At 41.1% G+C, this 134196-nt stretch overlaps 2 protein-coding genes and 1 long non-coding RNA gene across 3 annotated transcripts; 1 reads left to right on the forward strand and 2 right to left on the reverse strand.

The window, feature by feature from the left end:
* Positions 1-76977: 76977 nt before the first annotated feature.
* Positions 76978-98006, reverse strand: SNX18 (sorting nexin 18). Its single transcript, XM_082302017.1, has 2 exons — positions 96314-98006; positions 76978-79380 (listed from the first exon to the last, which is right to left on the reverse strand). Exons 1-2 carry the CDS (start codon positions 97857-97859, stop codon positions 79127-79129), a joined length of 1800 nt encoding a protein of 599 aa, XP_082158143.1. The 5' UTR covers positions 97860-98006; the 3' UTR covers positions 76978-79126.
* A 169-nt stretch (positions 98007-98175) lies between these two features.
* On the forward strand, positions 98176-117962 carry LOC309585401. The gene is made up of 5 exons (XR_014227293.1): positions 98176-98444; positions 98529-98644; positions 104583-104686; positions 112866-113052; positions 114674-117962. It is a non-coding gene; the product is annotated as an uncharacterized lncRNA (long non-coding RNA).
* On the reverse strand, positions 111548-112144 carry HSPB3 (heat shock protein family B (small) member 3; the record flags this gene model as incomplete). The annotated part of the gene is made up of 1 exon (XM_082302100.1): positions 111548-112144. One exon carries the CDS (start codon positions 112142-112144, stop codon positions 111548-111550), a length of 597 nt encoding a protein of 198 aa, XP_082158226.1.
* Positions 117963-134196: the final 16234 nt, after the last annotated feature.

Below are 134196 nucleotides of genomic sequence, written 5' to 3' on the forward strand. Positions count from 1 at the left end.
GTGCCCTGCAGTGGCATCCACCCCCTCCTTTCTCACCACCATGGGAATAACCCACCTGTAATACTACAAGGGCTTGAGGTCCCACACCTGCTCATGTCTTTTTCCATGCCCCTACTTGCCTTGGTCATCCACTTGTGCTCCAATCACACAACTAACTCTGCCTTTCTCCTCCTTGCTTTATGCCACAGTGCCCTTGCCTACAGTATTAACTCCCTTAAGCTGATTTTAACTGGCTCAGTCTTCTGTACATCCAGCTGCTGCTACTTCCATTAGTGACTTCTTCAAAGTGTGGTGGAGTATTGGTGTAGTCTCATAGGCAGCTCATTGTCCAGAATTTTTGATACTGAGAGAATTCTTGAATACAGGACTCATGTCTCCTCAAGGGCATTAAAAGTGCAATAATGATAGCAACTGGAGATGGAAAGACCCACATGTCTGAATCTATTGTACTAGTTCTCTGTAGTTCCCCTTCCTTGCAATGAATCTGTTCACAGGATACAGTCATGCTACAGGCTCAACACATTCTTTTTCACGTGCTTGTGGAAAACACTATTTCATGTGCTGACAAAACAAAAGCATTTTGCCTGATTATAATAAGCCCTTTCAAGGCAAAACAAAAAAAGTGGTGGTACTAATATGCATAAAACTTGTGTGACTTTGCTTGCAATGTGTCTAAGATGGAGAATGACTAAGATTCAGGTTTTCTTCAGTAACTCCATTATGTCAACATTTCCTGGTTGCAATAGTCTTGGGTTTCTCTTTCATTGAAACATGACAAGTTGTGCAACTGGCCTCTCTGCTGGGCAGTCTGGAAAGATGATGCTACAAACTACACTAAGTCCAATATTGCAGATTCCCTCTGTTCTCCACTCCCATAGTGGGTTTTTTTCCCTTTGTTTCATGGGCACCTGTGCTTTCCAATTTTATTTTTCACTGGTCTGATGAAGAAACAAAAAACGAAAGAGAAACACAGGGGGGAAAAAATGATAGTGGGAAAAGTAATTGTCCCAGTGCTTAGATAACAAGGCAGCCTCAAAATGCACAAAAAATAAGGTAGTCCTTATCTATTATTATTTCTAAGTTATTTATTTCTATAGGACTCTTGCTGTTTTAGGTGGATGATGCACTGACTAAAGATGATTGCATGATACTCACTTTTTCTGAAACTTGCACTCTTTTGCTTTATTCTGACATAGCAAGTTGATAACAGGACAGTGGCAGAGTTTTTGCTGCAATTATAAGTGAAGAGCAAAACTGAGAAAAAAGCAGCCAATTTTTACAAGTGGTTATTTTCGTATATGTGGTCTGTTCATAAAAATACCAACAATAAAACGTCTATTGGCTTCTTTGGACTGAGTTGCTATTGCCAGTGTTTGTTCTCTCTTCTCATCCAGGAAAAATTACTTTTAAATTTCATTCCAAAAGCCCAAGAACTTGCCAGTGCTTCTTTTTCTTTTTTCCAAAGACAAGTTCCATTTTCCTGTGTTAGCTATCCAGAAAGATGTGTACTGGGTCTACCAGCTCCCACCTGTGCAGTTATCAATTCCATTGGAAGCTGGTCATGGAGAGACAAGGTCTCACATCATTTGTGTCAGCTCAGAAGGAAGATGGAAAAGTTTTATTTAACCCAAGGTTAAGTTGGGAGACTTGCAAACAACGAGGCATTACTGTTACAGGTTCTACCCTGCTGTGCTGTGCATGCTCTGGGGCAGATTTAGGGGCCATAGTATGATTTTTATATAACAGCTACTGTAATAATAAAATACAAAGATCACAATTAGTGAATCATTGAAGTAAGAGTTCCATTTGTTGATTAATCTATGCTTGTAAATCAAGCATAATGGATTTTTAATGGCACAGAGGCCAACCCTCTTAGAATTCTGAGCTTACAGCTTCTTAACCCCACTTACATTTCCAAACATGATGGCCACAAATGGAAATTACCATGTCTAGGAAGTTTTGGGAGTCTATTTGTCTTGTTGGACCAAAACTTTACTGAAGGTGATCCTAATGATCTAACACCATCGGGTGTGACTGCCTAGGCACATCCCACAGCACTGTTCAATTCCTCAGCACTGCCTTACCTAGCACGACTATATTCCCTGTGCTTCAGTGCAGTGCTAACCCTCACAGTGGTGCTCTTGTGGAAACACTACGTTACATCCCTTTTTTGGGCAATGTTTCAGTTCCTGGACTTTATGTTGAAAGAAGTACATAAGCTCCAAAATCTTAAGCCTCTTTGAAAGAGGGGTTTTTCCTCTGAGCGCTGGAAGACTCCAATGGAGAAGATGACAGCACAGGTACAGCAGTGGCTTGCAGCTCACACTGTCATATGAAAAATAGCCCCACCTTCTGTGGGACTGCAAAGTCCCCAGGGAGATTTCCACATATAAAATCAATCTGGGACACAATTCATTGTCAAAAAAGAGTAAAGACTCTTTACACCAGCAGAATACAGTGACAAAATACTTAAACTGATAGTGGATAATAAGAGAACACAGAATCCAGAATCCAGAATATGGCTGCACAACTCATTTCATCAATGAGGTGTGTTAGCCAATCTTTCAAAAATACATGCGTTCACATGTATTGCTTGGCTTCATGATTCATGTTGCACTGAATTATTCTGCAGGACATGAAGGGAATGGCTTTTGTACTTGTTATGTTTATGAAACAAGCCATTAATAGGCAGGTATGCTCTAGAGGACGTTGAGTGTGAAGGAAACAGGAGAGAAACAAGTAATCGGAGTGATTTTCATAACCTCAGCATTGAGGAAGACAAGAAGTGGCTTACACCCTGTTTGTGAAAAGTATGATGTCTGAGGAAACTGAGTGCTGTGAAACTAATTGTTTTTTTTGGAAAAAAGAAAAAACAGTTGACTGAAAACAAACAGGAATTTAAGATTATGACCGCAGACATTCAGCATCTGACACAAAGTGCTGAGTAAGTTTGAAAAGACTTCTTTGCCAGCAGACAGGAACTGTCAACTAATTTACTGGCTTAGCTCTATTTTTAAAAGAAGTGTCAAAATTCTTGGGGTTTGTCTCCTGAAAGAAAGGTCTGATCCTACAATCACCACACATCCCAAGTGTTGCTGAGGCTGCCTACCCTAAATTCAGTTTCTCAGCAAGGTGCACTTTAACCTGCCAAACAGAGTATTAAAACTAGGTTTTCTAGAGTAATTTTGCTCAGGTAGAAGAGAAGACAAACGGTGACTCCTGGAAGAAACAAGGAAAGGTTGATCTTTTAGTTGCACGTAACTGAACTGAATGACTGAGTATGTATGTACTATGATCTAGCAGCCCTGGTCATACAAATGAGGACCCACATTTAAAAATGAAGAACCTAAGACAGCCTTCACTTCCCGGGGAATTCAGATTATTTCACCTCAGTGGAAGGAACCTGATTTACATATATTCATATCCTGATTCCATACTAGCTAATCTGTCCTCAAATGGGGGCAGAATTTTAAAAGTATATTTTAAATATTCAGAACTAGTATTGCAGATGATCATATCCTTTTAGTGTGATTGGGATCCTAGGGGAGGTATCTGGACAGCCTGGTGTAGAGGGTTCAGTGATTTAAAGTTATTTAATGGAGCAGGACCAATTACTAGTTATGAGTAACTAATCCGACCAATATGGAAATTTCTCTGCATATAAATAATAAATAATTTTTTAAAATTATTATTATTATTATTCATCCTGCCTTCACTTTTAAAAAGGCTTAGAATTTGGCCCTACATATATTAAGCATTTCAAAGGGTGTGAAAAAAAGATCTTTTATATCAGATTGACTGCCTAAATTGATTTTTTCTTCCTTCTTCTTTTTATTAGATACTTTAAGGTAGCATGAACAAAAAAACCTCCGTGAGTTCCAAGTGAAAGAAAGAAGTGAGAGAACACTAAAGTTCCTCGTGCAGACGTTAGGTCATGAGAGTTTGTGCTGGTTTATGCATTAACAGTTAAAACATAGGGAAGGCATCAATTTCCGTGTGCAGTTGCCTATATTGAGCAATGTTTAACAAAAGCACTGTGCACCCTTTTCTGCTTCGCTGCAGAGAAGTATGGTAGTATTGAATTAACTGATAAATCAGTTCCTTGGTTCCTTTTATAAAACTGGGGCTGCTTTCGGTGAAAATTAGGTGTTTAAAAAGTTCCATCTAAAATGGCACAAATTGATTCTATTTTATTTTTTCGTCTGCAGATGTCACCAGTCTTTTCCACTGCATGGAAAAATACAGTTCATTTAGAGGGAATTTAAGCCTGCTGACTATTGGCATGCCTTTCTCTTGCTAAACTTCATAGTAACAGTCCACAGATCATAAATTAAAAATGGTAAACCAGGAGAGAGCATTGTAAAATGCTTTTAAATTACTTCTGTCATTTCATCAGTAGGATATAATGTCTGAGTTACTTAAAATGAGGAAAAGAGTGCTTACTGTATCATACTTGTCACCAGTAAAGCTACGGTGCTAATCTAATCCAGGAAGACTGAAATATTCATACGCTGCCTGGTACTGGGAGAGTTATGTATCTTCCTTGACATTCCAGAAAATAACTAATTAATAGTGGTGATTATTCCTCCAAGACCCCACTGTAAACCGTATGCTGGATCACTACACTTAAAACTCAGGTCATAATCTGCATGTCTGAAATGAAAGTATTTGTAGCTGTTGCTGGTAGTCCACAATCTTGCTTGTGTCTCTTTACATCTGTGCTCTTCTGGGACTATTTTCATTACACCCAATAATCCAATTAATCCATTACCTGCACTTAACCTTTATCAAGACAAAGTGGCATATCGATTTACAGCCATTACACAAATTGACAAAGCAGAAGGTACCATTTGAACATTAGTATTCCCCTGATGTCAGGTTATTTCTAAGATTCACAAGGCCTTTCTTGGTGTTTCCTTTTGAGTAAACAGATTAGTTTCTAGAAAAAATGTTGTATGTGACAGAGCCATAGCATGTTTTAAATATTTCTCACTTGGGTAGGAGTTTTAAGACATTTGGAGGTGTAGCTCCCACAGATAGTTTAAAAAAAATAGTGCCATTTCTTCCATGTTATCACCAGTTTATCAAGATGTCCTGTGCACACTGAATCCACGTGTGACTTGCAAACCTGTGAGACTGGGACAATATCAGTGGCAAATAATATATGGATAATATCTTACCTTTAAGAAGATAGATATGTAACAAGTGCCATACTGGTGCAAAAGTCCATCTACCCCATTATGCCGTGTCTACTAGTGGCCAATATCGGATACCTACCCAAAATGTAAATCAAGAGAGGATGCGTTCATAATATTTGCTCATGTTCTCCTAGTATCTATAGTGGCTTTCTCTGCTGCAATTTTGCTTAATTGCTTCTTAAACATATGTGAGGTTTTTTTGCATACGTAAGTTCCTATGGTGCATGACTGAATAACTAGTACCTTTTTTAGATATATTAAAAAAGAGTGTAATCCCAAATCTCTTCATAGTATTCATGAGCTTATCAATGTCTTTAATATCTCTTCTGATTTGCCACTTTCCAGTCCCAGTCTATATGGTTCTTTTGTATTTTCAGCCATCTGAGTCTAGTCAGGATCTTATTTATAGGATAGCACTGTTTGTCTAAATGTATGTTGAATGTATTTAGAGGGTGTGCCACCCTCAAAGCAGGCAATCCTGGTCATGGCTAGACAATGAAGACAAATCACAAACACATAAAATCAAGTGGTTTATCCCTTGGGGAGTCCCTGTAAATGAAAATATGTTTGCTGATAGACATGCCTTACTGGCTAATCTCAATTATCTGACTTGCTCTGCTGAACAACCCCTCTGCTTCCCAAACACAGTATCTGTAAAGAAGGCTTTGCTCAATTGCTGAGCTCATATTAAAATTGGCAGAAAACATGCATTGCTGTCATTTTTCAGCTGAGCTTGAATACTAAGCTGAATTCCAGTGACACCACTGTTCAGCAGTAGGCCACTGTCAGCAATAAACTCATGTTAAGAACAATAGCTGAAATATTTATTCACAAACACAATTGCAGGCTACACATGATTGCTCTCTGCACATACATTTCCAGTGCCATGGAAATTACCTGTTTCCTGCTTGGTGTTATTTCTCCTTCTGCTGCTTAGCGCTCGCTCACACTCCTGGAGCCAGGCTGCCAGGGGAGCAAAGACCAACTCCAGACCTCGGAGGCAGATGTGCTCTTGTCAGTCTGATCGATGAGCAGGGTGGAAGGCAGAGCCACTGTCTTGTCCTGTGGCTCACAGGGCTGTCATTTGTTGTGCTACCTCCATAAGACAAATGAGGTCTTGAGTGGAAGTGAATCTTCTAATTGAATTATCCAGTGTCACATATGGAAAAGACCTTAAAAGCCCAGACTATGCAAAGAAGATATAATCTGAAAGGAAATATGGTTCACATGGCACATTAACCTGTGCATCTTTCTGAATTTTACTCTATTTATGAGCCAATGAACCCAGCATCTGCTATTTTTGATGTCTAAGATAAAGATTTATCTCTATTTCTGGGACTGAGTGGATAATACAGGAAGCCCTTCTGCTGGAAAAAGAAAGGGCTATAGCTGTGTCCTAAGTTACTGGCAGCTCTCAAGCAGTTCACTTGGGATTCCCACCCAGGACTCTGCTGAACACCAGTTTGTGAGGCCATGCTGATCTCCTTGGCATTGGGAAGAAGCAATCCCAGGGATGCAGTGAGCCTGGGAATGCTGTGAGTCTGGGGATGTGGTGGACCTGGGGACGTGGTGTGTCCAGTGCCACACCCTGCGCAGTGTAACACAGCCTGGCTCTGTGCTGGCTGTAATCCAGCCACCTGAGCAATTCTAAAGCCCGCCTGTGCTTTTTGCTTTTGAGAACCCCTCCAGGTTCTCCTCTTCAGTAATCTCTTCAGTAATCACTTGCCATCTTGCACTTCTGATTCTGTGTCTTTTACCCACATGAGAAATTCTGTCAGGTCAGGAGGGTCTGATGAATCCTTTGCAAAGTTTGTGGCCCTGTCCTACAAAGCAAACATTGCTGGCTGACCTTATGGCTGCATGCTGACACCAGGGCAGAGGCTGTGTGCCATCCCACTCAGGAACTGGGAAGATCTCGTAGGTCCCATAGGATGTGAAAATAGACAATGAGTATTCCTGTCTTACTGCAAGGAAACCAAGTCAGGGAACTGTCAGGGCACATCATTTCATTTGATTGTATCACTGTTCCTGACAATTTCCTCCAGATATTTACCATCCGGAATGCTAAAAAAACCCACCACGTTTCCTCATTTATCATGAATATTTGTTTGTTCCAGCTTCCTGACACAGAGACTTTTGCTGTTTGAATTTGCTTAGGTAATAATGTTATACAAACTTCCTGCATAGCTTTTTTTTGGTTAATATTTTGGTTAATATTACTTATTGTGTATTTGTCATTCATTTCCAGTGACACCAATAACAAACATGAGTATAATAACCCTTATAAAGTAATGTAAATAAAATTTCTAATTTTTGTGTGTTGTCAAACATTAGAATTATTCAAGTTGAAAGAAGAATAGTACAACACAAGAAATGTATCAGACAACAGCCAGATAGGGGAAGGAGGATTCTCCTGGATTTATAATTGGGCACTGCAAAATAGGCTAGCAGAAGGTCTCAAGTGAAAAGGAGAAATCTTAACCTATAAAGATAAACATTCTTTCTAGCTGGTGATCCAAAAAGTCTGTAGAATCTGATAGTTCATTTAGTTCTTCAATTTTTCTTTTTTTACAGAATGGTAGGAAAAGAGAAAAAATAATTTTTCCCGTTTAAAAAAATATTGCAAAATGCTATGTTTTGGGTGTTTGTCAGATATTAAATGCTATATATCAAAAAATAGTGCTGTTGCATGCAGGAACCAGCTAACAGTGGACACATTGCAATACTTCACATGGGCTGTTTTCCTTTGAAAAAAAAGTTGGCCATACACTATTAAAAAGTTTTTCACACTCTACTTCTAAGGCAAACAGTAGGCCTGTATAGTTTTTTTTTCAAATCTGTGGGATTTAATGTATGTGGTCTCATTTTTTGCAGGGCCAGTGAAGTGGGGCAGCAGGGATAAAACATTGCAATTCTGAAATATGGAATCAAATTACAGAAAAGAGAACAATTTTTCCTAAATTCGGGTGGACCTTTTTCATGTTGATGTGATTTAACTTGCAATGTAGAGTACAAGAGAGCTTGCTGGAAGAGTTACTAATGTTGTGATTTGCTTTATGTGCATTCTGCATTCTTTTGTTTATTTCCTTCTGTTCCACCTACACTTTCGATATTTATAGTGAGGAAGCAGGTAAAAATAGAAAATAGGTGCGAGATTATGTGGAAAGGTATAATGCAATTGGTGTGGAGAGAGTAATACATACACTCTATTAATAGCCTACTTATAGAAAAGTCATTGTAAGTTTGACTTAGTTTGGAAGTTCCTTTCTCTAACTCCAGGCAGGTACAGCTTTGACCGGGGCTGGGACAAAAGAGGAGACAAAATATTAAATACTCAAGGTTTTAGTTGAGAAGTCAGGGTCCTGGGCCTGAGCTCAGTTTTGTCATGTATCTACTGACAATCACAAGGCACAAAAAGGTCACCTTGAGCAGAACCTTGGTTTTGTCATCAGTTTAGTCTGTCTAAGATGTCCCTGCTGGCTTAGACCTGGTCAGAGGGGCACTGCCACCCCTCCTGGAGGCTTTGCCTTCCTCTTGCCACATTTATTCCCATGTGCTGCACCCAGTCAGGGAACTGATTTTCTGATTTAGGTAAAATATATGGTGAAATAGGGGCAAATGTTGCAGTCATCATAATCAAATGAGAACATTGTTTGTGAGGCTGAAACTGTTCTTGTTTCTGACTGGTTTTAGTGAATCACATTCACATCACAATGTCCAAATACTTGAGGTTTCTGAAGAGGCAACTCCCTAAAGTGTAGAGGAAAGCAGGGAACGCATAGATGCACATAGGAAGCTGGTAGAAAAAGTAAGAGGAAGGAAAAAACAGCTAAAATAAGCATGGAGTGAATAAGGAGGAAATAATATGAAGTCATGTGTAGATAACCTAAAGCCTTAAGAGCAAACAGGAAGAATAATACCAGCAGAAAAAATGGCAAGTACCAAAAAAGTAATAGAAAAAGGTTAGTGTTGTTTGTCTGTAAGCAAAACCACAAAAAAACATGTAATCTGGAGATAGTGGTAGACACATGTAATGGTCAATGTCTGTTAAACTGATTTTTTTGTATCCATATTTTCACAATGGAGGGAAATGAATACTGTTCCACCGGTAGCATCTACATACCATCATTTTTTTTAAACTCTATTTCCTTTGTGGACTTCAGAGAAATATAATTAGCTTTTGATAGGATCAGCATCTCTCAGACTGCAACATAATTTGAACAATAAAATCACTTCATAATCAGTCATGAAGTGTATAAGCTTCAAGACAAGCTGATGAGACCCTGAGACATTCCTGTGAGTGAGTGAGACCCATTTATGATGTGCTAGAAGGATGTTAAACTGCCCTTTTGGGGGGCAGTTAAGGGGTGGGATGTGCAATCAGTTCTATGATCTTCACATCCAAACACCCAGATACTGAAGAAACCAGGCTGCTCAGGTTAGCAACATGAGAGAAAATGTTCTTTACTCCCAGACCATCTTACTTTGCCTCAACAGGGCCACTTCCAGCTCAGCAAGTGGCTTTGCAGCATCACATGCTTATTCCTCTCACCCTCTACTGACCTGCCCAACATTGTAATTCCCTTTATTTGCAACTGTGTACCCTGCCTTTGAGTTTGAGATATGGCAAGAACAACCACAATAAAATGTTCTAATAATCAGTGATGCAGAAAATTTTGTAGGAGGTGAACAAGATATATGAAGGCACCTGAGGGGTTAATATGACAGAAGGTTTGATTTGTATTGAAGTTATACTACTACTGCAGGAATAAAAGTTGAAAGTTAGACCTCAGTGTAAGTAGCTACTATCATCCTCAGATTCCATGAACACCTCTGAGATGGTACTGAGCAATTACTGGAACTGCTCAGTTTGGGAGAAGCAGAAATGAAGAAAAAAGATTCCAATCTGTAGAAAACTTCCCATAAAGTAAAGCTGGCAGCCTGCCATCTAATTGGAAATTTGACCAGGAAAGAAGAGAGAATAAACCTATGATTTCAAACAGTACTATGAAAATTTAAATCACCATAGGTGCCAAGAAACTAATTTTTTCCCATCATAGATACTCTGGATGGGAGTTAATTGGGGACATCAACATTGGAGGCAGGCTGGGCTGCAGTGATCCTGCAGTGGTGGAGTTGGCAGTCCTGAAGGATATGGGACAGGTAAGAAGCAAAGTCAGGCCCCTGAACTCTAGGAAAGAAAATTTCTAGCTCTTCAAGGAGGTAGTCAAGAGGATCCTCTGGGAGACTGCCCTCAGGGCCAAGGGAGGGGAACAGCTCTTTAAGGAAATCTTCCACAGAGTGCAAGAGCTAACAAACCCAAGGTGCAGGAACCTGGACAAGGAAGGCAAGAGATCAGCATGGCTGAGCAGGGACCTACTGGAGAAACTACAGGGGAAGAAGCAAATAAAGAAATGAAGTTCAGTTGTGTAGCGATGGGGTGACACAGGCCAAGATGAGGCTGAAACTGAAGCTGAAGGTGGGAAGGAATGCAAAGAATACCAAAAAGGGTTTCTATGGATATGTTAACCAGAAAAGGAAGGTAAAAGAAGGTACCACCCCTGATAAACATGGCTGGGAAACTTGTAACAACAGATGAGGAGAAGGCTGAGGTACCCAACAACTGTTTTGTCTCACTCTTCAATGGTAATGTCTCTTCCCACACCTCTTGAGTCAGTGCAAGTTGCTGACCTGTCAGCCTCACCTCTGTGCCTGGGAAGATCATGGAACAGATCCTCCCAGAAGCTGTGCCAAGGCACATGCAAAACAGGGAGGTGAATCAGGACACCAGCACAGCTTCACCAAGGGCAAGTCCTGCCTGATCAACCCAGTGGCCTTCAGTGGTGGAGAGACGACATCAGTGGACGGGGGAAGGGCTGTGGATGTCCTGGACTTCTGTAAAGCCTTTGACATGGTCCGCCACAACATCCTTCTCTCTAAATTGGAAAGAGATGAATTCAGTGTGTGGAATGTTCTTTGGATAATGAATTGGTTGTGCAGTCACATTCAGAGGGTGGTGGCCATGGGCTCAGAGTCTCAGTCAGTGACAAGTGGTGCCCTCAGAGGTCTGTGTTGGGACATACCTTCATCAATGACATAGACAAAGGGCAGCCTCAAGCAAGTCTGTGGATGACCCCGATCTAAGTGGTGCTGTTGACACACCTGAAGGATGGGATTCCAGCCAGAGGGGCCTGGGCAAGCTCAAGAAATGGGCCTAAGGGAATCTCATTAGGTTTAAAAAAAACAAGTTCAAGGTGCTACACCTGTGTCAGGGCAATCCCAGACACGAGTAGAACACTTACTTGCAGCACACAGATTTGCTTCTGTAGCAAGAATGAACTCTCAGAACTGTATCCTAATGAGGATCTGAAGGAGCTTCTTGCCTTGCAAGCAAAACTGAAATGGCTGATGGACTTAACTATCTTCTTCTAATTTGTACTTTTTTAAATTCAGGCTTTACAGTTCAGCCAGCTTCCTCCCGATCTGCCATCAGCAATAAGCATAAACCAACCAAGGTAGAATGCTTCACACTCACCTTGCCTGGAGGCACACACTGTTTCATATTTGTTGGGGCCATGGCTTTCTCTGAGGAGCTGTCCTGGCAGCACATCTCTGGGAAAGAGGTGCATGGGCTGTAGATGTGTTAGTTGTAGGCAAAGGATTTACCCCACTTCCTGCCGTGAGGTACAGAACAGATCACTCCCACAAAAAGGAAAATGAGGTGTGGGTAAGAGAAAGACACAAGTAGACTGGCAGCTTGACACATGGGTGGAAACTGTAATGACATCAGCCTTTGTTCCCAGGAAGTCAATAAGTGACAGATGCTGCATGTGAATGTAGATTTCCCCAGGGAGGAAAAAGAAATGGTGAAGTAAACTGAGCTCACAGCAAAGAAATTAAAATTATGAGGCCATACATCAACACTCAGATTAAAATACATGTAGAAAGTAGTTGTTCCCATAGGGAAAGGGTGAGCTGGATGGAGCCTGGCAGTGCAGCAAGAATCTAAGACAATATCCTTAATATAGAAAAAGTTCCAAAGAAGCTTGGATGTGGATATCATCCTCATGATGATATGCCCAATGCTCTTTAAAAAGTAAATTTTCAGGAGAGACAATTAAATGTAATCTCTTAGTCATATGTCACCCTGAAAATACATCCTGTACATGTTAATTTTTGAATGTTGGTTAGAAGAGCCCACGTCAGGGCTCAAGTGTAGTACCTGGGCTAGAAAATATGGAATATTTTCAAATAATAAAAGACTTACTCAAATTGATCTATATTACATAAACATGCAAAAGTTGACTCAAGCTGTGTCAAACTGCACAGCTCGATATCTGGTTTGCTCTGCACCTTTGATAACGTTTGTTATCCAAGAGTAGATGTGATTGCTGAATGAAGATGGGATGTTTCACAAAAGGATATTTCACAATAGGCCTTTTCCTCCATTCCTAAATACAAGAGTTGGTGTGGATGTTGTGATGCATATTCAATAGAACTATTGTGTTTTCCACATTAGAGATAGTCTCCAAACTTTCCTGTAATTTGTTCATCTTCTGTTGTATCCATTGGCAGGTTGTTATTGCATAGCAGGATACTAAAGGGAACTGATTGGGGTAACAGAGAAACTTTCAGAAAAATCTTGTTAAGCAGCTCAAGCTTTTATGAAAATTTGCAGGTCTCCAGACTGTACAGACATTCACAGATTTTTGATAGCTTATGATATGCTGAAGTTCAGTTCACAGTGCTTTGTTGGGTTTTTTTAGACTTGAGATTAAAATAGCTGGTGATTTCCAGTAACTATCCAAACTGCCTGCAAGTTTGAAGATAGTCTCACAGGATGTGGGAGTGCTTGTCTGTGAGAGAGGGGGCAAGAATGAGAGAAATGTATAAATAAACTCTGGAGTGCTTTTTACAGTTCAAAAATTTGAAGAATGCTGACTGTCACAGCAGTAGAAATTGAGCTGCAGGTGGGTTCCTACTTGTGAGGTTTAAAAACCCAAATGGGATTAGTAGTTTTCCTGTCCTGTCCTATCTGAAGACCACAAAATATAAAACCATAACACATCCAGCTCCTTCCCCTGTTCCAGTTGTACAATGCTCCAACACTACATACATGGAGTACTTCGTGTTGACTCTGTGCACAGAGCATCAGCAGCTGGGCTACAGTCCTTGGGATGCTTTTGTCCTCAGGCAGCATGATATTGTCTCCTGGGAGAAGGGCAGGATGCTGCCCAGTACAGCTCTCGTGGGTGGAAATGTATAAGAACAGACAAACAGACATTGCATCTATGTCCCTGTGACTATGGGTAGGTGATTAATGCACACTGGTACATTTGGATGATTTATTACCCCAAAATAACATTAACTGTTGCTTTTCCTACAGCTGGTACCAGGGCTGTAAACACAGTTAATGATGATGCACATGGTATTCTCAATTCCGGTCAAGTCAAGTGGGTGACAAACACCCAGCCTGTACAGGACAAGACATTATATCCCCTCTTACACTCAACCTTTTGTGCCACCCTGTGCCTCACCAAAAACTTTGGGGCCATCTAATTACAACCTTAGGCACACATAAGGGAGTAAATGAAAAAACTCAGACTTGCTGGTTCCTTACTCTACTTCTATTCGACTTTGTACTTGTAGGAGTACATGTGCATTTGCTTACTAATCAAAATAAAGATTTTTTTAAAGAAAAAAGAAGCATTGTCAAAGAACTTCATCTGAAAAGAATTCTGGGAAACGTGATTACAAAAGCCTCTAGTCAAAAAGCTTTATAGTCAAGCACTGACCACAAAATCTGCCATCCAAAGTCTGCTCTCAAAGTAGCATAAATCTAGTTTAATACCCATGGTTTTGGTGGAGGTACTCCAATTTTACACAGCAGTAACTGGGAATTGAACCTGGATCTTTGCCTTTAATTTTGTCCAAAAATGGGAAAGTAGAAAAAAAATATGCTTTCAACACAGAGTCCCACAGAAATTTAGAGGGTCATCACATTGAATCGTTTTCCCAATTGCTCCCCATGACTTCCTACAAGAAAATAATAAAAAAAAAAAAGTAGCTCAGTTGCTCAGTGTTGTGTCAGCTCAGCTAGCAAGAGAAAAATAAAGCAGGTTTTCCTCGTATACGCATGCAGTGATTGAAAATAGGTGTGAAATTTGCAGTGTGAGACATTTTGATAAACTGCTCTACAGTAGTACTGTGGAGAAGAATTAGTTATTTTCAAAGGCCCTTTAAATGTGCAGGTGAATTATGACAGCTATCACATTTATAATTATTGTAAAAAGTCTTAATTGAAAAGCTAATAGCAGAACTCCAGGTATGTGCTCTTTGATCTTTGCTAACAGTTGAAAGCTCAGGTATAGATTGCAGCATAATGGCACAGTGCTGAGGGATTCTGTGGTGAACATCTACTACCCAGGATGTGGTTAGAAGCCTCAGCATACTTCAGAGTGCTGTGTTTAGTGTAAGGGCTTGTCTGTATAGGGACTTACCCCTGATTAACTCCATGTGTGGACACTCCTATTCCAGAATAAAGGGTGGAGAACAAGTCCTTAGGCTGGAGAAGCATTGTCTCCCTCTTGGTATTATCCTTGGCCATGACCCCAGTGATGGTTCTGGGGACATCTGCTGAGCAAGCTGAGGACAAACTGCAAATGAAACAAGGATTGCCTCCCCAGACAGGAGAGAGGGCCCATAGGCTAGGATGCTCTGAAACAAAACCCTGGCATGATTGCTTCTACATACATCAGTATGGCAGGCTTCCCCTGGAAGGAAAATTGGAATCAGCTGTGTCAACATGTGCCATAAATAGAATACTTTTCTCAGGAAAACAGCCAGCAAAAATAGAGCACGGCAATCTTCAGCCCAGTATTTGCATATTGCTAATGCCAGAAGAAAGCATTAAAAGGGACAATGGAAGAGGATTATCCTACTTAGAACAAAGCATTAAGAGGGATGTTGGCCCTGGTATTAGAGCTCCGCAAACCTGGGCAAAGAAAAAGCGATTTCATGACAATAGATGAAAATTCAAGAGCAGCATTATGGTTATTTGCAATTGCTTGAATCATTATAGCCCTGAAGAGTCTAGCTGGGAATCCACCCACTGTGGCATGTAGCCAAGATGAGTGTATACATCTCAAAATCCTTCAAGGAGGCAGTTTAGAAAACTGATTGAGAAAGAGACTAGTGTTTTATTAGAACCTCTCTCTTCTTCTGACTGTGGAATCTAACTGGTGGATTCCCAAAGGAAAGACACAGCTCAGCCCAGTACATTGGCATAGGCAGGACCTTAGGGCTGCAACCTTCCTGAGTTTAGTGTTTGTAGCACTCATTGCTGGCTGTTTTCATCACCATTACTAGAGGAACACTTGGTTGAGCAGCTCAGCACACCTTAGAGCAGCTGTGCCATGTTATTATGGAATGTTTGCTGCAGTGGAGGGATGTGAAGGGCAAGAGGCTCTTTGTCTGATTGTGATACTGAGGTCTACACATCCATAAATTTTTCCTTTCCTGTGCTGCAGGGTGAAACATAGGCAAAACAAATGGGCTGGTTTAGTGAAATATTTTCATAGGGAATAAGATTTCTGTTTCCTCCATGCATCCTAGAGAAACAGGCTCTATTTAAAAAAAAAAGGCAAGCAGTTTGCTGAGCTTGTCTTACTGTTCTTTCTCAAGTAGTTTTATCACCTCTCTGCATGCATGTCTAAAAGAGGTTGTTACTCTTTGTAGATATATTGGTTTTATTGTTGTGCTGAGCAGCAGAAGAGGAATGTGGATTTGCAGGGAAGGCAGGGAAAGGGCAGTCAGCCTACCAGAGGTGCTGATGCTGACTGATAGCAAGGCCCAATTTCTTACAGCTCTTGTGGCAGGCTTGAGTAGCTTATTCATTTGGTAGAGAAGCCACAGTATTACCCAGTTATAAAGATAATAATAGCCCGTGTTGAATTCAGTAGGCTATGATTAGATATAGCCAAATAATAATTCATTTTAAGTAACTCACCTTTTTATACATCTAACACTCCATCTGCTTGGTAATTCAACACATAAAAAAGGCAATTTCAGCCACCTGTTCCTCACTTGTAGTGTCTTACTAATACAGTGCATTTAGATATTTTAGTTTTGAACAGTCTATGCAAAGTTCTGCTATTTGTGAGTGCTTTAGCATCATCAGAGGGACATGGTGCCACTTCAATTTACTCTGTGTGTGTGTGTGAATGGGGGTCTGAGCATGAGCAGCTGGAGTCAGAGCCCTTGTCATTGGGCTTGTGTGTCCATGGGGCAAGTGAGCGTGTGCAAGTGAGCATGGGATCACTAGCAGGTGTCAAGTAGGACCCAGTGGTGACTCCTTGCACCCTGGGGCAAGATTCTCCTTCTTGTTACTGCAGCATATGATAAGACTTCTATCTGATATTACCAGATCTGGTTCATAATTATAATGCTGTATTCGTGAAGATAGCTTACTTCTAATTTTTGTTTCATGGAGAAATTTTTGATATATGATTAACAGGAAACTGATAGGACAAGGGGCAACAGCTTTAAACTGAAAGAGGAGAGATTCAGATTATTTTTAGGAAGAAATTCTTTACTGTGAGTGTGGTGAGGCCCTGGAACAGGTTGCCCAGAGAAGTTGTGGATGCCCCATCCCTGGAAGTGTTCAAGGCCCCATTGGGTGGAGCTTTGAGCAACCTGGTTTAGTAGAAGGGAAGTGTCCCTGCCCATGGTAGGGGAGTTGGAATGAGATCTTTATGATTGCTTACAACTCAAACCATTCTATCTTTCTATGATCCAGTGGCTGTTATTCCTACATGTCAGATCTAGCAGAGCAAACAAGCACCTGCTGAAATCAGGTCAAGAGACCTAAGGAATATTTTCTAGATAATAGAGAAAGTAAATCCATGACTGAATACTTAATGTTTTGTATTTTAAGATGTGTCTTTTCAATGCTTGATATAATTCTTTTGAACCTCTAGTGACATAGAATCACAGAACAATCTGAGCCGGAAGGATCATCAAGTCCAACTCATAAGTGAATGAGTTGAGAGTGTGAATAGAGGGATCAGACCCACAACTTCGGCACTGTTAGCACCATCCTCTAATCTACTGAGCTAATCTCAGTGTAGCTGATGGAAATTACCTCATTTCCACATGGTTTGAGCTAATGACCCTGTATTGATAACAATAAATGACTGAGTAGAAAAAAACAAGTTTTGGATTTAATTTACTTCCTAAGGGGGCCAAGGCGAATCATGACTAAAATGTTTCTCTTCACTAGTGCTATACAGGAGCCCAGTGTTATTTGTTCATCTGAAGACCAATTCATTGTAGGCATCCAGCATTCAACTTGCCTTGGAGGAAGAAGTTTTCATGCCATGTTTTTCGTTAAGCTTAAGCAGTAGCATGTACAGAATTTGATAACAGCCAAGGAAGATATCATAATGGAGGTCAGATTTCTTGATTTTATTAGGGTCCGAGAAACATTTATGAATTCTGAATTGTATTACAATTTTTAAACTGTGTAGTTGTATGAATGTGTTGGACCTCCTTTCTTTCAGGTTTTTTTTTTGCACATCATACAAAGTCTTTACGATGTCCAACAAATTCATCAAATACATTTCTTTACTAGGCTCATTAGGAGTCCCAAATATTTTTACTAAAAGAAAAATCTTGTATAGCTTGCTATGAAACTGCTTTTTAAATTGACATTTACAATTTTTCCTTGGGAGATTTTAAGTCTTTTTAGCCTAATTATCCTTTATTTCCTGGGAGGCATTTTCTGTTGTGACCCCAGCTACTAGAAATTTTTATGGCAATATATTGAGTTTGCGCAATATTAATTGGTCCATCTGTGTTTGAGTGATAACACAATGGAGTCCTTAGAGTAGCTATTATTTCAGCCTTACAGTATTTAATAATTCAGTGTGGCAATTCCCAGTGTGAAATAATGAATATGCTTGTGAAACACTTGGCTTATATTCTGTGCTTTCGATGATCCACAGAGAAACATCTTGTTCATAACAAGAAGCCACATCAAGAGAGGTTCATGCTAATCATGGCCAGAACATATTTACAATGTAGTAGCAAAGATAAACCTAGGTAGAGGAGTGGATACCATCCACTGCTCTTGGAAAGCTCTCATCTCATGATGCAGTTGGTATTGGAGTGTTTCACACAGTTAACAGCAGTTTACAGCACCATGTAGATGCCTCCCAAGAATGAGCTGTGTGAAACCTGGCAGCTCACCAGCTGGCAATTAGCAGCACTCTCTCTTTTAGAGTTAATTTGCACCTGCATCTCAATGTACCGATTTCTTGTCATCTTCATAAAAGTGTATCCAAGGTGCTGGGGTAATCTTAGATTTTATGAAATCTAACACATTGGGGATACATGGAGCAGCCATGGCTAAATGTGTCTGCAAAGCTTCCGCGTGAGATCAGAGAATCATAGAATGGTTTCAGCTGGAAGGGACTTTAAATATCACCCATTTCCTGTCTCCCCACCGCAGGCAGGGATGCCACACACTAGGTCAGGATGCCCAGGGCCCCATCCAACCTGGCTTTGAATATTTCCAGGGATGGGGCATCCACAGCTTCTCTGGGTAACATATTCCATTACCTCACCATCCTTTAAGTAAAGAATTTCTTCCTAATATCTAATCCAAATTGCACCTCTTTTGATTTGAAAACATTCCCCCTTGTCTTATCACTATCTGCTCATTTAAAGAGTTCCTCTCTCTTTTCATAAGCCCCCTTTAAGTAGTGAAAGACGTCAGTGAGGTGCCCCCAGAGCCTTCTCTCCTCCAGGCTGAACAACCTCAACTCTCTCAGTCTGTCTTTGTAGGAGAAATGCTCCAACTCTCTGATCATCTTGGTGGCCCTCCTCTATGCCCTTCTCGTATTGGAGGCCCCAGAGCTGGATACCGCACTTCAGGTGGGGTCTCACAGGGACAGAACAGAGGGGCAGAATGCCCTCCCTTCACCTGCTGCACATGGATGCAGTGCATGAATGCTGGTGCTCTGGATGCAGCCCAGGACACGTTTGGCTCTCTGGGCTGTGAGTGCCCACGGCTGGGTCATGTCCAGCCTCTCACCCACCAGCACCCCCAAGTCCTTCTCAGCAGGGCTGCTCTCAGTAACTTCTCCAGTCTGTGCTCTTGCCTGGGATTGCCCCAACCCAGTTTTGCACTTGGCTTTGCAAAACTTTGTGATGTTCTTGTTAGCCATTTCTTGAGCTTGCCCAGGTACTTCTGGATCATGTTGTGTTCTTCTGTCATCAGCTGCACATGTCAGCTTGGTGTCATCTGCAAACCTGCTGAGGGTGCACTTGATCCCACCGTCTGTGTTGCTGATAAAGATACTGACAGGCACTGGTCCCAAGGCAGAGCCCTGAGGGACACCACTCGTCACCAGCCCCCACCCGGACATGGAGCCATTGGCCACAACTCTGGCTGTCTCCATCCAGCCAGTTCCTTATCCACCAAATAGTCCACCTTTCAAATCCATCTGTCTGCAATTTAGAGATAAGGATGTCCCTTGGGAACATGTCAAAAACCTTACAGACACTGGCTGGTCAAGGGATGGTTGTGTGTTTCTACTCACAAATAGAGGGTTACTATTTTTCATATGCGTAAGGAATTATCTTCAACAACTGCAGTTAATTCTGTATTGACCAAAATATACGCAATAGGAGAGAACAAGAGAACCTCTCTTTATTTCCTTCTACACTTACAAGGGGGTACAATGGTTTGGGACATAAATTGGCTTTATTGAAATCTGCCCAAAGCTTTGTTCACTAACAGGTTTGTTGATTCCATGTTTTATGTTCACAAGAATGCCGCAGTGACCAAGGAAGTGACCAAGGAAGGCAGGACTGGAGCTGTCCTGCTCCAAGACCTCTTTCATTCAAGCTTTTGCAAGTTTTTAACTAAAGCATGTCACTCCTCTATGTATTTGTTTCCTGACAAATGTGTATTTCTGGCTGGAGTATGGACAGCTGCAGAATTTTCATTTTAGAAATGTAACTGTAGCAATTTCCAAGGAAAGCATTTGCTCATGAAACTCATCAGGAAAAAGATAATAGTACCTAATGTGTTTACATGTCTTTCAGACAGTGTCTGTATTAGTAATTTGTTTTGAGAAGATTCTGTTTCTCTTCTTACCACGTGCTCTTTTTTCCCTCCAATACATTTATGTGTTTATCAGATTTCAAAGGGAACTAAGTCAGATGCTCCAGCCCACTGTCTGCAGGCATCATTAGGTTCCACACCCATACATGAGCCTTATCCCCAAGAAAGTATACAAAGGAGATGCTTCCATGTCATCATCAGAAATAATTTAACTTATTCTTTTTTTTTTTTTTGTCTGTGTTGCATATTTGTAAATGTTGAAACACAAGCTTAGGCTTTTCTGTTCTCAAAGACCAGGTTTAGCCATGCATTTAAAGACTGACACTGGATCTGAATTTATGTACAGCTCAAAATGCTCAGACAAGTCTTCTGGCTCAGGAATAGCTTCAGATAAAATCAGTTTTCGGAAGCTCAGCTGCCTTACAATGAAGTAAAATTACTCCTACTGTTTCTGGCATAGAAAGGGAAGAGTCATGTCCTTTCCTTTCTTGTTTTGTTCCTTTCTGACATTACTGCAATACCTGAGCTTCCCAGAAACATCATGACTGCTTCCAAGCTCTGGCAGTGTGTGGTAGGGAAGTGTGTCAATTTTTGTTTTGTATGTGGAGGATAAGGGAGGCACTGAGACTCCATGAAACAGCCAGCATGACACACAGGAAGTTTGTCAGGGAGTTCTGAAACTAAAACTTTGCCAGCAGTAGTAACTTACGCTAACATACACCTTTTTTTTTTTTTTTCATAGAATCACAGAATCATCAGTGCTGGAAAAGACCCTCAAAATCACCTATCCCACCATAATCACCCAAAACACAAGTGCCACATCCACTTGGTCTTGGTCTCTTGGAACACTTCCAGAAGTGGTGACTCTTCCACTTCTGCACTGGCAGCCCAGGACAGATTTCTCATCCTTCAGATGGCTTTCTGACTGATGTCAAGGGTACAGAGAGGCTGTGGACAGCAGTCTGTGTTTAGTGATTAAGCCACGACACTTCTTTCCTATTTCAAGATTGAATTTAGAACAGGCCCTGAAAAAACCCACATTCCTTGGCAAAAAATATGATCCAAGATGACAAAGCAGAAAAATTGTCTCTAGCTATCAAAATGAAAAAGCAAGAGTTTTAAAAACTTTAACTGGAACCACGCAATCTTCAGTATTATGGGAGAATTTCAACTTACCCTATGTGTTTCAGATAAATGCAAAAGGCAGGGGGAAAAAGAAGTGGAATTAAAAGCAATACACAGAAAGTAGGGGGTTTTTTTTGTGAAGAAGACTCAAGAAAACTTTATACAAGGAATTTTTCAATGAATTTAAAAATGGGGTAACTCATGAAACAGACAAAATTTTATTCTTCAATGTTTGAAGAATATTAGTGTATAAAAGTGTACGTATTGAAGAGAATTATTTTTTCAGTGCTCACCCTAGAGAAAGAAAAGGTCTAATATAATCCCACAAAAAGTGAAGTTATAGAAAAAGCAGATCAGGACTTCCTCAGAAGTGCAAAGCCACAGCACAATGGGCAAAAAGCAAATATCCAAATGGAAACTGGATTTAAAGGAACAAGAAATCCTCATGATGAGAGTGATTAAGCACTGGAACACTTTCCCAGAAAAGCCGTGAAATTTCTCTCCTTGGAGACTGTTAAAACTCAGCTGATACACCCCCACATTTTCAGCCTTGCACCTGCATTAGGCTAGCTAGCACATTTTTACTTTTTTAGACTTAAATGTGACTTCTTTGATTACGCAACATAAGCCAATAGATGGAGGCAAGGATCCTGGCAGAGGCTTGGTTATAACCCTGCGTTCACTGGATCCCTGTCTTTGAAGAGTAGGATTTGCTCTCATTCAAATCCTCCTCTGTGCTGTCAGGAGCTTGTGAGTTACAGTGAACAGCAGAGGGATATCTTTTTCTGTGTGAATTTCCTTATTTTTTATTTTCTTTAAAATTCTATGAATATTGTAATTCTTCATAAGAAAATTAATTATATTTTTTACAGTATCTCAGTCTTTTCAGGAGAAAAAGGAGCTTTGATTTAAAATAGTTTTTTCCTTTGAGGCACAAAGAAGTAAAAAGAGAAGGTAATCTATAAGGCAGAACAACTTTCATTCTTTTTTCAGCTTCAATTCAGAGACTGCTTTGTGTGCTTTTTTACTATCAGTAATAAGCATGTTGCATATTTTAAACACATTTTCTAGCAGGAATAGGGAGAAAATTGAAGTGGTAAGAGAGAAAGAGAAACAAGAAAGAAGATATTAAGAGAAACAAGAAAGAAGATATTAAGAAAAAAGCGCAAGATATTAGACTTTTTTTCCTAATCTTTAGCAATTTCTTTTTGCTAGTATTCTTACACAATATAACCTTTTGAAGAATAACATTGTTTGTGAATATTTTATGAAAGGGGATCTTAGATTAAACTCTGTTGAAATATTCATTGGAAAGATTTCAACCAGCTCTGACAAATAGCCCTTAGCTTCATAATATTCATTACAGTCTGTTTTGTTATCTAAGCATCAAAAGCAGTGAAACACATTCCATTTACACACCAGGAAGGCAAAGGGGGAATAATTCAGTGCTGGGATGCTAAACACAAGTGCAGCCTGGAAACACATCTTTAAAAGTAACTGGCTAAATTCATGGTAATGGTCTGTATTTTAAAAGAAAGAGAGTTACCTCCTGTTACGAGCAGCGCTGATTTTCCCCGTAGAGGTCACTTACCAATGTACTTGGCCACACTCCCCTGCTGTTCACCAGCACGTCTCTGGAAGAATGCTTCGGCAGGCCCCGCAATGGATGGTGTTCCCTGCTTCCTGCTTTTGTTAGGCTTAAAGCTAAATTGCTGCCAGACTCCTTCCAGCTACACCATATTGTAGTGCACTGGAAGCACTCTAAGAATTTGTTTCAGAAGCCAGAAAAGCTGGAAATGATGACAGGCACTTGTTTAGGGGCAGATCTGACACCTGAACTCGCTGGCACCACAACCCTTTCAGGGGAAAACTTTCAGGCCTTAGTTAACAACAGCTAAACACAGTTTAACAAAATCTTTTCCCTGCATGTATACTTAAGTGCCTTGCTGGGTAGCAAACACTTCAATGAGTGCTTGGAATTTGTGATAAAATACTCATATTTCAGACAGATTCACATTCAGATAGGTATATTCAAATAGAATATTCTTCCTTATTATCTGTGTGATTAATGTTGCAGGGATAGAACATGCTATGACTTGAATAATCCCTGAAGGAACTGATAGACTTGCAGGAAATCAGCAAGGGAAATGTGCATCAGCTCTAAGCTATGCATGACGTTTCCCTCTGAATTAAATAGCTGAAAGTGTACTGGAAAGGGTTTTCCTTGGGGAATTTTATGAATAAGAATGAAGGTCCTAGGCAGCTTATCTTAAAAGTAAAATGCTCTGACCTGGACAGGAAGAAATAATAGTTACTTTTACTTCTTTGGATTTGACACTCTGGCACTTATTGACTAATTTCATTGGGAATTTGTTCAGCTTTTAACTGCAGGAAAACAATTTTATAGTTAGCACTAAACATACACAGAATTTTAGAAAGGAGGGGTAATGGTTATTTCCTACCTCTGTACAAAACCCTTTTGAAGGCAGTCCTTCTCTCCATTATAATCTTAAAACTTTTCCTCTGAGATCATAAGCATTTTCTTGAAAGGACAGGCCTGCATTTCTTCGGAGAGAATAATAATATCAATTCTGTAACTGAAGTGCATCCAAATGTGAAGGCATGTTTTTGGATACCGTTAAAAGGAAATTTAGGATGCAAACATCAGCTATGCATTAGGTTAGTAACCACTATTTCTGCACCACTGATTTCATTCTGATAATAGCTGACACAACTCATCACTTCATTCTTACACAGTGTCAGTGTAAAAACTCAGTCAGAAAATTAAAAAGTTTTAGCAGAAAGATGTTCAATATGCTGTCATATGAAGTGTGAGGGTAGATCTCTTTTTACTGAGTAACAGAAATCTCTACTCTAGAGGCAAAATGATGTACAGCAAAATACAGTAAATTAAATTATGTATTATCATTCCCTCTTTATTATGTACATTATAGTAATGCTCCAAAATACACAGCAACTGTAAAGTTCATTGAGGAGGAAACTAAACACTCTCCACGTAAGTTTACTGCAGCTTGTTACCCAACACTCCATCCTTACAGAATGGCTTTTGGAAAGCACAAAACTTTATAACAGTGTCCTGTATTAATTTCTGCAGTGGTGGAAATTAAATCTCAAAGAAATGTGTTGGAAAACATTCAGTGCTTTTGCTTCATATAGAAACAATGTCAAGAGAAGAAAAATATTAGCATCTGCTGTTGCACTGCAGAAAGGAAGAAGCAGTGCATTATTACAGCTGGTGATGGGGTCAGCGGCTCTGACCAAGGAAGAGGTGACCGGTCCGGGGAGATGGTCCCAAAAGGAATCGCCTTCCCGAGGCCCGGTGTCTTCCCTCAGCTGCTGGCAGGAGGGCCCTTGCAGAGGCTGTCAGCTCTTTAGTGCTTGTCAGCTCGTGATTCCAGCTCAGCTCTGCAGGGCTGCCTCCAGGCCAGACCAGAGAGAGAGACGAGAGGCCCGTGTGGCTGGTTCCGCACGAAGGCAGCTTTATTGCTGGTCCCCTCCAGTGAAGGGGAAAGCCAGGGACGAGAGCTCTCTCCCACAGGGGCAGAGGGCTTAGCTTTTATAGGCATACAGGGGATGGGTGAAGGCCAATGGGTTACAAAGGATCTGCATAGGATCTCCTAAAGGATTGTGGGTTTCTCTTTTCTCGCCGTGACCAAAGAAGTGGTTGCCTTTCCAGGGAGTCCTGATGGGCGATTGCAAAATCTCTTATCTCAGCAGAGATCCCTCCAGGGCAGGGGCTGGGCATACCCCACAGTGCATGAACCTCAGTGGAAAAGCAAAAGTCATGGCAATGACGTAGTGGAAGACAGAATTAAATCAAGCTCAAATAACTTGGATGTGTTGGCAAGATGTTGAGGTGATGTTCCAGATTGGTCCCCAAATCACACTGCTATTCTGTGACAAATGTTTCCATTGCCAATCTAGAAAGAGTCTTATAATTTCCCTGTGTAACACATTATAAATACAGTGTTAATGCATTTCTAGGAATTGTGATAGTGATGGATTCTAAATCCTTGAACTTTTAGTGAGAATTCTAAATGGAGGGAAAAGTAACTGGTCATTACAAATAATGCAATTCCTTCTGTTAAAATGAGTCAATAAAAGGCTGCAGCAATTATCTTAAGCAGCCACTGATATTTGCTTCTGAACCTGATAAGAGGCTGTGCAGCAAGTTGTACAGTGAGATTTCTAGACATCCATGGAAGAGATACGGACACTTTTGCTTATAGTGAGCATACTGAGTGAAGACAGAACAAAAGGACATGGGAAGGGCTCAGTGATTTCCAGGCCAACTGCTAAATGAATGCTAAAATGAAGGTAGGAATTTTTCTTGGACTGTGCTGCTGTGGGTTTTTCACACAATGGCTCTCTCTATAAAACTCAGCCTCTAGAAAACACCACTGTATTTCCTCTTGTTCTTAAAGGGAATAAATTTAATGTCACAAGGCATGTTAACTGGCATTTTCTAAAGCTGGCTGCTCAGGCTTTCACAAAAATAACTTTGCAATTTAACAGGCAGAATTTTGCATCACACCAAAGCAAGCAGTATTTGACTACTATTTGCCAGCGATTCTCAAACAGATATAGTAATATTTCTAGAACTTGCAAAAAAAATCTCTGAAATGAAACTATTTACAGGTACTCAATACTGGAATGGAAAAGTATGTACATTCCTAAATTGTACTTAGATTTCTATTATTCCTTTTATTATTTCAGACCTCCAGAAGTTTCCTGCTGACAATGGCAGAAATTCCCTTCCCCCAGCATTGAGGCAGGCTGCAATTTTCCATAGTACTTAACATGCTGCTACATATTCTCATTTTTGCTACAAGTACATGCTGTGGGTTTCAAGTGCTTGTTAAACACAGCCACAGTAACCTTGTGGGGAAGCATCCCAGGAGGACCTCTGTAAGCTTGAAACAAAGAATTCAGTATACAATGGGCATCTCTCACAGTTTCCCGGAATAATGAGCACTACACATGACACAAAGGATTTCTGTGGTTTCAATGCTGCCTTTTTCCAGGAAGTGAGTTGGAAAAGGCTTGGCTTATTTATAAATAAAACATAAATATTTGGATGTTTATGTGATCAACAGCATGACTTGCTCAAAGTACTAGACTGTAAATGTCAGTTCTAATTCTCCTTTCCCTCACACCATAGAACAGCACTTTTAATGTCAGCATTTAAAACATTTTTGAAGTTTTGAAAGAAAACCAGGATCAATATCATAGACTGCCTTCTGACACAGCGTCTTTCAAGATAAGATGTTGCTTAATGGTGATGTCCTGTCCTGGCTTCTGCTATCTCTTAAATAATGTTGACAGTAGTGGCTTTGTTTTTTTGAAGTATCCCAAATTTTTCTGGCATTAAAAGATTCAACCAAAAGGAAAAGATCCATAAAAAGGGCGGGTCTGCTTCTTCTCTCCCTTCACTCTTTTTTACTGGCCCTGGAAGAACTGATCTCACTGACTTACTCTGGAGCTAGCCCTGACTCAGCCAAGTCCTACAACATTTAACTTCCATTACACAGGAGTTCCTGTTCACAAATTAAACAACAAGCACTTAATCAAATCCCAGTAGAGGCCCAGGCAAGCAGGAGCAAGGAGTTATTAGGATGTCAGAAATAAGGACCATACCAGGAAAGGATGAGCAGAGCACTGCTACACACCAACACATCATCGAGAGTCATAAACCCACCTGCTTGATCTACAGACAGTCAGTTGCTGTGAAACAGATGGTACACAGGAAAAAATGTGTTCCCTTTTCCTCCTGCTAGCATTCTTGATTTTCAGGAAACCTGAGGTATCCAAGGCCCTGGTGCCTGTCCTGCCCCTGAAGGCCTACAGGACCATGCTTGAGGCAGCAGGGTAGCTCAGTGGGAGGGGAACATGTCCAGCCTTCACAGGCCTGGCCACAGGAGAACAATGCAGGGAGGCAGGTGTTTCACCTCACCAGCCTTGCAATGCTTTGTGCTTGCTGCACTGTGTAATAATGACTGAAAATTCCAGGCACGGTGTCGTCTCTCCACTTTGAGCCTCTGCCCAGGTTTTAGCCAGTTACCAGTCACTTCTGCCTCCAGGGGTGAGAAGCCCCCTGCGGATTAACATCCTCTGCTTCTCCAAAGTCCTGCACCTTCCTGTAGCTCTGCTCTTCACAGAAAGCTAATATGTATGCCATGCTTCACAGTGCAATTGTCTAAAGACCTTTCTGAGTTTGAGCCAAGCATGTTGCACACTAAACTGGTTTTACTCCAGCCAGCATGGGAAGCACTTATCCTGATCGTGCTGCACTTTGAACATTTTGTAGTTAGATCAGCGTGAAAGACAAGGTAAACAAAAGTTGGGAGAGGCCTGGGTATAGCTCGCATATCTGAGCCTGGGTGGGTTAAGCATTTGGAAGAATTTTGGCTGTGTTGTGTCAGGTACTTTAATTGTATGTGGGCAAGCGCTGATGTAATCCAGAATAAGGCGATTATATGCAGAGCAAACAGTTATTATTTTACCAGTGTATGCTTGACTGACTTCTATAAATACAGTAACAATCTCTAAGGCACTGTTTCGCAACCTTATTTATAGCAGATTCTTTATTTAGTTATGTCCAACTAATTAAACAGAAAATATAATATTTAACTCAAGCTGAACTACCAACCATTGCCTCTATGGGAAAATACTTCAGAATAGACACAGCGATTCACACAGAAGCTGCTTCCTTCTGCAATCAGAAAACATTTTGTCCATCAAGGACTTAGGTCCATACAGAACACCTTGCAGTCCTTGTCCTTGCTGGGTTCCCCATGGGTTCACCTGAGAGACCACAGCATAGTTCCCTTCTGGGGTAAGAGGGAGGACACACCTGCATCTTGCCTAGATACAGACTTGGGATGCAGCTGGGTCACATCTCCAGGAATACAGGCACTCTCATTGCCACAGCATAGGCCTAAAAGGAAACAGAGAATGGAGGAAAAGATCCAGGAAAAGGATAGAAAACATATAGCCTGGGAGAGAGAGAAGCAGCAAATAAACATGCAGTATGCAGACGCAGAGTTCAAACTGAGGAAGATCTGTTCACATGTCTTTTTCACTTTGAAACCACAGCTGGCCTCAAGAAAAAACCAGTCTCGGGAGAAACAAACTATTTTAAACTGCCCTCGTGCTCCTGTTCTTTCATAGTGAGTCACACTGTTCTGCCTGCTGCCAGCTTCAATTCCCTGCTAGGATTTCGGTTGAAAATGTCTGGAGGCTCGTACGTACCCACTGACAGTGTGGCTACCCTGTCTCATAGAGAAACTGGGGGTTGGGAGGGATAGGAGTATCCCAAACAACTGAAAAAACCACCAATTTTTTCCTGAAAAAGGAAAAACTAAAACTGAAATCACAAGGCTGCTAGGAAGTGCAAAGTGCAATGTCAGCACTGTGCTTGCATGTGGCGTCAGCAGAGGTAGGGGATGCAAATGACTCTGAGCTACAGTGGGAGTTTTTACTGAAACTCTGAATAGTGTAATTAGAGCTGGACCCTAGAAAGTAGCCAAAGTAGTACCACCCAGAGAAAAACAAAGACAAAAGCTTAACTGTAGAATTCTTCATTCGGTGTGTATCTCTGTAGAGGACCATTTGAAGTCAGATTTCACATCATCCCTTACTGAATGTATTTTTCAGTTAAGTCCTGAATGGAGCAACATCAGTCACATGGTTAGTTCCAGTCAGAGCATTTGTTCTGAAATAATCTCCTGTAGAAATGGTGGTGCATAAAGAGCCGAAGAACGAGTATGCCAAAGAGCGAGAAAATAAATGTCCTGACTCTTATGGTACAGCTGCCTTTGCATGCAGTCAGTCCCCATCAGTGGTGATACAGTTGCCACTGTTAAATCATCTTCTAAATTCTGTCAGTTTTTGTTACTGTACAAATCTGACCTCATCCTGGTCCCCTGCCAGCGCCAAAGAGCTGCTCTATTTATCCACTGTTGATGTAAAAGGTTTACAGTAAGATATTTAGGATGGAGGGAGAATAAAAACCAGTGCTAATACAGCAGCTTATGACTGAAACATAGTTTAAGGTAGCTCGCCAATTTGTCTCATCTAAGTCAGTGAATAAAGACTTTTTAAAGTTTTTCTAGAAGCCCCTACTTCTGATCCAGTTTTTCTCTGCTCTCAGGTCTAAAAGACTTGGTAGAGAGAGGAGAGACATTTTATATTTTTGTCCAAACAAAAATCCCAAATCCTAGCAATGGATTGCAAGATATTTGCTTATTTATCATGCTTTATTACATTTTTATAAGGCCAGAAGGTGACAAAGGGACCATGAGCTTGTATAGTTTGACCTCTTGCAGACCACCAGATTTTTATGTTAAGGACATGTTTTCTGGGGAGCGTCTTTTGAATAGTTTGCACTTGTACTGAGGATTTCAAATCACCATTTATCTTGACAGTGTCTTATGCAGCACACTGATCACTGTCATCTCTCCTCCGAAGTCTATGTACAAAGACAATATCCTTCATCTGACCAGGAGGCCAATGGCAGCCTACCGTGGAAACGATAAGGCAACCCAACAGCTACTGGCCCAAACAGCACTGCACTGTCTTTCCTATTATCTTGTGCCAACTTCTCCACAGGCAACTAAATTCAACAATTAAGAAAAAAACAAAACTCCTTTGGATGGTTTAATCAACTTATGGAAGGATCCAAGGAGTCCCAGAGCCCTGGGCTAGGATCAGGGAGGGTGCAACCAGCCCTTCCCAGCCATCAACCTGCAACATTAGTCCTGCTGCTCACAGGCCCATAGCCTCAAACAGCCAGGAGGCACAAGGAAAAGCTTTTGAGCTGTGTGTAAATAAAGAATAAACGCAGGCTCTGCAACACTGCTTTTACATGTGTTTAATCAGATTGAGTGAGTAGATAAATGTGCAGTTGCATCCTGGGCAGTACAGCAGGGTCAGAACAGGGTCAGAGCAGTCATAATGGGTCTAATGTCTTTATTAAGTCCTTAATTTTCGGTAAGGATTTTAGTTCCCAGGATGCTTGTATAAATATCCTTCTTTGAAGATTATGACCAAGAACTCAGTATGATGTGACCATTCTTTTTAAAGAAATATTCTCTGAGAAGTAAGTGGTGTCTCCTCTTTCTTTTTTTTTTCTTGGTTTGAGTTTTCTGTCACAGTTCTAGCCATAATTTTCTTTGGGTCTTGGTATACTGGAAATACACCATACCTCAGGATAAACACAATAAATGAAATATCGTAACTGGTTTTATGTGTGTGTAATATGCGGCAGCTTTCATTAAAAGGGTGTGGCTAAGCAGCAGCGCATCTGGCTGCCCTGTTTGCCCAGTTTTAGCTCTATTTCATAAATTCAGATAAAAACATGGCAAGGAAGCAAAGCATGCTTTGAGACCTGGGTGTACTCTGCTGGGGGAAGCCATAATCTGCTGCAGCAGTGGCAGAGGCCTTTTTGGGTCACAGCAAGGAAGTGCCAAGCCTCAGAGATAGCCATGGAACAAGCAGGCCTCCTCAAGACCCGGGAGAGGCTCCGTGCAGTTTATTAGAAAGCTAGAAAACTGCTGGAAGTCATTACAGCAAGAGCAGGAAGAAAAAAGGATGGGCATTGCTCTGTCACCATGCATGGGAAGAGGGGGAGTGGTGGTAGGGACAGATACTTGTTTTCAGCTACTCATGCTGGATTTAAAAGCCTCTTATTTTAATATACAATTTTTTTGGTTTTGGAGACAAGTTGTCTCTATATTTGTTGTTTTACTGTAACTATACTTGCACATTGGGTTTGCAATAACAATGTAACATTCTGTATATTTTAATAGGTTTATATTAACTTGTGATACTTGGAACTATGAGAGAAGCCTCTTTTTGAGGTTGCTGTGCTTCTAAGAGCTAGAAAGAAGATTGTGATGAGAGATAAACAATACTCCAACGTGCCTATCCCTGCCCCAGACTGGGTTCAGTGTGCATTTTTCAGGCCATTTGATTAACTTTCACTTCATCCAGACCCTTAGTTCCTGGAGGACACAGACTGCCATTCTGCAGCCCCTTCCAACTCAGAAGTAAGGCTGCATCACTCAGCTCTCTTTCCCCCCAAGCCTTCTTCCAAACTCTGCCCCAGTTAAGTCTGTCTCAACTCCCAGCCTGGCTGTAGCTCTTGGGTTCCCCCACTACTGCCTACCAAGATACATCTGGTGGGCTTCTCTGACAAAGGCTGCACAGAGGAGGCTCCAAGAGCAAAAGGTAGAGTACAGGTAGAAAAAGGAAAATGCTATTTTTAGTCATGTCAGATGTAGAAAGATTTATAGCAGGTTCTTTATAAAGCTCTGAGATTTCCTGAATCTTTTAAAATTTCTTCTTTGAGTTACAGCTTTCACAGAAGCAACAATCTTGCTCCACCAATTTACATGTAGAGCATATGCCAACCAGCTATCTTAGCTTGGCAAACTTTTCCTTCAGTGCAAATTCCAGTAAAACTTTATGTTAAATAGAAAGGAAAATGTTTTATAGATGTTGTAAAACCCCCACTTTTTTACTTTAAGCCAAACCACACTAACTTCATAAAATGAATTAATTTTCCATAATGCATCAGAGATACTGTGATGAATAGAGTGGAAAATAATCTGTTGTAAAATTCTGACATGAGAATTACAAAAGGAATCAGAGTGCATGTAATCTGTCTGATAAGTAGCACAAGATTTGTTATGTGTCATAAAATTTTTGAAGTAAAAAATTACATTGTCTGCACCACAAACAGTATGTGAATCTAACAGAAACTATAACCTGTATCTGGTAAATAATTTATGTTATTGTAGAGAACTTTTTCTGTTGTTGTAATTTTTATTGTTATTATCTTCTTATTATGTCAATGTAATACTTTGAAGATAAGTATTTTCTGATCAGATCTTCCTATTGCTCAAACTTACGTTTCTCACTGGCAGCTCGTTGTAAGTTGTTGACCTTTTTGCTTGTTTTGACTCTTTTTAGGAGTGTAGGAATATGATGAATGATTAACTTCCTCCTGATATTATCTTACTCCACACAGTTCAAGTAGATTGTTAGATTTTTTTTCTCCTCCCTAACAAGGAAGAAAAAGAAAAGAAAAAATACTTCCAAAATATTTTCAAAATCCTTAGTGACTGATCTGTAAAATAGTGAAAAAATCCCCATCTCTTTTCTGTGAAAACTGGTTTAGCAAAGTAAAGGGCAAAGATTCAGCAGAAATCATGTTTTACACTGAAAGAAAAGGTGTAAAATGCTCACATGAGAAACTTCTCAAGTCTGCCATGTTACCCAGGCTTTCCAGTGATTTTGTTTGATTTTTATTGTTGTTTGTAAGTCTGTGAAAGACATTTATTACTCGGTATAAAATCCTCCTCAAATTTCTCTGCTTCCTCTGCAGAGATTGGTGGCTACACAAAAATGTGCCTGTGCTCTTCATCATCCATAAATCATCTGCATTAGCCACAGCTGTTCATGACTCTCCAGCCCTTCACCACTGCCAGTGGTGTTACTCCCAGTGACATACATCAGTTTTACCCCGGTCTAATCCCCCATCTCACCCCTTTGTAAGTGCTTGTGCAAATGTGCTGAAGCAGAACATAGCCAGACACCACGCAGGCACAACGACAGAGTTGTTACGGTGCTTCCCAAGCTGTTTCTCACTGATGCAACCACTAACCTGCTCTTCAGAAACATACAAATCACAGCCTTCCCCAACCCTTCATTCTACATACAGATATGTTAGCACACACTGGTTGGGTGTTGCTCCCAGGAAAACAAAAGGCTCCAGGGATCTTCTTTCTCAGCTCCCTCTAGTGTGTCAGATGAAGCCAGTAATAGCTTTTTATATTCTAAAAACCTCAGCACAGCTGAACTTTGCTCTGTCTTAAAATGCCTTTGCTCTCCTTGGGGCTTTTAGCACACTAGGTTTTTCAGTTTTACATCAAACCTTGGCTGGACTCCTAACAGTGAACTCCTTGGCTTAGCTGGAGTCAATGACCTAAGTCCTCTGGCCTGCAGGAAAGGCAGGATTTCAGCTCTCATTCTTGCAAACTTTCTTCATTTTCACTGTACCCCTTCATCTTTATTTTTCATTTCCTATTGCTATTTCCTAAACCTCCTTCATTGCTGGTTCATAGAAATTTGCCTCACATTCTCTGTTTCCTTGGCATTTGTTGCTCTTCAGATGCTTCAATTATAAACTTTGGATATGTGCTTGTTGTAGGTGTCTGTGTCCTGTTTCAAATGAAATCATCAGAGCCTTTTTACTGGGGGGGTACATTTAATGCAAAGTTTCACTGCAAATGTGCATGTTCGCTCAGCTCCCTGAGCCAGCTGACTGTTCGTTTTTAACACCATGTGGTGCCGGTGCTCGTATCCTTGCCTGCGTGTTTTCTTGAGCTTTAGGTCATTTGAGGATAGAACATGGAGTAATGGGCACAAACTGAAAGTGGGGAAATTTACGCTAAATATAGGAATAAATTCTTTACTGTGAGGGTGGTGAGACACTGGAACAGGTTGTCCAGAGAAGTTGTGGATGCCCCATCCCTGGCAGTGTCAAGGCCAGGTTGGATTAGGAGTTGAGGAACATGGTCTAGAGGGAGGTGTCCCTGCTCATGGCAGCGGGAGTTGGAGCTAGATGATCTTTAAGGTCCCTTCCAACTCTTAATGTCCTATTATTCTATGTTTTCTGAAATACTGTTGCTTAAGAATGCCAACAATTCAGGGAATTTTCCTTCTGAATGAAAATGGAACTTCTGATAGCCAGGCCCACTCACACTTTTGGTCCTTGCTGGCCAAGTGATGCAACAGGCACAGTCCCAGAGAGTGACCTTTCTCTTTGTTGGAAGGATGCCCATGCCTCCTTCTCTTCATGGATCTTCGATTGGAGATGATTAAAACGCCATGGTTTTGAGAGGACTGTTTGATGTGTGAATTGTTTTGACTGGCTATCCACAGGATGATAACGATGTGTCCTGAGTGATTGCCCCTTGGATTGAACATATTTAAAGCAGGAGTTTGCAGTTGTGTTCAGGAATGCAAACAAGGAAAAACAGAAGAGAAATTCTGCAAGCCTGAATGGTGCCCTGCTGTCTTCTCTGAAAGGGAGGAGGTACAACACAGAAGGAAATATTGATTCAATCAATCTACTGGCTGCTGAGGGTTGTAAGTAGTTGCTTCTCTATCTGTAGAAAAGATGTTTATTTGTGGTGATCTCCACTTAGAATGTACTTGTTATCTTGAAAACTGCCACATTGGGAAGCACTGCCCTTCCTGTTTTTTCTGCATGGAAGATGCACTGGCACCATAATGAGGTCCCAAACTTTCTCTGTGTTGAATCTGTGTTCTGACTCTTTGAAGATTCAAAATCATCGCTCCTTTGGATAAGGAGCTTGCTAACACTGTGTAGTGGTTTGGTCCAAAATACTCATTACTGTTTATCTTCTGTGAGATAAGAATTAGGAGAAAAGCAAAGCAGGCACCAAACTTGAAAGAATATAAAGAAGTTTATTAACAGACCTAAAAGAGGGAAAAAAAAATTATACCACCTTCAGAACTCTCCTCCTCCCCCCACCTTCCTCCCTTCTCCCACTGACAATGTAAAAAGACAGCCCTTAAGATGTTCAGTCTGTTTACCACTTCCATAATAACCTTGTTCAGTCCATTTAGAAAGAGAAGTCTCTTCTTGCTCATGCTATGAACACATTATCACAACGAGACAGCCGCCCACTTCCAAATATTGTTCAGTCCATTTAGGAAGAGGAGTCTCTCTGCCTGCGTGTGAGTCGTTTCCCCCGACTTGCAGCTTTTCCTGCAACTGCTTTCGAGGGTCCACTCTTGAAGTTTTTTGGGGTACAATTTTAAGGTAGAGCCATTCAGAAACAAGAACAGAGGCCCTTCTCCTTCCCTGGGAGCAAAGGGTCTTCCTCATCTTCATTGTTAGGACTATCTCTGGGAGCATCTCTAGGTACTGAGGTTTCTCCTTTCCCATTTGGAGCAAAGGTCCTCATCTGGTCCATCTCTAGGGACTGAGGTTTCTCCTTTCCCGTTTGGAGCAAAAGTCCTCATCTGGTCCACGTCTCCTTGTCCAAACTTCTCATGAAATTACAGCTGTGTCAGCATCTGCCTATCTCAGCGCAGGTACTTTTGCTTACGAGCTGAACACTCCACCCCCCATATCTTCATGGAATTACAACAGGATACTCTGATATATCATAGCTTCACAACAGAATTCCAGCTTTAAGCATCTCCTCTCTCTCTTCCCTCAGGTTTCCAGCTCTTCACAGCAATAAAAGGATTAATCTCACCTTGGCCTTGCAGCTGGAATGGGGCTTATCACAGTGGAGAGGGGGGAGAGCTGCTCCGGCTGCTCACGGCAAGGCAGTGGGGGGGGTTCCACGGCTGGAAATAGGTCCATCGGCTCCAGGATGGCCGTGGCCCGGCCCAGCCTGGCCCAAGCAGGGCCTGGCCGGGCCCGCTGGCCCCCACACGGGGCCTGCAGCCACCTGTGCCAGCACCGGAAACGAGAGAGAGCTGGGGGGAGTTTGTCTATTCTTAAATGTGGATCACAGAGGTGGTCACAACTTCAGGTGGCTCAAAGAATTGTCCATATTCAAACTGGCCAGCTGATAGGTTCTATCACATCATAGTGAAAGCTGTAAGGAGAACATCACTTCCAAGACTTAGCTTGCTAACCTATGACAGTGGTACTCTTTGAAACTTGAGACTTCAAATTGTTGACTCATGCGGCAGCCAGCTTAAAAGAAATGGCAGTTCTGTAAACTGTGGGTTTTAGTTACAAAATATCCCCTCCCTCCCTGCGGGGATCAGGAAGAAGGTTTCTCACTTCTGTTCCTCACCCACATTTATGTTCACTAGAATGCTCCCTGTTTAATTCACTTCATACCTGCTGTTTTTGCAGTCCTGATGTTGTTAACATTTCTACCAGCCTTTCTAAATGGTAGAAAGCAATCGTTTTCTTTGGGGCATGGGATGTGATCCCATGGAGCTACTATCTGAAAGCCTACACAGAAAATGGAATTTGCAGATGTTGTATCTTGTGGATGGAGTTACAACAACATTATTTTGATTCCAGCCTCTCTGTATCAAATAACATCTTGAAAAACCAAGAGTTGGGTGAAGGCTCTTTTAGAAGATATATGCCATGCCTGTCGTACATTCTTAAGGCACGTTGTTCTAAAAATATCTCAGGCCTACATGATTTTATCCTGAACATCTGGGTAAATGCACAGGCATACAAAAAGGAATAATGATAAATCTAATTTCAATTTTCCTTTGAGGATAAATATTATCAGTTATAAACCAGACATTAGCAATTATCAATTAATTAAAATTTCATCTCCTTGAGTAGATGGTAAGATACTAGATGTGAGTTATGATAACCATGTCTAGACTAAGAAGCATAAGCTTCTTTATTCCTTCCCTGTCAGGTGTGTTTGACAGCTCATATCAGATTTTCTAACACCACTCTGGCTGTTTTTAAGTTTCCCCTCTGCTTCCAAATTGAAACTGGCAAACACTGGATGTGAACAAATATTCCAGCAGTGCTATGAATTGTAATGCCAGTGGTTCTTGAACAATAGAGTTCCCTGCTGAAGAGCTAACACAATTGTTTGATGTCTCTCAAGTCCCATTTAACTTGACTTTTGGGAGTGGTCCTTGCAGCCAACCACCTCTATACTAGTGTCTAAGCCCTGCTTTGGAGGGAGCTGGCTGGAGCAGCCCTGAGCAGAGCTGTGAGCCAGCAGTTAATCAGCAAGTCAATCACGCCAGCAGCACTCAGACTGACGCCTGGCCCTCTCGAATTTGGCAGATAGGCATAGCCTTTGACTCATCTCATAACAATGCCCAAGGGCTATGTGGTTTGTTTTTGCAGCTCTGATACTTAAAAGCAGTTTAATAATATAAAATCTGTATCCCTCCATTCAGACTGACCTCTTCATGAGAACTAGAACTGTATTTGAAGAATACAGCTGTTGCTGTAAACCAGAGTTTGGTAAGAGGTCACATCTGAAGTGCTGTGTCCACCCTAGGGCTCCTGAGTACAAGAGAGGCATGCATCTACCTACAGGAGGGAGTCGAGCAAAGGGCCATGAAGGTGATTAAGGTATTGGAATATCTGATGAACAAGGCAAGGCTGACAGAGCTGGGGCTGTTCAGCCTGGAGAAGACTCAAGAGGGATTTTATGAATCTGGATAAAAATCTGATGGGAGAATCAAGAAGCTGGATTCCTGGCTCTTCTCTGTGATGCTCAGTGAAACACAAGAGGCAACAGGCAGGAACTGAAATACATGAGTTTCCATTCAGACCCAGGAAAATAACTCTTTTAACCTGAAGGTGGTCGAACACTGTGAAAAGCTGCTGAGAGAGGTTGTGGAGCCTCCACTTTTGGAGGTACTGAAAACCTGTCTGAACAGGGCCCTGGACAACCTGCTCCATGGGACCCTGCCTAGAGTAAGGGGTTGGACAGGATAATTGCCAGAGATGCCTTCTAGTGTCAGGTGTTGCTTATAGAACATGTTCTCAGAAAAGTAAATCTACAATATTTTTAACCTACTGGACAGATAACAATATTTGCTGTCTTATGCATGAGCTTGTTAGCTGTCTAAGTGGAAAAACACCCCATTTAGTTGTGCTTATGAAAATTACATATGTACAAAATACAAATACGGTATGTATTTTATTCTTTAAAATCAGTGTTAACCATAAGGTCTGATGGGCTTTCTCTCTCTCTCTTTCTCTCTCTCTCTCTCCTTTTGGCAGAATTGCTCACTGTGACCACCATTTTCAACCTCAATGTGTAAGAAGCCAAATCTCAACTGCTGTGATAGGCAGTGTCAACCACCCTACAGGGCTTCCTCAGCCTAGCTCAAGCTCTGCTTCCATGGCCAGCAGCAAAAATTCCTGTCCACAAGTGAAAGGCGGAACTTTTGCAAGGGGCAGCCCTTGTATCTAGAAACAGGAGCAAGTTGTACAACTACTACTCTTTGTCAAAATTTCTCCAGTAAAATATCCCAAAGGTTTTGAAGGCTTTAACGTGTGAGCACACATTTTAATAAATCAATAGCTGGGGGACTGAAGGTGATTTGAGGCTGCCCCTCAGGTCATAACTGAAAGTCATAAACTGAAGAACTGCTGTGGATATAATGCACACAGGCATGACTGACACAAAAGGAGTTGCCAGGTCCAGAGAGATGGTCACAAAAAAAATCATGGATGATATTCAGGAAAAAATACAAGCTATAGGAACTAGGAAGACTAGTCCTGACACTAAAAACAATGTAGTCTTGTGTAGGAAAAGAGCAGGGGTAGAAAATGTTTTAAATAACAATCATGTGCTTTTTCTGTGTTTTCCTTAAGGGTGGTGGAGTATTTCCATAAATCTATGACTAATTTTCTAGTCCTGGATCTCAAGCCAACTCTGCAATTACCTAAACCTTTCAGTATTTTTAGTAGGATTACTATATGGGTGTTTTCAGCCAAATTAGTCACATGCATGAACTCTTATTTTTTGCTGAACATCTATTATTCATGAAGGTTTAGTAAATGTGGTTAAGGAGTCAAACAAGGAGTTAATAGTTCCTTCAATAAAGAAAAAGACCATATGCTTGATGTGATAGGTCAAAACTTATCTGGAACTGGAAAAGAAAATAAAAATTGCTTTTACAAAAAGAATGCCTATCTTTAGATATCTAAAGATAGCCAAGTCTATCTTTAGTCTTGGCTTCTTCTGTAGCAACATTATGGAAGATGGGAGGGTTTTTTATGTAATTAACTGGTGAAGAGAATAATGAGGCTATACTAAAGGGAAGTGACATAGCATGCTGGTACTGCCTGGCTGAATGCGAATCTACTGAACATGCCAGTTCTTTCCTGAATTAAGAGCTAGCAATATGACTTTGATATTACTTATATTGCATTTTAGATCAACCTTTTAATATTTTTGTAAGGTCATTTTTATAAATTATAGAATTGTTATAGTTAATCATATATTGTACTTTTCACCTTTTTTCTCTTCTTTCTTACTTCTTCAACTCCAAGCATTCTTTTGAAGTCTTTTAAATCTGTGAAGCTCTATAAGTAACTTTTTCTCACATTCGTATTGAAGTAACTAAGGTACATTGAATCTTGAAAAGTTTTATCAAGTACTGTAATAATTGAAAATCTTGTCAGATGCACACAAATATTTTCCATAACAATAAGAATTGTTATGGTGTACAATAAAAAACTTTGTGAGTGAATAGCACAGTTCTCACTCTGGAGGCATTAAAAACACATTGCTGGACAAAGCAGTAATATCTTACAGTAGACTATATCTTGGCAAAGCTACCTTATGGATTTAGTTGCTATGTCGCAGAGATTTATTCTTTTCAGGCTTTGTCCCTGCTTTTCATTCTTTTTGGTATTTAATACTATTTCTAGCAAACCTATTTCCAATTAAAAGGAATAGTTACAAGGGAAATTTCTAGTTCAGAGTTTTTACAGGTACCTATCTCAGTGCTTATCATACATGTGCTTGAGAGCTGTAAAATTTGAACTTAACACTCACTTCATCTGTAGTAAAATATGATCCTTATTTTTGGTTGCATTCACTTATATATTTACCATTAGGACATCCTATATTCCCTTGCTAAAATTCTTAGCGTGACACAGAGTACAACATGGGAATTCAGAAAACAGCAAAAATGTGGTAGTATGTAGTGTCTCATGGTGCTGGCTGTGCTGTTACAGTCTTTCTCAACTAGCCTCTGGAGACTATAGATCTTGGGACAATCCTCCCTGCTGTATTTGGTTCTCCATCCATCTTTCCTTAAAACACTAACCATAAAGGAGAGTGATGGGACCACTGAAGACCTCTGTCTCCCTCACTCCCACAAGATTAAATTGAAAGCACAGCCTTCTCAGCTTGGCTGTCAAGGGGAAGTGTTTTGTATAATGAATTCAAGACCCTGGTATTCTTGCAACGTGAATAAACACTTCACAGCAGGAAAAGGTTTTGCTTGATTGTTTGTGTTTTTTCCTTGTTGTCAGTGTTTCCAAAACCACACCGCTGTTTTGTTCATGGCCATGTTCTGAGCCTATTAATTAATCCCTCTTCACTCATACTGCAGCAGTGCTGAGATGCTCCAACCTTGCACATGGCTCCATACAAACCTGTAATAAAGAGCTGAAGGTCTTTTTTCCTCCTCTGAAATAATATGAAGTGAATAGGCCCAACAGTTGCAAGGGCACAAGTGGAGTGGTCAATAGATTTGATTACGGCCTGTTCAAATTGAGCTCATTTCTGTGGGTAACCAAGGCAGCAGAGATATGGCGACACGTTTTGACATATGTTCAATGGAGAAACACCCCTTCGGCCCCAGATGCACATGCTGCTAACAGGAGCTAAAGCACATGTCACTGTGACATTGTTGTGGCTAGGTGGAGACAGTGTAGGTTTAGCATATATCATAGTTCTATCTTCATTTTGGTCCTGTAGACATATGGAATCAGACTGCAAAATAAATTAAATGGATTATGCATACCAGCTGTCTAATACTTGACAATATTTTGTCATCTTTGGTGCAGAGACAATTTAAGGAGGAAAGCAAGGCAGGATGAGGAGAGTGATTACTTGATTTCAATCACAGCTGTTTTCTCTCCACTGCCAGGTGTGTTTGGCAGGTTACACCTAGGGTGTTGAGCTGGCAGTGCTGTTGCAGCTGTGTAATCTGCTCTGCACAGAGCAGTAGGGCTGTGCTAGGAGCTGTGATGGAGGGAAGGTGAATTCAGAGGGGCTGGACCAGTAAGAGCAGGGGTAGGAAGTTTAATCAGCAGGATGCTGTTATCTCAATCCTCATGGAATCTGGACTCCAGAAAGCAGATATTTTAGTTTACAAGGGAGAAACAAGTTATTCAAGTATATTAGAGTTCTTAATTGGATCAGACTTTGTCTTGTTACACCCTCCCTTGTAGGGACACCCTTGTTGCTACACAAGTCGCTCCTTTGCCAGCAAGGGATGAGTACCTGAACTCCCATAGGGGTCCCCTCCTTTTGCAATTACTTAGAGTGAGAGCTTCACTTATGCACTGCTTTGGTATTAAAAGGTGTTTCTACCATTTAAAGCAAACAGCAAATTTCTTGCAACTTACAAAAAGCTTAAAAAAGAAAACCCTGGTTTTGCACAGATTAATAGAAAGGATATTGTTAGTGATTCTTCCTTAACTAAAATAATGAGACTACAGAAGGTTTCTTTTTTTCTAACATGTTTTTCTGTGGTGAACCTCATGTTTTCTTGAATTTAAGTTTGAATAATGACTTTTGTAAATTTGAGAAGATTAGGGATTGGTTGGGTTGCAAAAGATCGTTTGTAAGGCATGATGTGGGACCAGCTCTTCTCATTTCAGGTCTAACATTGGTATAAATTAAGGTTTTGTTTGTTTGCAGATTTTTGTGGAAATGGCAATGAATGTGGAGTCTGTAAGTGACGAACTATGCGGCTGGGGTTACCTTACCTTCAGCAAGTGCTTTCTTAGTATCTATTACCCTGAAAAGTATATTTCAGATTCATGCTAATCAAATCATGTTGACCCCTCATCATGTAGCTCTGCTGCATCATTTTGTGATCCATAATGTAACCGGCATAACAAAGATGGAATTTTTAAAGCACACTTCTCGATAACAATTACTAGCAGACTTTACACTCTCTCACTTACATATTGGCCAGATATTAAAACTTCTACTTGGTGATAAAGCTCATTTTTCCTGGAAGCCTCCAAGTTCCTGTGGATCGCACAAGCTGTGTGTAAGGATGTACTAGTCCCAGATGGCCATCTGTCTCTGCTTCCCCCAGCCGAGTCAGCCAGGTTTCCTGATAAAGGGTGCATGGACTATCAGCAGCTCCAGCTGGAGACCTGCGTAACAGTGTCAGGGACATGACTCACTTTGCTTCTGATAACAGTATCAGCAGGACTGTAGGATTCCCTTTTTGAAAGTCAGTAGGAAAAATGACTGAATAAGGACTGTGACTACTTGGTTGAAGACATGCATCAGTTCTCAACTGAGTGTAACTGACTGTGCTGTCCTTATTTCTCATTCACTAAAATGTCCTAGAATTGTAGAATATGCTGAGTTGGAAGGAACCCTCAAGGATCATCAAGTCCAACTTCTGGCCTGCACAGAACACCCCAAGAGTCACACCATGTGCCCAAGAGCGTTGTCCAAACACTTCCTGAACTCTGTCAGGCTTGGTGCTGGGACCCCTTCCCTCAGGAGCCTGTTCCAGTGCCCAGCCACTCTCTGGGTGAAGAACCTTTTCCTAATACCCAGCCTAAACCTCCCCACACAACTTCAGGCCATTCATTTGAGTCCTGTCACTGGTCACCACAGACCAGAAATCAGTGCCTGCCCCTTCTCTTCCCCTCACAAGGGAGTTGTAACTGCAATGAGGTCTCCCCTCAGTCTCCTCCAGGCTGAACAGAGCAAGTGACCTCGGCTGGTCCTCATATGACCTCCCCTCAAGGCTTCTTCACCATCTTTGTTGCCCTCCTTTGGATGCTCTCTAACAGTTTAATAACTTTATTATACTGCAGCACCCAAAGCTGCCCCAGCACTGGAGGTGAGGCTGCCCCAGTGCAGAGCAGAGGGGACAATCCCCTCCCTTGCCCGGCTGGCGATGCTGTGCCTGATGCTCCCCAGGACACGCTTGGCCCTCCTGGCTGCCAGGGCACTGCTGGCTCATGTTCAACTTGCCACTGACCAGGACCCCCAGGGCCCTTTCCATGGCACTGCTCTCCAGTCTCTCACTCCCCAGTCTGTCCACACTGACTCTCCATATTCCCCAGAGCTGCCCCATGCCAGGTGCCCAGAATCCATCACTTTCCCTTGCTGAACTTCATATGGTTGGTGATTTTCCATCCCTCTAATTGTTGAGATCTCTCTGCAGGGCCTGCTTGCCCTCCAGTTAAGTGTCATTGTCAAACTTAGAATTCCTTTGAGTCCTGTGTCCAATATATAACATACTGGTATATATTTAATTTGATTTTTGTAAATTGCTTATTTTCAAAATATTCAATAACTTCAAGAACAAGAATGCCAAAACAATTTCTTTTATCTCCTACTGAATTCTTTGTTGGAAGGGCAAACCTTTCTAGACAAGGTCTGGTTGTCAACCCACATGCTGCTTAGGAGCTTATCTCCCCATATAAAAATTTAGTTCTGCATTAAAGGCTTTACCTCAGAAGAGTTTTTGTTTCTTTAGCAATTGCAGCATTACAAATGAATCCTGGAGCAAACACCTAAGCCCTGGAGGAGTGCTGGAATTTCAGGTACATTGTTATTCTCAGTGATTTCAGTGTAGTAATTTCAGGCAGCTTCCAACTCAGTATGACATACTGTGGGATTGTTTGAGGTAATGAATCCAGACTTGAAAAGGAGTGGGCTTGCAAAGCAAACTTGAGACCTTATATTTTTGAATATTTATTTCTTCTTAGCACAGCTCTTTCCTCAGGACAAATAATGTTGTGAAATGATTCTTACATTTGATTCGGAACCTAATAGGGGAAACAGGAAATCATTCAGGGTCGAACAACAGCATGATGTTATGGGCCACAATGCAACACTCCTATGTGACCTGCTAGGGATGGGCAAACCCGACTGCACAGAGTGAAAATGGGACTGGTCCCTGCGCTTCCTGCCAGCCAGCACAACCTGGCTGCTCTCTGGGAGCAAACACTGCAAACTGACTAATTTTGTTCCATTTACTAAGGTGTGGAGGGGGAGAGGATGTGACCAGTGACAAGATGGTACCCTTTCCTGCCAAAGTCCAAATTGTCAGGAAAAACATTTACCACTTAGGCAATTTTGTAAAAGCAAATGAGTTCTACAAACAGAATAAAGCCTGTCTCTGGGCAAGTGTTTTTTAACTAGTTCTGTTATCACTGGTGTTGAACCTCTTTTCCCCCCTTTTTTTTCTTAACATTACTCCGTCTCAACTTACTCATTTTGTATATTAACTGAATTAATTAGTAGGGCAAAGATTTGAGCCAGCTGGATTTTTCTCTAACTGGATTACCTCACAGGAATGTGCAACCCATCAGACAGGCTAAGGTACACACTTCGCTGGGTCATAGTCTTCCTACAGCCCAGCCCATCTAAAATCCTGTATGAGATCACTGAAATCTGTAAGTAGATTACATGTTTACCATTGTAATGCGGGGAGATGCTCTGGTAACAAACCCCTTGCATCCAGCAATCAGCTCTTGCCTCAGCCAGCCATGCTGCCAGGAACAGGAGGTGGCATGGACTTGTGCTCTTGACTCATTTAGAGCATTCCCTGTCTAAAGGTAAGGCACATTTTAATTAGAAATGGGATACACCTATTTTGGTTTGATGGACAGCTGTTCTATTGTTTTGAAATACTTTCAGGGACAAATTTATTCCCTGTTCTTCCGTCAACACAAGCCTAATGTCAATGGTGTGAATGATGAAATGCCCACAGATCTAACCACACTGGCAAGTGGAAATCGACACTGTACTAGCAACATGCATTATCATCATGGATGCCAGTCCCGTCGGTTCAAGTACCTCTGCTTTCCCCTGTGAGCCCTCTGACAGGAATCCTCTGTAAAGCACCATCCTACTTTAGCTGGTTGCTGGCCTGAGATCCCCACTCCAGTGGGGAAAACCCTGTTCTGGCCCTCCAGCTACACCAACCACTGTGAGTGAATTCATGTGAATTATTAGCCTAATTTGCTAAATTGCCCTTAAATAATTCCTACCAGCTGCACACTGCTCAGCATCACACCTCAGTGTCTATGGAGCTGCTCTCCGCTATGGCATGGAGAGGGTCCGAAAGCCTCTGCACCATATGGGGCTCTTGTGGCTGCAGTGGGGATTTTCTCCTTTATTTCTGGTTGGGAACTAGATGTCCTGAGCCCAGCTGGGAGCATTCAGTGGCAGTTGTCATCTTCCTGCCTCTGGGGCTGTCAAGGCAGCAGCTTCTTTGTATGGCATAGATAAAAATTGTATGTTTCTATTTCAGCCATCCAGAATATTCAAATATACTATACTGAGAGTTACTAAGAAAAGACACTTCTAAAATATTAAAAGAATTGTAAGAATGAGTACTTATCCACCCACATCCTCAAACCCCCAAATGCAGAGAACTACATTTTGGGTAATCTGGAACAATGAGAAGAGAGGTAAAAGACCTGCTTATAGCTTGCTGAAGTGACTTCATGGAATATCATCACTCTGAAAGGTACAATTGCAACAAAATGGTCTATAAAGAGAACAGAGTGCACAGGAACTGTTTAAAAATGGAAAAAATGTAACTTTTAAATTGTGTTTTGGAACAGCCTTCAAAAAAGTGTATTATATTGAAACCAAACAGCCTGGAAAATGCTTTGGAATTTTATTCGGAAGAAATCTGAATTTTTGGGCTTTTATCCAGTTCAAAATAAAGTCATACTACAAAATGTGAAATGCTTTTCTCAACTAGAATTACCATACTTTGTATGGCTGTTGTTGTATTGTCCATATCCTACTTAAGTTGCAGGAACAGGATGTGAAGGCTGTTGCAAAATCAGTTTTTGTTAACAGGTAGATACAAAGACAGTTTATTCTTCCATATATTCAAATTTTCTAGTCCTCTTCTTTTATTATTTTTTCCAGCTGCTGAGAGGTTTTCTGCTACTTTCCTATTGGAAGGGAAATTCCACTTAAAAGTGGAAAGAAGGAAAGTCAGAATTGGAAGCCAATGCCAGATTAAAGAATAGGTATCTTGTCAGTATCACGCATGTGGCAGGGAAGGAGTACGATTCTGCATAAGCAACTGCTTTAGTCAAGACACTGTGTCAAGCTGTATTCTTCAAAAATAATGAGTTTCCATGTGGGGCTTCCAAACAGTGTGACTGACTTATCTTTCTTCTGCATGATATCCTTTGGATTTGTCCACCATAGAGTCTCAGCCTTTGTGATACAATCTCAATCTCATTTTGACAGGCAAAGAAGTGTCATAAAGCCTCTACCCTATTTTCTCCCCTTCTGAAATAGTCCTTGTGAAGGATGTCATGGTTGAACCCCAGCTGGTAACTCAGTCCCAGCCAGCCACTCGCTCACTCCCCCCATAAGTGAGACAGGTGAGAGAACAGGAAGAGTAAAAGTGAACGAGCTCATGGGTTAAGATACAGACAGTTTAACAGGGAAAGCAAAAGCTGCACAATTAATTCACCACTTCCCATGGCAGGAATGCGTCCGGTCACCCCCAGTACAGCAAGGCTCCAACATACATGGTGGTGACTTGGGAAAACAAACACCACCACTCTGAACTTCTCACCCCTTCCTCCTTCTTCTTCCAGCTTTATATGCTGAGCATGCCACCATAAGAAATGGGATATCGCTGCAGTCATTTTTGGGCAGCTGTCCTGGCTGTGTCCCCTCCCAGCTTCTTGTGACCGCCCCCCCCTCCCCCAGCCTCCTCTCTGGTGGGGTGGGGTGAGGAGCAGGAAAGGCCTTAATACTGTGTAAGCACTGCTCAGCAATAACTAAAATATCTCTGTATTGTCATCACTATTTTCAGCACAAATCCAAAGCACAGCCCCACACAAGCTACTGTGAAGAGAACCAACTCCATCCCAATAACCAAAAGTAATTTGAACTTGAGATTTCTCTGACTCTCTTACCAGATTGTGCTTTAAGGTATGATTCAAAGCACACCCATTCTTGCATCCATATTACCTCACCTGTCAGTCTATTGCTATGGACATTGGTCATTGCAATTAACACATAATTCAAAGTGAAGTTATGCAATATCTTAATTCCTTACATTAATTGAGACAAACTCCTTGGAGATGCCCCAGTTCCTTGTGTTTTTCATTTAGTGCTCAAGCATTGTCTTACCTTTTTCTGCCCAGGTTTCCAATTTTAGTTTCAGGCAGCTGTGCACCACCCCACTGCTGCTATGGAGATGCTGCAGTGGCAGTGGTGTAACACACACAAGAACCCTCCCCCATCCCACTCCCCATCCTCACACAGCATCCCTCTCCACAGTGGAGGGTGTCTGAGTGTGTAGATTTCATAGGGGCCTCTGCTGCAGCAGCCCTCCTGGGTGCTTTTGGCAGCTGCTGTACCTTACAGTAGCCACAAAGAGCAATCAAATCTTCAGAGATACTCAGGTATGTAGCAGTGGATTATCCAAGATGAACAGTGCTGCCTTGGAAACGGGAAGGGTACCACTGCACTGCACATCTGGTTTATGTAATGGTGTATTGTTTCTGAAGTTACACACTAAATATGCTTGCAGACCTTTTGTATGATAAGGGTGGCTCCATGGAAACAAATTTGTGTTACACATATTTTCAAATCTCCCTCTGTAGACTCTCAATTGATAGAGCACAAGCACTTTTAATCTGCTCTGACATGGAAAGCCGAGATTTCTCATCAGGGTATTTTTCTGTTTGTGCTCTTTGCTGGTCTTATTTCTCCTAAGTATCTTCTCTAATACCAGTTCAATACATATTCTAAATTACATGGAAACTCTTCCTTCCCTGGACACCTCAAACATTCAACAACTAGTGCACATAATCAGCAACATATCATCCAATTGCTAAATGCTGACTATTATTCTGCATGATCAAATCACAAAATCCCCTGTGTCTGTCTCCTATCTGGGGCATGGATTTAAAAGGCAGCTGTATTCTGACTTCTATTCATTTGTTTGGAGCATTGCACAAACCATGCTAACAATTACATAAATCAGCCTTTGTTTAATGTTAACTGATAGTCTTTATTGATCACTGGCCAAACTTCTTTTTGAATAATCTATATTTAAATCTGTGTTTAATAACTCTTCTGGGTGCTATTATAAAAACCTGACCAATAAAGTCCTTTAAAAGAGTAGTTTTACAAGGTCCTTCCTCAAAATCCAGCTCATTGCATTAATTTCCAAAACCACACACAAACATTCTTTAAATGAGTATGAATTAGATGGAACATCAGGGCTTTGTTTGACCTTTGACTAATTTAGTATACTATGGGAGCAGTGTCATTACCCACTGACCCTCCTCATCACTGGAACTGCCTCACTGCACACTGGTGCCCTTGCCAAGCCAGTTGCATGTTTGTGACCATGCTCTCCCATCAGGTTCTTTCTCCTGTTCCACCTTGTGAGACAGGACATGGGAACAGGATGGATTAATGCCTCATCATTTTTACTATGGTTGTTTATTGCTGCTTTGCTGTGTGGGCAAAACAGATGCAGAGAGATTTAGAATACAAACACCCGCTAAGCCATGCAAAGCTGCTTGTGGATCCCTGAGTCAGCAGCAGCCTGCTCTGTGTCTGGATGTAGAGGAAGAGAGCAGCCCTGCAGTCTACTGACACACTGCTCACAGCTCTGCAAGCTGGACCCATGGGTCCACATGTGCCCTTTCTCCTTAGAGTGGTCCTGCTGCAACTTTGCCTGCTGAGCTGGCAGCAGGGATAGAGTGGGAGACTGCTGCTAGGTCACCATTTATCTTGTCTGACGCACTGTCAGTTAAATGACCTTAATCAAATGTTGTTGAAAAAGGGCTTTCGCTGTCTGTAGGGAAATGGATCCCATCTGTTTCTGAGCAGTGACACGCCTTATCTTTGCTTGTTTGATGGATTCTTTCTCATACCAGATGTTATGTTAGCTGGGCTTGCCAGCCAGAAACATTTTAGTGGTTTCAGAGGGACTGTGATAGCTCTTTGCTCAGCTGAGTCAGTTTGTCTACCATAGGCAGGATTTCATTAGTGTTGAAGACATTAAAGAAGAGCCAAGGAAATACTACCTTTATTCTTGCTCTGTAGAAACAATCTGATACACATTAGGTCTGCTGAGCTGTTTTAATGAGATCGCACTTGCATCTGAGATTTGATCCTAGGGCACTCTTGAGCCATCAGCTTTCAACTGGCTGCCAACAGCCAGTTTCTCATAAAGACGAAAAGCTACAGTTTATTCCAAGCCTGGAAATAAATGAACTCCCTCCAATTTACTGGGCTTCTTCACTTCTTCCATCACTCATCTCTGGCAGAAGTGTTAGTGTCAAGGCTCCACTGACATTTTCCATGTCTCTGGCCACAGATGTCCTCAGTACTGTTTTGAGACAGTTGTGAATACTCTTAGCATAGAATAGAATAGAATAGAATAGAATAGAATAGAATAGAATAGTTTACTTTGGGAAGGACCTTTAAGATCATTGAGTCCAACCACTAATGTAGAACCGCCAAGTCCATCAGTAAACTATGTGCCTGGACTTACAATTCTGTCCTTCCAATATACGTTTGTGACAGTATTGATTTCCAGTGTATTCTCTGTTCTACATTGATATTTAGAAAGAATTGAATGTTTCTGAATGACTGGGGTCTTCTAATCCTTTAAAGGAATTCTACATAATGCCCCATTCAGACAAGGGTATATTGTTCTTGGCATCCAGGTAGGATAGACTTGGTTAAGTCTTGTCTGTACCTCATTTATATTGATGTCACTTGGAGTAAACTGGTTGATTGGCCAGGTTTAGCACTTAGCATGTCATAGTTTTCTAGAGCTATTGTGCAAGGCATTGGGGATAACATACAGACATAGAAAAAATTGTATTTAGGTTTTATTTCTTTGGGACATAACCTGGGATCCAAATCCATTCCTGTGTATCAGGGTTTTTTAGCTTGTTGGAGTATGAGTGTTTTGGAGATAGAAAACTGTGGCTTGTCTTATACTGCAGGTCCATTTCCCTTATTGATTGCTAAAACTAAGAAACTGGGGAAAGAAATTACTTGCTCCTTGTATTTATACTTTTATTCTAAAGAGACAATCACCTGTGCTAGCACTTGTTTCCGCAAGCTGTGCAGCCTCATCCTGCTTCTCTTTAAACACCTCAGACCAACTCTGTGAATGAGTTGGAAACATTCCTGGCAGCTGGGTTGTGTGAGCCGGTGTGCCAAAGGCACCCACCAGCCACTTCTGCAGGACTGGGCTGCCCTCAAACCTGGCTGTCCCATCCTGTGTCCCACTCCAGCTGCCGCTCCTCATGGGGACAAGAATGCTGATGTCAGCAGGGAAAAATTGCCTGTTTGGCACCATTTTGACCAGCAGTTCCCGTAAGCTGGGCTGACTGCATTCTGACCTGCAGATCTGCTTGACTGCAACTTGCCGGCTTTGGAACCAGATTGTCACTTCTTTTCTGTCCATGGCCCAGCGTGGCTGCTTTTCTTCACTGCTGCATGTCCTGGCACCTCACAGTTGCCTTTCCATCTGCATGGTAACACACCTTACCCCACGACACAACACATTTCAGTTCGTAATAGTTATGAGCTCATTCCCTTTGTGGAAAGATCACTGTAACCTGATGTGCTCCCTCTGATGTTTGGCAGCTTTACCAGGGAAAGGAGCAGGAAAAGAAGAGTTAGGAGAGCATCTCTGGCTGCAAGGGCAGACATTTTTGCCTTTAGCACACAGTTTTCATTTCCCCCAGCTAACACTGGTACCAGCCAGAAGAATTTCTTCTTATGCCAACTTGAGTACATCAAGAAGTCATTTAATGCAGCATCCAAGTTTGGCCAGAGCTGTTTTGATTTAGTAATGTCTCTTACAGATACATGCCAAAGTATCTATTTTTTTCATAGTAGCTTTAGCTCTGGCACTATGACTTTTAGAACAATATGAGGTCTTAAAATCTATCATGAATATGTTTGCAATTCGTTCACTTTTATAATCCTTATCTTTCAAATTTAAGAGGAGGATTTACTTAAAATGACACAACTTTGCATTGGACAGGCATTCATTTGCTCTATAGAGCAAAATAGGGCTTTGCTAATGAAGGAGAAATCAAGAAATTGTCTAATGTAAGATATACAGGAATTTATCTGTCTTTACAGAAAATTATTCCCTCTAGCACCTTTTTTAAAGAACAATACAGCTGAGCACTATGATCTTTCTGCTCATCTAATTTGAAGTGGTAATTTAACACATTATTAGAGATTTAAAGTGTGAAAAATTCAAGAAGCATTCAGATTTGGGTCTTGGTTAGGGAACTTTCATCTGAAAAATTCAGGTTCAGATTCTCAGTTCTGAGCATTTAACTTTTTTGTTTTGGAGATATTGCCAGCTACCTCAACAAGGGAAAGTTTCTACTTCTTTATTTTCATTTCTTCTTATTTCAGTGAAAATAAAGTAAGGAAAAAGTTTCAGGAAAACATTCTTTGTGGGAAGTAAGTAACTTCTGGCAAGAATAAAATGTGATTTCTTAACAGGCATTTTGGAGCAATGAAGTTATCCAGCGGCCTATTAATACCTAACCTACTGTTGCTGTGTCCTTGAATGTGGTTTTGAATAATGTCTGCCTCTGAATCTCTTTTTGTCCTTTTTCTTCCCTTGCTTTCCTCCTCCACCCCTGCAGTCCCTTTCCAAATTGTGAAAAAATTCTCTGTCTAGGATACATAGTCAAATCCATGTTTCATAAACAACACAACTCTTCAAGGTTTTCTGTTTATTAGGGAAAATTTAGAGTCCCCTTAGTATCCAACACACAAAATATAAATTCCTGCTGAAATAATTGTACATTCAGGAACCCAGTTTAGTTATTGCTGGTGTCTGTGAATGCAATTGTCCCTCATACACTCTTGTCTGTTATTGTAACATGAACACTGCAAAGATTTGGGAAGGTGTTTCTTGACTACACTGTTTATTTAATTATTAAAATTTAAATATTAAAAATGAAGAATTTGCTGAGTGGTCTCTTTAAAACATTGTCTATTTTCATAGAGGAGCCTCAGTTTGGACAGCAGCCAGTCTGCTAATGCAGGAAAGTGGTCAGCTTGTATAGAATATTTGCTAGTCCCTGCAAGATTCAAGTTCCACTAAAATGTTTCCAGTACATCGATTGCAATACTAGTGAAGACCTCATGTTTTCCTTTTTTATTTAGTCATGAAAAAGTACACATTTTAATTGTCTGCAAAGTCTACAGTAAAAACATCACATACTTAGGCTCTGCCTTAGTCTGCTACATCTGGTTGTCTTGGTGCTTTTGTTCTATTTACAGCGACCACAGCTATTTCTAAGAAACACTCAAATTGAGAGGAAAAATACTGGAAGCATATATTCTTGGTGGAAGTATCAAAAATAACACACTTCACTTGGTAAATCGGCAAGGAAATGTGTCTGGCAGTTTTCACACACTGGTAAGGAGGTGGAGAGCACTGGGGTTCATCCTGCAATGTGACCTCCCTCTCTTGCTCCAAATGCCAACCTCCACTTTGTCTTAAGATACCTATTAAGATCCCTATTAGCAATTTTAACAATGATGTGAGGAACAGGGTCTGTGCAAAACAAAGCAGGTGGGACCATCCAATACAGTTGCCAATTGTCATTCAGTTATAATGCTCATTCACAGCTACTCTGCTGGAACTGGAGTCAGCTTATATAAACCTGACATCCAGCCCAGTTCCCTTTCCAGAAGCAGATTTGCCCTCTTCTTATAGTGACCCACAGGAGAGCAAAATCAGGCTCCTTGAGCAGAGCCTGAGATTTCTGCATTGTTGAAGAAGCATCCCAATATTTGGGACTGCCTTCAATCCAAGAAAACATATGTGTATCTGGCCCTGGAATGCTGCCATTTTTAAAGAGGCTCTGCTTATGTATACGTGCAACAGGTCACTATTGGACCCTCATCTCCTTGATATCCACTGTGATACCCAGCTAGTACAAACTTCTATGAATTTAAAGACAGGCTAGCTCAGCAATGCAATGAAGTGGAATGGTAAGGCATAATCTTTTTCAACACAACATTCTTCATACTCCCGTGCAACTCAGCTGTATCTCTAAGGAATGGCGTATCAACTGTTCAATCCAGAATTCTATCTCACATAAAACTTGGACAATGCTCTCAGGCACATGGTGTGATTTTTGGGGTTGTCCTGTGCAGGGCCAGGTGTTTAACTTCAGTGACCCTTGTGGGTACCTTCCAATTCAGGACATTCTTTTATTCTTTGATTTACTTGTTGTTATCATGTGGCGTCAGCTCCCTGTCTTGTCTTTGGTTAAGAACAAATTCTGTTCTGTTTTAGCTGAGATACAAATACTTTTACACCTAATAGAACACAAAATTTTCTTACTGATAGGTACCTTTTGGGTAATACTCTTAAAAAAAAAATTAACAAGGTGTACAACCACTTTGAGATACAAGGAAGGAAGAAGTGAAAATTTTTATCGAAGTAATGCAACTGGAGAAAAACATGAGCACTTCTGGGTATGCAACTACCCCCATTATGTCCTGAAGAAGCAGCTGACAAAGATTTTTCATATCACAAACCTTAGGAGTTGTTGTTCAGTTTCCTTTCTTCCAAGCGTTAGTTGCTACATTTATAAACACTGATTCTCTTATCGTTTTAGACCATCATGACCATAACTGCACTAGGGCCTTAAAATTTACCGTATGGGATGGGTGCTATGATCAGCAGATCTTCTAAACCCAGAAGAGCAAAGAAAATTACGTCTCTGTGTATAAACTGGAAAGAACTTGAAGGTTCAAAATATACCCAAAACTGAGATTAAAACCAAATGAGGTTAGATGTTGGTGCCAAAAAACTGATGTATTTTATTTAATAGTAACAGAGGCAAAAAGAAGGGAAGAGAAAAGAAGGAAAGAAAGAAATAGAGAAAGAAGTGGGGGGGGGGGGGGGGGGGTTGGGGGTACAGGGAAAGGTAACAGGGGTTAGGTGGAAGCATATCACCTTTCCAGGGGTCCCAATGACCTCTCGTTGCTCCCCTCCATCTGGTCTGCTGGTGGTGAGGATCCCCTGTCACCGCCACACGCCGCCACACACCGAAGAGTACAGAATCCTGTGGGTTAATATACGCTTTGGGCAGTTGGGAACGCCCACGTGTCTCCCCTGTAGGGGGCCAGTTTGACACTGTCCCTTGCAACACTGTGGATTTGTTGCATCATCTCTGGTGCAGGGTCTGGGGACCCCTTTGGGGGGGCCTTTGATGGGCCATGTCATCTCCTCTGTCCTTCATGTGGATGCAGCTTCTCCCCGGTGAGGCGGTCCCTCAGCTGGGCTCCTCTGCACAGTGCAGGATGGGCAGTCACTGCCTCTCACCAGAGGCTTTGCCCCCACACACCCAAAGCCTCTCCTCCTGTTACAGTGGGGATTCTGTAACATGATGTATCAAACAAGGAGGCCTGCAGAGAAGAAATATATATGGACCGATTCTTGATAGCTGTTTCAGAGAGATGTTTATTTCCCCAGCCGCATGGCCGGGGCTCTGCCGAGGAACTGCTCAGTCACCGGACCGAGGGTCCTTCTGCCCGCGCAGGGAACACAAACCAACCCATGGGAACGAGGCTGAGCAGGGGCAGGGAAACCCCGTGCCTGTGCCCTCAGGGCCCCTCTGCCAGGGCTACATGGCAGGGGAGGGACCCCAACATCCTCCCCCACCCTTTGGTGGAGAGTCTGTGTGAGCCTGGCAGCTGATAGCCCTGGGGCTGTGGTCTCCACCTTGGAGGTGTTAAGCTTGATCACTCTGAATGTATTCTTCTCCCCCAGTCCAGACCTGAGTCACTTTATCTTATCTTCACCAGTGAGGTGTGCAGGCCCTCTCAGAGCCCCATTCAGGATTTGGTAGTCTTCTCTGCAGCTTTTGTAATAACAGTTTTAAAAGTCCTTTATGAAAATGTTTAAGTCATAATTGTAATAAATCAGTCTCTGACAATGGGGTCTTTCAAATCCAGTAGAAATATATGGAAGCCATTTGTGCCAGCTGCTTTGAATTAGATTTGCAAGGACAGAAGACATTTTCATCTCACTTTTGTGTCTCTCGGTTAAAACACAAATTTAAATTAAGTGATTACCCACCTGTCCAGATTGAGAAATCACTAGTAGGCCCTAAATAAAGGTAGATTTGGAGGCTTGTTTCAGTAAGGAATAAAAAATACCTTCACATCAGCTGTAACAGAAAAGATTTTATGGTGGTCAGTGGAATCAAATGCAGTTGGAAGCCAGTCACTAGAGGTCTCCAGGAGTTCAGTACAGTCATCAGTCCTGTTTATTACTGCCATCGACAATCTGGACAAGGGGATTGAGCACACCCTCAGTCACTTCTCAGACGACACCAGTTTGGGTTGGAGTGTTGATCTGCTGGAGGGCAGGAAGGCTCTGCAGGGGGATCTGGACAGGCTGGATCCATGGGCTGAGGCCAGTGGTGTGAGGTTCAACAAGGCCAAGTGCTGGGTCCTGCCCTTGGGTCACAACAACCCCAGGCAGCACCACAGGCTGGGACAGAGGGGCCAGAAAGGACCTGGGGGTGCTGGTCAACATGAGCCCAGGCATGAGTGTGTGCCCAGGTGGCCAAGAAGGCCAATGGCAACCTGGCCTGGATCAGCAATAGTGTGGCCAGTGGGACCAGGGCAGGGATTGTCCCCCTGTACTGGGTACTGGTAAGACCACACCTCGAGTGCTGTGTTTAGTTTTGGGCCCCTCAATTTAGGATGGACACTGAGGTGCTGGAGTGAGGGAAAGAGACCAGAGAAGGGCAAAGGAGCTGGGGAAGGGTCTAGAAAGTAAGTCTTATAAGGAACTGCAGAGGTAGCTGGGGTTCTTTAGTGTGGAGTAAAGGAGGCTCAGGGGAGACCTTAACTGCCCAAAAGGAGGCTGTGGCCAGGTGGGGGTCAATCTCTTCTGCTATGTCTCAAGTGAAAGGATGAGAGTGAATGTCTTTAAGTTGCATCAGGGGGGATGTGGGAAAATGACTGGGGGTGAAATTAGGGAAAACACAGAAGTCATATTCACATTTTAACAGAAGTTATAACAGTACAGAAATTACAGGGTTAAATACAGATTCTACTATCTGGATGGGATTACCCACCTCCAAAGTGCAATCACTTCACAGTGAACATGATGTATGACGAGTCACTCAAGCTCTCCTTAAGTGCAAAACCAGCATAAAAGTAAGTTAAAAATAGGGAGAAGTAAAAGAAAACTCCATCATAACTTCTGGGATTAGTCGACAGGCTGAAGCTGTTTTCTTCCCCATAGGAACACCTATTGGTAAGAACTGCACTCCATGTGTGCTGAATTATTATCTGGACCTAACCTTTATTGCTGATCAGAGCCTGTCTGTGTATTGCTTTGAGTGTATTTTGCAGCCAGATACTATCACCATCAATCTTCGAACTTTAACATGTCACAACTTTCTATTATTTTAATACAGAATGTATTCTGTAAACAATGATTGTGAGTCCTTTACAGGCTCCAGCAGTTGCTGGCAGCAGGTAATACACTCGATTGTGGAGACCCAGGAGGGGATCCCTCATTGGTGTTGTGTTGAACTGCCCTCCAGTCCTGGTGGGGTCACCATCTCTGGAAGTCTTCAAGAGGTGCTTGGATGTGGCACCTGAAATTCAGAGAGCAAACCTTTCTAAAGCCAATATAGATACAAATTACAAGTTTTAGGCTAGATGGTGTGTATTCTAGTCCTTTGCACCAAATCCCAAGGCAAGCGGAGTTTTTTGAGAAATACGTCAAAACCTACTACATGCAGAGCAGTCTCTGAAGATACTGCTGTTAATTCTGGTACTTTCTCAGAGCACTGTGTAGACAACGTATGGCAACATCTAGGTTGGTGTAATCAACTTCTGAATCAGTACGAGATTTTAATTGTAAATCCGTATGAGATTTAAACTGTGTGTACTTGAAGGAAAACAAATAGAAAACTAGAAAATAGAAAAAAGGGGATATGCTGCAGGACATTTCGTTGTGAGAAGTCAGCAGTCAGAATAGTGCATATCTTCTGGTGATTATTATGCACAAGAGTTTATTTTGCATAAGTAGCTATTTTCAAAGTGCAGAGAATGAATGTGAGTATATGGATGTGTATGTAATTACACAGGCATTTGTAAATTGAAATCATGGTCTTGATATTTCAGACAACAGAAAAAGCAATATAAAATATACGGTCATTCCACTGCAACCTTTCTCTGTGCCTGCTACATCTGTGCATGCTCATTTCCACGTACCTGTAGCAATCCAAGCTTATCCGTTTGAGCAAAGCCCTCACTTTGCATGGTAGCACAGTTCCTCCTTTATGGCAAGTTGCTCAGTGTGTGGGACTCTCACAGGCACAATAACTCTCAGCAGAGAGCAGTAGTAGTATAATTAGGCTGGAAACCTGCCTTTAAAAATATAAATATACAGTTATTTCCTGGTAAAACTACCATCAGATGGTATCTGTAATGAAAACCTCTCTTCCCACGTTCATCTCCTTCTGCCAAAACTGTAAGGATTTTTCCACCGTTCCCTGACATTTCAAGCTGTTCCCTGGTCCTCTGATGCTTATGGTTCCACAGTAGTATTTTTCACAGTTAAACTCAGTTTAATATATTGTGGTGATGTGATACTTGTATTGTATATTCATATGTTATCTGTACCCCAATGGTTCATCCCCACCTCCCCCACTCCTATTCCCAGTTTGTTTGCCCCAGACCTAAGCCGCTCCCCTGGTGCTCCCTATATGGTTGTTCTCCTCCCCTTGTTCTAGCTCTTTCCCCATTATAGTGGTTTGGTCCAAAATACTCATTACTGTTTATCTTCTGTGAGATAAGAATTAGGAGAAAAGCAAAGCAGGCACCAAACTTGAAAGAATATAAAGAAGTTTATTAACAGACCTAAAAGAGGGAAAAAAAAATTATACCACCTTCAGAACTCTCCTCCTCCCCCCACCTTCCTCCCTTCTCCCACTGACAATGTAAAAAGACAGCCCTTAAGATGTTCAGTCTGTTTACTACTTCCATAATAACCTTGTTCAGTCCATTTAGAAAGAGAAGTCTCTTCTTGCTCATGCTATGAAAACATTATCACAACAAGACAGCCGCCCACTTCCAAATAACTTTGTTCAGTCCATTTAGGAAGAGGAGTCTCTCTGCTCGTATGTGAATCCCTTCCCCTGACTTGCAGCTTTTCCCACAACTGCTTTCGAGGGTCCACTCTTGAAGTTTTTTGGGGTACAATTTTAAGGTAGAGCCATTCAGAAACAAGAACAGAGGCCCTTCTCCTTCCCTGGGAGCAAAGGGTCTTCCTCATCTTCATTGTTAGGACTATCTCTGGGAGCATCTCTAGAAACTGAGGTTTCTCCTTTCCCGTTTGGAGCAAAAGTCCTCATCTGGTTCATCTCTCCCTGTCCAAACTTCTCATGAAATTACAGCTGTGTCAGCATCTGCCTATCTCAGCGCAGGTACTTTTGCTTACGAGCTGAACACTCCACCCCCCATATCTTCATGGAATTACAACGGGATACTCTGACATATCATAGCTTCACAACAGAATTCCAGCTTTAAGCATCTCCTCTCTCTCTTCCCTCAGGTTTCCAGCTCTTCACAGCAATAAAAGGATTAATCTCACCTTGGCCTTGCAGCTGGAATGGGGCTTATCACAGTGGAGAGGGGGGAGAGCCGCTCCGGCTGCTCACGGCAAGGCAGTGGGGGGGGTTCCACGGCTGGAACAGGTCCATTGGCTCCAGGATGGCCGTGGCCCGGCCCAGCCTGGCCCGAGCAGGGCCTGGCCCAAGCAGGGCCTGGCCGGGCCCGCTGGCCCCCACACGGGGCCCGCAGCCACCTGTCCCAGCGCCGGAAACAAGAGAGAGCTTGGGGGAGTTTGTCTATTCTTAAGTGTGGATCACAGAGGCGGTCACAACTTTAAGTGGCTTAGAGAATTGTCTATATTCAAACTGGCCATCTGATAGGTTCTATCAGGTCCCAGAGGAAACTGTAAGCACCCCTTAGCAAGGACATCCCTTCCGGGACTATGCTTGCTAACCTATGACACCCATCAATCACCCAAACCCCGCCCCTTATTCCCCAAAGTTCTGTGCCTGTCACCAAAGCCCTCCCTAATTACCCTTATATGGTCCCCATCAATCCCCCGAGATCCTGCCCCTTTGGATACCTCTCCCCTTAGAAATCCCCTAAACCTCGATGCCCCATTGGAGCATGTGATCCCTTTCCCTCCACCCCTCAAGACCATTGGTTTATGTGAATGTCTATCCCTGCCCCTATCCCTCCCCTAGAGATTTCTATTGGTCCCTAGTTAAGCCATACCCGTTGTAACACCTCCCTTTATAAGATGTTTCCCGGCTGTGTTCTGGGCTTGTTCTCTGAGGAGACCCTTCAATAAACTAGGATTACCTCTTGTGGCAAGCCTCCTTGCTACTTTTTATCCTCTCCCTCCTCCGGACTGCTGACAGCTACTGTGTCTGGGGCTTCAGCTCCCCTGGGCAGAGCTGAACTCCAGAGGAGCAGCTTTAAAGCCGAGAGCCTCCGGCTGCTCCCCACTCCTGCTGCATACTGCAGGGGCTAGCTGAGCAGAGAAGCGAGCGGTCAGTGTGACAATATATAAACACATCATTTCACAAATGGAGATGCAAGTCTTTCAGACATGGTCAAAATTTCCTTTTGGTGACTCTAACATGACTTCAGCATGGTGCTTTTACTGGTAAGGAAGTCATATTTTTACATTGAGATATTGTCGTGGGTAGCAGCTCTTGAGGCAGAACCAGGGAAGAGACAAAACACATTGTCCTCTGACGTCGAGGTGTCTCCCATGGCTGTTAAATCTCTGCCCTCCCGTTCCCAGAGACAGATATTGACATGGTTATTATCATGTCTGCTTTCCTCACAAAGTGATTGAAGTTAATTGTGTCCTTTTTGCCTGTGACCTTTGCTCCAGTATGAGCCAGGGCTGACGGGCAGCGTTAGGGATGACCCAGCTAGAGCAGAGACACAGACCTGAGCCAGGAGTAGGACAGGCAGGACTCAGCAAGAGGCAGGGGCTCACCCAAACTGAGCAACAGCCATGGCTTTCTAGGGTGGCTCTTGACTGGAAACATCTTGTTTGTTCAGCAAACAGTGTCTGCAAAAGAATTTACAAATTGAAAATATGATCTGGCAAATCACTTTTAATGAGTGCTAGCTCCAGTGTAGCCATGCAGTCAGTGTCAGTACTGGGTCAACGAGCTCAGAGTGCTGGCCTGCCTTGTCTTAGACACGCCCAAGTTGCCAATAAAAATTTCTTCCCCTTCTGTGTGGGCAATAACACACCATTATGCTCAAAATCTTCTTTGTGGACTAAGAGAAAACATGAAGTATATAAATAAAGCCAAGAATTTATAGTTGCTATAACAAGAAATCTTAATGGTCTAATTCAAGAATCATTAATTAATCTACAATTCAAGAATGTAGATGTTATTATTGCAGGAGAAGGGAGACTAGTAAGTCAGAGCACTTCTGTACAGAAAAAGTCTCAATCATAGCAGTAATAAAATTTTCATGCGTATATTTAATATTTTCTATCTTTTTTCTTGGACATATGGTGACCCTCCCACTCTCCTCTGGACCTTCAGGAACTCTGGACCAACTGGAGAGTACAACAGTGTCAACCATTGCCCCTGGACTCACTCACTGTGAGGAATGTGATGGTCATGGTGTTGGGTTCTTTGTCCTTCCCCAATATGCACTTAGGATAAGGGGTTTTTTTTAATGTTTTCCAAAACAGTTTTATACCTTTCTTTTGCTTTTCTGGTCTGTGGCTTCATTTTACAAATGTATTTACTACATATAGTACTACTGATGTATGTTAGATATTATTTCCTTGTTCCCTTTGCTAGTTGTAAAATCAGTTTTATCCAGATCGGGGTCCATATTTCTAAAATGGACAACTGATGAGTCTCCAGTGCCAAGCCTGTGGCCCATCTCTTACTGCTCCATCCCTGTAAGCCTCTGTGATGCACTCTGTATCTCCACTTCTCAAATCCTCTGCTGTCATACCACGCCTCTATTTCTCTGCCCTGTATTGTGTGTCAGAGTCTTAAGCATCTCATTCAACACATCACCACTGCTTGCTACTGCCAGATGCATAAAACCATGATTGTACTATGCAAGGATAAACACGTGTAGAGGGAATTAGCCACAGGCACCTGTGTAACTGGAGGCTAAACAAAGTAAAACAGAGCTGCAGGCAAGTCAAGAGGTATTCAGACAGAGCAAACCAGAGGAGTCTCAGTCCTGAGGCATTGGAGAGCTGCTGCAGAGCTCATGGGTTCTTGCTGGAAGGCAGTGCTGCATTGCAGGGCTACAGGGTTACACAGCAGAGTGGGGTCTCTGGAGATATTTGGGTTTCCATAATCACTCTATAATAGCAACACATTCACACAGCACTCAAAACATTTCACAGAGTCATCTTCCAGCCATGATGCATGTGCAGGGACTGGGAAAGCTCGGGTTTTCTTTAAAAGCTGCTGGGTTGTAGGAATGGCTGAGGTCACTTGTTCTGTTCAGCCAGGAGGAGATTGAGGGGAGACCTCATTGCAGTCTACAACTTCCTTGTGAGGAGAAGAGGAGGGGCAGGCCCTGATCTCTGCTCTGTGGTGACCAGTGACAGGACTGAAGGAATGGCCCGAAGTTGAGTCAGGTGAGGTTTAGGCTGGATATTAGGAAAAGGTTCTTCACCCAGAGGATGTCTGGGCACTGGAACAGGCTCCCCAGGGAAGTGGTCGCACCACTGAGACTGACAAGAGTTCAGGAAGTGTTTGGACAATGATCTCAGGCACATGGTGTGATTCTTGGGGATGGTGCTGTGCAGGGCCAGGAGTTTGACTTGATCATCCTTGTGGTTCCTTCCAAGTCAAGATGTTCTGTGATTCTGTGAAAACCCATGTGGTGAATGTCAGTGCTGTCTGTAAGAGGTTAAGCACAGCTCCTGTGGCCAGAATGACTGTGGGCTAAGATGATTCCTGCCATTGTGGTGCTCTATCATGGTCTGGATGTTTGTGTGGCTGAAATACCTGGTGTCCTAAGTTTACTTCTTTAGATGTTTTTTGTATTTCTCAGTCACACTTCCTGCACATATTTTTGGCCATTGCTTTTTGATAAGTATTTTTGTGGCTAAATATAAATATTTTTAAAAGTTCTTTCAGGCTGTTTCATCCCTAGCAAGGACAAATTCAAAAGTTTCTGTTTCCAGTGGTTTAGCATATGAAAGAAAATTCTATGACTTATTCAGAAATTATTAAGACTTTGTTTTTTCCCACACTGTCTGATCAGTTTGACTGATCCAGCATGTTTAGGACACTTCATGTGAACCGGGCTTAAGAACTAGAGCTGTGTTTGCTGGCCTTGCCATGGGATGGCAATCCTGTACCTCAGGGTGTCATGTCATCCTGTACCTAGTGTCAGCCCAGCTCCCAGTGATTAGCCAGTTCTGGGCCTGGACAGCAGTAAGGTCCATTTGCAGACTCCTGCAAGAATTTCCCCACCCTGGACTCTGCCTCCCAGTCCAGGCTGTGGCACTGCCTGGCACTGGGAGCTGCTGAGACCAGCAGAAAGGCAAGGGGACAGCAATGTCTGTGCCCTGGGATGCCCATCACCGACTTCATGGGCAGACAGCCAAAATCAGACAGCCACACTTCCATGTGTCTAGCTGATTCTCTTCACCTCTTCTGTTCCTGTTTGAGTGGATAGGATGAGGCATGAAAAAGCACTTTGGAAGGGCATTGGCACTGCCTGTCCTGGCACTACAAAAACACTAAAGAAAGAGGAACTGCAGTGCTTTCCAAAATTATCCCCACCTCTATTCCTCTGCATCTTTGTCAAATGCAGAACTCAAGTTTTCAGACAGTTGTTTACATGTTTTAATAATCTTTCAAAAATGTTTAAACAATTCCAACTCCAGCTGTACTTACAGTTGGCTTAAATTGTTCTTTCATACCAAACATATTTAACAGAGGCTGCATTATTTTACAGCACATTGGAATTTCAAATTAGCTTGATTTGCTCTCATATTATTCCATTGCTTTTGATATATCTTATACATAAGTAATTCAGACATGCTGAACATTGCACACTGTTGTTGAAAAGTAACTTAAACAAAGGAAAAAAAGCCTTATAAAATATTTAAAGGCTGCAGTTTTTTAATTACAAGACAATATGTGAAATGACCTCTAAAAAACTCACAGATTTGTATGTATTTAAACATCAGTTCATTAAAAAAAAAAATCTATTATAGTCTCTTTATTCCACCTCAGGAGACTTTGAAGGGTTTCTCACATGCTACAGTTGCCATATAATCACATTTCCAAAAAAATGAATTCAAGACTGAAAATATAATTTATTACCCTAGAGTAATATATAATGTGGTGATTCATTTCATCTAAAAGCAGCTGCTTTCTTTGTCACCTTTGTAAGTAGCATTCATTTCCCTGGCATGAGCACAATTTACAAATTCATCCCAAGGCTCAGATAGCATCATTAGCATATATTTAGCAGTAGCAGACAGTGAACAGCAGGTACAAATGGCTGGCTGATGAGCTAATATGCTTTGGGCACTCTTCCAGCTTGTATGATAAGAGAGAAAATACACTACTTCGAAGTCTGTGGGTCACAAAACAATTAGCAGAAAAGAATGACAAAATGACCTAAATACTCAGCACTGAACATGGGGTATAGGTATACTGACATGATGTTTACAATTATAGTTAACACAAGAAATTATAACCTGAGTGAAGAGATGCGTCAGTGTGTTTTAGTCTCATTTTTTCCTGTGTTTTGTCTGTTTGGCTTCCTTTTTTTTTTTAGGGTGGTGTCAGTAATGGAAAATTAGGCACCTGCTGCCTGCTGCCTAACATCAGTGTGGCCAATAAATATCCAACAAATCATAGCTGTCAACAGGATTTGAATATTTTCCTTTTATTGAAGGATGCCGCTTTTCTGATATATGTTGATAAATAAACGTACAAGAGCTGAGCAAGTGTGCTCGTTATAATTTATTTTCTTCCAACCAGAAAGTAGACACCTGCTGCTGTTACTCAGTGACACCCATATCAACAAGCACTGACACAGGCATAGAGTCCACTTCAAAACATGCTGAGAATTAACCCTCTATTATCTTTAAAAATACATATATTGAAGAACGTGAGAAAGACTGTGTTGCAGTTTGTGGTTTACTGTAATTCAGCCTCGTTTTCTAGTAACTGTGACACTCAAAACCTTGCTACTGGTTTTAGAAGTGCTTACTGGCTGACCTAGCATGGTGCAGGATCACCACAATTCATATGTGAAATACTGGCTGTTCTATCATACAGTACCATTCAGTGGGACCTTGACAGGCTGGAGAGTTGGGTGGACAGAACCCTAATGAGGTTCAGCAAGGGCAAGTCTAGGGTCCTGCACCTGGAGAGGAATAACCAGAGGAATAACCCCAAGTATCAGCACAGGCTGGGGCTGCCCCACTAAAGACCACCTCTGCTGAAAACCACCTCGGAGTCCTGGTGGGTCACAAGTTGATAATGATCTGGCAGCGTGTCCTTGTGGCCAAGAGGGCCAGTTGGGATCCTGGCATCAGGATGTGTGTGGCCAGCAGGTCAAGGGAGCTGATCCTGTGCCCCTACTTGGCCCTGGAGAGGCCACATCTGGAGTACAGTGTTCAGTTCCTGGCTCCTCAGCAAAAGAAAGACAAGGAGCTACTGGAGAGGGCCCAGCAAAGGGTCACAAAGATGATGAGGGGTCTGGAGCATCACTCTTATGAGAAGAGACTGAGACTGAGGGAGATGGGCCTGTTTAGTCTAGAGGAGACTGAGAGGGGACCTCACTGATGTGTATGACTATCTCAGAGGCAGGTGCCAACTGGATGGTGACAGACGTTTTTGGTGGTGCCCAGCGACAGGACAAGGAGCAATGGCCATGAACTAAAACACAAGAAGTTCCACCTCAACATGAGGAAAAACTTCTTTACATTGAGGGTGGCAGAGCCTTGGAACAGGCTCCCCACAGAGGTCACAGAGTCTCGTTCTCTGGAGACATTCAAAACCCACCTGGATGTGTTCTTGTGCCGCGTCTCTTGGTGATGCTGCCTTGGCAGGGGGGTTGGACTGGATGATCTCATGAGGTCCCTTCCAACCATAATAAATCTGTGATTCTGTGAAAGACAGTTTAAAGCAAAAAAATTGCCAGCATTTCCAGTTGAGGGTAAGTTCAAATGCACTTCACACTCTGAATTGCTAGAGAGAGGCTCTCAGCTTAGCTGGTAGGTGTTGGGTCTCAGTTGAATCTTGGGACTCAACCCTCTGCAGCCATGACGTCTCCTACCAGAGAAAAGCCTGCAGGATCAATCAGAAGAAACTAAACCAAATTTAAAGTTTCAATTTCTGGACACTGCACCTAGGGGGCAGATGCTTAATCTAGGCCTTGATTTCCTTCAGGTGACCTCTAGCAATACCATCACAACTCTAAGAAACTCAGATAGAGCAAGGTCCAGTTAATCTGTGCTGATGAATTTTACATGCACCTTAAGCAATGAGGTATTTCACCTTATGAAGACCTGAGCAACCCACAAAGTGCAAAGTGCACCTGCATTGCATCAGTTCCAAAAACATAAACCTGAAAATGTAAGTAGTTATGGAATTAGGCACTTTCCAGGACTGAGTGGTGGCTGAAGAAGGTATTTTAAATATATAATTTGGGATTTAGATGCCTCCTTGAATGTAGCCCCAAATATTCTTGTTGCTCTTTTGCAATGTGTGCTCATTGCAGCAGCCCATATATTGGCTTCACTACACTCTGGGATGCACTTCTGCTTTGTGTTCATCAGGACCCTAAGATAGAGAGGAAAAACCCAGTTATGTTATCTCCCTTCCCACTGGTAGAGATTAGGTTCTGTTCACTGTCAGACTATGAAATTGCAAACATTTGAGCAGGAATTAAAAACGAACCAGAAAGAGGTCAAATTAACCACTGAAACAACATTTCAGTGACAGCTATTCACAAGAGACAGAAAAATATCTGACAGGTAAAATCTTGACAAAAGTTTTCATGAATTTTTAATACAAGTTCTAAGAATGCAGCCAGCCCAACTGGAGTAAAGATTGAATGTAGAAAGGACACATGTATAGTAAATTTATACAAAACCAGAGTTGTTTCAGACAGAGCATGCCTGATGCATCAATAATAAGAAAAAGTTGAGTCACCCCTACACATAAATATGTAGATAACACTGCCCATTGCTACAGATCACAGTTTAATTTTATCAACCCATTTTTGCCTGTTTCCCTTTGTTATGCTCCTTCCTCCCTTGAGCAGCAGGGACAATGACTGGACTGTGGGAGTGTGGTTCAGCAGAGGGTTGTTAACAGAAGGATGGCTTGGTCTGGTGTGAAGGGCAGAAGGCATGACATGCCTCCAACATGAGGTGGTGTATTTGCAGCAACACTGAGAACCATGAAGGCTCGAAGAGCCTCTTCTCACCATGCCTTTTCTGGTTTCGGGATTCCTCTGGATATGCACTTGCAGCTCATACTGGGAGTCTGATCTGGACTGGAGTGTTAGCCTCCCAGTTTAGAAAAGATGCTAGGAATGATAAAAGTTATTAAGATTTTGTATAAATTCATGACTATGTAGGAAATTATTTAGCATCTTTTCTGTGCAGAAATTTTCAGACTTGTTTTCATGTATCAGCTACACGTGGGAATTTAGGTATTCAAGCTGCATAACTCCCTATGCAAACACTGACCATTCTTGTTCAGTATTAAGCTTAATTTGATTTATCTTTATTCAGTACATGAGCAAATAGGGCTAAATGGGAATAGCATGAATCCTGAACGAGCACATGAACATAAGGTGGTTTAGCTAATCTACTTTAGGTTTAATTTGAACAAAATTTCCTCACTATCCAAGCAGATAGCAGTTTAAGACCCATACAAATGCAGATCCTGTAAACCTAGCTTAAGGCGCCTGGCTTATGGAGAGGATCTCTGCATCAGGTGACTTGACTCCCTGAAAAATTTGCATACGCATTTCCCAGAGGGAGAAGAGAAAGAGTATATAGAAGTAGTCACTGGAAGGAATGAGCACTGGGGCCGTGAGACACAGCCCCTTGAGAGCTTATGTCCTTCCTGTACCGCTTCAGATGAAAGTTTTTATAAAACACACCTACAGTGTGTCCTGTTAAGGAACAAAGTAATGCTGAGCCCTCACTCATGCCAGTGTGAATGTCACTGCCTCCTACACACTGTCCTGTCCATGACTGAATCTCGGACTCAGACCGGCAGGGAATCTGAATCGTTTATTCAAAGGCGTGAGCTGGTTTTATACACCTTTCCAAGGCACAGTATTTCCTTACATGGTGTGAACTATCCCGTGCTGCCACATCAGCAACACACTTTCTCAATGCCCTTCTATGGGGGGATCACTCGCTGTTCTCTCGTCTGTCAGCTCCTGGCAGGCTCCTCTCTGTAGGGGTCTGCTGTGGAGACAAGCCATGTGCTTCTTTGTGCTGCCATGTGCCTCTTCAGGCAGGTTTTACAGCTCACAACCCAATTCTATCTTACAATTCCCCATAATTCTGCCTTTTCTGTTTTATACAATTAAGAATTATGACAGTGATTGAACAGGTAGAACTTTGAGAAACAATGTAAAGTTGTCTAAAACTTTTACCATCACTCAGAGTCTGCAATTGCTGGAAGGTCCTGTTTCATAGCGAAGACTTAGAAAGTCTTTCCCAGGCAAGACTTTCAAGTTTACTTTGAAAGAGGGTCTAGCTTTTCTAAAATCAAATTAGCAAGTCAAAATTACTTGATTACACTTTTAGAGCAGAAACACCTAGGTCTGATGGTATAATCCCATCAGCCAGGGCTAGGGCTTGGCCAGAGCCTCAAGACGTGACTGAGAAGGTTTCCCTAAAATAACTTGTAAAATTGCTTAAAAACTTTATTAGTATCTTGTGATCATTCTGAATGTGATTGAAAAATTAAGAATATGTAAACTTCTTTACAGTCTTTTGTGGGGGCACACCCCATCTCTGCATTCCCCCTTCTCTGTTCTAACAATATGTAACATGAACATTTTTCAGCTTACTAAATTCAGGAAAATGTGTAACATAACATGCAGTTTTCTTACTATGAACAGTAAAATAATACATCTAATACAACAACAAGTGTGCATCAAGTAAAAATAAGCAAGGTAATATCATCAGCTGCTTAAATACTTCATAGTTTCACAGAATATATATAAATCTAGGCTTTGGACATTACAATTGTAATAACATTAACTCTCTAAGTGGTTTTAAAGGGTTTCAAAAGGTAACAAGCCTAACTCTTGCTTAAAAAAATAGCTTACAAATTATAATCATTACAGGAGCATCTCTAACAAAAAACAATTAGAACAATGCAGGGTATAAATCCAGGCTTTGGAAAATTACAATTATTGTGGCAACATTTTGAATAACGAAAACAGAGTTCTGTGGACTAGCTGCAGGAACGATATGCCTAGCTTGCAGCCATTCCAGCACAAGCTGGTGCAAATGCTGTATGCTGCAGCCTCCCCACCTCTGGTGAAGGGGCTATTGGCCCACTTAGTCCTTTTTTCAAGCGCAGTATCAGCTCTCGAGAGTCTGCAGGTGTTGGGGTTTTAGGAGCTCTCCTGTTTTTTTTTTTTCTGTTAAAGGAATTTCCCCCATACGTGTTGCTAGGAGGACGAATGGCTGGGTACTTAGGAAAAACAAAAGAGCTGGCTACAGGATGGGGCACATCTGGCTACTCTTTTGTTTCACCTGGGTGTTCGGACAGAGAGGGAGGCTGCTTTCCTCCTTCGGGTGCTTTTCCTTCTGCTGGAGAAGCCCCGGGATCCCAAAGCCGCCTTCCCCGCCCCACTCGGAGCCGGGCCGTGGCCGCCCTGCCCCGCCGCTGCTTGGAGCCTTCGCTGCGCTGTAGCCCTGCTCGCCCTGCCTGCCCAGACCCCCGGGGGGGTTCCCCGTTTGGATACATCTCGTCTGCCACCCGGGATTTGTGCTCGTCCCTGCCGTTCCAGCCTGCTGTTCCAGCTTGCTGTTCCCGAGGGTCCGGCCGGACACCGGGATCGGCTGCCCAGGGGTTTGTGAAGCCTTTGTCCCATCCCTTCCCGGGATCCCAGGCCGCCAGTGCCGCGTGCTCCCCGAGCTCGCTCCGGAGCGCCCCCTGCAGCCGCGGGGGAACCATCGCACCTGCCCTGCTCACCGGGAGCCGCCAGCGCCCCTGCCGGCTGCGAGCGGAACTGCACCCCAGGGGAAAGGGCCCGACAGCCGAGAAGGCTGGGACTGGGCTTGTGATTGTTTGCTGGTACTGCCAGAGTTATTGCTGTTTGTTTGACTGGTTATACACATATAGATATATAATAGTAAAGAACTGTTATTCCTATTTCCCACGTTTGCCTAAAAGCCCCTTGATTTCAAAATTATAATAACTCAGAGGGAAGGGGGGTCGCATCTGCCATTCCAAGGGGGGCTCCTGCCTTCCTTGGCAGACACCTGTCCTTCAAACCGAGACAGCAGGGAATGGGAGCCCTGGCTGTAAACAGTGTGCGCCCCTCCGGCTTGCATGGGCCCTGCTGGCTCATGTCTTATGCAGAGAGCCTTCGCCATGAGCTGAGCAGAGCCGCAGCCCTGCCAGCTCTCAGTGCTGCTGATCCTGCCCGTCCATGGTGTGGGGGTGACTGCTAGGCGCAGCCGCCATGCGGCTTTGCCATGTGCTCGCCACTGCTTTCCAGCTCTGCCATGTGCTCGCTGCTGCTTTCCGGTTCCACCACGTGCTCGTTGCTGCTTTCCGGCTCTGCCACGTGCTCGCTGGTGTGTGCTCCCCAGTGCTGCGTGCTTGCCACCACAGCACAGCTCTGCCATGTGCTTGCTGGCGTGGCTGCTCGCTGGCACCGTGCCCTGATAGTGCCGCATGCTCTCCCCTTGCCGCGTCTGTTGCCGCCACTGCACTCTCACAGAAGGCAAACAGAGAGGGAACGTGCTCCCTCCTGGCTCCAGCCACTCGCCGCAACCTGGCTCCAGCTGAGGCTGCATGGCGCAGGGCGGTGTGAGCTTTTTTACGGTACTGTCAGCTTCTCTCCAGGATCAAACGGGTCGGGGGATGAGAAGCCATCCTCTGGTTCTTCTCTCACAGTCCCAACAGACTTATGGTTGCTCACTGGAGACGCAGAAGGGGTCGGCACAGCTGCCGCAGTGGCACAAGGGTCTTTCTTTGTCCGGTCTCTGGGTGCCGCATGAGCCATGAGTGCCTTGTACACTGTCCTCCATGGACACAAAAGCTCCGTCAGTGCTGCGTCGCCACATGTAGTTCAGTTCCACGACGCGTCTAAAGCATCCCATGTCCAAGGATCAAATATATTGGTCCTATCTAAAGTTGAATTACAGTTCTTTGCCCAGAACAAGAGTCTGTTCAAATCTGTAGACTCAACTTTCCTGCCATGTTTCTTTAAAATCTCTTTTAACGTCTCTGGGACATTCTGTTGCTGGGATACTCCATCCCCTACATCCCCCATGGCTCACCTACAACTTGTAGGGATTAATCGCTGGCCAGTGTTCCTGCTTCTTGCAGCAATACTTCAGGTCCCATGGAGCTCACCGACAGATGCACAGATAGGTGTATAATAAATTCCTCAGACGGGGCACCATTTGTCAGTGATTGAATCTCAGACTCAGACCAGCAGGGAATCTGAATCGTTTATTCAACGCTCGTCTAAGGCACAGTATTTCCTTACATGGTGTGACCTATCCCGTGTTGCCACATCAGCAACACACTTCCTTTGATGGGATGATAACTCGCTGTTCCCTCGTCCGTCAGCTCCTGGCAGGCTCCTCTCTGTAGGGGTCTGCTGTGTGACACCTCCTCCCCCCAGGGTCCGGTGGAGACAAGCCTCTGTGTGCCACCTTTGTGCTGCCGTGTGTCTCTGCAGGCAGGTTTTACAGCTCACAGCCCAATTCTACCTTATAATTCCCCATATGCATACACTAAATGTTTGAAATTAAAGACTTTGCCAGAGAAAGTAATTGAGCTTGAGAAGGCACACTTTTCTTACCAACTTGCAATTCTTCATTAGCACATTCAGTCTGGTTTGCATTAATCTCTTGTACAGACTGTTTCTACACAGCAGCTACCCATGGGCACAATGTAGACCTGGTACCACACTCTGACTGCAGGGACCTTCCCTCTGATAAGCTTGCTACATAGATCCTGAACAAAGATGCAAGCAAACAAGGTTTTCCCAACACTTACTAAGTTCTGAAAAATCCTTTCTGTTTTTCTTACAATCATATGAAATGAAATCTAAACTTGATAGATAAGCACTGGCACAGATTTGACACAGCAATTAAATCAGCAGCTTGGTCTTAAATTCCTTTGATTTAAAACTTGGACTAGTCTTCTTGCCTGAAACATTTCTCTGAGCAAAGCAAGATGAAAAATACTGAATGTAGCAGCATTCTGCCAGGATGGCACTGGGAGACTCTGACACTTCTCATTTTGCAAGTGCCGTTTTGCAACATTTTTCATGTGTTTTCAACTAGACCAGAAGCTGCCTGAGAAACTGAACTGCTGTTTGTGGCTCTTTCCCCAGTCACCTTAGGAAGAGCTGGGGTGGAGGTGATGGGTATGGCCTCCTGCAGGACAGGGAGCCAGCCAAGTGCCCCTCAAGGACAGCGAAGGAACTCAGTGTCTCCAGCAACCCTTACTTGAGAGCTAGTGCCTAAAAACGGAAGGGAGAATACTCTTGCAACATTATTTCACAACCTTCATTTTAATTAAGAACTGACTCTTGCTTTTTTTTCCAAAGCGATCTTAAAAAATAGCACGGGGCTTACCAACTGCGAGAAATACAGTTGCCCTAACTCCTTACAAATTAAACTTCGTACTGCCTCACCTAGCTCTACAATTTTATATGTACTTATGAAAATTTCTCCTGTGCAGCATTATTTTCTCCATAAAAAACCAGTTCTTAATGCCAATTAAAAGGCTCAAGCGAGAAAAGACGAAATTAAAAATTCCTGATTTTATCTTCTCACAGAAGGTTTTCATGCTCCTTGGAAATGTCTTTTAAAACCAAAAGCAGTACCATTCTTCATTTCAAATGAAAATGTAATATTCCCTAAAACAGGGGGTGGTTTTTATTAAAATTGCAGGATAGAGCTTTTTGACAGGCAACTTCAAAATTCTGTATGTTAGATTCAGTTGTAAATGAGCACAGGAGGGGAATACTGTGGGCTGAATGCTTCTGGGTTGATGGAGGGATGTAATTTCAACTCACTGAGCCTGATACTCTTCCCAGTGGAGTCAAGAAAAAAAAAATCCCATTGATTTAAAGTGGGACTAAATTAAGTGCTTAGTTTTAAAAGGAGTTGCCAAGTGGCAAGTCTATCAGTCAGTCAGTACAGGAGATGCCTTTTAACTTTAGAAAATTGAGTTTTTCTGTATCTAAAAGTAATTTGTATTTAAATTAACTCAGGGCATGCCTGAGCTTTGCTGCCAACTGCATGTGTCTGAACTATACTGAAATTACACTACTTATATATATTACACAATTTACTTTTCTATGTATCACACATACTATACTGCACTGTGTTACATTGAGAAATTATTGAATTACAAAAGCAGCATCTCAAACCCTAGGAAATGCCAGAAGTAAGTTAAACCATGTGCCTAATTCAGCTTTCCTGTGAATACACCTCAAAAATGTGCTCCAATGACATGATCACTCTATGATTCATCTGAGAAGTCCTTTATCATTCAATTCACAGAATGAATAGTACCTGACTGAGAATCCTCACTACTCTACATGTGGCCCCATCCCTTATTTCTTAAACAATACTCATACCTCATTCTGAAGGCTAACCATTAATTTTCTTAGGAGGGATTTTTTAAAATAAATCAGTATCTGAAAACTAATTTCAAGGAGTTGTTTATATTTGCAACAATATAAACAATATGACCCAGGTCTATTGTTCCTCTTTTGCAGCTAATGGATTACAAATGTCCTCCAATTTGTGCTACCTAAATAAATGAATACCTGATTTTTTTTTCCAAACAACTTTGTGTTTTGAAGCATTTCCTTTATTCAAAGCAGAATGTGCATAAGCTTTGGTGAAAATTGTGAATTCCCAGCATTTTTTCAGTGTAAGTCCTGGGTTCAAACTCAAGCCTACACAAAATGGAGAACATATAAATGGTTTATCTCACATGGCTTATATTGCATGGAACCTCGGTAGAGACAGGGACAGAGCTGAGTTCTCTGAACACACTCTGCAGGCTGACAGCAATCTGTATGTGATCTTCACTTTGCTGGTCTTCCTCACTGTGCAGAGTACAACTGATGCTGCAAAATAGTAAGGATTATCCAGACAACAACCTTCCTGAAAGACCTTAAGTTGACTAGGACAATGCTTTACATCATGTGCACTTAATCAGGTAGGGAAACAGGGCAAAAAGTTCTTTGATGTCTCATGATGTGTCTTGATATACTAGTTACACGGGCAACTTTAATTATTAATTTTTTTAAATTTTCAATTTTTTACTACATTATTAATCTTAGTATTGCTTAATACAGAGATTTTTATGCACACAATTTCATAAATTGATCTCCTCTTCCCAAGAAAAAAGCATATGATGGAACATGAGGCCACACTGACACCCACTGTGCTGCCTGACTGGGCCTGCATTACGGCATCTCATTCAGTCCCAAAATCAAGTTTTCAACTGCCCATGAGACCATTGAGCAAAGTAATGATGGAAACAAAACGTTGCTGTCCTCACCACCAGCAGAACTGAAGTGACCCATTTTCTGCCTGCTCATGATGGCTATTTAGAAACAGCAGAAGGCCTTGGATGCTTTGGAAGCCCAAAGTATAACTAGGCACTGGAGGAAAAGGCTTTTGTAGCCACAGGGCTTTCTCTCCTCACCATTTTCTTACCTTCCTGTTCCTCTTCAAATATCTCTGACATCCACCTTGTTGTAGCTGCCAGGCGTGACATCAAACTTTGTGTTCCAGGCTGCTGCTCCTCTTCTCCAATGGCCAGGTCTAAAGAGCTTCTTTGCTCAGCTTCTAGTCTGAGAGGTTCAGCCCCCTCAGAATGAAGGGGAAAAAGTATTATGGACAAAGCCTCCCTTAGCTGCTGCTGACTAAGGTTAGAATCAAGATTGCCTGGAGCGAAGGGGAGTTACAGAAAATATATCTGTCAAAATTGAGCACAGCACGGCCCAGAGAAACTTGAGTATAACTCGGAAATAGATGGACAAATTTTCACAGGCAATGCAGAAAGCATATCTAACGTTGTAAAAGATAATGAGTCTGCCAAATACTAAGTCCTTTCTCCAAATATGAAAGAACGAAAGATTTCCAACCAAACTGTTTACAGAATTTAAAAAGAAAACTCCCTTCAAAAAAATTTTTATTAACTCCTTTTGAGAAATAGCTGAACAATTCTCACTTAAGCTTCCCAGAAGAATTCAGATTGGAGCAGACAACCAGCATGGAAGATGCTAGCTGGAATGGTGAAGGTCTGGCAAAATAATCAGGTACTGCCAACCAGACCTTGTAATTCACCAAAAAGATACCTGTGCCTCACCAAGTAATATAGGTATTTTCAGTGCAGGCACTGAAATTAATCAACTAAATTAATCAACCGAAACATTCTCAGTTGATTAAAGCTTTCTAAAACCAAACCAATTTTATTCTCAACACATTCTTCTTTTTTTTTCAGGTTCTGTTGGTACTTGTCTTGAATGTTTCATCACCACACAATTCTTCTATTGATCTCTCTAAGCCAAGTCTTACAAGACTTACAAATCAAGCATACTGTGCAACTGGACCCTGAAACAGCGAAAATCTAGAGGACATGGACAAATCATAGGGGTAACTCTCTTCTGCAAGTATCACAAAAGAAAAGGAATAGGAATCAAACATCTAATAATTTTAGCATGCTGCTAATTTCTAACTATAAACCCTACAATTTGAACAGAAATATTATTCACACTCCCCTTGCTGGTGATTCTACATAGATATATTCCCCTGATGGGTTCATTCCAGTTTTCATAGCACTCAGCACTTTAACAAAAACCAATACCTCAGTGGATCTTCTTGCAGATATCCAACAAGCATAATAGATACTTATTACTTCTCAACACAAAAACTGTGATGCATCGAAAAAAATTTACATGAATCACATGAAACAAAGGCATTTAACATTATGATACAGAGCAAATTTGCTTTCTTTCACATTTATTTAAATCATTATATTTCCTTTGGTGCTTCCATAATCCCACACACTATACATTCACATTACCGTAGAGTACATTTGGATCCCAGACCACACCACTCAGTAGTCAGTCAGTCATAAATGGTCAATGTACATGTTCCAAATACAGTTAATGCTGTAGCTCTTGTTACAGTGCAGCAAGCATTAGGGAGTTCAGGCTCCCTACATCATAAACTCATAGACTATGCTGAGCTGGAAGAGACTCATCAGGATCATCAAGTCCAACTCCTGACCCTGTGCAGGAATCCCCAAGAGTCACACTGTATGCCTGAGAGCACTGTCCAAATGTTCCTTGAACCCTGTCAGGCTTGGTGCTGGGACCACTTCCCTCAGGAGCCTGTTCCAGTGCCCAAAAGCCCTACAGGTGAAGAACCTTTTCCTAATATCTGACCTAACTCCCCCCCGACATAACTTCAGGCCATTCCCTTGGGTCATGTCACTGGTCACCACAGAGACCAGTGCCTGCCCCTCCTCTTCCCCTCATGAGGATATTGAATACCATAGCAAGGTTTCCCCTCAGCCTCCTCCTCTCCAGGCTGAACAGAAGAAGTGACCTCAGCTGTTCCTCACAAGGCTTCCCCTCCACACCCTTCAACATCCTCATGGCCCTCCTCTGGATGTTCTCTGTTCGTTTAATGTCTTATATTGTGGCACCCAAAGCTGCCCCAGCACTGGAGGTGAGGCTGCCCCAGTGCAGAGCAGAGGGGACAATCCCCTCCCTTGCCCGGCTGGCGATGCTGTGCCTGATGCTCCCCAGGACACGCTTGGCCCTCCTGGCTGCCAGGGCACTGCTGGCTCATGTTCAACTTGCCACTGACCAGGACCCCCAGGGCCCTTTCCATGGCACTGCTCTCCAGCCTCTCACTGCCCAGTCTGTCCATACATACAGGGCTGCCCCATGCCAGGTGCAGAATCTGGCACTAGCCCTTGTTGAACTTCGTATGATTGGTGACTGCCTATCCCTCTGATTTGTCCATGTCTCTGTGGGGCTTCTCTGCCTTTAAGGAAGTCCACAGTTACTTCCAGCATAGTCTCATCATCAAGCTTAGTATCCCTTCGAGTCCTGTATCCAAGTGGTTTATGAAGACAGTGAAGAGCACAGGGCCTAAGATTGAGCTCTGTGGTACCCCACTGGGCATCGGTCGCCAGCCTGATGCAACACCCTCTACTGCAACTCCTTGTGCACCACCCATCGCCAGTTTAAATTCAACTCTAGAATGACTGAGGAAAAGAGGAAAATGCTAATATAGATGTAGACTTGAACCTTTCTGAACTCTGCAACAATTTAAACCAAGATTCCCGTCAAGATTTTCTGGTACATCAAATTTAACCAATTAGTACCCCCACTTTTCCCCTGCACAAATAAATTCACAAATGAGAAGGTAACATAAAGGCCATGACAGTTTATTAGGGAAAACTGTACCTGTCTGATAATGTTGTATGAATACATATCACAGCTTAATTTCCTCCTGGACATGAACATGTCATTAATACTAACCTCCTAAAATACTTCAACTGAACCAAGATCAATTTCTGAATAGGTCTTAATACGTTCACACAGAATCAGTTTGATTGTAGTCTGATCTAATTACTGTAAAGACATTCACCAAAACATTATCTTGACTTAAGCAAACATAAGTCATGGAACTCAGCTCAAACCTAGCTCATCACTCTGTCATATAATTAAATGATATATGGGAAAGCAGGAGTACTGCTGGGAAGAACTGTTAGGGGAAGTGGTGAGTTTTGAATGTATAATGAGACACCATGAGGAAGGTAAAGAGCAAGTCAGCCCTATGACTGTGGTCCTTATTTTATGGTCAATCTTGTTTGCAGAACTGTTTCAACAGGCTGGAAATTGAGCCTTTCCTCACTGATTGTCCTTTCTTTAAAAATACTTGCTTTCCCCTCTTCATTATTCTGTATTTTACTGCTTTGTGTATGTACTAGAAGCATCGCCAAACACAGCTTGTGCAAAACAGCCATCTCCAAACATTTGGGGATGAATCTTAGAACCAAAACTACATTCTTGTATTTTATTCCTCTGAAACAGAAGTGCAGGGTTTAACTACAGAAACTCAAATGATCGAGTGAAAGAACTGCACATTTCTGCTGCATAGGTGAGGAATGATTTGTACTTAACTGTAACTGTTGCTCAACTTCCTTTTCTAGGCTTTCATTTGTTTAAGCTGTTTTTGATTCATTCAATTAAACAAAAAAATAAACACTTTTCTTCCTTTCAAAGTTTTGTTGTTTTCGTTTAGGAGGAAAAAGATAGGATAAACAAAAATCCTCTTTCATACTGACCTATAAGAAGGAAACCAATAGGCAAGAAATACAGACTTCAGACTTAATTCAAGGGAAATAAGCCATAAACCTCTTTAAAAGATAGTGTTTACGTATATATAAATGCACCCTGCTTGTCAAAAATATTCATACAAAAATTAAGACAATTGTTAATTCTTGAGTGTTACAAACATAAAAATGCCACCTGTTTTCCAAGTCAGTTCAGCCAAGACTTCAGATCATTTATATCACTGAACATCCCCGAAAACTTTTAACTTAGTAAACTAATGAATCACAGTGGATTTTCAACTCAGACAACTGGCAGTGCAGATGCAAGTCTGAAGTTAAACTGAATCAGCAACTGAACAAAGAGCAAATAATCTGAAACTTAAAAAAAATGTTGCAGCCACATAGCTTGCATTAATATCCCCTTGATATATGTAATTTTTATTAGGCTAACTCTTCAAATATCCACTCACAGTAACACTATATACCAAAAAAACCCACCCCTCACTGTATTATTTATTTCAGAAAGGGAATTAAGTGGTGTACTTTTGTACATGTGCTTAACATCCTAGTACATGTAACAAGTAGTCTCCATTTTCAGGGAAAGTGTGAATAAATTTAAGTTCTCCCTTTTGAGCCAACACTGGCCATAAGAAAGTATGCAAACTGGATGGCAGCTGTTTTTTTTCCAGTCAGTGAGAGGTTTCATCATCAGTTCCCATCATAGGCATCAACCCTTCATTCATTCAATCATAAAAATGTGACTTACTAGAAAAGGAAAAATAGAGTCTAAAGGCACAGAATCACATAGCTGCTCTAGTAGGAGTCTGTAAACAGAGAATTGTTTGAATTTAGGAAATCCAAATCTAGGAAAGTAAAAAGGCATCTGAAGCAGGCTTTTATCTAGCCAACTTCCTTAAATACCCAAAGGGCTTTGAGGTCTACGAAGTATGCACTAAGATACCATATTTCAAAAAGCAATAAGGCAAATAGTATATTCATTATTTCAAAAGAGTTACAATGGTGTAGGCATACACAATATAACTTAGTTACAATGCGTGGTACTGTTTCTACTACATAGCCCTATAACTGTTTCCTTTCTACGTAATCGGAGATTAAACCCGGGTTCTAGGTGAACACAAACCCATCCTTGTACCGCCATCTACCACTGGCAACAGCTCTTCAGCAGCATTTGCTCTGCTGCCTGGGTCATGTTTGTGCTGAGCAAAGTCCACAAATCAGAGATTAAACACTGTCATACTTGTGAAGAGCTTCTTCTAGCTTTTGTGTCACTTTTTGAAAAAAGAGTATTTGCTGTTGCAAGAAATGCTGCATCTGTGATTTAAAGTCCCTCACACGAATTTTGTGGAAATGATTAATTTCTGCAAGGGTTGCAAAAGAAATAATGTTACAACGTTCTTGAATGCCCTCAGCTTTTTGGAGCTCCATCTTCCCCTCTTCCACGTGCCGCTTACTCTCCTTTACTTTGGTAAGGGCTCCTGTGTAAAGAACAAAACAAAACTGTGAGGACCATGTACACTTGACTACTGAACTTTAACAAGTGATTTAATAACAACAAGGATTTGTATAAGGCTTATTCTCAGTGTATTTATAGGTGTGCATATATATATGTGAATGAAAAGGAATAAAATAAAAGCTTTTTAATGTAAGAAAAATCACAGATCAGTGGATCCTGTGTAAAAAATAAAACTGAACACTTTAAGGCTCAAGCATTCAAAAGATACTAAAACGTCCTATTTCACAACCTTAAAAATCAGATGGAGTCCTTCAGAGAATAACACTATCATTATACAAGTAGCAGAGTAAGTGAAAGCACAAGAAAACTAGTCAGACCAATTTAAGCCTACATAAACACCAGAAAAATAACTTTGTTCATAACTGGACTATGTGAAATATCCTTTTTTTCCCCAATCCTTGTGAAATATCAAAAGCAGATCTTAATACACAAAATCTTGTCAATACATGTTTTTGCTTTTACACCAGAGATAACTCCAAAATTAATTACTGAGTACTAGAGAATCTAAAAGTTTATCTCAAAGTCACAGATGCCCAGGTAGACCTTAAGCAGTGTTGTGAAAGCTAGTAGAAAAGCAGTTACAGAACTGACAGTCCTTCTCCAAATAGCTAATTAAATCACACACATACTACAAAGGCAAAGTATCACCCAAAACAGACCTACCCAAACCAGTTCCATAAAATGATAGAATACCAAGATACCTCTTAAGACATTCATATTCTTGGACTCAATTTCCCACAGAGCAACTTCTTTGCTTTAAACATTATACACTTATTTTATTTGTATAACTAAACCAAATCAGTAGTACCGCTTTTATCATCTCACTAGATTCTTGCTCCCTTAAATATTTGTAATATCGTAACTCTCCTTCCAGATTACACTTCTTACATGTGACTACAGCGTGCTGCCTGAAGGCCAAGGGCAGTGTCTATCTCTGGGGGCTGCAAGGCAGAGGCAGTGTTCTACACCTTCCTGACTCCCATGACATGACAGTATGATGGCTAAGAGCTTGGCACTGGCTGCTTCTGCTGACTGACTTCATCATCTTCAGCCTGGCTCCAAAAACACCACTGAAAAACCACATGCAGTAGTGCCAGCAGTGCCGCTGTGCCAGAAGATCTGTATGTTGTCCTCTAAGGAGTAAAGAATCTGTGAGGTAGGGTACGCTCTGAAAAACATTTAATCCCTTCTCCTACAAAAAGAACACTCCTTTCAACAAACTTAACCAGTCTTAGCAAAAAATTTTTCTGCGCTCTGTGGGCACAACAGGAATCCATGCACAGCTGTGAAAAACAGAAATTTGGGACTTACTGGAAGCCAGATGTAGCTAGTTAAATAAACATGACAACTCTTCAGTTGTCATGTGGGAAACAGCTTTAGATGTTATTTCTAGAATGACCAAACTGGAAAAGAATACTGAAAATCACAGCATCAGCAGCTCAAAGCATAAATAAGCTCTGGAGCATGTATAACCTTCAGATTATAAATAAAAATATATAATAAAAAACATACATTACCAAACACTATTGCCCTCCAGACTAGATATATTATGCAATTTTTTGCTGTTAAAAAAAAAAAAAAAAGGGAAAAAGATTTATAATTAGGGAAGGAATCCAATGGGAAAAGGTACAATCATTAACACTGCTTTCTTAACGCATACGGATCATATTGGTGCTGTAGTGGCATTTCCTTTAAAACCTGGACAGACTACACCCAGATGTCAGCAATATATGACAAAACTCATACATATGCTTAAGTATAAACTTGCTTGGGATTTTTTTGAAATGCCTTTAAATGAAGCACTTGATTATTAGTAATATAATTAATCTTAAAATAACTACATAGAGGGAAAATCTTATTTTAGGACAATCAAGGAATCCTCCTTAAACACAGAGAAAAGAAAAAACAAAACCAAACCCATGTGTTTTGCTTTAAGAAGCAATTAATCATTTGTTTTAAAACGTCATTTTTAAGCTGTTCAGCATCTACTGAAATTTGCAAGACTTAGTTTAGCAAATCGTAGTAAAAAAGTGCTGTTAGTTTTCATGGCTTTGAAAGCAGCTTTAGTAACAAAAAACCCCCAAATTTTCTCCAGACACCTTTTCATAATCTACAGTTCTTGTATTTTAATCTATGTGAGCAAAACCCTGAGCTGAAACAGAGATTTACTGATGTGGAAAGTTCAGTGATTCATCCTATGGTGAACAAGAGGAAAAGGACAGGGAACGGGGGACTGGAGAGCAGCCCCTTGTGCACATCCCTCTTGAAGAGAAGGGTCTTGCACAGAGATGCCTAACTAGGGCATGGTAACCCCTAAGGACTCCCAGCTCACAACTCCTGACCTACCGCACCCCAGGCTGTACACCATGAACTCCTCCAATTCCATCTTCACTAATTGATCCATCACACTCAGCGCCTAATCCAGCACTTCACAGCTCCTGCTGCCACCCTTGTGGAATGTTGGGGTGAGCAAGGCTCCGCAGTCTAAAAGTACACCTGCAGAAACTTCTCCTGGTTTCTGATTTTAATTATGTGAATACCAAGTATTTGTTCAGACAATCAAAAAAAGCAAGATATATTTAAAAAAAAAAAAAAAAAAAAGGCAGAATCACAGCAGTCCCAGAAAAGGCTAGCACATATTTTAGAAAAAAGAAACAGAAGGAGCCACCTCCCAGTGCATATTGGCTCAAGGAAGCCTCCTGCTGAGTACATGCTTGGGATAAATACACACCATCCCTGTTCCCAGAGGGATGGTTTACATAAAAATAAATTACTGGCGTTTTTTTCAGATCCAGATGTACAGATTCTGTACAATCTTGCTCATGCATTTAAAGTCTGGTCTATGGAAAACACCTTCTGTCAGGAATCATGTTCCAGTGATCAGGACTAGCTTTCAAGCAAGCGAGAGGGCCTGGATTAAAAATCATACAAAAACTGTGCTACATCTATTTCTGTTCTAAAGGTGGGGAAAAGCATATACGAAGGATGTTTATTGCCCAAAGCCTTATATTAAACAGATGCTGGTGCTCACTGAATGCAGCTAAGGGCTTAAAAGAGACTCAGATTTCAGTCCTTGTTTTGAAATATGAGATTAGACAACACAAAATGATATAAACACGTTTAGCGAGGGACGTTTGTGCTAGCAAAATTTGTGCTAGTGTATTGTGCTAGAAGCCAAGAAAACAGGGACAATAGAGTTCCTGATAGAAAGAAAGAATTTCAAGCCATAAAACACAGTACAAAAACAGCAACTTAAATGAATGCTGAGGAGTTATAACGAAAAAAAGAAGTGTATTGAGACAGTAAGCTACTCACGCAAACATGAGATTGCAATGAGGTAGGAAGAGTTATATATAATCAGGGAAAAAGAAAACAAAACCAACTTAACCCAAGAGCACTCAGGTTTGGGTCAAACAGTGTATTTTCACATCATCTGCAGTTTTATTCCAGTAACCATGTGTGAAGAGTCAGCTAAGGATGGGTTTGGATCCATACACTCACTCTTCCTCCACACAGGAAGTACACATGTACTCGTATGAATCCATGCTGATGCATATGTGTGTCCAAGTCCAAGTTGCACTGTGCAATGTGGCCAGAAGGCAAAAGTTTGGGGGCTCAGCTCTTGCAGACTGCAATCCAGACTGCTTTTCACTCAACTCCTTAGTCTCCCTAGGAAGGCAGGCCTGCCAGCATATGCAATCAGAAGACAAAGAACAGCGATACCTGCTAGGGATGTACCATCTTCCCCTTTCCACCTCTTATCAAAACACCCAAACATCAGCTCTCAAGTGCTGCATGCAACAAACGGGAGTGAAACATCAGCTGTGTCTGAAGCTACTTATCCACACAAAATTCTGCAGGGCACGAGCCCTTTTTTTGCTCTCTGTTTGCACAGTGTTTACTACAATGACATCTGTTTCGTGGCTGGGCTTGGTCCATTCTTAAAAAATACAAACAGTACATTGCTGTAGCAGCAATGATTTAACTGGATACTGTAATGCTGCATATGGATGAAACACAAAGAAGCATCAGCTCAACGCTGCTGAATACAGCACCTGAAGCAGTGGTCAGTGCCTGTTAAAGTCACTAGGGTCTGAAATTCACAGTCAGTCTCAAGAACTCATTAAGTCACCAGTGCACAGAAGTCTTCAGTATCTCACTTCAAAACACTCAGCTTGAAAACTCACCCAGCTTGTAAGAGCCAGCAGGTTTATTTTTTATATCCTATGATTGTAATGACTTTATCACTGCAGTTATTAAAGTATTTCTTTCACTTCAGTGATGAATTATGCTGAAACAGAGCAAAGACACTTCTTTTTTCTTACAATCTCTCAGCAGTCACAACCTCAGAAATCTTGTGCAAATAAGACGATCTATGCAATAAATATTTCACCTTTCTACTATCAGCAAGCTACAAAATAACATTTAGTGCACTACTCACTAGAAGGTAAAACAACTTACATTTCCCCACCATTCATCTGTCCAGCACATTAAATCGTCTAGTAGCATGATGTGCCCTTCAAAGCACATTAATGAAGGGAGAGCTTTGAACCTGTCGAACAACTCTCTTTGTTTTACTTTTCTTACAAGACACTGCTATAATCTAGACACCATCTCTAATGGAAAGGGAAAAAAATATATTCATGATGCTGCTTTCATAAAAGGATGTAAAAGCAGATAAAGTAACTAGAACTGTTTTCTTTTTCCTTACTTAATTATGAGATTATTTAACTACAGCTCTTTGCTTAAAGATTTGAAAAAGCAAACCCTGGGTGGCTCACATGCATGGAAACAACATTATTTCTAATCCAGCAGAGTGCTGCTGGAGCAAGTTGGTCTACATGGTTGTCCCTCTTACCCCCTAGCAAAGATGTTGTTACAAGATGTCTCAAATGACTAATCTAATGAAAGAATGCAACTGGCCTGGGGAGAGAGATGATGGCTTAGCTTTATCAATGGCTTGGCTATGTGATCCAGGTCAGCCCTGGGTTACACAATCATTAGCTCCAACACAAGGGAAGTTGCAGAAGCATTTCATGACTGTCCTGGTTTCAGCTAGGGTAGAGTTAATTTCTTCTAAGTAGCTGTTACAGTGCTGTGTTTTGGATTCAGAATGAGAATGGTGTTGATAACACACTAATGTTTGGGTTTTTGCTAAGGCATGTTTATTCCAAGTCAAGGACTTTTTTTTCCACCCTCCTCCTCACTTGGCAGAGCATGAGAGGAGGTGCACAAAAGAAACTGGAAGGGATCATAGTTGGGGCAGGTGACTGGAACTGACCAAAGGAATATTCTGCACCACAGAAGTCACGCCCAGGATATAAACTGGGGGCAGTTACCCGGAAGCACAGCAGATCTGGCTTTGGGAAGGGGGGTCTGGCATCGGTCAGTGAGTGGTGAGCAACTGCACTGTGCATCACCTGTTTGTTTCCTTTTTATTATCATCATGATTATTATTCACCATTATTATTGCATTTTACTTTAGTATCAGTCAATTATTAAACAGTTCCTATCTCAACACACAAGCTTTACCTTGAGTCTCCTCCCCATTCCACTGGGGCCGGGGTGGAGGTGGGGGGGAGCGGAGAGGAAGAGAGGAAGGGGTTGAACAAGTGGCTGTGCAGTGCCTAATTTCCAGCTGTGCTTAAACCGCGACAGTGAGGTAACACATAATGTGAAATCCTACTACGAAAAAAGCCCCCAAACTTCTCCCTCTCAACTGCAAGTGAAATAGTTTGTAACCAGAGATTTTGCTACACTGACAGATTATTTTCTTAAGAATGCTCTGAGCACTGATTAACAAAAGAAGCCTACACTGAGATTCTGCAAATTCTTTACATTTTCTGGCCAAGATTTATAATGGAAAGCAGCATAATAGGAATTTGCCTGAAATTAAAACCAGAAGACTTTTTCAGTAGAGACTGAACTAAAAGGAATGTCACAGGCAAAAAGTACCATTACAGTTATTAATACCGGAATGAGTTGCTTTTTTTAAAATCTACAGGTTTACAGCAAAAAAAAAAAGCAAGTGATTTTCAAAACCAAAGGCAAAATTCTGCTACTTGTTTTTGGTAAGTGCCAACGCAACAGTTTTTAAACACAGCCTTTGTGTTTAAAAAATGATATTCTTCTCCTTAAGGGCACAAAACCACTTTAACAACATTCCCTTTTCCACAGTGAAATGTCAGAAGTATAAAACTCAAATACATCAAACTGCAATTACTTTAGTATTATAGGGGGTTTTGTGGATACATGAAAATGGCTATAATGCTTTTAGAATCTGCAGCCTAACAATAGTCTAAGAAGTAAGGTTTGTGTTTTATTATTTTGCTGCCCATTGCTCAAAAAAGAGCCCAGAATAACATAGTACTATCCTGTAAATGTAGATTTATAAATTACAGTACTCTGCTGATATCTAGATCAACATTGACTGACTGCAGAGTTATTAACATCAGACATAATTATGTATTCTTTCAGTTACCCTGCTGCAAAGCTTATTGAAAGTTGACACTCAAAAGTATATTCTTCAGTTCAAACTGAAGTCACTTTTTAATGTACACAACCAAGAGATCACACACAAATAAAACAGTCTTTGCTAGAGATTTCAGAAAGTTAATTAGTTGTAACCTCATCTGGTGATCTTAACTTATAAATTGATTTAATTAACGTAAACCAAATTAATGGTACTAGAATGCACAGTGTAAAATGACAATTTTTCAAAACTACCAGGGTTACTGGCCACTATACATGTCTAACTAATACCTCTAAAATTTTAAATAGTATGATTATTAAGATCTGATTAGACTCATCAAGCATACATCTGCTGGTTAGTGTACACACACAGAGGAAGAGCATACAGAGCCGATTTACTTATCCAAATCTACAAGGACTGTAATCATACCTGTGTATGGTCAGAGAGTCTAAAATGATTACACTATTGAAAACTTATTTAAATTTCCATACCGCCAATGGGCATTTCAGTTCCAGAGTACCCCAGTGAAAACTACAAGCTTTGGTGTGCAGCACCTCCAGCACAAATGTTTTGCTGGACCATGCTATGTGAGCATATGCCATACTTTGCCTTTGGAAGTGTTTATAACAGAAAGTGACAGCAAGATGGTCAAATAAATGAAAGAAACATTATAGAATTACCATTTTAATGCATCTACTGTCTCACATCATGACATTAACAAAATTTTAAAATACCCCAACAAAACATAATGCTACACAGCATTTGAAAAAATATGTAAAATGAGATGAATATTTTCCATTCAAATCTTGAATGCAGTGACGTCAAAACTGTTATCTTTTGATGTATTGTACACCAGCAGTGTTTTAAGCAAACAAATGACCTTATTTTAGCCACTAAAGTATGTTTAAACTGTGTTCGTGAATAGTTTTGACTTTACAAGTACCTACAGTGATGTCTGACAGGAGGCCCACCAGGAATCATTTGATTGTAAAATCCAGCTGAACTACGTGTACAGCTCTCTGTTATCACAAATATAGTATTTTGCACCACAGTCTGAGAGGCAAATGCTAACTAATGCTGGGTTTGCCCAGTTCTGTACTTTTTGGCACTCACATGTACCATTTAAAACAGTTTTCCTTTGGTATGGTTTCAGCTGGCAGTGCAGACTGGGGGGACAGAAAAGAGCAAAACATAAACCAGGCTGGTCACCAGAAACACAGTACATTTGCCCATTAGAAAGTTAGTCATGTTTTTCAGGACCACACTTGAAAATTTAAGCAATTGGAATTTGCAGAAGTACCAAGATGAAACCTTTCAGTCATTTTTAGTACTTCTCATTAGTTTACATCTAACTGGGGCATCAAACGAGCTTTTAATACAGAACTCTGCTTTTCCAGAATTGGAGTTGGTCTATTATAGTTCAGTTGACACAGGTTCTGTACACTAATTTTTCCAAATAGGATGCCAAGAACAAGCATTTTATGTTAGAAAGATGTTACAGACTTTTAACAGATTTTGTAAATGTTCTGTTCACAGTGTTGACTTCAAAACAACAACCATAAGAAGTTATGCTGTGCATGGGTAATAGAAATTAATTTTCAGTAGAACTGGTTAACAACAAATGAGCAGAAATGTCTCCTCCTCCTCTCCAATATGGATGTAAGCACTATTACATTAAATGGTGACTTCTATTAAACTTTTTGTAAGGTTCATGGTATGTGGATGGACAGGGGAAGACAGGTAACGCTGTGTATCAATGTCCATACACTATTACTGAGAGAAGTAAGTATAAATGCAAGTTCCACTGACTCTTACATCACTGCTTTATTGGGGCACAATGAAACACCTGCTTTTGAATGTTGTTTTCTCTTAAGGCAAAAAGAAAAGCAAAGAACAAGCACAACTCATGATGTTTGCTTGTCCATCATCATCTGCTTAGCTCCACTACTGTCCTAAGATGAGCAAATAAAAGGACAAAAAGAAGTACAATTCCTGTTGCAGAAGAAATATTCAAGGTAAGCCATCATTAATGTAAGCAATAAAAATATTTTATATAGTACAAAAGCAAAACATGTGGAAATTATAATAATATAATCTACACTCCTATTATTTCAAAGAAAAGCTTCTTTAATATACTATACTGCTAGTTAGCCAGCATAGCTATTCATGCATATAAAGATTCAAAATAATAAAAATTCTAAAAAAAATTAGAATAGTAAGTTGCTTTTTACCATGGGACAACAAAGCAGTATACACTCCAAATCACAGGATGAACCTGCTTTTCACACTGTTAATGAACTGCACGTAGGTATAAAAAGGGTAGCTTAGTTCATTATGGTTACAGAAGTTGTCCACCCATGATGTGTACCTACTTAAAACAAAGGCTGAAAACACCACATTTTTTCCTGTTCTGCTACAGCAACAACCCAAAGTCACTGGCAAGAACTGCACAGATTGTTTAAATGTTTGGTGGGGGTTTTTTTTGTTTGGTTTTTTTTTTCCATTTTATTTAAGTCCTCATGGCCTTCATGAAAGATACAAACAAGACTGTGTAGAAAGCATGTGCCATTTGTTTGCCCTAGTCCCCTGATAAGGCCCTGGGGTCTCAGCCAAATGTAATTTCCTACTTTTTTAATTAAAATTTTCAAATTCTGTGCTATTTGAACCAGGTAATTTAAAATACATAAGGTGCCAGCTGGATAAGCTTATACAGTCTGCACTTATTGACTTGGCACTTTAACTGTTCAAACAAAGTTAACGATGAAGTCACGGAAAGATGCTGGAAAGGCTGGAACATGTCCTTGTTTCAAAGGTGACTTACAAACTGAAAAATCAGTCAGCTTGTTTGTTTTTGATAACATGCTAACAAAGAACTGGAACAACTCTGGGACCTTCTTTATATTTTCAGTCTACCAATTCTTGTCTTCTGTATTTGAATTGAAGCCCCTTCAGCCAGACCAGGAACACTCAGAGCTGCAAGAGAATCATCCTACTATCTAGATTCTTTGTATGTCTCTCAAAAGGCACTACTTTGTTTTAGAAACAGAATTATTTCCTCCTTCTACAATGTCATCTTGAATTTTTCAATGTTCAATACACTGTTCTGCAACTTCCTAGTTGCTCACAGGGCCTTCCCAGTAGACAAGGCCTTACTGCTTGTGGTGAGCACAAAATATGTGGCATTTTCTGTGATGTGACTAAAAATCTGATGAAAATTTATATTTATTTAAATATGCACTGCCTGCAGTCAAACCTAGAGGTGTTAGCTCCAATCAAAACTTCTCCTGCTAGCACTAAGGGGGTACACTGGACAGACTTTCTGGTGTGCAGTAATGCATGTATAGTCTCTCCCATGGAAGGAAAAGCTATACTCATCCTCTCCTACCAGCATGTTTTTAAAAAAAACAAACCCGTGTTTTATTAGCCATGAAATGTCTCTCTGTTACTGAAGGTGTATAATATCAGACTAGCTTCAAAAGGTAATAGGAAAAAAACCCATCAGGACAGTATGAATCTTGCTCCCCTAGAAAGCTACAGAGATTGTGGGGGAGTGGAAAAGAAAAAACAATCATACATTAAGAAGAGCCATACATCTTTCAGAGACAGGGCATAGAAGCCCTTTTTTTTTTTTTTTTCTCTTCCTGTTTAATTTTCTTCAAGTAAAGCTACCACTCAATTTTAGTCATTTACTCTTGTCCTCTGATTTCACACACACTAAAGCAGCTGTAATTTTATACAGTTTCTAAATGTGAAGATTCTTTCACATTTTAGCTCCATTTCCTTAAGGTTACCTTCAAATATTGGGAGACAATATTGAGTAATGCAGCAGCAAGCAGACAGTGTTACATCATCACTGTAACAGCTATGGGGAGGCTGACATGGCAAAAAATACAAGTCATCCTGGTGCAGTACATCCTTTCTCACCAAAGTTCTTACACAGATGAAGTGCCCATCTCTTTTTACTGCTCTAAGGGTCACCTGGCTAGGATTACATGCCTAGCTCTTAACCAGCAGCTACCTGAGTTGAAGCCCATGCAAAGTATATGCATCTGAGGGACAGAGGAGGAAAAAACCCTAAAAGGTGGATAAAAGCAGAAACAGTGATGAAAAAACCCATTTGTCTGCACAACAAATTGAAGAGCTTAGGAAGTAAGCATGAGAGAAAAGCACTGCTTTTACACTCTGATATAAAATTTTAGGTGCCAATATTAACCAGTCTGATTAATTCATTAATACAAATACCACTCCTTCCCTCTTGGGGGAAGAGGGAGAAGGAAGCTGAAAATGTTAAGAGAGTTCCAGATTCCACTGCTGTTTGGGTTTTCTGGTGCCTTAAATTTTGATGCACTTCTGTCTGGATAGATTTTTCATCTACAGTTTTGTAAGATATTCTAAAAACACACCCAGTGCATTCTTTAAAGCCTATGTCTAGAAATAAGTTTGCTTCAGGTAAATAAGATCATTTGCCTTATTTTACTTTTCACAAATAGTGACCAAGAAACAAGTAAATCATTCAGGTATTTTTAAAAATAATTCTCTTAAATCCTGGCATGCAAAGGAAATGGAATTGCCTGTATCTTAGGAAACATTTAGAACCACTTTCTCAGATCTCTTATAAAAACCATAACCAGAAGTTTGTCAAACACTAACATCATAATGTTAAGAGAGAAGAAATCTGGAAAGCACAGATGAAACAGCATGTTAGTTAGTACTTCTTCCACTTTATGAATCACAAGAGGCCAATTACAGTAATTCCTCAAACAAAACTTGAAAGAAAGAAATCCAAAATGCCCCAAACTTCTCTACTTTCACTAAGCAATATGAAGACAAGAGAGCCAGACAAGAATGAGCTAGAATACTAGCATATGCTGTCTCCAGCTCTCACAAGTGCACAAATTTTCTGAACCTGAACTTGCATGGGCCTGCAGTGAGCATTTGTGTTGAAGATTACTGAAGTAGGAAGATTGCATCAAATTGAGTGAAGCTTTAGCAATTAATACGTAGAAATTATTTCACCAAGAATGCCTAGGGAATTTCCCCAAGTAGACCTTGAATGCATAAAAGAGAAGGTATTATCCATTACAAATAGGAAGCTGCTTTTCTTCTCAAAATTAAAAAACCTGAACCAGTATTTCTTGAAATATACACCAGTACTACAATAAAAAATTACAAAATGCAGCTGAATTTTTTGAGCCTCTGGAACTTAATATCCCTCTTCTGCAAACGTCTTGCCGGAGGCTAAAGAAAACTGCGTACAAGTGTATCTGTCTAATATGTATCTTTCATTCCAAAAACCCACGTATGTGCCCAAGAAAATTCTCACGCAAGCACTTTAGAAGCATTTACCTACAAGGGGTTGAGGGCTGGATTCATCAAAGAATTGGTGAATCTAGGGTGTTAAGAAGCTTCAGACACCACTCTGCCATCTACCCTATTCAGGCACCAGTTTTCCCTAATCACTTAGTTTTTCAAATAAAACCTATCGAACAAGAAGTTCTTGTAAGGGATGTATGCCTTGGTACTGATACGCTCTATGCTAGCCTCAGTGGGACTCTCAAACCAAGCATTTCCAGATGGAAATGTGGGGTTTCCAACTTGGCACATTCTTTGCTGTAGGGTTCAATCCAATGAATCATCAGACCCGGACTAGGCTGTATATGAAACCAGGAGAGGTCTCTCTCAAAGCATTTACCAGCTGATCCTCGACTGGCATGTGGTACGGAAATGTTCAAATACTTCCTTTGTCTCTCCTGTTGCATGAACTTTAACTCTTCCTTCCCTGCAGAAATTTCCTTAAAAATTAGGAACTCAAGATGAAAGAAAAGGAATCTTGTAAAAGAGAAGAGGAAAAGGAATCTTGTAAAATCTCCTATTGAAGCTATTGCCATTTCATAAAATGTCAATTAACAATATTAATAAGATAATGAACAGTTTGAAAATATTCCCACAGTCTGTTGGTTCACATTTTACACAAATTACACAAATCAGATCACATACGATGTCCTCAGCACAGAAGGCAGAAAGACCTGAATCCCAGAGCAATTAAAAGCACAACAGTTAACACATTTTCCTGGTAACATGCAGACAAAGCAACAGCAAGGCTTACATGGCTTTGATTCATAATTTTAGGGAAAAAGACAAAGCCCACATAGAGGGAAAGTTTTATCTGTGGCTCTTTTTGCAGAAATTGCAGAAAGTTTTCAAACAAAACCTCAAACATGCGAAGTTCTCTGTCCATAGCACAAAATGCACTTAAAAATCACGTTAGCAGCTCTTCAGCTAACTGCAGTACAGCAAAAGCATAACAGGACAAGGCAGTTAAAATTACAGAATCACGGACTATGCTGAGTTGGAAGAGACCCCCAGGTATCACTGAGTTCAACTCCTAGCCCTACACAGGACATCCCAAGAGTCACACCATTTGCCCAAGAGCATTGTCCAAACGCTTCTTGAAATCTGTCAGGCTTGGTGCTGGGACCACTTCCCTCAGGAGCCTGTTCCAGTGCCCAAAAACCCTACGGGTGAAGAACCTTTTCCTAATACCCAGCCTAAAACTCCCCACACAACTTCAGGCCATTCCCTTGGGTCATGTCATCAGTCATACATAGAAGGGATCAGTGTCTGCCCCTCCTCTTCCCCTCACAAGGGAGTTGTAACTGCAATGAGGTCTCCCCTCAGTCTCCTCCTCTCCAGGCTGGACAGAACAAGTGACCTCAGCTGTTCCTCACAAGACTTCCCCTCCACACCCTTCAACATCCTCATGGCCCTCCTCTGGATGTTCTCTGTTCGTTTAATGTCTTATATTGTGGCACCCAAAGCTGTCCCAGCACTGGAGGTGAGGCTGCCCCAGTGCAGAGCAGAGGGGACAATCCCCTCCCTTGCCCGGCTGGCGATGCTGTGCCTGATGCTCCCCAGGACACGCTTGGCCCTCCTGGCTGCCAGGGCACTGCTGGCTCATGTTCAACTTGCCACTGACCAGGACCCCCAGGGCCCTTTCCATGGCACTGCTCTCCAGCCTCTCACTGCCCAGTCTGTCCACACTGACTGTCCATACTCCCCAGGGCTGCCCCATGCCAGGTGCAGAATCTGGCACTAGCCCTTGTTGAACTTCACATGGTTGGTGATTGCCTATCCCTCTAATCTAATGTAATCCCCAGTCTGATGTCACCTCAATCACTGTAACCCTTAGTGCCCCACCCGTAAGCCAGTAGCTCACCCACCACAGGATATGTTTGTCCAGCTGTGAGCTGGACACTTTGTCCAGAAGGATACAGTGAGAGGCAGCAACGAAAGCTTTACTGAAATCCAAAAAGATCACATCAGTTGCCTTCCCTTGATCAACTGGGTGGGTTACCCTGTCATAAAAGGAAGTAAGATTCAGTAAGGAGGACTTTCCTTTCATGAAGCTGTGCTGGCTGTGACCAAGGACTGCTTTGTCTTTCAAGTGTTTTTCAACATGTCCCAGAATAATCTTCCCTGTAACTTCACCACACACTGAATTGAGACTGACAGGCCTGTGGTTTCCAGGGTTCTCCCTCCTGCCCTTCTTAAAACTGGGACAATGCTTGCCAGCTTCCGGTCAGCTGGGACCTCTCAGGAGTTCCAAGACTGTTTAAAAATCATTGTGAAGGGTTTTGCAATGACATCACCCTGCTCTTTGAGGATTCTTGGATGAATCCTATCAAGCCCCATACACTTGCAGGGATCCAGCTTGAGCTGAGGGTTGACTGGGAGTTGATCATTCTCACACTCATGGTTCTCCAGCTCTATGCACAGATACAGGCATGTTTTGGATACAGCTGCTTTTGTTTTTCCATCCTTCTTAGGTCCAGGGGAGTATGATCTTCAGTTTTATCCAAAGTAAACAATATATTTGCATTATGTAGCAAAAAAAAAAAAAAAAAGAACACTACTCCTAATTTCAGGGTTCATCATTTTAAAGGCATGGCTATTTAATCAATGTATCAGTCAGGCTGCTGCTTCTGCTACTTATAAGGGAACTTAGGTGTCATTTTACTGCTTAATGAGGTTGTACACTAGAAAATAAAACCCTTGAAGAAAAACACATCAACTCTATTTTTCAGATGACTTCTTATCACCAACAGACATTTGTATAGTCTACAGAGACAGTATTATTTCTCAAAACTGGCAACCATCCCAGACAGTAAATTTAAAAGAAAGCCTTTATGTTGCAAGAACACCAAACAGTTCATATTTTCCTCTGAAGTTTACAGATTGAAATTTAAAAGCTGTACCTTTTTAGAAGTACCCCTTAAGAGTAATAAACCAGCAATATACTGTGTGCAAAACAGGACTCTCAGTTTTCCTCTAGTTTGCTGTCCTGCAGCAGAAACAACAACAAACACATAACCCACACAATTCTGTTCCTGTCACGACCATGGACACTCAAGAGACCAACCTCTCATGCCCATGCCATATTCCTATGACTAGGATGTACCATGGATGATATTGTGAACACAGTGCTAGCCCAGAGGTGCTGGAGCATTAACAGCCGCATGCAGGAGAGCTTGGCATTTCTCCAAGCCGCTCCAAGACAGTGCTCTAGCCCAAAATCACCACTACATATTTCACGCTCATGCACTGCTCTAGGTATTTACATGAACCTTTCCCAGTTCACCCGTAGGTGCAAAATTCAAACAGAATTACAAAAGAAATAAGGATGGGTTCACTGCATACCTTATTATTCCCAATCCTCTCTTCAAAGCCTTGTTTCCAAAAATACTTCAGTGAAGACCTCCATATAACCTTAAAGCTTGAGGATGCATTATTTAAATAGTATATACAGTCTGCTGGATTTTCCAACTAATAAAAATATCTGTCCCTTTATTTTTTCTAGAAGCTTACAGATAATCCTACTAGATGACAACTCACTTTAACGTGCTCTGCTCCTAAACATGAGGCATTGCCAAGGCGATCTATCTCTCCAAATCTAAAATATTTGAAAGCTGTTATCAGAACACAATACCACAGCAGCTAGCAAAGCAACTCCTCAAATGTTAGGCTTCACACCTCCCCTTCCTGTTCAAAATAAAATTAAGTTTCCACTCACAATTTTTGAGATTTGACAGCAGAATGGAAATCTGACTTAGATGCATGCAATTTTTATGAAAAGCTTATTTTCTTAAATAACAACAAATAGTGCACTTTGTAGCAACTCTCTTTCCTCAGATGTTCCCAGCAGTGCATACCTCTGGAAGCCCATCTTTTTGCTCTGCTAAAAAAAACTTTTCCAACTCTTTCTTTACCAAATTTAATGTTCCAGATGCAAAACCCCTGGAAATGCCATGTAAGGACAAAAAGACTGATTCCCCCTGCGTGACAATTCACTTGGGATCCAGAACAAAACTTATTAATCTCCAAAATAATTTTCAACAAAGCTCATGCATTTTCCTGGGTAACTTATGGACGTCTATTTCTGCTGAGCATATGTGATGTTTTCTTGGTCTCTTACAGCTCAAATCCCCACACCCTCCTAAACTTTGAGTTGAAAACTACAGGTAAGGAATATAACACAGAAAAGAATGAATGATGGACTTACCTACTTGCAGTGGTATAGAGTGCATGACTATCAATAATTTAACAGCAGCATCTCCACATACACAGTATTACAAATGTCTGTTTATCTGAACAAGTGTCATTAGTTACATAGCAGATGTTTTTTCCATTTTTGAGTTTCTTTCATTCTGACAGATTAAAAAGTACCTTACAAATAGCAACCCGAACCTGAAAAGCTTATTTTAGCTAGAAAAATGCTGAAAGGATATCAGGTGAGCAGCATCTGTTCATGATAATAAGGGCAAAGGTTGAGCAACTCCAACTAAGAACACTGTAGCTGATCATTACTCTTCCAAAGACACCACAAGATGCTTGGCTGAACAAACATGACCCAGCAGCTTTAAACGTCTCATCAGACTGATGCTGCAGAACACATACCTCCACATGCACCTTGAACAGGGTAGTCAATCAGAGGAGTGCCTGCATCTTCATATTACTTCACATTCATTACCTACTAGATGGAGATTTAAGATACCTAATGTAACTCAGAGTAATAGATGTTCCATACCACTTGACTTCCAGGGTTTGTAAACAAGCCTATTAATCTTTAGTGTATCAGCAGTAGAGCTAGATGTGGTTGCTTTCAGAGATATACAGCCAAACACAGCAATCTCCGACCAGCAAAACTCCCAGCTATGTCTAGGCCTTTGACACAGGAAAAAAATTGTCACTGATGTGTTTTTTGTTATTTCTAGCAAGGGTTTACTTACCTGAGTAAACACAGGAAGATTGAACCCAAGGCCTGCAGGACAGACACAGGGCAAATTTAGTCCCTGGTTCCTATATCTGTTGCATATCACTGACACATAAAACTTAAATTGTTTCAGGAAACACATAAGGGTCTTACCTTTCTGCACATGGATGATGTCTGGGAAGTTGGCCAAATGCCCCTGATATAGCGCTAACAAATCCATCACAGGATCTAGGTCCTGCCGGGGCTGATCTGCAAAGAGGTCCCCGATGGCATCATAGGCTTCTGCAGTGAAGGCTATGGCTTGGTTGAGGCCAGCTGAAAAGGCCTGCTGGTCCAGCTCAAATGCCTGACTGAGGCACTTGAAGGAGTGCCCCACCTTCTGGTATTCCTTCTTGAAACCAGTGACTTGTTTGCGGGCAAACTCATTGGCCGTGTGATTAAGTTGCAGGGCACTCTCATCCATCTTCTTGGTGAAGGCTTTGAAGCCATCCACCTGGCTTTCCACCTCCTGCAAGTCCAGGCTGGCTCCAGGGCCTGTGGGGACACTGATGGTCAGAAAAAAGTTGGCACCCACCATCTCATCCTTCTCAGCCTTGCGCTTGCCCTGTTTCCAGGCCTTCTCGTCTGTGCTGGGACAGGTGAGGAAGTGCTGGAAGGCATCACACTGAGCCAGCACCGGGTGGCTGCACATGTGGTCCATCCACCATGCCAAGCCTTTGCGACGTTTGGAGATGAAGTCCTCCTCAAAGCGGCCAGTGGCCTGCTTCTCTGGCAAGTGGGGCACGGAGATTACAGGAAACTTCTCGGCCAGGCGCCCGTAGAGCCAGTCAAAGTGCTTGTAGCGGCGGTGCACCTGCTGCCCGGTGTGGCTGGGCACCAGCTTGTAGGCAATGTAGCTCTTCATGCCCTTGAATTTGGTCTGTTTGGTGGGGTCCTCGATGGAGCACTGGAAGGGGTAGGGGTTCTCTTGCCACTCGGGGCCCCTGGGGCCCAGCACCACGCACAGCTTGTCGCCGTCCTTCACGAAGCCCGACGCCTCGCCCAGCACGAAGGCCTCTCCGCCGGACTTGACAAAGGTGGAGAAGCGATTGAGGTTGCGGCTCACCGTGGCCGAGCTCTTGGCGGCGCCGCCGCCGCCGGGCGGGTGCGAGTGTCCCGGCGGGTGCCCCGCGCCGCGGGGGCCCAGGGACGGCTCGGAGCGGGTGGACAGGCGGTACCGGCCCGAGGCGCCGCCGCCCGCCGCCTCGTAGTCGGGGTAGGAGCTGCCCAGGGCGCCCGGCTCGTCGGCCACCGTGGAGCTGTCGTCCCAATCGTCGTCCCAGTCGTCATCGCTGCCCTGGCTGGGCTGGTAGGAGCCGCCGTAGGGCGGGAAGGGATACCCGGCGGGGGGTGGCGGAAAGGGCTCGGGCGAGGGCTGTTGCGCCGCCGGCTTGAAGGCGGCGGGGGGCGGCAGCGGCTCGAAGCCGCCGACAGGGACGTTGGCGTAGCGGGCGGGCGGCGGCGGCTCGGCGGCGGGGGCGCGGATCACCTGCACGTAGGAAGCCGGGAAGAGCCCGCGGTCCCCGCGGCTGTTGACGCCCTCCAGCCACCCCTCGATGTCCTGCTCGCTACACAGGCTCAGCACCTCGTGCTCCCGCAGGGAGATCTCACCCGGGTTCTCCGACCTGAAGTCGTACAGCGCCCGCGCCCGCAGCGCCATAGCCGCCCCCCCGGGGCGCTCCCTGCGCCGCCGCCCCTCACCGCACCGCGCCGGCGGGGCTGCGGCACCAGAGTGCCGCCGCCGCCGCCCTCGGGCTTCTCGTCCCGCCGGCGGCCTGCCCGGCTGCGCTCCCGGAGCCGCTCCCGGTGCCGGCGGCGGGCGCGGGGCCGGGCCGGGCCGGTCCGTCCCACGTCGCCAGTTGCGCTAATCCAGAGCCGAGCGGCAGGGCGGAGCAGCCGAGCGCAGAGCGGCCGCCCCCATCGATGCCACCCCCCCCCCCCCCCCACGCCCCCTGCCGGCCGCGGGGCCGGGGAGGCCGGGCCTGCGCGTCCCGCGGTCTGTGTGCCCCCCGGGCCCGCTCGCTGGAGGCTCCGCCGGGTCTTGGCCGCTCCAACGCCGCCGCCGCCTCCCGACCCCTCGAAGACGCGTCAGCGCTTCCCCGCGTGCGGCCGGGAAGCTTCCTGAGCCCTCGGGTCTCCTCCCCGCGCTCCGCGGGAGCTGCGCCACGCAGGTGCTGGGCGGCCGCGCTGGTGCTGCTGGCGCTCCGCCGGCTGCCTGCTGCCTTCAGAGAAAAAGAATGTCACGGTGCGTTTTGCTCGTGCATAACGTGTATTTTAGCCTTCTCGAAAAATGTGGTCATAACACTAATGTTGGTTTTCTGTGGAACAGCCTCAGACCCATCGAGGTGCTTTTGTCCCTGCGTGGTTATTTCCTCATCTGTTGCACCTGGTCCTACGTTGAATCCCGTCCCGTTAATCATCTTTGAGCTCTCTTTGGATTCCTAGGTACAAGTTTCTCTCAAAAATTCTACCGTTCACGAGCAATTAGAAAGAAGTTATTAGAGGAGATGTTCATGTTTGTGGTCCCCAGTTCTTCATGTTTTCCTATTAGCATCTGGATGGATACACAGTTCTGGTTTATTTCTCTGTCATAGTTTAGGGAGTATGTTACTTCTCATAGATCTTTGTGTCAAATAATTTGTCTTCATCTGGGAGCGATTCACTGGAATGCTACAAGACCCACTGCTTCCTTTCATTGCTGGTTTTAGTGTTTGATACCTGGGGTTTACTTTTTACACTTTTTCCTTTGGACCTTCGTTTTCTTCAAAATTACTGCACATATTATCACAGTACTTTTCTGTTACTGTTGCTCAGTTTGTCTGCTCAACTTTTTTTTTGTTGTTGTTATTTTTTAATATGTCAGCTCACCCCAGTCCAGCATGTTAGCCCCAAATTCCTTTAATGCTTAAATCTGGAAATCTGTTTTAATTAGCCAATACAGTGCTCAAAGAAACACACAATTCACCACACAACCAGCTCCTCAGTGGCCAACCCTTTGGAACACATTTGTGTTGCAGCAAGTTTACAGAGGGAAATTCTTAGTATCTACATCAGTGCTAAGATGAGAAGCATCAGTCGTCTCCTGAGAGAGAGCTGGCAGCTGGTGGAAACACCCTGACCTGGCCTGGTCATGATCACTCACCCCCAACACACAGGGCCTGCAGAGATCCTCAAGTTCTGCATCAGCATCTGTTAGTGCTCTTAGAATCACCAAAGCTCTTTTTCCATCAGTCAGTGTTCTGCCCCTGCTGCTGGCACACAGTCAGTGTCTGCCTTTCACACAGGTCCGGTTCTCTTCTGCAAAATACGGAGATTGCCGTGGCAGCTGGCCCGCAGCCCACCATGCTGCCCTCCACCCATGTGGCCAGCTTCAAGTAAAGACTGAAACCCCATCAGGAGGTAGATGTGGATTAGTTTGACGTCGGTCTTAGATTTCCTCCCAAATTCTGACTGCTACAGATCAAGATAAGTGATTGGGATTTTTGTATTCCTTCCAAAGTTACTGCTAACACTGATCTGGGCAGTCTTGTGCATTCATGTGAATCCTCACAGGTTAAACTACAGAAGAATAGTCCTTGAACTGCCTTCTCTGTAGTACTTACTGCATGATATATATTTGACTGCACCTGATCCAACTCCTTTCCAAAATTTTTTGGTTCTATTCATCTAAATTTTAATGTCCTTAATGATGAATGTTGTTATCTCTGAATAGAGAAAGTTCTTTTTTGTCACATGAAGTGAACAGTACTAGACATGATGCTGACCTATTTGATTTGCTTTAAATAGATATTTAAGATTTGCTCTCATTGGACAACCTGAAGTAACACACAGGTGCCTTGCGCAGCTGCAAAGCTGGTTCAGGAATGGGATTTTGCTGCTCCAAGTGGTCATGCTGACAGTGCCTGTCAGCCTGTGGCTGTCACAGCCAGGGTAGGACAAAGGGACAACTTTGAGCTGGGCATCTATCTTACTTCCTTGGGTCTGGTGGTGGAGGTGGCAGCTGTCCTACTTCCCCCTGCTCCCCTCAGTGCATTTGGCCTAATTTTTCTCCAGTAAGTACTGGTTTGATGTTTGCATCTCAAATGAACAGAAGCAAAGATGTCAAATCCAACAGGCATAAGAACTGTTATCCGGAGAATTTGAAGGTGTAAGATCAACAAAGCTAATGAGAACAATATTTCTTAATTACATAGGTGTAATTTTTTAAGTAGTTATTCTCTAAGATCTTTCAGTTTTATCTGAAGACTTCAACAAAAATTAAGTTATGTGAAATTGGGTCATGGTTTTTCTGGCACAAATGCTTTCAATAAGGAAAAAATATGAAAGGAAAATGTGTGCTATGTTATTTCCCTAGTGATCAAAACTGCAAAGAGAATTTGGAGCAATAAAAAGGTTGCAAATGATGTTTTCCATCCTTTCCCACCAGTGAGCCAACTCTGATTACCACAGTGCTGAGGCACTCTGTTGTGGATATTATAAAGAACATTTTAAAACCATCAACTATTATTTTCAAGAAAACCAACTGGCAAAGTTAGAAGCCACGCTAACAAACATTTTTAAAGTGTTTGAAAAAAACAGCTTCCAAAGTCCTCAGTAACCATCTACATGCCAAGCAGAAGAGCGTTTCTTGCTGTTTGGATTAGGAGAGACAAGGGTTTCAAAGTAATAATGGCACATAGTGACTTAGAGCATTTTAGCTGCACAAAGCATGTATCTCCATGTTTGCTTGGTCAGGAATTCCTATCATCTTCATTGAGAATTGAATTTTCAGAGGCAAAGTGAATGTTATTATAAAGACTAATAACCTATAATTCAGTGAAAATGTCTATTGTTTACTGTGTTCCTAGGGACCTGTAATTTGGGGGAGTAAAGCTGAAAGCTATACTAAACCCAAATGGCTACTAAAGACTATATATGGGATATCTCATTGTATGTGAGTTAGTTGTCTCAAGACCCCTGGCAATGTGTGCTAAAAGAGATGTTTGAAGGCAGCATGATTTTTTTGCTGATCAGGTGCAGAAACTTAGAGTGAAAAAATTTGGAAACATTTAAACATTTTAGGAAAAATGTATGCATTTAGTCTATCTTGAATTAAGAAAAAGTGAATGAGTAGAGGATCTGAACTCAAAAATAATAGAAGGTTATATTGCCCTGTGTAACTTTCCCTTGAAGATGTCAAATCTTTCCATCTTTGTTTTGTTACTGTTCCTCTATGCTATTACTTTGCTGTTTTACTAAGAAAAGCAAAGTGATTTTCCATGAGAGAAGATGAAACTTTATGGCACTAAGCCTTTTCTTTATGATGATACCCCTTTGTGGACCCTGGAAAAACCATGTGTCTGGACACTGAATGATGTTCTAATGGGAAGTACACTGAGTAGTGCTTTGAAATGGCTACAAATTGCAAGGAAATGGCTACAAATAGGTCGATTTTCATCAATATAATTTCTAAGAGGAAATTTGGTGAAATGCTTACACATTTAAAAATGTGGGGTTTTTGGGGGTTTTGCTATTTGTGGTATATCTGTAGCTGGTGGTATTACCTCATCAAAACTAGAGCTGACTGTAATTTTTCAAAACTATACAGACTGATAACCTATTTCACTTAATAGGGGAATAAACTGTTATTCTTCCATCATTACATCATCTCTAACAGGAAAGTCCCAGTTTGGGTGCCTGGCAGGGCTGCCACTAGAGGGCACAAAATGATTTTAAACACAAAATTATTTAAACATTTCACTTGCTTAAAGTAAAAAGCTAAAGACAAGTAAAGACATTGAACTATAAAACAACTTAAGAAAATGCAATAAATTTGACAAATATATTACTCTAGTGGTATTTTTTACAGTTTCTGAAAGATGGAATATGATTTTATTTGAAATGTTTTATAAAATCTTACTTGAAAACATAAAACAGAGAGAAATGAAGATACTTTATAGTGTGCTATAAACTGAAATTTAGGAAAAGATGCAGTGAGATATAGAAGAAGACACAATATTTTTCAATCACAAGCATGAATTAAGCAAAAATTGCATTGCTTTTTTCAAACTAGGTTGTGTAAAATTAGAGGTAATTGATCAGAAACGCTGAGGTTTTTGCTTGGCCTTTGCAATATGTATTAGCTATCTCAGCCCCAGTCTGTGTAATAGGTGGCTGTTACTCAGTTATTCTCCACTCTCCATTTAATATTGCTTGGAATGCATGTCTGTGTCCATTTCCTGTCTGAAGGGATAATGTTTCAAACTAAAGGTGCTGTCAGGATAAATTCATTATGTATGCAGTTCCTCCATGCTGTGGCACGGGGTATGTGCTAGGCAGACATTCTGGCGGTGCTGAGTCTTTCATGGTTATGGACTAATGGGCCCATGCCAGCTGCCAGTCCCTTGGCGTGCACACAGGCAGAATTTACCTGCTGAATAAAAACTGAGACAGCAAAAGAGGATGAATGAGCCTGCTGTTCTTTGTCCTGAGCTACATAAGTCCTTGAGGGACTCTCAGTCTTGTGTATTTCAATCCAATACCTTTAGTGATAACAAATACTTGATAAAAAGCAAGACTGTGAGCTAAGGGGGTAGCTGATATTGAAGCCAGCGTTATATCCATGTACCATATAAATGTGGCATGAAAGTAAAGTTATATCAGCAGTAAACCCATTGTATAGGATGAGTAAGTCGAGGTGTAGTGAGAATGAAGAATTGAGCATTCATTCATTTCCTGAATACAAGTGTCTCTGTCGTCACTCGGGATGGAGAAATTGCAGAGAGGACCTCCTTAGCAGGCTCTATGCATGTGTTAATGCTGGTGTTTATCGTGGAAAAATTAATGCTGATGGGTTCTAGAAATCCACAGGGCTTGGGCTGAAGTTGCTCTGGTCAATCCTGAAGTTGCTGTGGTCAGTGCAGAGAGGAGCCTGGTAGAGGCTGGTTGCACACTGAAGGACTAGTCACTGGCAACTCCTCAGTTATACCTGCCAATGGATCAGGATGGATGAGCCTTGACACTACTTTATGAGTTTTCACTGTCCATCGTTGAATTTTATGGGAGTGACTTCTCAGTCTCAGCCTGGAAAGCAGGACAAGTGCTCACTGTGAGAAATGAGACAACTCTTAAAAAGATTAATTTATTGAAAACAGAAAAATTGAAAAATTACAGAAATCAGAAAAATATAAAAATTTGGGATCCTATGGCTCAGTAGATGGTATGCCCCAGGAACACAGGGATATGAGATCTTCTGGCTGAGACAGCACTAGACCTCAGGTAGAGAAAAAGAACTTGCAGTGCTGCGCTGACTTTAAAAAAATTACTAAAAGCCCCTTAAAAGGGGTAAGGCTTTTAATGCCCAGCACCGATGTCTCCCACAGCTAGTCTGGAGAGAGCAAGAGGGGAAGAGAGAAGAGAGCCCGCCTTTCGGCTTTGTCCTTTTTAGAGTTTTTGCTCCGCCCCCAGTCCGCCCACAGCCCGCCCACAGCCCGCCCCTTCGGTCCAAGGCGATTGGTGCTTTCCCTTTGATGGATCATCTCTGTCCACCAATGGCTCATCGTTGTCGGGGGGGGTGTGGTATCAGTTTGAGATAAGGGGAATACAATACCTTCATTAAAATTCAGGTATTCAGGTTGCCATGGAACTTGCCTGCAGAGTAATGGCTCTGTAGCTAAAAATAGCTGCTGGCTATTAAGACTGGGTGGGGGTTTTGGCCTTGTAATCAAAATGCAAGTGAAACACCTACAAAAAGTATTAAAATACATCCAACACACCTCAAAACACTTATAAAAGTATACAGTAAACACAGGAAAGGTAACTCTTATGGTGTACCAGTGGTTTGAAGTTTGAAAAGGGGCAAGTTTGTGATTTTTAATTGGGAAAATTTTAACTGGGAAGGGTGCAACTCTCTTAATAAACTACTTTAAACAATTGAAAACACTGATAATGGAACTGGATTTTGTACCTGGGCTATGGGTTAATTGTGACATTCAATTTAAAAATAATTAACTCAAAATTAATTACTTAAAGCACTTAATATGCAAAGACCAAGCACAAATAGGGATTTCATGTATGACACTCACTAACTTATGCAACAGACCAGTTTTGATGGCATTTTGACCATCAAAGTATCTTCCATTTTCTCTGAGCTTGTGTTTAAGCTGATATAGTGCATTCTGCTATCAGGAGGCAGTGGCTTTTACATTAAGCTTAATTAATATTAACATTTGGGTGAAATTGCTGTTTCATCTTCAAGGAGAAAAATTTGTTCATGTTGTTGCTTGAGGACATGAACTACTCAAAGGATGGCCAAGGAGTTACTAATTTTGTCTGTGTCAGCTAAAGAAATGGAGAGTTCTGAGAAGCTCAGTGGCTGAAATGACACTATGTTACTCTGTTTTAGCTTCTGTGTTTTGCTGGTCAATTGGAGAGCAAAGAGGCCTGCAAAGACTGAGGTGTGAAGAAGATTCTTGCTGTGCTTGCTTTGGGCCATGTATTTGTGAGAAGGTAAATGGTAAATGGAATTCCCTATCACAGGTGGTGCAGCCTGGTGCTTCACTGTTTTGAACATTCATTTTAGGAGGGAATTCATAGCAGAGAGATACTGGGCATCCCATACCATCAGTAAAATTTTAAGAGATTATGATTTACTGAGAGGAACAGTGTCAGAACCTGGCTCTGGTTGTTCTGTATACATTTAGAATGTTTATTAGCTACCCATAAACACAGAACTGTGCTCATATAAGCAGAATTATCCAAATTTAAAATACATTGTTATAAAAGGGCAAGTGAAAGTAGAAATGGAAAAAATAAGAAGTTGGTAGCAAGCAATACCAATTGATACAGGAAAAAGCTCAAAGTATATAAATTCTATGGTCAGTGGGAAAACAGTGAGGATGTACTCAGCAAGAAACAGAATTGTAGCAACAGTTTAGATGAGTGGGACATGAAGGTGACAAAATTACCAATGATGATACAAGAAAGGTATTATATGCAAAGTTATTCAATACATATTTCTGCTCTATGTGGAAAAATTATACTTAAAAGTTTTTCATGTTGATGAATTCCTTTGTGTTCTATTAGTAGCTAATAAGGGTGTTTAGCACAAGGTGTTATGCTTTTATATTTTTGTAACTCATAACAACAGGATAGTAAAAAGCCTGTCCCAAGAGCTGTCCAGAGTATTACTTCTAGTTTTAGGGTAAAATTTATATCACCAAACAAATCTCAGAGGACTAGGGAAAACCTGCTCTTTTTAAGCCATGATGATTGTTAACACGTGAACTTGATGGAAGGGTGTGATGAGTTTTCCATCAACTGAAGTCTTGAAATAAAGACTTGATCTCTTGCTTAAATATGTGATCTTTTTCAAACATATTATGGGCTGCCTTCATGAGTCAATTATCAAGTGAGATCATGTGTGTTCTGTTCAGGGTGTCACACTGGGGATCATCACTGATCCTTCTGACCTTTAAATCTGGAATAAAATAAATCTGGAAACCGTATCTGTCTTGACACTGTAGCCATTTAAGACTGAAGTTTCCAGAGGGTCTAAGTTAAATATTGCTATGGTTATTATGATAGGGTCTCCGAGTTCATATTTCTTCACTTAGTTGTCTCATAGTCTCCTAATCTGTATTGAGTCTTTCAGTTTCATTCCAGGATCAAATCCTGAGGCTCCATATATACATTAAGGCAGAGACTGTATTTATGGTGTGTCTTGTACAGTACATACTAATCATGCCACCAGTGCTTGGGTAATTGTGGTAAAGTTGCAAAATGTAATTGAACTACTATTAAAATGCATACAGCTGTCACCAGAGCAGGTAGTTTATGAGTTTCTGTCTGCCTTGTAAGACAGAGTACAAGAATTGCGTTTTTATTAGTCACACTACGCTCTGAAAATCATTTCCCTTCATTAGTTTTTCATTATAGCTATGATCAATGGAATCACTTTTAGTTAAGAGTTGGAATTCTTTAAACTCAACATCCAAATTCCAAATTAGCTCATTTACAGACACAAGCCATACCTGTGCTTTGTACTTACACCAGTGTGCTACTGTGATGTCTGTGGAACATCTGATTTCTGTGTGCAGGCTGAGAGGAGAATGGTATATCCTGGAAAATGAGGAGAGGAACTAAAGATAAAGGAGTTAGTGTCACTGGAACACAAAACATCTTCAGATCCCATTTTACCTCTTATGGGAAGTGAGACACACACAGGGAGTAACTCGTGTGGTTCCTCTGGGCATCTGAATCAGCTGCAGAAACAGCCAGCTTCTACTGCTGGCACTGAGGTGCTAGAGAGAAAGGTTCCAACCAGCCCTGGAGGCTGCACATTGGCACCTGAGTGAGGAAGTCTTGCTGGATCAAACCAGCTCCATGCAGACCCACTGAGAGTGACAACTACACAAGTTAAGTAGTTTACACTAATGCAGTAAACCAGTTTGAGCTGATGAGGACTTGACTAGAAATTTTGGGGTGGCTAGTTCAGAAAGGACACTCCCACTTTAATCCCCATGTCATCCAACTCTGCCAGGAACAAATGAAATTCTGGAGATTCTGACATGCTGTCTACTTAGATGATGGAATATACAATTAATAGATGAGAAAATTGAAGAGATGTGCAATTAGAAAGAAACGTAGCTGAAGATAGTAGGTGACTTACTCTTTCAGCCTAGCATACCAAGGGTTCAGTACATGTATATGTTCCTTTTCTATTAACAACCAGAATTTTTTTAAAGTAACTTTGAAATGTCTTTGTCAGCCCCTAAAAATGCTTATTTTACAAAAAAGTCAAATATTTCTTGTAGAAGGTTTAAGTATTATGTCTTCAAAATTCTTTATATGTGCCTACTGGTTTTGGCTTGGGAATGAGTGTATTTTCTTGACAGTAGCTGCTATGGGGCTGTGTTTTAGATTTGTACTGGAAACACTGTTGATAACACCAGGATGTTTTAGCTCTCCCTGAGCAGTGCTCACACAGTGTCAAGGCCTTTTCTGCTCCTCACCCTACCCCACCAGCAAGGAGGCTGGGAGGTTACAAGGACTTGGGAGGGGACACAGCAGAGTCCAAGTGATCACAGGGATATTCCATCCTACACAGCATCAAGTTCAGCAGATAAAGGCAGGGGAAGAAGGAGGAAGGAAGGGATGTTTGGAAAGATGGCATTTGTCTTCCCAACTTGCCATGACATGTGTTGGAGCCCTGCTGTCCTGGGGGTGGCTGAACACCTGCCTGCCCATGGAAAGTAGTCAATTAATCACTTTTGCTTTGCTTGTGCATGCAGCTTTTGCCTTCCCTTTTAAACTGTCTCTATCACAACCCATGAGTTCACTCACTTTTACTCCTGTTCCCTCACCCATCCCACAGCAGGGGACTGAGTGGGTGGCTGGATGGGGCTCAGTTGCTAGCTGGGGTTAGACCATGACCATCAGTGGTACTACCATGTGGCTAAAGAGGGTTCCTTTTTATGTAGATTGATGGGATTTGTGGTAAAAATGCAGCCCACAGTGGCACAGACAGCAGAAATCTCCGCTCTAGCACTAACCTGAATGGAGAGTCCTGAGCTGTAGTACCATGTTTCTCCTGTGTCTCTTTCTGTCCAAGAGCTTTTAATAAGGGATGATTTTTCAGCCTGAGCACAGCAGTAGACAGTCTGAGCTTTCTGGACTTGCTGGCACACAGGAACAGTACTTCTGGCTCCAATGTTAGCACAAGTGGGGCCAGCTCAGGTACCTACAATGTAGTGTACAGGTGTAACTCTTTAGATTTAACTCCTGTGTTCACAGTGTAGGGCTACTGAGATGCTGTCCTCTGGGTGAGAGGGGCCAGCCACTGTCTCTGGTAGTCAGCAAGACAGAGGTCTGCATGTCTTTTGAATAACAGAAGGTGTACCTAATATTTTCAGAAATATCCCTACTCACATTAAAAGCCAATCTTGTAATGTTACTCAGATTAAAAAGGACCTTTTGATTCCTGGCTATGAAGTAAAGGAATGTGAGACCTTCCCCTCTGGGTGGGAATGTTGCCACCATGATACCCTAGAGATTTCCTTTTCTCTTTTCCAGTGCTGCAGCTGAGTGGTTATTGAGTGACTGGTGTCAGCCTTGGTTCACTGTACCACCAGTATTGGACTCTGTAGAGAGATCTCAAATACCTTAGGTGCAGCAGAAACTATGAAAAGGCAGCAAGGCAAAGAAAGGCATTTTTGGGCTTTCTGCACACAAGGATCTTACAGAAATTTTTTTTTTTTACCTTGCTTTTGGAGACTAGTGCCATATGAATACATTTTCATCTCTGTGAAAGCATTTTTCACAGTGCTTAGATTCACGCATGAAGTCATCTTTATCCATTTGGAGGAGCATTTTGATCAATTACAAAGGTAATCCCTTACTGGTGGGAACTGAGGAAGCTTGGTAGCACTTGGTCTGCAAGGCTTGCACAGGCTTATCACTTATTCTGGGCCAGAATTTTATAGACAGCCAATTTCACGATTCTTAATTTAACCACATCAGCATGTCTTAAACCTGTCTTAAGCTGTAGTTGTTCTGAACTCCTTTGCTGTTGATAAATATCTCAGTCTGCTGCCCATGAGCAATATTAGCACCTTTCTATGTGACATTCACATTCAGTTCTAATCAGATTATGAAAGTAAAACATCATATAAATATGTGAGAACAGCTCTTTCCAGATTATTCAGAAACACTCTGCCAAGTACTTTGAGGTTGTTCTGGTAAACACCTAAAAATCATCCATCCAAGATCTTTTGATAAACTGCCACTTTGAAAAAAAGGGAGAAATTTTTTCCTCTGTGCTCTTCTTGGTGCTAAAGTGCAGGAAGTCAGTGACAGGTCCCTGTTACATGAGCACTCCGGTGCCAGGTCAGGGGAAGTTCCCATTCACCAAGGAACATGGATGCAGGCTTTTGTAAAGATCTGTTTACAAGAGAAGGTAAAGTTTGGCTGGGTACATCCCTGCCATATCTGGGTCAAGGTGTTCCAGTGATTTCTGACTGATGATGTTGTGAGCAAGTACAGACTTGGGCACAGAGTGATGCAGAGAGACCTACAATACAGAGCAGTCAGATGCCACATTCTCCATACAATTTTGTGAAATTAAGCAGGTCTGTGTGTAACCATGGTATTATATATATAGAACAGATGATGTGATTTTGGCTGTATGGTTTAATTCCTTGCCAAGTTTCTGGTAGTTTAATCATGATCTAATTTGAAATAATTAAATCAGTTATGTTTTTTTTAGAACAACTTTCTCATCTATAGGGCTATGAATATCATCACTGCAATCATAGCTAGAATAGTTTTTATAACAACCTGTAAGTTTAAGTGATAAAATTTATAAAAATCTCTGTAAACAAAAATCACCAAAGCAGATTACTAACTTGTGATCCTGAACTCTATCCCAACTGTTGTGCCATAAGGTGATGTAGAAACCATGGCTTTAAGCTTGTGCAGCTTTTATAAAGCTGGTCTGTAAAGTTTAAATCCAGACCTGTATCTAGAATTCAATTTCTTAAATCCATGTTACATCTTCTACCAGATTGCTGTCTGATGAAGCTCCTAGACTTAGAAATCTAGATCTGATTTGCTAATGGGATCTTAAGCCAATATGCAAATTGAACACAGGCAATATGAGGGAAAAGTGTGGGGTTGAGTGGAAATGTGGGGACATATGTTTTGTATTTGGTTTAGTTTGTTAGAAAACATTACACTCTTGACTTCTGGTATATTAAAAGCATAATTGCACATGATAGAAATTTACAATTCAGACTTTATTCTGCCTTTCTTGGGCAAATTTCTTGTGAGTTTTAGCACAATTAGTAAGTAAAATACAAGAATTGTACTTCCCACTTTTCTAAAATCAATTGCTTCAAGTATCTTGAAGTCTAAACAACAATAATCTTTCTCATAAATGGACATGTGCAGACATACAAGCTTAAGATTTTCATTTGAAACTAAAGGAACTCTAGCTTCAGCTAGTGAGAGCCAGGTTTTGTTCATCATATTTTTCTTGTATTCTTAAAATTGTATTTGTATTCAGTTTCATTTGAATATGTTTTTGATTTGTCCAAACAGCAGATGGCTGTGATAAAGAGTCTGCATTTAACTTGGCACTTTCCATTCCACATTCCTTTACTATTCATAGCACACCAGTCATACTCGTCTCCAGTACACATAAAAGGAGGCAGTTCAACTTGCAGATGCAGTTCCCCTCAAATGTGTGAGTATTTACAAACCCACAGCATTATTTCTTTTTAGTATTGAGAAGATCAGATACTAGATATAGAAGGTGGATATTTTTTCATCACCACCACTCATGAAATGTGAGACACTGGAACAGAAACTAAAGCTGTGTCTGCAGTAAGGAACCCCTCTATTTAAAATTAATGTAGAGCCTGTGTTCCTCTGGGGAGAGGGGGATTATCATTGAAAGAAGAATTTGCTCTTGAAGACAGAGTTGTGAGATATCAGCCTAAAGTGTCATGCAACATGGACAATTAAATACTCATTTGATTAAATAAGAAGACTACCTAAAATGTGTAAGAAAAAAGGCATTTGTGCAAGAGCAACGTCTTTTTATTACTGAGGTTTCACAAAGAAGAATATGATTCTTTCGAGCATTTGTAAACAAAAATTTTTTCTTCAGTTGTTATCTTAAACAAAACATTTTCTAAAATGTCTTTAAAGGTTTTCTTACATATTACTTTGACAGAAAGTATAATTTCTGTTTACTGTGTTTGCAAGCAAATAAAGTCAGTGATTATTCTTTTTCCTTATAGTTTCAAACATGCAACACACCTCTAAAAAGTAATCTCTGGATGGTTTTTCGGTATAGAAGCTATGGAAATAGGGATTTTTCTCTTCATGGTATCTTTCAGTTTGTGTGCTTTTCCAGAGAGAAGAATTTAATCTCAATAAGTAAAACACAGATTTTTTTGGTACATAAATTAAATTTCCATAAGATTCACAACTTGTCTATTGCTTCTTTAATGTTTATGACTATGTATGATAAATGCTTATTCCTTAGAAATAAAACTCCTGCTACTTATCTCAAAAATGTGCTCTATTTTCAGTATGTTATCAAATAGATTTTTTTTCTCCCGCTGAGACTAGCCCAAGTTTGCTGCTGTTCAAACAGCCTGGGTTTTCAACCTGTGTGTAGCTGGAGGCAAGCAGTCTAACATTTCACATCAAACAATAAACTCAGCATACAGAAAAATATAACAAAAAAATTTGCTTTGCTGTAGTAAATACAGCTACATGCTTACTATACCCTAAAGCATTGCATGACTGATATTTTGTTACATTAAGAATGATTTAATCTCACCAGTAACTATAGACATGGTTCTAGTTCTTTCCCACTGAATTCTTCATTTCAACAACCAAAATGCCATCATGGCAGAAAAGTGCAGACAAGTCTTTGTTCTCCACTCCATCAGGTAATTTGTATTGTCTGGTGAAGCTTCTGGATATGAAACCATGTTCATCCATCCTGGGTCCGTGCTGAGCTTTAATCAGGAGCCAGCCTTCAAAAGTCTGGATAATGATATCTTCGGGGCAGAACTGCACAACGTCCAGCAAGACCCGAAAGTGTGTGTTTTCCTCCTCCTGGCTGCTCTTCCTGGCCCCAGCTGTGCTTTCTGTGATGCACCTTTGGTTGCTCAGCGCAGCGGTAGCAGGGCCCGGCAAAGCGTATAAAAGGTGGTTCAGCTTGTGTGCTTCCAGCTCTTGGCCAACAAAGTGCTCCTGGTAGCGTACGGGAGTTTCCACCCAGTGTCTTATGACAGCTTCTGCCATTGCAGAGGCAGAAAGATCAGCTGCTACTTGTGCTGTGTCAGGAAGCTGCAGAGTCAGAGCGAGCTCTTCCCAGCCGCTTGTTTTACCCACAGACCAGTCTATCAGTTGATGTTGCCTTTCACTTTTAGAACAGGCAGAGCTTAACATTTAATACAGTGTCCTGTGCTCCAGTGCTGTGAGACTTGTTTCATCTTTTATCCACTAACAATAGAGCACTATTTATAGTGCTGCGGTCTTGAGTGGCTTCAACACATGCACAGCTTCCATGCAGGAGTAGTAAAAGCAAAACTTTAATGCATCTCTTCTTACTGCAATATTGTGCTGTTTATAATTATGAATAATGATTACACAAATAACGTGAAAGCATTTTTTATTTAAATGAAGTTCAATACTTTTGTTTTTCCAAGGCGTACATGATAACAAGTACAAACTCTGTATTCTAATTGAAATATGGAGCTAGTGAGGGAAGATATTTCATCACCTTGGCAGCAGGAATAGAGCAGATTTCAGGTTAGCTAAACTGTAAAGTTAGCAAGTGCATTGGACATTTTTGCAGAAGTTGTGCATAGGTGAAATTTGGGCATGGTTAACCATGTTATTGGTGGGAGGAGGAAACCATCTCTGCCCAGAAAGGGGGAGCCTGAAGTGCTGAATCTACAGTCTTAGTGACCTACAAACACAGCAGAAACGTCTCCAGCATGTCAGGGAGTCAGGCACAAGAGTGCAGAGAGAACTACAGTGAAAGCTCATGTTTCAGAGCTTCCAGAAGAGGGTAGAGTTATTTTCCCCTGCAGAATAGTAAAGACAATTCTAAATCTTTAATGCTATCACGTTGTCCCAGTAATCTTCATCTTCTGTTGCTTAACAGCTTGAATCTATGATCTCATCTACTGCATGTGTCTGCAAAGCAGGACTGATGACCTCTAAGGCTCTCCGAGGCATAATCACGGAATCACAAAATGTTTGGGAATGGAAGTGACCTCTGGAGATCATCTAGACCAACCTCCCTGCTAAATCAGATTCACCTTAAACAGGTTTCACAGGATCACATCCAGGTGGGTTTTGAATATCTCCAGAGAAGGGGCTTGTACAACCTCTTGCTTGTAATCGTCTTCCTACTCTATGATTGCAGGGCAGATAACACCTACAAAGGCCAATAGTTTGTTTAACAAGAGCTAGCAGAGAAGTGCAATAAAGAGGAAAAATAATTTCTAAACTGTAGTATGTTTGCTAGAAAATCGCTCTAGCTGAGCTTGGTAGTGTAAATCAGAATGTGTTATGGCAACTGGTGGTGAACATTTTTTATTTGATTTGTTAGTGCAGTAATAGTTACCCTAGTGCTAGAAATAATCAAAGAAGATACTTTTATTCCTTCTTATTTGGCTATTGTTGTTCAGAGTTCTGTCTCTCTCTTGTCTTTACATGTTCCATTACCATAGTTAATATGGGATCTTTGGTTGCTAATGGAGTAATGAACAAAGAGACAATTGAACTACTGTACTTACCAGATATTGACTTCTTTATTGCTTTAATAGCAGGGCAGGGTTGCCAGATGTATCTGTAATTAAAGCTCTAGGGCTGCCATTTTATTTTAAACTTAGAAAGGCTGCATTGGAAGGTAAGGAAATTTTCAAAAGTTCAAGATAACTTACATGAGAGGAGTATTGTGAGTAAGGAGAGTTAGGCTACTCTATTTAACTATGGGCTCTTCTCCTGTTAAACTGTCCTCCAGAAATAATTTTAAAATGTAATTCTGAATGTATGACTGACTAAAATATTGATAAAACCAACCTGGAACATTGCCCATTATCTGTTCAACACCTGTTTTCTCTTTTGCTAGCACATGATCCACTTGATGAGGAAACTTGAACCCTGAATGAAGCAGTATGCCTGGCTGGTTGTGGTATTATGCTTATACAGATTGCTGAAAGCTATTGCTATCCCTAATTAATGATGTCATGATAGCCTGACTTATTTTGTTTCAATTTTGTGATTCATTGATAAATGCACTGTTCAGGAATATAACTTTTTTTTTTTTTTAACTTTTTAAAAATTTTGTTTTAATTGTTCCCATAATCTCTGGGAAAAGGTAAACTTGCCCATAGTTACACTTCAAATGAAAACAGAAATCACCGTCTCAGTGCAAGTCACTGTGGGACAACTGTGTCTATTCCTAGAAACAGGTCTGTTAGCCTTTCAAATGTCTGCGTTAGGCATACTTGAAACTGTCTGGTTTAATGAGCACAAAAGATGCTTTGAATACCCTTTAAATTCACGTTGTATACAAAATGCTGCAGAACTTTATAGGATCCCTTTCTACTCTGTAGGACAAGAAATCAGAAAGATTTTGATGATGAAGCCATGGGGTTTCTGCTTTCCCATCCTGCCCTCTCCTCTGTTCAGTTCCCTCTTCTCTCCGTTTGCCACCTGTGGGCTCATGAATTAGCACCATGCTTCTTATCACTTCATTACTAAAATGGGGAATATGCCAAGTGGAACAAGCAAACACCCTTGATATTTTTTTTCGGCTTTCAAATTTAAACATGAGTGCAGCGCTGCAATACTGAGGCACTTCTGATGCTTATGGTGCCGTACTCTTCAAATACCTATAGGAGGATTCCATCCAACAATACGTTCTAATAACAATTGATTACCGTGGTCTTTTTAAACCTTCAGAGCTGATCCGACGGGAGCAGGATCGATGTCCTAAATCATCAGGTGCCTCAGGTTTTGTTTCCCGGTTTTGCCGTCCATGTGAAGGCCTCTCTCCATGCTGGCCAGCGGGCAGGAGCCCTCCAGCTGCCCTGGGAAAGCACTGCAGAGCTGTTCTTCCGAAGCAGCAGCCGGGCAACTCAGCAGCCGACGCCGTCCCTCGCTGCCTGCCGGTGTTCCTCGTCTTCCCATCTCCCGCGGGTTTTCCAGGACAGCGCCGGGATGCGCCGGCAGGGCCGGCCGGGAGCGCGGCGCCGGCTCCGCGGGGCACAGCGACATCTCCTGGCGAGCCTGGGCAGCACCGGCACGGGCACCGCCACCGCCTGCCCGCCCCGCCCGGCCGCGCACCTCTGCGGCTGGAAACGCGAGATCTAGCTCGCAGCGGGCTACTTCCACGCTGATTTAAGGGGTTTTTCCCTGTATTTTGGAAGGGGGTGTCTGAAAAAAGATTTGATTCATCTCCTGGGCAGCATCCAAAGCAGTGTGGCCAGCAGGTCGAGGGAGGGGATTCTGCCTCTCTGCTCTGGTGAGATCCCACCTGCAGTGCTGCATCCGGCTCTGGGGTCCTCAGCATGAAAAGAGCATAGACCTGCTGGTGTGGGTCCAGAGGAGGGACATCAAGATGATCACAGGGCAGGAGAACCTCTCCTGTAGAAACAAGCTGACAGAGTTGGGGAGTTGGGATTTTTCGCCCCAGAGAAGAGAAGGCTCCAGGGACACCTTATGTGGCCTTCCAGTATGTAAAGGGGGCTTACAGGAGAGCTGATGAGCGATTTTTGACAAGGGCATGTAGTGACAGGACAAGAGGGAATGGCTTTAAACAGAAAGAGAGTAGGTTTAGATTAGATTTTAGAAAGAAATTCATTACTATGCGGATTGTGAAACACTGCACAAGGTTGTCTGGAGAAATTGTGGATGCCTCATCCCTGGAGGTGTTCAAGGCAGATTGGATGGGGCTTTGAGCAATCTGATACAGTGGGTGGCATCCCTGCCCATGGCAGGGAGCTTAGAACTAGATGATTTCTAATGTCTCTTTCAACCCAAACCATTCTGTGATGCTATTAAATATATAAAGTAGACATCCTGGTAAAGCTGTATTTTAAACTGAAAAAATGTAAGGTGCACAAAATCATGAGAGTAACCCATTTTTGATGCATTTCTTAAATACAGGTTCATCCTGCTTGACACAACTTTAAAATAGTAGATTGCCCTGTCACAATCTTCTGTGTGCTTGATTCCCCAAAGAGAAATTTGTATTTCAACTACCACTGAAATTCAGTAACTGCTGAAAGGGGAAAAATGTGAAAAGGCTGGCAGGCTGAATTGAACAAGAACTCTTATAGAAGAAGCTAACAGGCTAAATTCACATCAGGGCCATGTAATTATCCAAATGAATTTAGATGAAGCATTGCAGTTACTTTTACCAAAGCACCCAATGATGCCACTCATGGTCTACTTCACATGTCATTCAAAAGAGATATTGTCACTTCAGACTTTGCAATACATATGAAATGAAAGGAAAAGTTGGACTCCCTGGGTTTTACCAGTGTTGTTACACCCAATAGGGAAATATAAGCTTTGTGGTGGTACTAAAGAGCTAGATAGTAAAGTAAAATGTATGTGAGAATGGAACATGGCGTGATACATATGAAAACTCCATGGTAAAGAGCTGTTTTCCACATGGTATCTAATATATCCTTTTAGAGTGAGAAAATTACTGTCTCTTACTTCTGTCGCTTTGAGTCCATTGCTCCTTAAAGCTGTGTGCTGTCTTTTTAGCTGGATTGCTAGATCTGGATCTGTGTAAGCTCTGAAGAAATCAGCAATGTAACCACAAGTCCTGCAAGTGCCTAATCAGCAGATACAAAGTGTTCTGTTTTCAATAAATATTGAGGGCCTTTGTTTTTTTTTAAGTAATGTCTCATTCCAGTCACATGGTGTTTATATTGGTCAGTGAATCACAACATAACTCTTTCTGCAGCAAGACTTCACGCTGTGTTATAAAAATTCTTGCAAGTAGTAAAGGTTGTGCTGTTACATAGCCAGCTTTACTAAAGGGAGACTTCAGTTTGTGGGTCATGTCCTTCAAAACCTGGAAAAGGCTGGATCTGCTCAACCTCTTGGAAAATCTCTCCAGGGCACTGATGCTCTCTTGTAGCTTAGGTGCCTCTTAAGAAGTGGAAAACTAATCCCAGCTTTTGTGCTAAGAATCAAGTGTTTGCTCATTTGTTAGGATGCTATATAAGAAATATAAGTAATCATGGAATGAACGATCATTTTGACACATTGCAACCATTATTACAAGATTTTTCTTTTGACATGTTGAGATGATAGAAGAGCAGATGAAGGATGAGGGTAAAGGTTGAGAGGACCACAGCAGCTGCTGTTGGAGCAACATCTTTACAGAATAGTGAAGGAATGAAATACAACATGTATAACAATGATTTTAAAATTTCACATTACTGTAAATGTTAAAGTGATGTCATGCAACTCTTTACTCAAATTTGGTTTGTTATTCACATGGCTTGTTTTCAAATGTTTCTATGTCTGCTAGAGGCAAATGCACCTGTGCCTCACAAATTCTTGAGGAATTCCTATAGAAAACAAACTCTTTAGAGTGATAATAATCTGTTCAATTCTTGCAGACAGAATGGTAGAGAGGAAATGAGCAATTAAAAAGGAATAATGTGCCTAAGGGTTTGAAAGCTCTGTTTTGCTGTTGAAAGTCAGGATCCAAAGCACTCTTGCTGTAGAAACAGTCTTACTTTTCACCAGTTAAAAATCAACTAGTGTTCCAAGAAGAATGCCAATTTTCAGGTTTCCTCCTCTTCTGCCTCACTGAAGGTTTTACTTGAGACTTGATAGAAATAACTCAAGGCAATGAAGTACAGTAAGACTGGTGTATTTATTTTGGATCTGTTAAAATTTCATAGCTTGTGCTCATATGCACATTTAGGATGTGAAACCCCTATTCATGGGGACATCTTCATCTGTGCATGTTTTCATGTGGACCGCTTTAGTAAAAATAATACAAGTACTGAAAATCTCACCTATGAAGACCTGGAAGTAGAAAATTTTCTGCTCTTTAAAATTATGTACTTTCTAGGTCCTACAGTACACATAAAATATGCTAACTTGTAATTAGCACAAACCACTCCTTATCTCCTTTTGGGTTTGTTTGTTTGCTTGTTTGTTTGTTTGTTTTTCCTAAGAACAAAGTGAAAATTGAAGTTAAATAGCTAGAATGAGCATATGTGGTGTACTGATCCTCTGGATATATTTGTCAAAGTAATTGCTTGCCAGAAAATAAATGAACTTACTAAATGAATTTTGAGATTTACGAAGTTCTGTGTTCAAAGAATCCCTGAAAACTCAGCCCAGAACTCATTGAGGCTATGTCAACCTGTTGGTCTGGAAGGTGGCCGGCTGCTGATCCTAGGGTGGAAGTATTTAATCCAGAAAGTCTTTAAAGAGAAACTGCTGGGGGATTTACAGGAAGAGTTTGCTGTGGTTAGTGAACAATTGCTTTCTGGAATGACATAAATAATGCTGTTTGATAGCGATGTACGCTAGGGATTAACTACTGTGTCAAGCATCTTTAGCTGACAAGGAGCAGCTGGAGACTGACTGGGTAAGTAACGAGAGTGGAAGGCTTGCTCTGAAATCTCAAGTTTAGAGCGACTGATAGGGAATTAATGATGTCTCAATGCTATTCTCTTCACATGATGATTTAGTGGATAATATGAAATTCCAGTCTTAAAAGGAAAGTGAAAAATTCATTGGCAAAAATACTGTCTCACTTTGACTCTCCATATGGTGAAAGCCAACCAAAATCTGGGTCCTATGTCAGAACTGTTATTTCCTTTAGTGTTGGAATTATAACAATAGTCTCATATTGTCCTAATTTCCTGACTTTGGCAATGCCAGGAAGGCTGCTGAGGTGGTAAAATCTGCTGCTAGAAATCCTTTTCTGTAGATAGTTTTCAGTTAAGTATGAGGAACAAATTCTGGTATCTAAACTACATAATCCTTTGTCTTTACTGGACTTGCACTTAAGTGTTTATCAGTGCAGAATTTACATCCTTAATCTTAACACTATCATCCATACTAGTTCTGAAATTACATTTTCTTTCCTGGTATGTGTTCATCTCAGAAGACAGAACTTGGTCAGACTTTTTTTAAGATCACCAGTTAATTTACTGTGAACCTTGATTTACAGGACAAGGATATGTAGGTTATTCCACATATGTGAGTCATGAATGCTTTAAAGAAGTGCTGGTCTGAAATTTAAAACTTTTTGCCCTCTCTCGTATTTGCGCTTCTGCTTATACATGTTATAATTTGAAAAATCTAAAAATGTTTTCTGGCCTGGTTTGTACACTTGCGTATTTGCAAAGACCCCATGCCACACATATTGAAAAAAAAATTGGAGACTTGTTTTTCTTCTTAGAAAAGCCTTTGTATCATATAAAATACTGGCAGAATCTCACTCATTCTTTGCCATACCCTCTAAGCAAAGATTTCTGTAAACAGGTAAACATTTATTTAACATGACCAGAAACCTGGTTAGTAGGTAAGGTAGCATTTTCTTTCCATTACTACAATGCTTTCCTCCCAACATGTATTTGTCAATGCAGCTATTTTTATAACACAGATCAGAAGTGCTGTGAAAATCTGGTGCTTGTATGTTGTTCTACTGAAGGTCAGAAGTTCCTTAATTAAACTTTATTTTGCTAAGGTTTATGTTTACATACCATGCTCTGCAAGAAATAAAATGTTTGTAGTGAGATCATGAGAGAACAATAATATTTATAAAGGCAGATTTAACTCACATATTATAGAAACCATTTTATTTTCACAGTAGAAGCTCTTTCTTTCATATTAATCTTTGCTGTACCAAGAAGGTAAATTAAGTCTGTGCAGGCTAATGGGATAGTAATGTAGTCAAAGATTTGTAATTAGTAATTAGTACAACTGTACTTAAATGTGATTACTTTTTCTTGGAGGGAAGTTTTAAAAAATAATTCATGTATTTACAGGGCATAAGTGTGTTAGCTATTCCATATATATATTGTAGCTTTCTTTGAGGCCAGTTAAAGCTGCTTACAGATAGGAGAGTATGGACTCCATGGTTTATAAAGTGAGGAGGAGCTTCTTTGTGCAGAGATGAACGAAGCCACAGGAAAATAATTCAGAAGAGTTAATCATAAGCAAAACTACAGAGGGGTCTTTGACATGCAGTCAAAGGACTTAGCATTGTTGACATTTTGTTATCAATTCAAAACATATTCAGTTTTACAAAGAGAATGACGGATGGATAAAGAAGGTTGAAGTAGAATGAAAGACAAAATGTTCTAAACACAAAGAAATTTGGTTATTAGCATACAAGCAGGCTGTCATTTAGCAAACTGTACTGAGTGATAGTAACTAAAGGCAGCTGGACGTTGAATAATTCGTGGTTATCTGTCCAATTTGTCAACTCCCTGCTCTCATTGCTATTCCCAGAGCATTCACTGAGGATATAAGCAAAGTAAAGGCTGCAGGATTAAATCTTGTTTTAGCAAAAATCCAGGACAGAAAGAACCATCAGACAGTTTCAGATAGACTCCAAGCTGTCTCACTGCTATTCATTTTCTACCACTGCTGGAATTTTGCTGTGGAAACAAATAGCAAAGAAAACAATAACAGGATTAAGAACAATGACAGGCTGTTAAGTCACATACCAGTGGTTCACAGCCTATGGCATTTTTTTTCCACTGGTGCAATGTTAGATTTTTTTTGACAATGGCTTTTCTTCTTTTTAACGTACAACATTTTATGGTTAAGAACATGACCTAGTGGAGGAAGGGATGCTTTCTAGTTCCTCCCTACTTTGATACAGTTTCATGTTGTTTTTCATTTAGTTCTACCTGAATCTGTGTAGTTTGGAGACAGGTCCCTTTTCTGCTCAGGAACAAGCATCAGGGCCAAATCAGATGCCAAATCATGCTTCATTCTTCCCTTTGTATAGCGAACCATAGAGAGCAGTTAGCCATCAGTGAGCAAACAACAGTAATGAGTTCTTCTATGAACTGTAGTTGTTGGTAGGCTAACATGTACAGACTGCAGAGCAATAAAGTTTTTTGTATATTTGGAATATACAAATAACTGGTAATTCTCTCATCTAAGTTCTAGTCTAGAACCATAGGAAACCAGCATCCTAAGTTTAGCTACTTAAATAGTGCAAGAGACCTCCTATTTTGAGAAATCAAATACAGTTTCCTGTTCTCCTTATTGTTCCCAGAGTCAAAAATGCATCCTGTTGATACCATAAAAAGACACCACTATTCTGCAATCTGGAAAAGTGTGTTAGTGTACTGCTGCAGTTCTATGCTCTGATTATGGGGTTTTTTTTTTTCTCACTAGTTCAATTTCTTTAGTCTTTAAAGCCTTTATGTACTCTGACAATAATTTCAATTTCCTGATCTCAAATGTCACACATTGATTTCACATCTGTGTTTATTTTTATCCACATCCAAGTGTGAAGCAAGCATTTAGAAGCTAGGTAATGTGGATACAAAACATGCTTGCTTACATATCAGGTGCATGACCACTCACAAAATTCAGTCCCATTTGAGCAGACAAAAAGCCATTAGGGCCTTCCAAAATGCAGTTGCTACAGTCACTTGTCTCCAACAGCTTGTTACCCTTTACATTCCTATCTCCTCTGTGGGTGAGTTCATTAAGAGTTGTCTTTCTGACTCCAAATTGGGCTGCCACATGTCAGCTGTGCCTTTTGTACCAGCTAATATGGAGTTGATTGCCTGCATGTTTGAAACGACTGGACTGATGCCTTGTGTTACTGGATGCAAACCTCTGCAGTTATTACCTCCAGATGTGGGGAGAAAGGCTAGCAGAAAATACCTGTGCCATTAGCCCATGCTTTGTTCCAGTACAGCATGTCTGAGCTGGAATGTCAAGACCTACAGCAGTGTTAGGCGGTCAGAGCTGTACTTCCAGGAAATATTAAAAGTAGTCTGGCTGGTAGCTGCTTGATATTAAATATTACCGAATCCTTTCTGGTTTATATTAGGTACGCAAAATCAATAGATACTTTGGCCTTTAACTTTCCGTGCCTCATTCCTGCTTCTGAAAGAAAGCAATAGTAATCTCTCATCTTAGTAGATTGTTGTGAAAATTAACTGATTAATATTATAGCATCACAGAATCTTAGAAACATAGTATCTGTGAAGAAGTTAATATCAGATTGTGTGACAAAGATAAAAAGATTTCTGTCCTCAGACAGAATTTGTCAAGTAGTGAGTAAAAAGCATGAGGCCACATGCAGCAATAATTATTACTAAGAAGCAAAGAAGAAGGAAAATTTAATACTGACTAATATAGTAGTCAAGTGGAAAATATACAGTAGAGTTATATAATCGCACAGCATGTCATAATATACAAGCATGTGCAGGCTGAAATAAAGATGCACAGGAAATATGAAATTTAGCATTTTCTTCCTAAGTATTTTAAAAGTTTACTGTACTACAGCCACAATTGTTAGGTTTCTCTTCCTCTTCTTTGTTTTTCAGCATGAGACACAATTTGCTATAAGGATCTGAGATATGTGGAAAGAATCTCATTTGGAAATTAATTCAGATAGTAATGTACAGTTTTCAAAAGCGAAGTTAGATCTGAGCACACTGTGACTTCTGTCTACTCCTCTTCATTGAGAATTACGAGTCAGCTGATGTGGTAAAATGAAACCTCATGGCACTTCCCTGTCTAGAGGCTGAATCTATTTGGTATTTTCTGTCCCCTGTCCTAGCAGAGATACACCAGAACTTCCCCATTTAGGAAATGTAGGCAGGATCTGGTAGGACCCAGGTTAAAATGTTTAAATTGGAAGTGTCTATTTATATACCACAGAATTTATTGGGACTTTTATCGATATCTGTTTGTATGCAGTAATATGTCTTAGCCTTCTAAGAGCTAGCTATTAAAACACTGAGTGTGTGAAAAGCATTACTTTTGCCTACAGCTCAGTTCTCAGACAGTGCATTAATATGCATGCTGAACTGCCGAGCAGGGTGAAAATGAAGAATTAATGATCAACACTAATGAGAATCATTTGGTCTAAGCACAAATGGACAGTGATTTTTGCTCACAATATAAACAACTTTATTTGAAAGAATCTCCCAGTATCTGGATAATTTAGTACCATTACTTACAGGTTTTTATGTGTTCAGAATAACAACAATATTTAGCTTTAATTCTCTGAGTAAGTATTAACAGAATTATATGTTAATGAATTAACAAATTCACCTCCATTTTATTCTTAAACCCTCCACACAGAAGCAAGAGATCAAATTTCATGCTAGTTACACAGAAAAGTAGTTCATTATTTAGACAGGACTGTAAAAATCATGTATGGTCCAGATATATCCATATCCTTCATGCTGAAATAAACCAGAAATAAAATACAACAGGTATTCCTTCTCACATATTCTTCAGATGAGTTAAAGGCAAGAAACCTATACTTTGGCTGCTGGCCTCTCCCTCAACAGAAACATCTAAAATAGGTTAATGAGAGTCAGATGGCCCTGTAAAGCGTGCTTTGGTCTTGCTTCAAGAGCTGAAATCTATAGTTACCACATAAAATACTTAGCCCTTAAAGAGCTTTTACATAGCCTTACTATATTTCGACCTGTTTTCCTAAGTTGAAATACAGTTTGGCTGAGAGTCCCATCAGCATCTTTTAAACTGTGATTCACAGAATTTTCTGTGAGGGGAAGTGCCCCACAAGGATCATCAAGTCCAACTCTTAATTAAATGGCCCAGTAACAGGGATTGAACCCAAAACCTTGGTGCTAATAGCACCATGCTCTAAACTGAGCCATTCTCAGGGCCATTCCTTACATTCCTTCATGGTGCAGCTTCTTGGCAGTTTTTTCCATCCTCAAGACTATGTGGAGGATGCTCAAAAGACAAACATAGTTTATTCCTAAGCAAGAATTCTTCAAGATGGACTCAGGATATTCACACCATTGTCTTATTTCCCCTCTCCTTTGGAGCTGTAATTGTATGTAGGATAGATGAAAGAATTGCACTGAAGTGGCTGAATTCACATGCTGGTTTTAGACCCTCACCCTGGAAACACATAGGAACACTGGGGAAAAGGGGCAGTGTTATTGTAAATTTCCCAGTTACACAGTAAATTGCCTGAGTGGAAATGCATTTCCAAGAGTTTTTTATTTATTCCCATACTCTTGACTCTAATGCAGCTGAGCTTCTTGGATACACAAAACTGTACCCTAGCATGTCTGCAGTATTGCTGGGTTTGTGCTGCTCAGATGATTATCACTGGTTATATTACTGACAAAATAGGTTTATAATCCAGCCGCCAAGCTGTTAGCAAGAGAGGATGGCTGAACTTGTGGTTAGGGCACATGTAAGATGTAAGATGTGGGATGTAAGAAATCCTATTTGGTTCTTGTCTCTAAGGCAGGTCTTTCTCATTGGCTTCTGGAAAATCAGTCTTTTTGTTCCACTTTCAAAGAGTGCAGGAAGAAGTATCGGCATCCTAGCCCTGTTTAGATTGTTACTATCTTTAGGAGAAACAGTATCTTCTAATACATGTATTCAAAAACTTACACAAAATATCATATGAAGCTTTCAGAGAAAAAAGAGCAAACAAGGCGAATCATGAAAATTTTAAGTATGAAGGTGTACCACTAGTGACAAAGAAGAAATTGAGTTTAATGTGAACACACCTTTAATATTCCTAATGAAACCAAAGAACAACTTGCTGACTCAGGTATCAGAGGCAGACTTACTGGAAGGGGTAAGCCTTCCCCGCTGCTCTGCTATGGCATGAAGTACGTCACTGGTTAATGGGTGGCTGCTCAGGGATCAGTATAGTGCATCTGATACTACAGGAGTACAGCAAGTGGAGAGTGGGTATACAGAAAATAAGAAAGCACACAGTAATCAAAAGTTTGTCGAAGGATTGCATTTGATAGAAATAAAGAAGTTTTCAGCAGATTTACCATTTGTTGCTGTTGGTGAAGTAAATGTAACTGTATTGTCCTGTCTGCAAGGCTATTGCTTTTGTTTTATTCACCAGTAGAACATTAGTTTACAAAGAAAATACAAAAAAGTCCCTATTCCTAGAGTCATCATACTATATTACTATGCATGGATTTTTGTCTACAAAAAGCTTTTACAGGATGAAACTGCTTGAGTTCCATTTAAAATTAACAACTGTACACTCACATTTCAGATCTCTCTTGGGCAAAGTTCATATTGAAATTGAATTTCGCATTCCATTGGACTGAAAAGGAGCAAAGGGACAAAAGGTTTAAGTATTTCTTTTTATAATACCTATACTGTAGAAAGAGTAAAAGCTGGACATTAAGAGGGAAAAATGTTGCAATGAAAATAAGAGAGATAAGTGACTGTTTGTGCTAATGTGTTAAACTACATATATGGAAAACGTACAACGAAGACTTTTGTTTTACCCTGGATTACCATTTGCATAATTGCTATAACCCTCTGATTTTCTCTCTTAACTATATAGTTGAAGTTTCCTGTGAATAGTAACATGGAACAGTAGTCAGTCATTTACTGTTTGTATAAAATAAGAAGACTCTAAAAGAAACTAACGTTCTGCCTATTCTTAGTTTGTAATTACATTTTCCCATAAGGTATATGGAATTGGTTTCATTCCTGAGTCTCTTCAAAACTTAATGCATATTTGATGATGCAGACCTTTGCACAAAGTCTGTCAGGAGGGAGCCTTATCCTGACAGAAATCTAGTCACACATTTCCCCATCCTGTATCCCAAAGCAGGTTAGTAGAGCCTGAAAAGTGAGTGGCAGTGATGAGGAATGCTGAGATACCCTGATTCACAGCAACTTGCTTCTGCCTGTGAACAGGATAGTTCTTTCAGGATTCCTTACTGATATTTAAAATGAAGTATTTGGCACCTCCATTGTCCTTTGTAATTCCTTTAGTTGGAAAATACTAAGCTTTATAATGCACTAATTCACTGTAGTTTTAAATACAGTAACTAGTTGCGGTTACCTCAGAAAAAAGCAAGTAATGCAGACCTGCCCTTTGCTCTTGTAAGAGCAAGTTCACATTTAATATAATTGTCAGTTAACATCTCTATTCATTTGGTACCTCTTCCCAGAGGAAAAAGCAAGACATTACAGCACATCACCTCTTTCTGGACTGAATCCTTCCCTGTCAGTGACCATCTTCTGTTCTCCAGGGCACAGAAGCAGTTGGTCCTTTGTTAAATGGAAATACTTACTCCATGCTTTTTATAGACAAATGGTTAGATACCTTTCACACCCTTAAGAAGACTAAATTTCTTAGTTTATAATATACTAGGGAGTTACAACAGACTTTGCCTTTAGCTGTTTTCTACAACTAATTTTACACAGCCCACATAAGCAGAATTAAATTGTTTAAATTGCTTATTTCTGTCCAGCTGGTTCAGTCGATAATGTCCTTTACTCATGCCAACCTATATTTTTCTCCAAAGGATTCTATGCATTTTACTTTATTATTTTTCATTGTTTGTGAGGGAAAGAAACATTTCTCTGAAGTTGTATTCTACAAGGAACAGTAAAGAACATCAACAATTTCTGTATTGTTATATGTTCTAGTAACTGACTGAGCCATCTTAAAGCTGCTGTACAACTACCACCAGTATCCAAAAAGCTCTGTAAAATGTAGCAGTGGGCATTAGAGACTTCCATGACCTTCCTCCAGATACCCAAGAGAAAACGGGGCTTGCTGTTACTATAAACCATTCAGTTTTTACTCATGGAAATCAGCTGAAATCTGTGGAGGCTTTTCTCACCAATACAACTGGCAATGGGCAAGTTTGACTTTCAGGCACTGCCAAAGTAAACAACAGTGTGTTTGTGACCTGTTTTGCAAGATCTGCTGGGGGTTCATTTTTCTGTAATCCCACTCCTTTCCACAGAACTGACTTTTTCCAGTCATCCTTCCCACTGAAACCTCCTAAAGCCAATTCCAGTTCTTCTTTCCCTGCTTTCAGTCAGTTCTAAGGAATGAAACTCTCAAATACACTTGTTGAGCATTGCCACTTCTCCACCACAGCTGAACTCAATACTGATTTTTTTCCATTTATTGCAAATCAATCTTGACCTTCTGAGATTCATAAAGTCCTCTCTCTGGCCCTTCCAGGTGTCTATTCTGGTCTGAGGGGCAAAATTCTATTCCTCCTATGGAATTCTCTAAGACAAAGGATTTAAACAAGCAGAATCCCACTGTTAAATCTCACTTTATCCCAATACTTGTTGCCATTTCCCTGTGCTTAAAGGATTCAGAAACCACACTGTGTGCTGCTATAATCTTGAATGGTGGCTTCCAGTCATTCTGGAACAGTGTTACTGGAAGTATCTCCGGGTCTGGGAACAAGATACAGTGGAGAGAGCTGTCACAGCAATGGCATTTCAGGGTCAGCTGCCCATGTCCAAACAGATGGTGCCTTTTTTTCTCTCATTAAAAAATCTTCCATGCAGAAAGTAACAGTGTCAGATCTTGTCATGCTAATTTAGCCTAAGTTCAAAGAGAAAATATGTATTCCAAAAACACACAGGCTACATGGTCAGCTTCAAAGTGCTAAACACATCTTTTGATCAATGTGCTAGTTATGTGACAAGTAATTATATCACCAAATTTCCTTTTAGAGTTTAGTTTTGATTGGATAAACACATCTAAGCTACTTCACTTGTTTGCTTTGCATTTCCCTCGTGGCCATGGATGAGGTATGCAGTTTTCTGGGTAGCCAGAATTTAAGAGCTGGATTTCCCTTTCAAGTCTGTTTAGCCATAGAAGTGAGCACATAAGGTCTATGAAAATCCAGTTCAATTACCAAGAAAACCTCAGCACAAAAAGCCCTTTACATGAAAGTCAGGTAGCCTGTGTTTTGCTTTTATTGCAAAAAGTGGTTTTAGTAGAAACATGAATTAGGTCTTCAGATCAAATATAGCATCTTTGTAAAGAGGAGTATAGGCTTTTCTACTTTTCCTGAGACACAGGGTTCAGCCTTCCAGAGAGATGATTGCTATAATCATAAATATTATGCTGAAGATGCAAATACTGGATGCAAATATTCTTTATATTTTTTTAAAGTGATTTCTGCCTATGACTTCAGAATGGGCAACCATTCTCGTTATGAAGATCATCCATTTTGCATAGGGTTCCTTTCTTATTTCCACTCACACTAACAGAATAGTTTCTTAAAAATCTGTGACACAAAACAAATAGTGAAAACTTGACCTGTGGATTTCTAAGGTAAAGTTGAGATAAGAAAAAAATTTAAGAAGGACCTGTTTCATATCTGCTTCTATAAACGTAGTCACTAGACCTTTAGGATTTCCTTTAAAAAAAAAAAAAAAAAAGCTCCCAAGGATATTCTGCATAGCAAAATGCAGTTTCAATTATAACTTGTGTTCACATGCCTGCATAGTTTAAATTGGCTAATGTGAATAAAAGAATTCCTTTTGTGTGAATTGGTAACTGGCATTCAAGCTCTAAGGAATGTGTTACTACTTTGTCCTTCTTCTTAATGTACTACCTAGATGAGACTAAAACCTGACACGAAGGTATATCCATACCAAGACATTACTTCTTACTGATTTTTAGCATTTATTTTATTATTTTTGATGGAAAGAATTTTGCTTTGCATTTAATACTCAGAAACAAAGTAAATTAAAATGTAGAAAAAACTTGAACCACAGAGACTTTGTATCTGATGTTCATTATATCCAGCAAGAGATGAAATGACCATCTACAGATATAGATGCAATGCTTTGCCAAGCATATTCCTAATATTTAGACTACAGGCAAAGTTTAGTTTTATGAGTTTGTAGTCACACTGACTTCTTGGGAAGACATGACTATTAAGGAAGACACAGCTGGAGTATATAAGATGGGATAACACATTCAATATAAATATGAAACACAAGGTCATATGGAAATTGCAATTTCTTTTATTTCAAAAGTATCTGTACCTCCATTTACTTTGAAACTTCATAATTCTTCTCACCAATTCATATGTGCCATTATTGAATCTTCCTCCTTTGGAGTAAAGAGAAAGACTGATGCAGGCAAAAGTCACCCATGTTCCAGGTTCCTACAGAGCTTTATTTGAGACACCACCTTCCTTTCCTTTGGACAGGCAGACCTCTGGGATGGGCACTGTTAATCTTCAAACACAACAGAGGCATTTTTGAGGTCATAAGATACATTTTCTTTTAGTAAAGCAATGGCATTTTTTTCACACCTTAGCAAGACTATGATTTGAAAACTTATGAAAATAAGAAGAATTTTCTAAGCCCAAATAGGAAGGTGGAAGTCTGTAAGAACTGGATCTGAACCCAGCCCATTTCATAATTTGAAAGAGGCAGAGTATTGTGTCTCTCATTTTTTTAGGGGTAAATTTGGAGCACAAGTGTAATTCTAGTGTAACAGAGCTTTCATCATGGAAACAAAGGAAAATGCTACAAATGGAAACATGTATTTGCATGTTAACACTAGAGAAAAGACCACAGAGTCTAACTGTACTGCTTCTATTTATGTATTCATTCAGTAAAAAGGCAAAACAATCTGAGCATGAGAGATAAATATTTGAATACTTTGTAAACAATATTAGAAACAAATGTACTACAAACTTTGAGCAAAATTGTTGTTCCTCACAAAATGTACCACACTTAAGTCATAAAAATTGAAAGGTTGAGTTCATCCCAGAAAACCAGACATTATGTAAACCAGGACCAGATTTCTTAGTTTCTTAAGGTTTGCCTCCTTGTTGATTCTTAGCAGGGACATGAAGGTACAACTTCTAATCCATCTCTTAAGGTTTCCACAGTGCCACAAGCAATAGAGAGTTAAACCCAATCATAACTGTGGATTTATTTTTTTTAATCTTCACAAGACCACTATTTTCGACATCTCACAGAAGAGAAATCAAGCAAAGATGGCAAATGCTTTCTTAAGTGTATATGAGAAGAAACCCTAAAGCCCTAAGACTTCTGCATTCCTCAGTGTCTTAAACACAGAACCCCTGTTACCAAGACAGATATCTGTAGCCATTTAGTCTTCAAATTCTGCTAATAATTCAAACAAGGTTACCAGTTTAGGACTAGGACTCTTAATTACATTTTTTATTGCTGTGGGACAGTTTAAAAACCTTGCATAGAACAGTCATGAAATTAAAAATGAGTCTACAGCATTACCAACTTGAGCTGGGGTGACATAGAAATGAAAAAAAATATGTAAATTCCAGCCTGCTTGGCAATGTAATCTATTCAAATTTCCTCATGCAATATCAACAGTAACAATTTTGGTGGAGGGGAAGGAGTAAATAACCTACATAAAATCAACTGTAATATTACAATCACTTTATTCATATCCCATAGGTTTAAATTAATTATTCATTACAATTATACTAAATTTATATCAGTGTAAGTACAGTGTGAAACTGGTTTCTACTTTTGACCTTGTTCCACCATTAACCTTTGCTTTTAGACTGCCTGTTGTTACTTTGCCAGTGAGGTTACCTAAAGGTTAGCCAAATATTTCAGGAAACAAGAAGAGGGAGAACAGGTGAAAAATCCTTTTCAAAATCTGTTTCCTTGTTTTCATATCCATCTATTCTTTTACTGAAAAAAATATATATAACCATGGCACACATGGTGAGGAAAATGCCATAAGGTAGTAAAGCATTAGAGCAAAGAGGAAGAGAAGATTTTTGACTGAGGTTTTGCTTCTCCCATAGCGTTCATTCACCTTTGGCTGTAGTATCTCTGCATGTTGACATTGGTCAATATATCAGATAAAGAGCTGCAAATTGCTTCAAGCATTATCTACTCAGAGCACCTTCTCCCTTTCCCCATAAGTTACATGAGTTTGATTAACAGCAGGCTCCAAGTCACTTACTGAAATTTGAGCTGCTGACTGCTCTTGGCATCTATTTAATATTCAAACTCTCCTTACTCTCCTCTCTGTTCCTTCTCTGTCCAGTTCTTTTTACATTTTTATGCCCTTCTGGATCTTTCTAGGAAATACTTTTGGTCACAATTGGCCACATTTCTTAACATTTATTGTTAAAAGGTATACCTAGAAATCTATTACCACTAGACCATTCAAATATTTTTTCCTATTAGTTTGCCAGCTGCTGAACAACAGAGCTCTTCTAACTACTCTTAAATTCCTATTTGGTCCAGCTTCTTGTCTGTTCTGCCAGTGAAGTCAGAGACTGTTTTATCACATCATTTGTATTCTTGAACTAACCACAATTTGTACCTTTTAAGGCATCCAATTCTAAATTCCTAGCCATAATAAATAAAGGGATTTTGTAGCATTTGGGAGCCTTTCTATCACTGTATCAGTATCCTGAGTCAAAGACGTCCACATTTTTATGGGAGATTTTTCTCTACAGATTTTATTTTTCCAGAGTAAGTATAGGGTATTAGCCTGAAGGTGCAAATTATGTTTTGCTTTCCTGCTAACTTGCCAAGATGAGAGTTTGTGCATGCCTGCTGTAACAACCTTGTACCATGGAAAACTGTTGATAAGTCTGAGTAAAGTAGCCTCTTTCAGTACTTTCAAAGATAATGAATGCTTTGCTTCACAACTTCAATTAGAAGGGTAAAATATCATGCCCCCCCCCCCCCCCCCCCCCCCGGTAATTAATGTTCTTAAACAGAGCTATCTTAACAGGGCTCCTTTTATCAGCAACCACCTTCTTGCTAATAATAAAAAAAAAAGTCACTTGCCTTTCCCCTAGGGTTATTAAAAATTGGGTGGGATGCAGAGAGCAAGGGGAGAACAAACATACCATGCACTTTGTCCTCTTAATGAATGAACTTATTCTCATGTGGCAAAGAGGTTTAGATTGTCTTAGTCACTGATGTGCTGCTGGGTCTTTTTGTTTTAGGGCACCTTTTATAAAACATCCAGTTTTCAGGTCATTCAAACCATGATGTGCCAACGCAATGCCTATGTACAGCTAAATGAATAGCACTGCTTTCTGCAGGATTTTTACACAAATATTATCTTAAAAAAGGATCTATTTAACTAACGAGACTAGAACTTATAGCAACATGACTGAAAGACATACTACAGTATGCCTGTCCTTCAAGTTGTTTTCTAAGATAATGCTTACTGGAAAGCTTGTCATCTATACAGCTGGCTATACAATTCCAAAAAATAAGCTAATTCTATTCAAATATGTTTGGAAATAGGCATATTCATTAGTATTTACATTTTAAACTCCCATTTTGCTGATACCTATTAAGTAACAAACACATCTTTATGTCAAATCCACCTTCAGGGTTTGCTAACTGCTAGTGCTATAAAAACTTGAATTAGTCAGGTGCTACTCTTAGGGTAAAATGTTCAAACTCATTAAATTGCACTGACATAAGCAATGGATGATAAAATGCACTTCTCAGCACTTCTCAGGGTCAAAGTCTGAGTCCCAGATTGATTATTTTTCATACAAGTTTACAGAAAATTATTCTTGCAACAGGATTTCAGTGAAGATAAACTTGTGCTTCTGTGCATAAGCTCACTTCCATTTTTGGAACCAGACTTATACCTCACAGCCAACACATGAAGTTTGCTCCACTTAAATACTTTGATCTTTTCCTTCCCATCTTGACATATGAGGTCCTGCTGACAGGCTTCTTTATGAAGATAACTAACACTGCATTAGGTATATATTCCAATATGAAATTGATCTTCATTTTAGATGAAAGAAATCCTACAGGACTTGATAGAAAAATCTCAGCAACTGCATGACTGCTATGTAGGCTGGAAGGCATGTGTTATAGGGCTTGTATTCTGCTTACATTCTGCTGTTGTTCAATGTTAATGTCCACTTTATGTAATAAGATTAATGGGGCATAAGGCTATGCAATGGCCAAAGGAATAATGTGTTTACAGTGAACAGAATGACTAATACATAAATTTAGGCTTGGCTTCTCTTTTGATCAAGTTTGTGGGAATTTCAGTGTATACATGAGAAATTTCTTCATTTTTTTAACTGATTTTGTGTTCAGATCATGAAGTCTTGTTTATAAAGTAGAAAGAAAATAGCATTTATAAAATAGTCATTTGTGAATAAACATTTTTCTTTGGATAGATAAACACAGTACATCTTCATAATCAGATCTATCACCTTCATGTAAAACAGAGGGGTCTTCTTTTCCTCCAACTGTACATCAGTGCTCACTAACTAAACTAAACTACATCTGAGAAATGTTGATGGCTGCTTTCAGAAATTCTACTAGTTTTGATTGTGATGTCTCTCCATGTTCAAATATCCTTCCCAATAAAGTATTTTCCAGTAGCTGAACTGAATTTTCCTTCTTGCAATGAAAGCCATTTACTTCTTTTCCTATCACAGCAGCATCTTTGCAACAACTCTCTACACATAGATTCTATTTTCTTCTCAATCAGCTATAGAAGAAATAATTCCCAGTCCTTTGCTATTTGTCTCACAGGAAACAGTTCTTAAATATCTTCTTGTTCTTGATGTTCTCCTTTCAGTCACCCTTCATTTAGAGAAGCATCAAAAGGCAGCAAGTCTCAAGAGTGATGTATTACTGCTAAAAAAGAAGAAATAAAGGGTTTTAAAGGTTAAGGGGAAAGCACTGCAAAATGTTAAAAATCACATGTGATAACAGAACCATGATGAAATCAAAGTTTCTTGTGGCTCTTGTGCTACATTATTGAGAGGCCTACTTTAGCCACCCCTGTAGTGGCTAAGTAGTCTTTACCCTGTAGTTCCCCCTCTCAAAAGGACATTTCAGGATCAACAGACAGTTGCCAACAATGGCTATGACTACATGGAAGACAGTCAAAATGCTGAGTAGCAGGAAGGGCCAAGCCTGTATCCCTCCTTACACCCATTACCTACTAAAATATTAAAATTAGTGAACTTCTAAATGATTGAAAATTAAAAAAAAATTATTTGTACTCATCTAAATTAAACTTAGTTTGCTATGCAGATGTATTTGATATTGAATCCCAGAGTAAAGTAAGGGCTGCCCTAGGAATCAATTTTTTCTAGATCAGATGTATGAGGAAAATGGATTATCCATTGACAAGGAAAAGATGTGTTTTGGGCGGGCAAGGGGAACATCTTACAACACTCTCTGGATGTAGTAACTGAGACTGTCCACAACAGGCCTTAATTACAAAATTCAGAGCAGCAATTCCAACTTCCCTTCCCTCACCCCAGTTTACTAGATCTAAGTAAACTGTTTACCAATATCCTTACAAATACTGATTCCCTCTTGCTCCTGGCACCTCATTTACACATCTCTTCTTCTAGCTCCTTACCTCCTAGTTCTTTTTACTGCACTCTATTTTTTCTCCCTCATTCTTTCACTCGATGCCTCATTTTTAGATTTCCTATCCCACCGTCATACACATTGAGAAGTTTCCTTCTATTTCT

This window comes from Coloeus monedula (genome assembly GCF_965178545.1).
Source record: "Coloeus monedula genome assembly, chromosome: Z".
Lineage (NCBI taxonomy): Eukaryota > Metazoa > Chordata > Aves > Passeriformes > Corvidae > Coloeus > Coloeus monedula.

Bases quoted from the DNA above. Each gene is read 5' to 3' on its own strand.
- SNX18 (XM_082302017.1), bottom strand. From the start codon at position 97,859: ATGGCGCTGCGGGCGCGGGCGCTGTACGACTTCAGGTCGGAGAACCCG. The intron at 79,381-96,313 runs GTAAGACCCTTA...TTCTTTACACAG, and splicing joins CATCATCCATGTGCAGAAAG to GAGCCCTTACCAAAGTAAAG.